Source organism: Cucurbita pepo, chromosome LG08 (genome assembly GCF_002806865.2).
Source record: "Cucurbita pepo subsp. pepo cultivar mu-cu-16 chromosome LG08, ASM280686v2, whole genome shotgun sequence".
Taxonomy (NCBI): domain Eukaryota; kingdom Viridiplantae; phylum Streptophyta; class Magnoliopsida; order Cucurbitales; family Cucurbitaceae; genus Cucurbita; species Cucurbita pepo.
The window spans coordinates 4,373,089-4,514,115 of record NC_036645.1 but is presented as its reverse complement, the minus strand read 5'-3'; the positions used below and the strand labels follow the sequence as shown (position 1 = coordinate 4,514,115).

Here is a 141,027-nt window from a genome sequence, read left to right as displayed (position 1 = left end):
TCAGCTTCATGTCCAAGTTGATTGCATTTGGAGCAGAAGGCGTCAGGTCTTCTCTAACACTTGTATGGTGGATGATCTTTCTTCTCACAATGACGGCAAGGTGGATAGGATTTTTTGGAACCTCCTCCTTTTGTCTTTTGATAATTGGCAAATGAATCTCCATACATCAATTGATTTTTGAAATTTTTGTTGTTTTTATACCTACTGCGTCTTGATGCTAAACAAGTAAGGCACCTTCAATCACCCCTTCTTGCCTCATAGACCTCCTTTGCTCTTGTGCTTGTAAAGCATTCAAGAGCTCTGTAAGAGAAATCTTTGACTAGTTTTGGTGTTCTCTAGAGCAGTAATGGTGGCTTCAAACTTCTCTAGAATAGTGACTAGCAGCTTTTCAACGATCCTTGAATCATTTAACATAGAACCAAGCAATCTCACCTTGTTGGCAATGCTGAGAAGTCTGTCATAGTACTCTTTCACCAACTCCGATTCCTTCATCTTCTGCAACTCGAAATCCCTAATCAAATTCAGAACTTTCATTCCACGAATCCTCTCATCTCCTTCATATTCAACCTTGAGATAATCCCAAATTTCCTTTGCTGTTTTAAGGGACATTATTCTCATAAAGATCATTTGAGATACAGCGGCAAATAGGCAAGCTTTTGCCTTTGATTTCCTTGTTTTCTTTTCCTTCTTACTTTGATTTGTGCTAAAGTAGGATTTGTTGGAAGCGGAGGGACCTCGTAATCCTCTTCTATTGGTTCCCAAAGATCTAAAGCCTCCAAATAAGTCTCCATACGAACTGCCCACATTTGATAATTATCTCCATCGAAGACTGGTGGTGCAACAGCTGAAAATTTGGATTCTTCTCCCATTTTGATCTCACCGATTCCTAGAGAAGATAGCTCTGATACCAATTGTTAGTGAAAAGAGTGAGTGATTGAATAGTTGATGAGAAGATTATATTATGAAGAGTAAGAAGGCTATATATATAGAGAGAGAATAGATATTTAGAAAATCTACCTAAAAATCTTTTAAAAAAAAGGTAACATACGAGTAAACAAATCAAAAACTAAATCTAACTCCTAACTCCTAACGGTAAGGAGATTTAATCAGATACTAACTGACAGCAATCTAAACAAACACGTGATCTTTAACAGAGAAGACTACGATAATCACTCACGAATTCATGACGATGTCAACTCCCGAAAGGACAAGAGCACAATTAAGTGTTACTCTTGTGAAAATTACAGATATTATGTGGCGGAGTGCCACAACAAGAAGCGAGATGAGGAGGCAAACCTTACATTCATGCATGATGAAGAGCCCATACTAATGTCNTGGAACCTCCTCCTTTTGTCTTTTGATAATTGGCAAATGAATCTCCATACATCAATTGATTTTTAAAATTTTTGTTGTTTTTATACCTGCTGCGTCTTGATGCTTAACAAGTAAGGCACCTTCAATCACCCCTTCTTGCCTCATAGACCTCCTTTGCTCTTATGCTTGTAAAGGAGCTCTATAAGAGAAATCTTTGACTAGTCTTTGGTGTTATCTAGAGTAGTAATGGTGGCTTCAAACTTCTCTGGAATAGTGACTAGCAGCTTTTCAACGATCCTGGAATCATTTAACGTAGAACCAAGCAATCTCACCTTGTTGGCAATGCTGAGAAGTCTGTCATAGTACTCTTTCACCAAATCCGACTCCTTCATCTTCTGCAACTCGAAATCCCTAATCAAATTCAGGACTTTCATTCCACGAATCCTCTCATCTCCTTCATATTCAACCTTGAGATAATCCCAAATTTCCTTTGCTGTTTTGAGGGACATTATTCTTGTTTTGAGGGACATTATTCTCATGAAGATCATTTGAGATACAGCGGCAAATAGGCAAGCTTTTGCCTTTGATTTCCTTGTTTTCTTTTCCTTCTTACTTTGATTTGTGCTAAAGTAGGATTTGTTGGAAGCGGAGGGACCTCGCAATCCTCTTCTATTGGTTCCCAAAGATCTAAAGCCTCCAAATAAGTCTCCATACGAACTGCCCACATTTGATAATTATCTCCATCGAAGACTGGTGGTGCAACAGCTGAAAAATTGGATTCTTCTCCCATTTTGATCTCACAGATTCCTGGAGAAGATAGCTCTGATATCAATTGTTAGTGAAAAGAGTGAGTGATTGAATAGTTGATGAGAAGATTATATTATGAAGAGTAAGAAGGNTGGCAAATGAATCTCCATACATCAATTGATTTTTGAAATTTTTGTTGTTTTTATACCTACTGCGTCTTGATGCTAAACAAGTAAGGCACCTTCAATCACCCCTTCTTGCCTCATAGACCTCCTTTGCTCTTGTGCTTGTAAAGCATTCAAGAGCTCTGTAAGAGAAATCTTTGACTAGTTTTGGTGTTCTCTAGAGCAGTAATGGTGGCTTCAAACTTCTCTAGAATAGTGACTAGCAGCTTTTCAACGATCCTTGAATCATTTAACATAGAACCAAGCAATCTCACCTTGTTGGCAATGCTGAGAAGTCTGTCATAGTACTCTTTCACCAACTCCGATTCCTTCATCTTCTGCAACTCGAAATCCCTAATCAAATTCAGAACTTTCATTCCACGAATCCTCTCATCTCCTTCATATTCAACCTTGAGATAATCCCAAATTTCCTTTGCTGTTTTAAGGGACATTATTCTCATAAAGATCATTTGAGATACAGCGGCAAATAGGCAAGCTTTTGCCTTTGATTTCCTTGTTTTCTTTTCCTTCTTACTTTGATTTGTGCTAAAGTAGGATTTGTTGGAAGCGGAGGGACCTCGTAATCCTCTTCTATTGGTTCCCAAAGATCTAAAGCCTCCAAATAAGTCTCCATACGAACTGCCCACATTTGATAATTATCTCCATCGAAGACTGGTGGTGCAACAGCTGAAAATTTGGATTCTTCTCCCATTTTGATCTCACCGATTCCTAGAGAAGATAGCTCTGATACCAATTGTTAGTGAAAAGAGTGAGTGATTGAATAGTTGATGAGAAGATTATATTATGAAGAGTAAGAAGGCTATATATATAGAGAGAGAATAGATATTTAGAAAATCTACCTAAAAATCTTTTAAAAAAAAGGTAACATACGAGTAAACAAATCAAAAACTAAATCTAACTCCTAACTCCTAACGGTAAGGAGATTTAATCAGATACTAACTGACAGCAATCTAAACAAACACGTGATCTTTAACAGAGAAGACTACGATAATCACTCACGAATTCATGACGATGTCAACTCCCGAAAGGACAAGAGCACGATTAAGTGTTACTCTTGTGAAAATTACAGATATTATGTGGCGGAGTGCCACAACAAGAAGCGAGATGAGGAGGCAAACCTTACATTCATGCATGATGAAGAGCCCATACTAATGTCGGCTGAGAAGATGTCTAACCTATTGATACTCAATGAAGAGAAGATTATGACAAACTTCAGAAACGACCGAATAGAGACTAATAGAGCAAACAACCAATTATGGGAGGTGTTCAAGATCAAGTTAATGGCAATCACAGAATGTGGCGGCGGCAAAACTTGGTTCACAGTGAAAGGGACTAAAGAAAAATATAGTTTCTAAGAGAGGAGAGGAAGTGGAAGCTAAGTGTAGAGAGGAGAAGTGATGCAAGAACCAACAGAGATGAGTAACAGCCTGAAGTTAGATAGCCTTTTGAAATGGTTAGGAATCACAACTCTCCACGATGATATGATATTGTATGATATTGTCCATTTTGAACATAAGCTCTCATGACTTTTCTTTGGGCTTCCCAAAAGGCCTCATACTGATGGAGATAGTATCCCTCACTCATAAATTCATGATCTTCCACTAAATTAACCAACGTGGGACTCACTCCCTATAATCCTCCACAAAAACAGTTGAAATTATGTGTACAATATATTCTTGATTGTGAAAGATCTTAAAAATCGTTACACTTTGATGGATGTGTATATTTCTTTTTGTGTTCTCCGTAAGGATCTCAGCTGGGGTGCATGCATAATTTACGCAACATCCTTAACACGGTTGCTTTAATATTTGAGATAATTGCTTTAATATTTGAGATAATTTTTCTTCCGTACAACCAACCGAGAATAATATTCGTCAATTTGCATGTACAACGTCTAACTTCTATTCTAATTTGTTTGTTTTTCATTACTTGTGCAGGTACAAACACGTGTTCTTTACCATCATTATTTCAAGTTACTTCACAAGCAAGATCGATTTCTGATTAAAATCTTTATTATTATTAGTTTTTTATTTTTGTGAAATTTTTGGTGACAAAGCTTCAATCCTTGTGTTAGGCCGAAGAGAGATACATGATATGAAGAAGACCAGATTAATACAACTCTTCATGCCAATCTTCAGCGTCTGTCTCGGTATAGCACCACATCTTGGCAAACATTATGATGCCTAGCAATGCTACAGCAACATAGATCAGTCCGTATGTATTATTGGTATTAGTGTCTCCACAACAATATCCACCTTGAAGTTGGAAACGTCCACTTTGAAGTTGATGAGTCCTCACAATCCTTGTTTTGTTGTAGCGGCGGTTAAGGTGGTTGTTTGATGTCATCTCCTCCCATTTTTTATCATCGGACACCAACTTCATCAAGACATCAAATTCACTCTCAAATGATTGCTTATTTACTTCGGAACGCAATGGGGACCTACATATCCTTGAGGTCGCATCGTCATCTAAGCTTCCGTCCTTGATTAACGAGTTAACAAACTGTGTCAGATTTTCATTTTCACCACCACCATCATCATCATCATAGGCATCCACAGGTTGTTGGGTACAACTCCCTAGGGGCTCACAGATCGATTGTTCGTCTCTGTTCATCTGTGTTTAAAAAATTATAAACAAACTAGAATTAACAGGGCCATCTCAAACTCTGCATACAAGTTCATATTCAAAATGTTCATATCCGACACTCTTTACCTCCCGAATTGCTCCTACCTGTGTGACTTTCTTAGTCCGGTGAGAAGGAATGGCACTGTTCTGTCCATCTTCTTGGTCACAAACATGTCTCTCTTCTGCATTTTCCTTCAATCGAATAATGATGAATGGCTGCACAACATAGGAAGCACAATGTCTGTCAAATAAAAGCCATGCCTTAACTTAGTTAGGTTTGTAAAACATCTAAATTCACGGCTATTGGAGGAGCGTGATTATAGGAGCCATTGTTTTGGCAATTTGGGCGAAGTCTTCGTCCACTTATTCTATTTTTGTATAATTGGTTTTTCTATTTTTGTAANAGTTTTTTATTTTTGTGAAATTTTTGGTGACAAAGCTTCAATCCTTGTGTTAGGCCGAAGAGAGATACATGATATGAAGAAGACCAGATTAATACAACTCTTCATGCCAATCTTCAGCGTCTGTCTCGGTATAGCACCACATCTTGGCAAACATTAGGATGCCTAGCAATGCTACAGCAACATAGATCAGTCCGTATGTATTATTGGTATTAGTGTCTCCACAACAATATCCACCTTGAAGTTGGAAACGTCCACTTTGAAGTTGATGAGTCCTCACAATCCTTGTTTTGTTGTAGCGGCGGTTAAGGTGGTTGTTTGATGTCATCTCCTCCCATTTTTTATCATCGGACACCAACTTCATCAAGACATCAAATTCACTCTCAAATGATTGCTTATTTACTTCGGAACGCAATGGGGACCTACATATCCTTGAGGTCGCATCGTCATCTAAGCTTCCATCCTTGATTAACGAGTTAACAAACTGTGTCAGATTTTCATTTTCACCACCACCATCATCATCATCATAGGCATCCACAGGTTGTTGGGTACAACTCCCTAGGGGCTCACAGATCGATTGTTCGTCTCTGTTCATCTGTGTTTAAAAAATTATAAACAAACTAGAATTAACAGGGCCATCTCAAACTCTGCATACAAGTTCATATTCAAAATGTTCATATCCGACACTCTTTACCTCCCGAATTGCTCCTACCTGTGTGACTTTCTTAGTCCGGTGAGAAGGAATGGCACTGTTCTGTCCATCTTCTTGGTCACAAACATGTCTCTCTTCTGCATTTTCCTTCAATCGAATAATGATGAATGGCTGCACAACATAGGAAGCACAATGTCTGTCAAATAAAAGCCATGCCTTAACTTAGTTAGGTTTGTAAAACATCTAAATTCACGGCTATTGGAGGAGCGTGATTATAGGAGCCATTGTTTTGGCAATTTGGGCGAAGTCTTCGTCCACTTATTCTATTTTTGTATAATTGGTTTTTCTATTTTTGTAATTAGATTTGTTATTTAAACCGTTCAACTCAAGTAAAATAAAATCATCGAGTCTTCAGCAATTTCAGCAAATCTCTCACTCTCTCTCCTTTTACTTCCGCAAATTTTTCTTTCGAAGAAACCTTCGGCCAATTTTTCGTCTGTCTTCCGAATTGCCAGAGTCAACAAGTGGTATCAGAGCCTCGTTGAAGCGATCGGTAGTATACCATCACAGAAGAGCCAACCTATCAACAATCAAGTTGAATAGCTCAAGTGGTTAGAGTGTTGACCTAACAACACACAGGTCTCAAGTTCGAGTAGAAGAAAATGCAAAGGGCGAAAATAAGCACATCGTGGGGTCCATCCCGAGCAGGCTCGCTCACTCCTCCACGCCGCCGTCAAGTGCAGGCATCTCCATCACCACCACGAAGAGGCCCGATGCCGTGATGACGGGCGTCGAGTTGTCGTTGAGCGAGTGATCAGGGAGACAACGACTGGCGTCGTTCAGTACCCGATGTTGACAAGGTCCAACTACAACGAGTGGGCCTTGTTGATGCGCGTCAACCTACAGGCGCAAGGGTTATGGCACGCTGTCGAGCCAGAGGAAGAAGAAACGATCGAGTACCGGGAGGATCGGCTGGCGTTCGCCGCCATATTACGATCTGTGCCCCCAGAGATGCTGGCTTCTCTTTCCACCAAGCGCACCGCACAATCGGCCTGGGAGGGAATCAAATCCCGTCGGGTCGGTGTACAGCGAGTGCGGGAATCCAACATCGAGCAACTGCGGAAGGAGCTCTCGGAGATCCGCTTTAAGGACGGCGAATCCGTCGATGATTTTTCAATGCGGATCACGGGGCTCGCCAACAGCATCACCACCCTCGGTGGTGGCATCAGCGAAACAGAAATCGTGAAGAAGATGTTGCAGGTCGTCCCCGATCACCTCGAGCAAGTCGCGATTTCAATCGAGACATTGCTTGACGTGAACGACCTAACAGTGGAAGAGGTGACCGGAAGACTACGTAACGTTGAGCAGCGGAAGAAGAATACCACTTCAGCTGTTGACAAGGAGGGCCGTCTACTCCTCACGGAGGAGGAATGGCTTGCACGCCTAAAGCTCCGCGACAACACCGGCGAGAGCAATGGGTCCTCCTCCAGCCGCAAAGGCGGCAAGAAGCCATGGATGTCCCACGGGCGCACGCGTGGGAAAGATGGGAATCAAAAGAAGGAGTCGACCAATGGCAGGCCGATCCAATGCTCGAACTGTGGGAAGAGAGGACACCTGAGCAGAAATTGCTGGAGCAAGCTCAGGAATAAGGAGAAGGCCGAAAAGGCCCATGTGGCTCAATCCGAGGAGGACGAGCCAGCTCTCTTCATGGTAACTGCATGCGTCCCCAGTTTCGATTCCAAATCCGACGACGATGTTGAACCCAAGAAAGAGCTCCAGTTGGGCGTAGCAAAGATGGCACCAGCTGGGGAGCCAATTCAACTGGAGGAGGAGCGAGTGTTCGCTCAGATCGGCGAGAGGGACGAGCAACACGAGCACCGGCAATGGATCCTTGACACAGGGGCAACAAACCATATGACCGGGGCTAGATCTGCGTTCTCCGAGCTCGACTCGGGGATCCGTGGGACGGTGAAATTCGGCGACGGCTCCGTCGTCGAGATCGAAGGGCGCGGCACCATCCTGTTCGTCAGTAAGGGAGGCGAGCATCGCAAGCTGACCGACGTCTACTTCATCCCGAGGCTCAAGGCTAACCTTGTGAGCCTGGGTCAACTCGATGAGACAGGTTGCTTCATTTCCATCGAGCGCGGACTACTCAAAATCTGCGATAATCAACGACGGTTGCTCACGCAGGCAAGGCGCACGACAAACCGTCTTTACATCCTGGAGTTAGAGATAGACCAACCCGTCAGCCTCTCGGCCAAGACCGAAGAGGTATCTTGGAGGTGGCACGCAAGGTACGGACACTTAAACTTTCCTGCCCTAGAAAAGCTGCAGAAGAAGGAGTTGGTGCACGGCTTGCCAGAAATCAAAGGCGTGAACAAGCTGTGCGACGGGTGCCTCATCGGCAAACAGAGGCGCACACCCTTTCCGTCTCGAACAGCATACCGAGCCGATGAGCCGTTGGAGCTTGTACACGGCGATATCTGCGGGCCCATCAAGCCGGCGACCCCAGGCGGTAAGAGTCTCTTCCTCCTGTTAGTCGATGACAAAAGCCGCTTCATGTGGCTGACTCTGCTGCAAGCGAAAAGTGAGGCGGCAGAGGCGGTTAAGCGCATTAAAGCGCGAGCGGAGGCCGAATGTGAGAAGAAGATGCGAGTGCTGCGCACAGACCGAGGCGGAGAATTCACCTCGGCAAGTTTCAGTAAGTACTGCGACGAGATCGGCATACAACGGCACCTAACGGCGCCCTACTCCCCCCAACAGAACGGAGTGGTAGAGCGCCGAAATCAGACCATTGTCGGGACAGCAAGGTCATTGTTGGTGACGGCCGGGATGCCTGGGAGATTCTGGGGAGAGGCAGTAATGACGGCTGTCTATCTCCTCAATCGGTCACCAACCCGGAGCCTCGACGGGAAGACGCCATATGAGGTCTGGTACAACAAAAAACCAACAGTACATCATTTTCGCGTGTTCGGCTGCGTCGCATACATGAAGGTAACACGTCCCCATCTCGCCAAGCTCGATCCCAGGGGGCTGAAGGTCGTCTTCATCGGCTACGAACCCGGGAGCAAGGCGTACAGACTCTATGATCCTGTAGGGGGGCGAGCTCACGTGTCTCGCGACGTCGTCTTTGACGAAAGCACCTTCTGGCAGTGGAATGACGTGATCGAGGCAGACCGTAATCCAAATCAATTCACGGTGGAGTACCTCGTCACCGAGCCTGAAGAAGGAGGAGCCCAGCATCAGGAGACGTCACCGCCGCCAGCAGGTGCACCACCTGAACCAGTGGAATTCGCAACACCACGGACTGCGGATTCGACGCTGGATGCCGATCACGATACTGATCTGGAGGCTAGGTACCGGAGGATGGATGACCTAGTGGGAGGAGGTGAACCACCTGGACTAGCAGCGCGCGAGCTCGAAGAAGTGGCCGAACTACATGCCGTCAGTGCAGATGAACCAAACACCTTCGCCGAAGCAGAAAAGAACCCGTGCTGGCTGAAGGCAATGCAGGAGGAGATGACATCCATCAATGAGAACCAGACGTGGAGTCTGGAGGATATGCCACCGGGACACCGAGCCATAGGGCTCAAATGGGTCTTCAAACTGAAGCGCAACGAAAAAGGAGAAGTTGTGAAGCACAAGGCTCGTCTGGTGGCGAAGGGCTACGTCCAGAAGCAAGGAGTGGACTTCGAAGAGGTATTTGCGCCAGTAGCAAGGTTAGAATCTGTTCGTTTCTTGCTGGCAATTGCGGCACATTACTCTTGGGAGGTTCACCATATGGACGTAAAGTCTGCTTTCCTTAACGGAGAATTGAAGGAGACCGTCTATGTTCGTCAACCACCTGGCTTCCTGGATAACGACAACCCTAATAAGGTACTGCGCCTGCACAAAGCACTCTACGGGCTTCGACAAGCCCCACGAGCCTGGAACGCGAAGCTCGACAGTACCCTACTGTCACTGAACTTCAAACGTTGTGCCTCTGAGCATGGCATGTACACATACGGCCACGGCAAAAAGCGACTGATCGTGGGAGTGTACGTCGACGACCTCATAATCACTGGAGGCGACGTGGGAGTCCTCGGAAGGTTCAAAAAGGAGATGTCGAAAAACTTCGAGATGAGCGATCTCGGTGTGCTCAGCTACTACCTCGGCATCGAAGTGCAACAGAACTCTTCCGGCATCTCCATCTGCCAAAGTGCATACGCGAGGAAGCTGCTGGACACAACTGGGCTTGTGGACAGTAATCCTACCAGGACACCAATGGAGGCCCGACTTCAACTAAGGAAGGCCGGCACTACGACGACAGTCGACTCCACCAATTACCGCAGCATTGTCGGGAGTCTGCGCTATCTGGTAAACTCTCGTCCTGATCTTGCTTACTCTGTTGGCTATGTGAGCAGGTTTATGGAAGCACCTAGGGAGGAGCATCTAGTGGCTGTCAAGCGCATCCTGCGCTATGTAGCCGGAACCAGAGGCTGGGGTGTGAGATATTGTGCAGGGAGCGGAAAGGAGAAACTCAAGCTGGTCGGCTACAGTGATAGTGACATGGCCGGTGACGTTGATGATCGTAAGAGCACCAGCGGAATGATCTACTTTCTCTCAGGCGGCGCGATCTGCTGGCAATCAACAAAACAGAAGGTGGTTGCTTTGTCTTCCTGCGAAGCAGAATACATCGCCGCTTCGATGGCAGCAACACAAGGGATCTGGCTTGCACGACTAATGGAAGAACTCATCGGGAGAGAAAGCGATCCACCAATGCTATACGTAGACAACAAAGCTACGATCTCCCTGATCAAAAATCCAGTTTTGCACGACCGGAGCAAGCACATAGAAATCAGATTCCACTATATTCGAGAATGTGCAGATCGAGGGCTCATCAAGATTGATTTCATCCGAACAGAGGAACAACTTGGAGACATTTTCACCAAGTCCCTGGCGCGGGTGAAATTCGAAGAACTACGCTCAAAGATCGGAGTTCAAATAATAAGGTACAGCTTTTAGGAGGAGATTGTTAAATAAAAGCCATGCCTTAATTTAGTTAGGTTTGTAAAACATCTAAATTCACGCTAATGGAGGAGCGTGATTATAGGAGCCATTGTTTTGGCAATTTGGGCGAAGTCTTCGTCCACTTATTCTATTTTTGTATAATTGGTTTTTCTATTTTTGTAATTAGATTTGTTATTTAAACCGTTCAACTGAAGTAAAATAAAATCATCGAGTCTTCAGCAATTTCAGCAAATCTCTCACTCTCTCTCCTTTTACTTCCGCAAATTTTTCTTTCGAAGAAACCTTCGGCCAATTTTTCGTCGACACTGTCTTCCGAATTGCCAGAGTCCACAATGTCATAACAAAAAGGTGAATTCTGAAAAATACATGAAACGCACACATACTCATCAGCAAGTGCATATCGAAGGCGAGATGAAATGACCCAGAAGCCAGAAGAGGTTAGTGATACATGAGAAATGGATATAAACAGAAATGAGACCTGGGAAGTGATGTCTGCAAGTGGGTGAAGCATATACTCGTGTATCACCCAATTGGTCTTTACAGCCTTGGCTCCCTTGCCTCGATGGAACACAAAAATGTGTCTAGTTCCGATCAGTTCGTTGGTTCCTCGAGGCTTGATTCGGCGGGGTTTACTGGTGGATTTCCAGCAGCCAGTAGTGGTGGTTCTTTTAGTGTTGGAGGTGTTGGCCCGAAAGAAAAACCACTCAAAATTATCAGAGGGGATAAATGATTTCTCTGCATAGGAACAGGGGAATGGAAAGAATCAGAGGTGTGCTCCATCTTCAAAAGCTAAAATCAGGAATTTGATAAATAAAATACCTGGGAGTTGCTCGGGATCGAACTTGTACAGATCAATCTCCTTGATAAATCTAACAAGATACTCCTTGCCAACATTCTTGTTCTTTAGGTAGTAGGTGATGAGCTCCTCCTCCGTGGGACGGAAACCAAAAAAGAAAACAAAGGATAGTTAATGAGTGTTTGCAGTAGACGCCAACGACTTTTGAGTGAGTTATCCACTTCTATCTACGAGGACTTGTCTTTTGATTTAGTAGTAATAAAAATTTCATAAATTTATGCAATTCAATCTTTATTTTAAGTGAGTTATCCACTTCTATCTACGAGAACTTGTCTTTTGATTTTCTAGTAACAATAATTTTTGTGAACAATTCAATATACTTACCACTTTGTGCTCTCGTGTCCAACTGTTTGTCTTAGTTTATCACCTCTTTGCCTTAATTTATATTTCCTAGTCTTTTTTTTTATTCTATTGTCAACAACGGCTGAATTAGGGTTCTTCTTCCTCATTTTCTCTGGTTTTTACAGGAATAGAATCCTCTGCCGTTGTATTTTCCGTTCTTTTCCACTTTGGTGGCTCTCTCAATTTAGGAAATTTTTCCCCTTTTATATGGTTTATTTCTTCCTATTTAGGGCTAAGAAGAATAATTTGTCCACTTAGGAAGTTTCTAATTGGATATTCAGTGATCCGTGCGTTTGCTGATTTGGATTATAATTTCTATGTCATCCCAAAAAATTTGTGTTATTTCCAAATTTGCTTTAACATCATGATTGAGCACAAATACTCTAAAATTATACTAAATAACTCAATTAAATGTACAATTAGGCTCGCTTTATGTAAATTGATCACATTTTTATGTTGAACGATAATATATGACTATTTACGACCATTACATGTATAGTTGTTGAGTAACCTACTAGTAAATATTAGGTTCCATAGTCTAATGATGTCTACTAAAATAATATATAGTCATTTATCAGGTATAGCTATGAAGTAACCTATAAGTAAAAATTAGATTTTATAGCTTAACGATCTCTACTAAAACAACATATAGTCATTTGTCATGTATAGTCGTTGAGTAATCTACAAGTAAACATCAGACTCCATAGTCTAACGATCTCTACAAAAATAATCTATGTGATTAGACTAAAATCTTATAAGGTCGTTATATTTTTCTAATCGAAAGTTATTATTTTTGGATTACTCATAACTCATCAGGAGCCTTTTCTCACCTTTCGTATGAACAAGCTCGAGCTAATTTCACACCGATTGAACATGAGTTAAGAACAAAGTTGGAGAAGATTGAGTTAGTTAGTCTTATAAATGTCTTGTGGGCCCATTACAAATTAAGTAGATAAATTTGAGTTAGGTTCTTGACCATATACTTCGTTGTTTTTGGTTGACAAAGAATTATGCTGAATTAAACAAGTTTTGGATTGAGAGAATAAGGGACCTTCCTCATACATGGTTATGTAATGTTTTGGGGCATTATGGATGATTCAAGGTTTTTTTAGATGGTTAGTGCCTTCATGTGTTGGTCAAGATCGAGCTAGATAATTCTGATCCAAGGAAGGTCATCATTTTGAAATAAAAATCGGTCCCTTAAATTTTACTTGCTAATTCTATGTGTGTATGTATATCTAACCTGAAAACGTAAATTACAATAGTCTTATTTACGAACAAAGTCAAGTCAAGACGAAAGTACTTTTCTAGTTGGTTTGGAAAATACTTTCATCTATGAAACCGGTTTGTTCCTGATAGACAGAAAACGAAGAAACAAAAACAAGATTTGAATTATGATTTTGAAAGACAAGAGAGAATAGAATCTTATTATTAATCATTCCTCCATGAGCGTATTTATACAGAAAAATATAGCTTTAACACAACCAGCTTAACTTGTTAACTTGCTTACACAGCTAACACGCGAGAAGAAATAACTAATTATCAGCTTAGTTAAACACCTTCCTTAATTACAGTAATACATAGTAACTTGCTATTATGAGTATCATAATTACCTGCATCATATCCATATGGGTACTAAATTTTATCACCAATTTCCATCCAGCAGCATATCTCTTGCAACTACGAAGAACAAAATAAGGCCTATACATACTCTGGCAACATAGGCGGATGCGGGGCTTGATCTGTGGTGAATGCATTTTGTAGTCAGGATGCTAGAACAACGCTTTCCTCGGCTCTCAACAGACCAACGTCCAGTTGAACTGGACTGGTGGGCTACAAGACTCTTAACTTCACTTTCTCGGTCTACAACAATGTCTTTATTTGAAGTTGCAGCTGCTCTATCAACTTTCTTCCACTTTGAAACTGCTTTTGCCTGCAAATTAAACGACGCTTCATGTAAGACATGCCAAATTGAAGTCATTCAAATTGGTTTCATGAGAAGAACATTTGTGAGTATTTTTGTTCTGTTCTCTCACCTTGTCGGGGGATGATACTACTTGGAGTTGAGTTTTCCTCTTCCATTGGATATTTTGTGAATCCTTTGCATGGTTTACAACCTTATCGGATCTGGGTTGGCCTTGAAATCTTAAAGTTATTGTTTCCCTATCAGGGTCATCACTGAGGTATGAAATGCCATTGGTTTGAAGTTCATCTCCACGAGGCCGGACAGAGGAAAGATCTTCTTCCCCTCCATACTTGAAAATCTTTGAAGTAAGTGGGCTTCTACGCGATTCTTTAATGATCGGCGTAGTTTGAGTTGGTACCCTTGAACTATGTTCATCGAACATACTGTGAGAAGTAGAATTACCCTGGAATGCACAATGAAATACAGACTATTTATCTCCAAGTCTAAATCAAGTGCACCCCTAGTAAATATTGTCCTCTTTGGACTCTTCCTTTTGGATATACCCTCAATATTTTTAAAATACGTCTGCTACGAAAAGGTTTCTACACTCTTATAAACAATATTTTGTTCTCTTCCTCAATCAACCAACGTAGGATCTCACAGTTTCTAACGCGACATAAATCAGAAATGGAATCACAGTGAAAAAGCATGGTTTAAGAAAGCTCGAATCAATTTCTTCAGTTAAGGATTTCCACCAAGATATTTGTGTACACTTAAAGATTTATGACATCCTTTTACCTGCAGATTTAAAGTTGCATACATGCCAGTGTCACCGTTGAGTGCACCACCCTGGTCTTCTTCAACCATTTCGAGATATTCCTTCCAGTTGAAATCACTGATTGAACTATTTGGTGTCCCTTCATGGAAATAAATCTCCTCAATATCAATGGCCTCATCATTAGGTTCATTGACCTGAGTCACGTGGCTGTTGTTAGCTTGGAAATCCATTGAGATGGGTTCCCGGTCAGAAAACAAAAGGGACTCCAATTCGGAAAAATCGTAACCCGAAACCTGGAGATTCGGTGGAAACAATGATTGTCAAATTCCTGGAATCTGAACATATAAATGCTAAGATTATTAAAACCAATCATGCTGCAGTAGGCACTAGGCAACGTCCAGGGATTGATCTTTCTAAATTCTAACCTCTTTATTTTGGTTCACTGAGACTTCATTATCGAACGTCAAATTCATAGGACCATTTTGTTCAGCTTCATCACATATCAAAACATCATTCTCATCCAGCTTTTTCTTTAGGAGACAAATAACAAACGGCCTCTGCATGAACAAGAGGACAAGAGGGAGAGTTAAACTAAGCATCATCAACATAGACCACCATACACTCTAATGCAAATGGTTAGGAATCATGAACCTTCACAATGCTATGATATTGTCAACTTTGAGCATAAGGTCTCATGGCTTTGCTTTTGGTTTCCCCAAAAGGCCTCATACCAATCTGATATGTATTCCTTACTTATAAACCCATAATCAACCCTTTAATTAGCCGATGTGGGACTCTTTTCCCAACAATCCTCTCCACAAACAAAGTACATTATAGAGCCTCCCCCAAGGCCTATGGAGCCCTCGAACAGCCTTTTCTTGATTGAGACTCTACTCCTTTGGAGCCCTCGAACAAATTACATCATTTGTTCGACACTTGAGTTACTTTTGACTACACCTTCGAGGCTCACAATTTCTTTGTTTGATATTTGAGGAGGCTAAGTTAAGGGCATGACTTTAATACCATGTTAGGAACCACGAACCTCCACAATGGTACGATAATGTCCACTTTGAGCATAAGCTCTCATGTCTTTGCTTTTGGTTTTCCCAAAAGGTGTCATACCAATTGATGTATTCCTTACTTACAAACCAATGATCAACCCCTTAATTAGTCCATGAGAGACTCCTTTCCCAACCATCCTCAACACAACCGGTTAAATTCGAGGATATTTGCCGCATATTTTCTAATCAATGTCAAGCTTAGTACATATCAAGATTCAAAGTTCAAAATCACATGAGAGACAGCATGAGAGGACATAAGCAGAAGCACAAAAGAAAGGAAACTAGAGTAGAGAGACGCGAAGAAAAAATGTATAGGGGACAAAGAAAGAGGGAAATCACCAGCTGCGCGAACTGGGGATCGGAATGAAGTTGATACTCGTGTATGACCCAATTGGTCCTGATTCCATTTGAAACCCGGCCACTGTAGAAGACCAGAGTTTTTTTGGTACCAATCAACTTCTTGGTTCGCGGAGCCAAGATTTTGCGGTCCTTGCCCGTGGATTTCCAGTAGCCGGTTTTCGTGGCCCTATTGGATCGACGGCTATTGGAATACTTCAAATCTTGGGCAGCAAAGAAAAACCATTCCTGCTCACTTGTATGGTCGTTTGAAAGGACTACGAAGAGATACAGAACGTTAGAGAAAGTAGAGCCGGACAAATGCAAATGCGAAGGCATGAAATGAAAAAAATGTGATCGCGAAAGAGGGATAAACACTAAACGTACAAGGAAGATCCCATGGCTCATGCTTGCAGATATCAACTTGACGGATGTAATCAACGAGGGATTCCCTTCCAAGCATCTTGTTCTTCAGGTAGTGATTAATTAGCTCCTCATCCGTCGGATGGAAGCGGAATCCAACCGGCAATAAATCCCCAGAAGGAAGCACGATGCAATCGGCCATCTAGTTTGCGACAACTACAAGATTCGTGGCGTATGTTTATGGGAAGAAGAAGAAGAAGAAGAAGAAGAAGGGAGTAGGGGAGCGAAGAGAAATGGGGGAGGAGGAAGGAATTAAGTAGAGGGGTTTCCATTGACTCTGAATCGGAGTCTGCCAGTGAGAGTGAAGGTCTTCAACTTCGTAAAGAAGCTAACGACTAGAAAGCGAATATGAAAAGAAGGGTTGCTATTGGTGACTGTCAAATCAACCCGCACCACTCCGAAGCTTCAAGCGCCAACACCTCACTCACTATCTAAATTATTATCATTTACGAAAGTTACACGAAGCTCCGGGTCACAATCGCACTTTGATGGCAGCGGATTTACGATTGTACGGCATTCACTCCCCAACAACAAGTAAGTTAAGCTTGTTCGTTCTTGCGTCATTTACGGCCAAGCGATGTATGCTCGAGCCTCTTGCCTTGGATCAAGAAGAAAGTTTTAGAAAACGGGGGTGAGAAATTTCGAAAGAGAGTTTTGAAAGCAAGATTTGAGAAATTGAAATTGGTGTTATATGGGAATGTAAGCAAAATGCAAAAACAATGACTTACTGCATATGACCATTGGGCAGAGAGAAGTTGACAACTAGTCATATCCCCTATAGTACATTTTGAGGCATTTCATGTTTGACAGGCCTAGACATGATTTTTCCGAAACGTCATACTCTCTAGAAATACAAAAGTAAAACTCTACAACATAGAAAGACGTTTGGCTTGTCATGGGCATGTGGCCATGAGCAACACGCCTTGAACGAACATGACTGTGACACTCGGCTCATAGGCATTTACACTACTTTTTTTAACCCATCTAGCCAAATTTTGGATGTAAATCGACCAAAGTTCTAAAANGAAACGGGGGTGAGAAATTTGGAAAGAGAGTTTTGAAAGCAAGATTTGAGAAATTAAAATTGGTNGAAGGCAAGGCCACAAAGTCAGCCCAAAAGTAAGATCACAATGTTGTTAGATCAAAACCGACTCGAGCTTAGTCAAGGGCAAGTGGGGCATTCTCAATGATACCCATTGTGCTGAAAGCCTCAATATGGNTAGTCATATCCCCTATAGTATATTTTGAGGCATTTCATGTTTGACAGGCCTAGACATGATTTTTCAGAAACGTCATACTCACTAGAAATACAAAAGTAAAACTCTACAACATGGAAAGACGTTTGGCTTGTCATGGGCATGTGGCCATGAGCAACACGCCTTGAACGAGCATGACTGTGACACTCGGCTCATAGGCATTTACACTACTTTTTTTAACCCATCTAGCCAAATTTTGGATGTAAATCGACCAAAGTTCTAAAACACACTCATTGTTTGGAGTAACATTGACTTGAAAACAAGGCAAGGCCACAAAGTCAACCCAAAAGTAAGATCACAATGTTGTTAGATCAAAACCGACTCGAGCTTAGTCAAGGGCAAGTGAGGCATTCTCAATGATACCCATTGTGCTGAAAGCCTCAATATGGGATATCGAGGGTGGTCTACTCAGCCTGATCCAAATTGACCAAATTGATACTAACTCAAAGCCTCAACTTTTTTGCTCTAAGTTTATTCCAATGTCTTCATGAAAACAAGATCCAAAAGTTTTGTGAGTCGAACCAAGGCCTAGATAGATGTATAAAACAGAGGTGGGTGAATGAATGAAGGCCTAGATAGATCTATAAAGAAGACCAACCAAGACCTACCTGATAAAGCCCATTGTGATTGAATGCCCAATATGGGTTTGCATGGCTTGCTCTAGCACCTCGAGCCAAACTAACCAGACCAATCCTTTTGAAAACCCCAAGTCATGCAAACCCATATTGGGCAGGTGGGTCATCAAGATAATGCTAAAAAACCTAGCAACTTATTACACATATCTCAAATCCTAGATCACTTATGCATCAAAGTGTGTGTGACAAGGTGCCATACCAATAGATTCTCCCAATTTTGCAGGTTGTCTCATCTCTTTCTTAGCTAAAATCATGCACAGGTCTAGCCAAGCAATCATCCTCTTTGTTAAACTTATTATTAATAATATTAATATCTTAGTTTAACACAGGGGATTTGAATTTTTAATCGGTTGCTTAAGAATGTCTTAAACCAGTTAGACTACTTCTTCTCTACTCAATTAATTTTCAACTTATAACTAAATAATCTTGGTATTTAATACATTAATTTGCAACAAAAAAAAAAAAACAAAAAAAATCTATTTATTTCCACAAGCTGAGACTGAACATTCCAAGACTTGAGATGAACATGGACTATTGACCACAAGCTCGAGACTGAGAAGGTTTATAGCACATGTTCCGCTTACCTGAAACTTTGCTGCTGCTGCGGCGCTCAGATAATGCTGTTTTAAGGATCCAAGTAACCTTCTAAAGCTTGATAGAGGGACATGGGCAGAGTATTGTACGTATATATATATGATACACATCCAACTTTAGTATCACAACTCTAAGAACACTGCAGCATTACTGGTGAAAACTCGACTCGAAGTCGGGCGTGATCGGAGAGGGAATAACCGTCGGGCCACGTCCCTATCTCGACTTCCCGGGGAAATAAAACAGCATGCTTCACTTTGAAGCCTACAACTTCTTCTTCGTTGCATGCATCAGTTCTCCCATTCACATTTTCCTCTGTCTGTTCGGAACATGCAAAACTCCTTAGCCTCTGCTGCACGTTTAAATTTGAGCAGTGGAAACAAGTTCCACATGTAAAATTAAGGAATTGGAAGAAGACAAGGCTAAGGAAACGTGATGAACATACCAGAAATTGTTCATAACTGGCTACACCATTTCCATCAATGGCGGCTTGTGTCCATAGATTCTTTGTTTCTTGAAAACTCAACCCATAAGGGAGATCAATCAAATTTACCTGTGTGAGATTTCTAATCATATTAATACCTCCGTACAAATAAATATATGCGGGTAGGAATTAGGTGGTGATCTAAAATACCTGGCGAAGTGCTTCACACAAAGTTGAGTATCTAATTAAATCATCATTTGTTTCATCCTTTTCAGACACTGAAACTTTTCCGAGCTGATTCTGCAACAAGCAGTGATTAAAGATTCAGATATAGCCCTGTCATAAACGCAAAAGAATCCTTTCCACAACATCAATCCTATGGCAGCACTCTCATCCCACTCACCCACCCAAGCATTAGAAGTCAGTGCTTGTGTGTGAGGTCCCATATCAGTTGGGGAGGAGAACAAGCATTTTTTATAAGAGTGGGGAAACCTCTTCCTAGCAAATGCATTTTAAAAACCTTGAGGGGAAGCTCGAAAGGGAAAGCCCAAAGAGGACAGTATTTGCTAGCGGTGGGCTTGGGCTGTTACAAATGGTATTAGAGCCAGACACCAGGCAATGTGCCAGCAAGGACGTTGAGCCTCGAAGGGGGTGGACTGGGGAGTCCCACATCGATTGGAGAAGGGAACAAGTGTCAGCGAGAACGTTGGGCCTCGAAGGGGGGTGGATTGTGAGATCCCACGTCAGTTGGGGAGGAAAACGAAGCATTTTTTTACAAGGGTATGGAAACATCTCCCATGCAGACGCGTTTTAAAAACCTTGAAGGGAATCTCAAAAGAAAAGGGCCAAAGATAACAATATCTACTTACGGTGGGCTTATTAAAAGGAGTGAATTTCAGAGTCGTGTATTGTAGGTCGTAGATTTGAAATTTGGAAAAGTTTGTGTAGTCTTGTGGTTTTAGAAACTATACTTGTTCAACACAAACTCATGAACCAAAAGCTCCCAAAAGAAGTTCTTCCTTCCCTAGCTTGGCAAGTGAAAGCTTCATCGTTATTGTGATTAAATACACAAGAACAGATAGCATTGGACTAATAGATATAAAATAGGATACACATAACATGGAAACGACAGATGTACCTTAATTATACCAAAAACAGCTTCTGCAAAACTTGTCTTCAACGGTTTTCTGGACATATTAGGATTACGAAGCCAAATAAAATCAACACCACAGATATTTCCTCGGTGATTGAGATGACTAACCCACTGTGTATAACAAGGAAGAAAACCAAACTTGCATTATTACAGAATTGATATCAACTCGAAACGAAAATCGACATGTTCTAATACGAACCTTGTGAGCATCTACTTCATTGTCAGTATAATGATGAGCAGTGTCATATGATGAAACAAAGCCTTGTGACCTCAGAAATTTATAAACATGCCCACGTTTGCTTCCATTCCAGTCCCTGCAAAACATATCTTCAAACCATATCAACGTTTAAAAGAACTTTGAGTGACATGAATCTTACAACTCAAATGAATGGCAGCATGCTAACCCGCAGAGTATAACAGGCATGGGTTTGAGATGGTTTTCTATCTGATATGATTCTACATATTCCAATATCTTGTAAACCTAGCAGAAGACAACAAATTTAGTTCGGTCATCACTGGATTAGAAGGATGAACAAGTGAGTATATACCTGGTTTAGTCTTGCTATGGATAGACTGGAATCATGAGGAAATAACAGATGAGTATTAACAACAATGATTTCTGGGGGAACAATAGTTTTTAGATTTTGAGAAAAGGGCTTAACCAATTGGATATGTAACATTTGGGCAACACGATCTCCAAAGTCATTAAAAAGCAAATCTTTAACATTAAGAACCGTGAAGTAGTTCTTATGCACAGCAGTTAGCAGACCTACAAAGAGAAATTTGAAGATTAAATGGGATTTTCTTAATCTTTGAACATCAATTATGATTAGTGGAGTGGGTGGGTAAGAGCATAATAATACCATCTCCACGATTGTTGGTCCGTGCAAGCTTGAAGCATGTATATCCTGCATGACCAAGCTTGTCCAAATACATACGTACAAGTTCTTCATTGCCCACCCAGAATTCCTGTTTATGAATCCCAAGAGAGTGATTATATTAACAAATGAGGGAAGAGGAGTAGAGAAAAGATGAGAAAAACACTGAAATACAACCTGGAGACATATAATGGAAGATGAATCATAGAGCAAGCAGTCTAGAATTTTGCGGTTTCTATCAAACCAAAACGCTCTGAAGTCGCTTTCCCTGAGGCACTGATTCTGTACCAAAATAAAAATGGGGAATTCAGATGAAGAAATCCATATTCGATTAGATTATAATGGAAACGACCAGAAGACAGACCTGTTGATCAAGACGTTTATAAATCGGAGCTAGAATGTTAAAAGTGGTGCAGGACACACATGGTTCTTCCCTTATCTCTGACTCTGCCATGGATTTAGAATTACAGTTCTTGGTTCTTGAAAGAATCAACTAAAACTCTGCAAAATATGAATCCAATAGTTCTACATGAATGAATACAACAATCTTTAGTATAGGAAAGCAAACAAACAGTAGAACCCACCTGAAATTGAAAACAAGAACTAATATCTCTACTTGAATGGGGTTCGATTTGTCACGGGAAAGCAAACGAACGCGAGAAACTCGAAATGGGTTTTAATGAGAGATGGAAAAGAGATAGAGGGTAGAGGATCGTCAAACACGTTAATGATTTTATTGACGACAAGATAACGCAGCAAAAGGTTCGAGAAAATAAGGCAACGGGGTGTGGAACTTAGATATTTTGAAGAGATGAGCAAAGTAAAATCCTTTAGAGGAATATAGGGTCACACGAACTGGAAAATTCTGTGCTTTTGACGCTTTCGTATTTCTTTAATGAACGATGTCTAGAACTTGACAACTGGGTTGCATAGTATATGGCTTGGCTACCATGTTTATGTTACTGAACCGAAACAACGAAGCAACAGCGTGTCGGTGCCCTCTAGCTAAGCATACGACTGTCACTGGCAACTAAATCGAGAAAACAATTCAGAGCCACAAGCTTAACGCGGCGAAAACGACCCAGCCTTACTCAATTCTGATGCACCAACAAAGCTCTCTGCCATTTGTAAGATGTTGAGGATGGTTGGGAAAGTGGAAGGATAAGGGTAAGATATTAAGTAAGAGATGTTGAGGATTGTTGAAAGCTCAATACAAAATATTATATCATACTGAGAGTCGTGGTTACTAACATGTTATCAGAGCCATGCTCTTAACTTAGTCATGTCAATAGAATCCTCAAGTGTCGAACAAAGACGTGAGCATTCGTGAGCATAGGTGTAGTTAAAAGTGATTCAGGTGTCGAACAAATGGTATGCTTTGTTAGAGGACTCCAAAGGAGTCGAGTCTCAATTAAGGGGAGGTTGTTCGTCAAGGGCTTTATAGGCTTCAGGGAAGGCTCTATAGTGTACTTTGTTCGAAGGGAGGATTGTTGGGAGAGGAGTCCTACCTCGGTTAATTAAGGAGTTAATCATGGTTTAAGTAAAGAATACATCTTCATTGGTACGAGAGTTTATATTCAAAATGGACAATATCATACTATTTCGGAGAGCCATAGGAATCCTAACATAAGAGAAAGACATCCAATCCAAGAAAACAAGATAAAAGCGGGTGTTTTACGCATAGAGAGACAAAGGATAGAACAATCCATACAACTTTTTCTCACCCAATAGTAGAAAGGCGAAAGCTTTACAACAAGATTACCATAAACCAACACAGCTGAGCTGACCACATACAAATTCATAAAAAGAGAAGACGCTGCACAGTGACAGAAAGAAAGAGCCACGCATATTACTCACATATTCTTATCTTTTTCATCATCTTTCACTGATGTGTTGAACCAAGGTATCCACACAGATGTAGTCTTCTGATATTGCCTGTAAGCTTCTGCTCTGTACTCTTGCTTCACCATTCGCTCTTCAACCAGCTTGGTTACATAAGCTAAGCACAAACTGTTCACCATTGATCCAACAAGGCTCCATTCCTCACCTAAGCCCCACGCAAATATCACAAGTCCCCACCACCACAGCTGCTCTCCAAAGTAGTTTGGGTGTCGGGAGTAACGCCACAATCCCTCCTCTAAATTGGGCACCATTGATTTTCCACTCATTTTTAGCTCGCTGTTCCTTGTCACGAATTCATGGAGTTGGGTGTCAGCAAAGTAGGCGATCACAATTCCAGACACACACACAAAGATTGCTACCAAATCCCACATATTCAATGCCTCGTCAACTGAGTGGACGACGTATAGAGGAAGGCATACGCCGATCAGGAATATCTGTATTAAAGTTGAAGGGAAACAAACACAAATGAACCAATTGGCTTAGGCATAAACAAGGAGAGTGTCGTGGATTGGATCAGTTGTTACCTGCTGTGAAAGATAGACGGCGAAGAAAGAAACCCACCACCAGTTCTTGCCGTACTGTTGGCGCATATCAGTGAACCTCCAGTCCTCTCTGACTCCCAGTTGCCATCCCTCCCGCCTCAAGTAGTTGTGGGTAAGCCTTATGCTCCATATCCAAGTCAAAGCAATTGCGATCCATGACCTCAATTCATTATAGTGAGCTAAAGGGTGAGAAGCAAAATAGTGAACGAGCATCACGGGTATCAAAGTCCAGTACAGGTCAATCATCTGCACCAATCAAAACATGAAATAAAAATCAGCCGTTTGGTGCTGAGGAAATTGAGAAGAGAAGAATTTTGGGGGAAGGAGGCTCACCCAGTGGCTGGATTGTACATGGCTGAGGAGCCAGAAGACGAAGTTGACATTGAGGAAGAAGAGTGCATTCACCAATAGAAGAGGATGGTGATAGCACCACTTCCAGAGACCAGTACAAGTACCATTACCACAGTTGCTGAGGAAACAGAGGTAAAAGAGAATGGAGGGAAGCGGAACCAGTAAGGCTACGACAGCATTTTTCAGATTACCCCCATTTCTGCCGCTACCCATCGCCATGGCTTTTCCAACTTTCCTGTCAGAATCTTGCTCGATGATCGTCCGCGCCACAGCCCCGCTTATGCCAACGCCTCCCACTGCTGATTGCCGTCTCCCCTGTCTATTTTTATAGGGCTGCCGCTGCTGCTACTGAGACGAGACTTTTGGGTGTCTCTTTTGACTTTGTAACCAGCCTATGTGATTTTCTTACCAACTAAAGTGCTCAAATTTCGAACCATTTGTTAAACAAAGTACAAAGTTTAAAGATATGTTTGATAATTTAAGGAATCACTTTGGTTGTGTATACTAAGAAGGAGTTGGCAAGATATCATAACTGGAATTTTCATTGGTCCCTAATTCGAACAATAACAATGGAAAGAGCCTCCTGGCAGTGGGGTTTAGTGAAGAGTAGGGGTCCATAGAAGTAAAATAACAATTAAGATAATTAATTATTTGAGGACCACGAAAAGAAAGTATAATAATTATGGTAACTAATTATTAGAGAACCAGAAGCAGCAGCAGGCTTGGTATTGGCATATGATTAAAGAGACTGCAAATAGCTTTGCATGCAATTAGTAATTGGTAATTGGGAAATGGGGTGTGAGCGAAATGATGCGAGGTTGAGGGCAATGCAAGTGCGCCTAATCATAATGATGGGCGGCCCCCCGCGCAGTCCGGCAAATCCAACTAGCGCTTCAATTATCTGGCGAGCAGCTCCGTTTCATTATTGGGATGCTGTCAGGCCTCACAGCCGCATGCACCATCCATAAGATACTCATCCTTTATTCTTTTACAAAACAATAGAAAGAGCTATGATGCTCATTCTTACACGACCAATAGAGTTACGAGTTACATGCTATAAATAACCAAGCAGAGAAGTGTTTTTTAGTCCTCTGTATACAGCACAAACTTTAAGAAAAATGACTAATCCAATTTTGGGATTGATCTTCTTTGCATGCCATTGGGAATTCAAAACTTCCTACTTACAAGTACAACTATCAGTATAGAGCAATCTTGGTGGGCAACCAATGACAAATATCAGTAAACAAAACTCAATGCAATTGCTACAACACAAGGCAAGTTATCACATTAAGTCCATTCTCTCAAAGCATTTTGAAGAGAACTAGCAATTCGAGAAGAATTGACAACTTAATGGTCATGCTCGTCGAACTGGTTACCTTCATCGACGCCTATATCTCTTTCATCCCCATAGTTTACCCAAGGAAGCATTGATTCAAACAGGACAGCCAATGCACTCCTATTTGCAATTTCCCGGGTGGGATGCCGTTGATTAGGAGGATTTGCATGTTGAATTATGTTCTGCACGTCTCTCATCCTTGGATCAACCACAAAATCTTGCAAGGCTTCAGGAGGGGCAGATGATACTGAATCAGAGAAATCTGAGACCAACAGATGAGCATACCTGGCAATAAAAGAAACCTATCACTTTTACCTCACAAAAATTGCACTGATAATAGTAAATTCCACAACTTCAAAATGCATACGTTGAGCGGTAGTCAGATGAAAAACTAAAGGCCTGATATACAAAAAACATTTTTAGTCGCCAAAAAGAGAGGGAGAGAAGGAGAAGATACTCACTCATTTTTATCGCACGAGAATGCTTCTTTTCTCACACAAGCCCAGTCTTTAGCATCATTTCGATCAGTTTCCAAGACTTCAATTACCAATTGTGCAGTCTCTTTGAGTAACTTCTGCAGATCTGGGATTCTCCATATAAGGTAATTCCTCTCAACGTACAAATTAATGAGGTGGTCCAAGGATGGAATTCCTGTCTGATCAGACGAGAAGAAGGAATTCTTGAGTATATGCACCCAAAACTGTTCCTTCAGCGGGACCTTTTCCACTAATCTCTTTAAGACGAAAGGGTGAAGCATTAACGCCTGCTTCAAAAGATCTGTTGAATTAGCCCTTGTAGCATCAAGATTATCATTCTTTGAGTCTTCTTCCCGCTCAAGATAATATCGACAGACCGAAAGGGAAAATGAGAAATTTGGAAACAGCCACAAAGAAGTATCATTTTTGTAGCTCTCAGCAAACCTTTCCAGCCAAGTGTATTCCTCCGCTCTCAAAGATAGGTAATCAATGAAGAAAAGAGCCCCCATTGGGTCATCGGAATCCAGTGAAAGTAATAGTTTGCAAACTTCCAATGCAGATCGATGACAACCACGTCTATCCAAGTTTTTTACGTGAGTGAAAAGTGATGTAAACATTGGCTTGTTCGTTTCATGGCTGATCTTCAACTGGCAATTACCCTGTAACGCAGTGAACATGGGGTGCCATGCACATTCCAAGGCATATAAACTCTTTGCAACTGCATCAGAGGACATTTCATGGTCACCCGCAAATTTAAAATACTCTGCCATTGTTATAAGTGAATCCAAGTGATATGGGTGGTGCAACAGAATACTAGCAATGCCATTGAGATCATGAATAGATTTTGCAGCTTCAAATGCTTTCTGAGCTTCAACATAGGATGGCGGATGTACATATCTGGAGTTCATTGCATTACAATCAAAATCCCAGAAATAAACATTATCTTTATATTAAACATATTTTTATGACAGCAGTGACACTAATTTATAGAAAAAAATAATTCAAAGACGTTCAAAAAGGTGAAAAACAAGGGTCAACATTCGCAACAATTTGAAATAGTTTGGAAAAATGAAGACAAAAAGAAAATATGATTGACAATATTGAACACGAGGGAATATAATTGACTGCAATGTACAAGACTCCGTGGGTGTGTGGGGTAGGTGCACAATTATCTACAAATGGAAATATTTTAAATGAAGATTCATCTCTAGGTATTTTCTTCATGCCCCAGATAAAGAGTATAGATTCATAAAACTGAAGTTCAGCTCATACAAGGCTATTGAATCGTGGGAAAGGCAAGCTTTAAACATCTACTTAGATCAAGTATTCAAGTATTATATGTCACAGCCGCAAACCACTCAACATCCCCCAGCAGGTTGGACACACAAACTGCCATCCCATTTTAGTTTAATGCTACTTGAATTCAGTATGTGTATTTTATGGAGCAGAAGGGATAAGAGAAGATAAAATGAAAACGAAATTTACCTGAAGTAGTGATATCCGTTCTTTGTCTCCAAAAATTCCATGGAAAGAGAACCGTCCCAACGAGGCCAATGGTCTGATGGACTAACAAGATAGGTCTTCCTAGAAAGATGGTTGACACGTCTTCCCCCACGTAGTTGTCTAGAACTACTGGCCTGATTATTTTTTTCAAATGATTTTACCACCTTTGAACCAAATATTCTTCGCAGTTCATTCCCAGCATTTAAATATTTAGGATCCACTTCTAACAATGAAGTCAAACATTGTTTTCCACGGTTCCTTTCTTCTTCTACGACATCTTTGGCTTTCTCAGGGTCCTGTTGACGGCTTAAAGCAGAGGGGTTAACATCCAGAGACAGTGATTCTAGAATCACATCCAAGGGTTTATCAAGGATTTTATTTGTGGTGGAAGAAGAATTCTCACGCTCTGTCTTCTTTTTCTTTTTCTTCAGTTTTTTATTTGAGGTTGAACTTGCACTTTTAGTTCCATTGCGCACAAACTCCTTGTGCATGTTCACAGAGACTTCTTCAGCGACCTCCTGGTCATCGTCCTGTAGACAAATTTCAAAAGCAATTGGCCAAAAATTTTGCCTTACATTTAATGAATGCACGCTATAGCCAGTATTTCATAAGACGTAAATACAAGAACAAAAAAAAAAGACAAATAAAGGAAGATTATTACAATTGCATCGTTAATGATTTGTGGAAGAAGAATTTTATGAATTTAAATCAGCAACGTGAAGGATTTCAGTAATTTGTTTAGAATGCTACTGTTGGTAGTAAATCCGGGCTAATATAGTCTATTAGGGGTCGTTTGATTGAAGGTTTTCTGTAAAATGCCTAGGAGTAGACTACATGGAAATCACATAACACGAGAATGCTATCATGCTATCAGAATTTTATATAAATTATTAATATCTTTGTTCAGTTCCAACCAATATTTACAATAATTTTATTAGAATTTTTTTTAATTTTTAGATGATTAATTATTGTTATATAGTTTTATTAAGTAAAATTATTCAATTAAATTTTAATTTATTCGGCCTTAAATTTTAGGATTTTAAATTCATTTAGCAATCAATCTTAACAACTATTCTCATATCAATGAATGTAATAAAGTAATATAAACTTTCACTTGTAAAAGTAGAACAATAATCAAATTGAATAATTATTTATGCATGTTGTATTTACAAAAATCAAATATAATTAATTAATCTCACCCCTCCCAATATAAAGCACATATGTTTCAATTTACAATCATTTATCCTTCTTTTTTCTCTCAACCCCTCTGTAAACCATTTGGAATCTCCAAGATTGATAGATAAAAATAAAATATTAAAAAAAAAACAAATAATGAAAAGGAAACCACAAAACCACAAGCAAAGTACTCGAGCTAGGAAGGGAAATGATACAAAACACAAACAAAAAAAAGAATCAAATTAAAAAACAACAAAAACGAAATTAAAATTAAAAAAAAATAGAAGAAAAAGAAAGTCATGCCTGAAGAAGAAAAGAAGAATAAGAAATGGGGAACAGTTGAGAAAAATAAAGTAGAAGAAGGAAAAATAAAAAGTACCCAAGTGGAAAAAAACTGGAGAAAGAAAAGAAGAAGAGTTAGGTACCCGAAGAAAAAAGTGAGATGGGATTTTCCCCTTTGATGGGTTACAAATTCTATACTTTTTATGCACGGGAAGAGTATTCACAGGTAAAAGAGTAAATCCCTCCAACCAATCATGGGTTTCATATGCCCTGTACAATTTGCCCTCAAAAACCTCAATCCAAACTGACCATTAGGGATTGAACTGTCCCCAAGAAAGTTAATTTTCACTTGCATACGATGCATACCTGAGATAAAATTAAGAACAGAGCCTTAAAAAGATACGGGAAAGATATCCAAACCCAATTTTCTCTTATTCTCTGCAACAAGTTTGTAACATAACACCCTTTTCTTGAGATCTTAGGTGCCAATGTGATAGTCTACAATTATTCAAGGTCACCCATTTCAAATGTTACAACTTAGCTACTAACATCTCCAACAAATTCTTTTCCTTTTCTTTGATTACCTTATCATTTATTTCCAAACAAAAACTCCAATGAGTGAGTTTCATTACATAGACCAGCAACGACAAATTCCTAGACCTGCCTTTAAGTAAATGGGCTAAATTTTCCTTCAAGGATTGATGAAAGACCATTGGAAGCCAAAAACACATAATAGTGAGTTCCAACACCTCTAGCTATAAAAGCAATGAACGAAAAAGTGATCCACTCCACTATCTCTTGAACAAAGTGAGACCATTCCATGTAGTTCCCACCCACTGGAGCAAATTGTCAACACAGACATTTTTATTGTTTTAGGACATTTTCCTTTCCAAACCACATTCGAAAGCTCTCGAAATATCAGTTCAGCTAAAAACTAGGGACTTCAACAAATTACATATATCTCGCAAGATGGATGAAAATTCCAGCTCCTACCACCACTTCTTGCCAAAACTTCTATTATTCAGCAGCCTCAAATTGGCATTAGCTCACCAAGGTCTCCCTCCAATATATATATTAAGTTTTAGGTTACTCATCCCACAGCTCATTAATTGGCTTAAATTAGGCATCATGACTCCTTATGACTCGGGGAAGCCCACAGTTACGGGTTGAGCATCCAACCACTAATCTTCCCAATACTTGATCATCTTCCCATCTCCAACACTCTCTCAAGAATGGTTTAGGACAAGGCCCTTCAGCTTGGCAATATTACATCACTTCACACAGTCAATCTTCCCCTCTCTGGTCAACAAACTTTTCTCCATTTATCAAGCCTGCACAAAACCTTTTCCTCCAGAACTTTCCACAACCCAAGTCTCTTTTGATTGTATCACAACTGCAATGCCCAGTAAGGGCAAAGAATATGTGTAGGCTTTACACCCCATCTCTATTGCAACTCTTGATCATTACCACTAGGTATGCTAAATCCACAGATGGGAATCTTTTCATAATAGGTCCTTCTATCTGAAGGGAAGACTCTAACTACTAAGAAGATGTGATGTATCCCTGTCTTCTCATCCTCACAAATGAGTCGTCTGCAAATTGAATATGAGAGACATATATCTTTTCTTTCCTACATGGAACCCTTCCAATATGTGCTCTAACTAACCTTGTGCTTAATCAATCTACTTAGCAGTTAATACATACCTCGCAATTACCAAGAGAAAGGGAGAAAGAAAAGACCCTCACTTAAGCCTCCTTGATTTGTTCCCTTGGTTATCTATTTAAAAATATGGAGAATCTAATCTCATATATACATTCCCTTATCTATTCTATCCATTTCTCCACAAACATTTTTTTTCCATCATCATCATTAAAGAAACCCCAAGCACACCATACCTTGCGCTTTCTCATTTATTTTCAAAGCTAACAATGAGTCTACATGGTTTAATTTTCAAGTAAATCAAGTAGTTAACTTGGAACTCAACTCTACCCCTTTTGCATTTAGCATTGGCTAGGTGTTCCACTTTGGATTCAACTTTAGAAAGACGAGTTTTAGTTTCATCAAAAGGCTATTTTTGTTTTCATTTCTAACTTTTGAGCATTCATGAGAGATAATTAACTCTACTCTTGATCAACAACTCAAGGCTCATGAATTTTCGATTTTATTAATTTGAGCATTCATGAGATGATGAAGTGAGCCATTCAGGATGAAAAAGACTGTTTGTTGGTAGGTTGGCTTTTTTGTCATCATGTGCCTCTGTTACAGCTTGATAAGGAATAGGAGAATGTATTTATAAGGTTAGATAGATCACAGGACAAAGTCTCCAATTTTGAGCACTTCAATGATTCCCTCAGGTTCTTGACTAAATTATGCCATGTAATTTTATTTATTCAATTACAAAACATTGGGTACTTCGTTTTTGCAAGTTTTCTGTGCTCCCCACTAGTTGGTTTCTTATTTTCTATACATACATACATACATACATATATATATAGTAGAATTAGTGATATCCAAGTTTCCATACTGAACTAAAGGAGGAGTTCGTCCATGCCTGGAAAGGGAATGCGATTAGTGGTTCAGTATCAATATTAAGCTCAAGTCAACCACCTTGGGCATTTAAAATAGTTAATAATTGTGGACAAAATTTGCCAAAGTTGAACCTGATGGATACAAAACAGTAGAAAATATAGTTTAACCTTTCTTCGGGAAAAAATTGTTAAAAAGTTTGTTTGGAAAAATCCCTTTCTTATTCCGGTTTTTCTAATCCTTTCTCTTCTTTCTGTTTGTTCAAAATATATAATGAATGCAAACCAGCACTCATCATTTACAATGAATAGGAGATTTTAAAAAACACAAAAAAACAGTGATTGATTCAAAAACAAAAGGCAGTTTATAAGGCTGCTTTCGAAGAGGCATAAACTTCTGAATATGTATTGCCTAATAAATATGACTAATATATTGTGAAAACAAAAGAACTATTCATACGTTAAAAAATTGAGTACACATAGCAGCACATGGAACCATAGAAGTTTCAACGCAAGTAAATATGCTTAAGATATCTAGTCTAGCATGGTGAAATGACCAAATTGGAAGGACTACAGAAATTGGGAAAACTAGAGTTTGCCAATTTCTTTCCTATTGGTGAAAATTTAGGCATGCGAGAAAATTCAGAGTGGATGGAGAAAGAAACAGAAACAATCGAAACGATGGTTGAATTAGCAACCAAAGTGAAATGAAGTAATGAATTGTGAGATTAACAATAAGGGTCGGGGCATTCAGAAAATTGTAAAGGGGAATGAAATAAGAAACCTGTTGAGGGTTAATTTGGGAGTCGTCTTCATCATCGATAAGAAGATCAAATGGATTGATAGAAGAAGCAGCAGGAGGCGATGGCCCAGGATCTTGTCCGTCTTCATCATCAGTAGTAGAAGGTTGGGAATGGTGTTGTTGCAGCTCCTCCTGTTCCTTCAAAACCTTTTTGAGCAGCCGAGCGGACATTTTATGGTATCGTCCTTCGGCGTCTGCGTCAGTGAAATATGAATTCCAAATCCCTTCCTGTGCTGCAATATATGGAGTTCGGCGTTACACGGCTTGCTTCTGCAATGCAATTGCAAATGCGACAAACATTTAAGCATCTTGGAAGCTGTTCAATTTCGAACCCGCTTGTTAATGGAACGGATGCAAGCCCACCGACGCACACCGAATATCGGATCGGCCCAACTTGGCCAATTGGACCAACCTACCAAAACTTTGCCTCTCATATGCCAAGTTTCAAATCAATTGGGCCAATAATTTAGTGATAATTGATATGTACTCGTTATTCGTTCGGGATCAAATGATTAAACCCACCTACGTTATATTTGTTGTACTACGAAAAATAACGAAACCCATATTAATTCCCATTATTTGTTATCTATTTCTATATAGAATTTGATTAACTCAAATCAACTACTTGAACGTGACGATTAACACAAAATAACTCATACCTATAATCCTGAAGTCAATATGGCCCATATGTACACATAAGTTTCGAAAGAACCCTTATATATGGTTTGAAAGATAAGGTGGAATAGGAGTATTCATACGACTCGAGAACCACATCAAACCATAACCCAATCCATTTTGTGGGTTGACAATTTGAAAATAGGATTACAACTCAACCCAACTTACTCGTTTTCATAAAATGTCATGAGATCCAACCCAATATCTAGACTATTCTATCTTAGAGATATACGGGTTAGATTGGTTTGGTTCAAAAGATTTTCTTAATCCAAACCGACCGAAGTTATATATATCGGTGAATTGAAGTAATTAGTAGTTAACAGAATTAAGTAAGGTAAAGAAAGGTTAAAAATGAAAGGGTAATGAGTGTATTTAGTGCGTGGAAGAACTCAAAACCAAAAGAGAAAAAAAGGGGGAAGATTTTAGAGACAGCATGGAACCCACCAAAGATGTGGTGCCTCACTCTACCATAATGGGCTTTTAGAATTTCTTGGAAATCAGCAATCATTGCTGCATGGAATTCAATTCCAAACTAAAATACATACTCCATTTTCCCTCTCAAATACTCCTTCTTCCCTTATGTTCTACTCAAAATAAATTAAACACAACCCCGTAAATATATAAATAAGAGACACTATCCTGCTTTTCGGTTGACCCAAAAGTAAATATGGCTCCAACCCTTGTGAACGAATCTTCCCGGCTCGACCTTAATTTGGGCACCAAAGCAACACACATCCCAATTACCCAATGGGCACTGCGCAGGGCAGCCTTAATCTACTTTCTTTCTTTTATAAATAAAGAACACAGTGGTTTCACAATTCATATCAACCCATACAATCCTCTGAGTTTCTTTTTGCATTTTAATAAGAAATTGAATCATTGTACAATGATTTACTCTGCTCTACCCAGAAAAGAAAAGAACACAGTGGAGAATGGATGAGACAAAGTGGGAAGAACACTCTTAATGATCTTCATTTACCATTGGGTTAAATTGGTGAAAAAGTGAAATTTGAAACTAGGGTTTTTGGAGAGAGTTGTTGGATTAAATTAAACAAGAATTTGAAGCCTCAAAATCAGAGAAAAAAACTAGGTCTGATGCTGTCATGCATCTGCCTTTTGACGTCGGTGTGGGCCGTGCTGTATACTCCAATACTCTTATACTTCCAACGTCAACCATTCCCAACTAATTTGTTTAATATTTTATCTTACCCTTTACCCACCTCGTACCCCCTCTTTCAACGAATCTCCGCAATAGTACGGCATTTTCTCTCGTAGCGTTGTTTTTTATCTTCTTAAAAAAACCTCGTATTAATGAAGATTGTGCCTGTGAGATCCCACGTTCATTGGGGAAGGGAACGGAGTATTCTTTTTAAGGGTGTAGAAACCTCTCACAAGTGTAAAAACTTCGAGGAAAAACTCGAAAGACAAAACCCAAAGAAGACAATATCTATTAGTAGTGGGCTTAGGACGTTATAAATGGTATCAAAGCAAGACACCGGCGATGTGCCAGCAAGGAGTCTGAGCCCCCGAAGAGGGTGTGCTAGCAAGGATGTTGGGCTCGAACGGGGTGGATTGGATGCTCCCACGTCAATTGGTAAAGGGAACGAGTGTCAGCGAGAACTTTGGGCCTCAAAGGGGGTGAATTGTGAAATTCCACGTTGTTTGGAGAGGAGAACGAAGCATTCTTTACAAGAATATGAAAACTTCTCCCTAGCATACGTGTTTTAAAAACCTCGAGGGGAAGGTCGAAAGTGAAAGTATAAGGAAGACAATAGCTGCTCGCAGTGGGCTTGGGGCGTTACACAGTCCCTTACTTATACACCGAGAATTTTCTTAATTAACGAATGACAGACTCCAATAAANCAATTTGTTTAATATTTTATCTTACCCTTTACCCACCTCGTACCCTCTCTTTCAACGAATCTCCGCAATAGTACGACATTTTCTCTCGTAGCTTTGTTTTTTATCTTCTTAAAAAAACTTCGTATTAATGAAGATTGTGTCTATGAGATCCCACGTCGATTGGGGAAGGGAACGGAGCATTCTTTCTAAGGGTGTAGAAACCTCGCACAAGTGTAAAAACTTTGAGGAAAAACTCGAAAGGGAAAACCCAAAGAGGACAATATTAGGACGTTATAAATGCTATCAAAGCAAGACACTGGCGATGTGCCAGCAAGGAGTCTGAGCCCCGAAGAGGGTGTACATGAGGTGGTGTGCTAGCAAGGATGTTGGGCTCGAAGGGGGTGGATTGGATGCTCCCACATCAATTGGTAAAGGGAACGAGTGTCAGCGAGAACTCTGGGCCTCAAAGGGGGTGAATTGTGAGATTCCACATTGTTTGGAGAGGAGAACGAAGCATTCTTTACAAGGATATGAAAACTTCTCCTTAGCATACGTGTTTTAAAAACCTCGAGAGGAAGGCCAAAAGTGAAAGTACGAGGACAATAGCTGCTCACGGTGGGGTTCGGGCGTTACATTGTCCCTTACTTATACACCGAGAATTTTCTTAAATAACGAATGACAGACTCCAATAAATGATCCTAATTATAATAGTATAGACGGAGAGTCTCCCAATACCCCCAAGAGAGGGAGGAAGTGGAGAAAAAATCTTTGATTAGCTAAACAGAAACGAAGATCGGAATATATTCCTCGTCCCCACCCCCAAAATACTTTATTTTTCTTCTATATGTATACTTAGTCCCCACCTCTAAATGCTTTTTTGCATTCTTTTTTATTACAAGGTTAAAAAAAACGGTAATTATTAGTGATTGAAATTAATTATTTTTTAAGGAAATTGATTGTATTTAATGGGGATTTTTTTTGAGTGTACTTGGATAATGTAGTAAAGAAATTTATTGTAAAAGCAAGTTTGAAACTTATGGTAAAGTTTAGAAATATTTGGTATAATTGGGTACAGGAATATCTTTTATGTTGGGGTCGTCTGGTCTCCACTCTCCTGTTCGGGCCTTTCCTTTTCCTTTGGCTGTGAGTACTAAACTCTGACTGGAAGGGAAGATTGGGATGGTTATGGTTAGTTGGGAGGCTGTTCTCAAATGGGGAAAAGGTTCGTTGAGAGTCGTTGGAGTCCTCTTTAGACATTCCCTCAAAAGAAAGGTTTTCATATTTAATGCTTGGTGATGTGAGATCTCACAATGCACCATTCTAGAGTCTAACATCCTTACTGGCACACCACCTTGATGCTGAGCGGTAGAAAGGGAGGGAGGGAGGGGGTTGATGATTTTAATGGGCTCATCTACAGCCTCCTAGACATCCCGACATGGATGGAAGCTTTGATGTAACCCCCACCACTCATTGCTCTCAAGACTTTTCTCCAGCTACTTCTCTCTCCCTTGCTGATATCTATCCATTCATTCATTCATTCATTTTAACCAAAATAAAATTGAGGTCACATGTCACAATTTCACTTTTTCCCACTTAAATTTTCATAAGGTATGGTGTATTAATGGAATCAGGAATGAAGTGTATGTTAGAATTACAATCAAGCTAAGCAACCCACTTTGGGTCAATGCTTCCATCATGAACCTACGCACACATTTCACATTACCTCTTTCTCTCCCTTTTCCACCTTACGCTCCATAAACCAAGCACACCCTTTCTTTCCTATTCCCCCTTCAAATCATACCAATTTCATCATGGGTTGTTATATACATGGGTATGGGTATGTTTGAGGATTACCGATAGGAGTAGTCAGATCATCGATTTATAAGTAAAAAACACTATCTCCGTTGGTATAAGGTCTTTAAGTGTTGAACAAAAGGTGTAGAGAGCCTTGGGGGAGCTCTAAAATGTACTTTGTTCGAGGGGAGGATTATTGAGAGAAGTAATCCCACATTGGTTAATTAAGAGAAAGATCATGAATTTATAAATAAAGAATATTGTCTCTATTGATACGAGATCTTTTGTAGAAGCCAAAAGTAAAAAGTTACTATAACTTCTCAAAATATACAATACACCCTTCTGATTTCTGACTCGGTATGTGTAAGGAAAGATATTAAAGAAGATATTTTTGAAACGTATCGACTAGCGATCAAAGTTGTTAGTACACTTATATTAAGAGTACCATATTCGGGAGTTATATATTTGGTAGGTTCGGTTCCAAATATTGACAAAAATATATCACAATTGCTTTTCAGATTGGCAATTGACTTTGAGTGACCAAATTTACTAATATTATGAATTCAAAGTTATATTCTTAATATAGCAATAACAAATAATTTCACTCCGGTTATTATCAATTTTGTTGTCATAATACAAACTTAAAAATAAAGCTATATATGTTTAACATTTGAGCTATATTGGATTGTGAACTTTATTTAGATTATAACGACAGACATGAAGGGAAAGTAATATTGTTTTTGAAAATAGAAGAAAAGGGGTTAGTCGGGGGGAAAGAAAGGTGTATTATGGGTGGGCATGTGTGGGTGTACTACTACTACTGGATGAACACATAACAAGTATGGGCGACGTTTGATAGTACACATCTTTTTAGAAGGCAAGGTTACACAGGAAATAACGTTTAATAGTACACAAGTTATTGAATAAAATAGTGAATGAGCAAGAACAAATGATGGTTTGGAGTAGTAGATGGAAGTGGGTTTCTCTGTTTCTGTAAGAAGCAATGGGTAAAAAAGAAAGGGGGGGAAATGTGAAAGAAAAGAAGATAAATGGTTAAAAAAAAAAAAAAAAAAAATACATATTTTAAGGGCAGAATATTTACAAAATTTAAGCTTATGGAAGAATATTTATAAAACTATAGCTTATGTTAAGACCTCGTGTTATAATCCTTCCACTGATTGGAATTAATGGTTTGGGGGTTGTAATTGTTTTGATTTGATTCCTCAACCAAATCTTTTCCTGTGGAGATTTATCTGAGGGATTCTTTCTTAGATGAAGGGGAGATCTGACTCCCGATGTTCATCTTTATTGACAACTTAGGTATTAGAGGTTAAAGCCAATGGTGCCGTATCTACTAGGAAGATAAACAGACGTCAGCTGTTGAAGTCAAGTGGTGAGTAAATCTTACCAGAACTTTCTGGTTCTCTTTTCGATGTTTAGCTTCTAGATTTATATACCGTTGAACACTTTTAGTCTGCATTGACTTCTGTGCACTTTCTTTCTGGAACGTAAATTGCTACCGGATGTCTCACCGTTGGATTTTTACCCCTTCACTGATAGATAACCGTGGGATGACAAATAATGTGATTTGCTACTTTTTGTTAAGAAACTATCTATGTTTTCCTTTCATTATTTTTCTCTTGTGGATATTCTTTTAACTATCAGGGCTTCGTCCANAAAAAAGAAAGGGGGGGAAATGTGGGGACAAAAATGGAGAGTTTGGATTTGTAGTTTGAAATGGGATAGATAGATAGATAGATAAATGGTTAAAAAAAAAAATGTAAAAGAAAAGAAGATTCGAATATTTTCAATGGCTTTTGGAGTAGGAACAAAAGAAGTGGCGTAGACCCGCATTATGGAGCAGCTGGCATATGATATGTCTTAATGCCCAGTTGCTGCGCTTCTCTTGTTTTCAACATCTATATAATTGTACTGTGCAAACGGAGGAGCAAGAGTGTTTGACGATGGTTGGGACAAAACTCCGACTTCATCTACTTCTCCATCGTATCAATACGAGACCTTTTGGAGAAATAAAAAACAAAGCCACGACAACTTATGCTCAAAGTGGATAGTATCATACCACGTTCATGATTCCTAACAAAGAGAGATAGAGAGATCTCTATTGGTATGAGGCCGTTTGGAAAAACCAAAAGCAAACCCACGAGAGATTATGCTTGAAGTGGACAATATCATACCATCACGTATGTTCCAGATTCCTAATAGAGAGAGAGGGTTTGTATTCATATCAGCAAGAGAGAGGGATCTCCATTGGTATGAGGTCTTTTGGAGAAAACAGGAGTAAACCCATGAGAGTTTATGCTTCAAGTGGACAATATCATACTATTGTGTAAGTTCGTGATTCCTAATACAGAGAGAGAGAGAGGGGTTGTATTCCCAACATAGAGAGAGGGATCTCCATTGATATCAAACCTAAACAAAACCATGAGAACTTATGTTCAAAGTAGACAATATCATACTATTGTGTAAGTTCGTGATTCCTAATACACAGAGAGGGTTAGGGTTTGTATTCCTAACCGAGAGAGAGAGAGGGATCTCCACTGATATGAGGCCTAAACAAAGGGGACAATATTATACCATTGTAGAGATTTGTAATTTCAAACACAGAGAGAGAAATCTCCACTAGTATGAAACTTAAGCAAAGTTACGAGAGTTAATGCTCAAAATGGACAATATCGTAGTGAAAGAGGAGAGGTGTGGTAAGTGGAAGAGAAGGGAGAGAATATAAATAGGGTTTGAAAACATTCCCTTTCCATTTTACACGTTGACCCCAACAGCAACCTAGTTGAACTGTGTGGACAAAGTGCCCTAAAACGATTAACGCAACCAAGCCAAGCCAAGGGGATCTTTCTTTCTTTCTTTCTTTCTTTGTTTCTTTCCTTCTTTCCTGCTTGTGCTTGCTTGCTTGCTTTCTTTCTTTCTTCCTTTCCTTCTTTTTCTTTCTTTTCCTTCTCTCTTTCTTCATCACTTTCTTCACTACAATCATATTCAGAAAGACAAATGGAAGGATCACAAAGATCAGAGCTTCCCAATTATCAACTTCAAGTCTCCTTCCTCTCAAATGCACCGAACCCTCAACCCATCCACGAAATGGGGTTTCTCCATTTTGAAGACCACAATCAGGTTTTGAGCTTCGTGGCTCCTAATAACAACGCCGCCACACCCACTACTGCACCACCCACCACCACCACCACCACTACCACCACCACCGCCATGCCTTCTGCCTTCACTACCCCTCCTCACGCGCACCTCCTTACTAGACCCTCTTGGAGCAACGACCAGGTGGGGTTTTTAATCAAACCATGTAAAAAAGGATGGATCTTGATTATTAAGATTTGGGTTTTGTTTGATCAGGTGGGAACACTAGATCCAAAGCCCGGTGGCGATGAAAACTGCACTGGTAGCACCAGCGACGGCACCAATTCATGGTACCTACACACACACACACACACCCCTTTCACCTTACCTTTCATATTACTTCATTATCATTACATTAACCTAACAATTGGTTACTCAAAAATTCATTCTTGAGTGCCAGGTGGAGAAACTCCAACGCAGATAAGACCAAAGTTAAGGTCAGGAGAAAGCTCAGAGAACCGCGTTTCTGTTTCCAAACAAGAAGCGATGTCGATGTCCTCGACGACGGCTACAAATGGAGAAAATACGGCCAAAAAGTCGTCAAGAACAGTCTTCATCCACGGTACCACCTCATTTCAATTCTCCTTCTAACTAGATACTATGATATTGTCCACTTTGAACCTAAGCTCTAAATTGAAACCCTTATGAGTAATTTAGAACACGCACATCCAATAATGGGAAATAGATTGATTAATTATGGCAAAAAAAAAACCCTTGAAGAGTGATGTGCATGTTTTGTTAGATATGGGGAATATATAGAGTATGATGAGGTGAATATATAAGCGACAATGAGAGGGATAGCAAAAGAGGGTAATAATACTAACAGTTGAGGCTGAGTAGTAGGCAGATGAGGAATGATTATGTTATATTCTCTCTGAGCCTGAGAATTAGCAGAGGCAGGCATCATTATTGATTTGGGGTATTTGGGGTATTTGGGGGATAGGTGGCCGCCCCCCCCAAGGGCATGTCCAAGGCCACAACACAAGCAGTCAGTCACGCATTTCATTCGCCTGTGTCTTGACTACTTTTTGGTCATCAGCGTTGTCCGTTTGTTTAGGGTTGTTGTAATGATGATGATGATGAATAAATAGTTACAAAAAGATATGATGCTATTGCATGCAGAAGCTACTACCGTTGCACGCATAGCAACTGCCGTGTCAAGAAGAGGGTGGAGCGGCTGTCGGAGGATTGCCGGATGGTCATAACTACATACGAAGGTAGACACAATCACTCCCCTTGCGACGACTCCAATTCTTCCGACCATGAACCCTTTACCTCCTTCTGACTTTAATTACACTTTTACCCCTCTCCATAAATTTTTATTATATAAATTATTTTCTTTTTTGTACTTAAATTATTTAGAGATAACATGGATTCCTCTCCAAATGCTCCCTAAATTCTGCCTTTTATTATTATTATCATCATTATTATTATTCCCTTTGCTGCCCATTCATTCTGAATAACAAAGGAGCTGCCCACACCTGGATCGGAATCTCAAGGCCCAGCCCAAAACCATTTATGTGTCACCAATTCATGAGATTCTGATCCAACCACTGATGTTGTGGGATGTTTTATTAGTGTAATAGTAGATTAGATGTTTGAATTATTTCGTTTTGACAAATTCTTTTACAGTGTTGTAGAATGTGATGTTGTGAGATCTTTTATTAGCTTAATGCTAATTGACACGTTTGGTCAAGTCTAAAACACGTCTTTTAATTTTGAGTTGTCAGGGAACAAACTCAAATAAACCCTTACTTGTTACTAACTTTTACATTTCTTTTCGTTTTTTTTTTCCTTAAATTACTCCGAGTAAAATGTGCAATTTGTGTGAGCCCGTGTTTAAGGATGAATCCGACCGTCTCTTTCATGTTCTTGCAAAAACAAGAGAATGGAATCAAAATGTGGGTTTCGCTTTAAAATTGTGAATCATTCTCGAAAAAGAAATGGGAATCTCATTCCTAAGGCGAAAAAAAAAAAAAAAAATCCCAATTTTTTTTCTTTTTAATCACATAACTTTACCCTTTCCTATGTAATATAAAGAAAAGTACAATTTTTTAATTAATATAATTCTATCGCGATATATTATAAAATTGATATTAATTTACCAATTATTTAGATTTAAAAATATTTTTCATAAATCTTAAAAATAGTTTTTATTATTAGCTCGACGTATTTTTTTTCCCCTCAAAATTGGTTAAACAATAATAATAAGAGTTTATGGAGTTTTTTTTTTTTTTTTTTCGTAAAATTAATAATATTGACATAAAAAGAATAATTTAAAGATTTATTATGGAATGGAATATATTTGAACTTAGGGAATTGGCATGTAAATCTGAATTAATTAAATTTAATTGAAAAAAGAGTGTAAGAGATGAGCATATTAGGAAATATTTAAATTGGTTGGAAATAAAAGTCTTATAATATTGTTCGAAGGATATTCCAGTGGAGGAGGGCTAGGGTTACGCGGCGCCAAATCCACCTATAAAACCCCTTATACGCACCCTGCCGCTTCACCACCACGGAGCTATACTACAGAGTTGTAAGAGAAGCATTGTTCAGCACAACGCCGGTCCACAAAAATGGAGCAGAGCTTTATCATGATCAAGCCTGACGGAGTCCAGAGAGGACTGGTATCACTCTTTCCTGTCTTCTACTCTCATTTCTTCTCTTTAATTGCATGTTTCCGACTTCTCATCCGTTTTCATTTCGCTCTTCCGGTTTTTTCCTTTGATGTTAAGCATAATCCACGTAGCTAAAAGACTGGAATTAGTTTGGGGGCGTATTTGCATGTCTGCGATATTTTTTCTTTTTAATCACATAACTTTACCCTTTCCTATGTAATATAAAGAAAAGTACAATTTTTTAATTAATATAATTCTATCGCGATATATTATAAAATTGATATTAATTTACCAATTATTTAGATTTAAAAATATTTTTCATAAATCTTAAAAATAGTTTTTATTATTAGCTCGACGTATTTTTTTTCCCCTCAAAATTGGTTAAACAATAATAATAAGAGTTTATGGAGTTTTTTTTTTTTTTTTTCCGTAAAATTAATAATATTGACATAAAAAGAATAATTTAAAGATTTATTATGGAATGGAATATATTTGAACTTAGGGAATTGGCATGTAAATCTGAATTAATTAAATTTAATTGAAAAAAGAGTGTAAGAGATGAGCATATTAGGAAATATTTAAATTGGTTGGAAATAAAAGTCTTATAATATTGTTCGAAGGATATTCCAGTGGAGGAGGGCTAGGGTTACGCGGCGCCAAATCCACCTATAAAACCCCTTATACGCACCCTGCCGCTTCACCACCACGGAGCTATACTACAGAGTTGTAAGAGAAGCATTGTTCAGCACAACGCCGGTCCACAAAAATGGAGCAGAGCTTTATCATGATCAAGCCTGACGGAGTCCAGAGAGGACTGGTATCACTCTTTCCTGTCTTCTACTCTCATTTCTTCTCTTTAATTGCATGTTTCCGACTTCTCATCCGTTTTCATTTCGCTCTTCCGGTTTTTTCCTTTGATGTTAAGCATAATCCACGTAGCTAAAAGACTGGAATTAGTTTGGGGGCGTATTTGCATGTCTGCGATTGATCCATTATGTTTTTGTGTTTATTTCTTATTGTTTGTTTCAGGTTGGAGAGATTATCAGTAGGTTTGAGAAGAAGGGCTTTGCTCTTAAAGGTAATTACTCTCTGAGAACTTTATTTATGAGTTCTCTGCTTGGATTTGTCTTGTTTTCTTATTTGTTCTTTTAAGCTTGGATCTCATCCAGGTTTGGATTATCCCTTTCTTGCTTTGCGTTTGATTATATTTGGAGCAGAGTTCAGCTCTTCCCCGACTTGATCTAGTTTACGTTACATTAATTTCTTCTGATTCGACGTCCTCTTGCTTGCCTAAGTTTGAGTTCGAGTTTCAGTTGAGATAAACCTTATTTTCTTTACCGTCTGCATCCATCCGTTATCTGTAGTATTGAATTTTGAATGTTTCTGATTTTGAACTACATGGTGAGTTAGGTTTGAAGCTTATGTCTGTGGATCGTGCGTTTGCTGAGAACCATTACTCAGATCTTGCTGGAAAGCCCTTCTTCAATGGTTTGATCGAGTACATCATTTCCGGCCCAGTCGTTGCCATGATCTGGGAGGGGAAGAATGTTGTTGCAACCGGTAGGAAGATCATTGGAGCCACCAAGCCAGCAGATTCTGATGTAGGAACCATCCGTGGTGACTTTGCAATTGATGTTGGCAGGTAACGATTTTTGAATTGAATGTCTGCTAATAGGATTTGATAAGGGAAACCTGGTGTCTGGATGATTGATTGTTGGATATTACTTCTCAGGAACATCATTCATGGAAGCGATTCCGTCGAAAGTGCGAGGAAGGAAATTGCTCTGTGGTTCTCGGAGGGCCCTGTTAACTGGCAGAGCAGCCTTCATTCTTGGATCTACGAGTGAGAAAACTAATCCTGTCAATCATCCCATTCCATCTTGCCCTTTGGCTTATATCTTAAGTTGAAATAATTATCTGTTTACTCAATGGCTGAGCTATAAGCATCATGTGTTTTTTTTAGTTCTTGTTTGCTACGGTTAATGTTTGATGGGATGATTCAGAGTTAGGCCTGCCTGATGTTACTTCATGAACTTTGTTATGGAATTGAAGTTTGGGTTTTATTTATTTCTTAGATAACTCTCTACATCTCAACTCAAACTCAAAACATCCTGTTCACCGGCAGGAATTTCTTAGTTATGACTGATTACACTTCTTAACAATGATGATAATTAGTCTAACTAATCAAAATTTGATATAAAATCTAAATGGTATGATGAAGAATTGTGAATTTATAATTTAGTATTGAAATGGAGAGCCGAATGTTGTCTTGCTAATAACATAATATGCTAAGTGACCAAATTAGCTCACAAACAAGCTGAAGAACAAGAAACAGTAGTTTGTTTCTTTGCTCAGGTGTAAGTTTGTAGCCAATAAAAGCAATAACTTTACCATTTGATAACGTAGTAAATCACCATTGATTCAGAAAGTTTTTGAATTCATTACAATAAGTCGTTTTAGTTCTTTGCTCTATCTCTTATTAGCTTTCTTATTTACGTTAAAGTTAACTTAAAAATTTCCTTTTTTTTTTAATGATATATTTGTTTATTTTTTTAAATAAGAATTATGGATACAAAGAAAAAGGAATTATTTAGTGATATCCTAGAACTGTAATTGCTAGTTGAAGGAGCAAGGATCGTTGATTGAGCACGACATAAAATTGGCGTCTCAATCATATCATATAGACCTATTTGTTCCATTTACAAAGATGGGACACGACGACACGTATATGTTGTAAAAATGGTATAAATACGGGGTTTATGTTGACACACAGATTTTTGTGAAAGAGGAACTCAATATATAATTGGATAATCTTTCAATTTATAATTGGATGGAAGGAATATAATATATTATTTAATCGAGAATCAATTGTATTAATTGTATTTAAGGTGACACATGAAATTGCTAGAATAAACCAAACTTACTTTCGACATAACCATGAAAGTTCAATTCGCTTTTAATAATTATATCAAAGAGCATAACTCATCCTACTATATGTTTAAGGTTATAACATATAGTTTAGGTATGAAAATTGATTAATTAAAGTGTATAATTGATTAATTTTATATTATTGAAGCTTATAATATGTAGTATATATTTTCGAGGGACTCGAGCCACGGATTGTTACTCACTGACGTGGAAATAAGTAAAAATTCGTAAAATTTAAAACACTTCAACATGTGCATGCACTTATTAAAATAGTAATGAAAATTTTGCTTTTACAAAAAGGAGAACACTATAAAATACATCACTATAAAATCAAACTATTTCAAATTCATGAAATACAAGATTTGAAAGATAAGTACAAAAGTAACTCTAGGCTTAAGTGTGATGAGACTCTCTATAGCCGACAACCCACGTGTGCCTTCACTTCGACCGCTACATCAATCTCTATATGAAAAGAAAGTTGAAGTAACAGGGTTGAGTATATAAATATAAAATATACTCAGTAAGTAGCTTGCTGATAGTTCATAGTTCGATATCGAATTTTATTAATCTTGGTTAATTCGTTCAGTGTCTTATTCTCATTTTGGGGTTCATTCCCCAATATAGGCATTTCCTACACTACACTCTTGGTTTACTCATTCTATTTTCTTGGTTCTTGGTTTTATCTCGACCTCCCGTCTTTGAAATATTCTTACGTTCTCTAGGTATCTTGGTTAGTCGTTTCTGCTAGTCTCTCTCATCATCATATCTCTAAGTTCTCGATGCATGACACTCAGTATAAATCTCATAGGGTTCATGTATGCTAAGGCTCAACCAACTATAAGGTGTAACTATGGACCCCTGCCGCTTGTGTCTGGTTCCTCAAAAGAAACCTAACTAACTTCCTAATAATCCCTACAAGGAACAAATCATACATCATAAAACATCATATGCCAGTTCTATGGTTATCCCAACCCTTGACAATCGAGTTAGTTTACGATGAGGAGCTAGTTGGCGAACCTCTATCGTCCCCGTATAACCGCATAACTCACATGCATTAACAATAATCACAAGCAACTCTTAAGGTACAATTATGGACCACTGTCGCTCATGGTAGACTCACTACACAAAACTAACTGGAAAACTTTACCGTAGTTCCCACAGGGTACACTCATAACTTCCAAGTAGTCGACATGTGGCACATGCAGACTTGAGTCAGGTCAATCAATTTAGGTTAGCCCACTGGCGTTGTGATGCGTGGCGTGCTCTCGTCCAGACACACTTCCTTTTTTTATGGTTGACACATGTCACGCCCGATGATTGCCGCATTATTCCACTCCATGCTTGACACATGTCAACATGCAGTTTGTCTTCTATGGTTAGATTTCCAAATTTTCGTGATTTCAATGTTCTTTCCTACGTATTTTGAATTAACATGATTCTTTCACGAGAGTTATATAGTTCTAATCGTACTTTCCAAAGGTATTTTACTTGTAATTAATCATCAACTTCGACGTTGGTTAAAAATTTTGTTCGTACCGTCTCCGTGGCTCGTCAAAACTTTAGTTTCTCGTTCATTTCACCTCAAACTTTCTTCTGAGAAGTTGTGCCAAAAACTCTTATGAAAATCATATTAAATTTTCTTAACCTAATTCCCTAAAAATCTAACCGATGTAGAGAAATATCAAAATTAAAATCGGGAGAACTTACCTATTGTTCTTGCTCATTTATGGATGGTTTTAGACGATCTAAGAGTCTATAATACTTCTCCTAGAACATCTGAGCAAATTTTATGAAAGAACCTTAGCTGGACTCGAACTTGAGACATGGGTCAGAGCGGGTTTTTGGTTCCTCACTCTTATTCTAAAATCTATTTACTTTTAATTTTACAAAATGATCTTTTAGATTTTTTTTTTTTTAAATTTAAGTTAAATTTCAAATTGTTATCTTTTTAGTAATGATTGCAATGAGTTTGTGTATGAAAAGTCGGGTCGTCACAGTTGGAAGTTTTTTTTCTTTTTCTCCTAAATAACTCTTGATTATCCTCATTAACAATATTAGATTAACGTGGGTACGAAATTGACCAAAATACCCTTCTAGTTGACTGGACCATTTCTTTTTCGATTTTCACTTTTTTATATATATTTTTCTCAAATTTCTAGGAATTTTATAAGTATTTCTCTTCTCTACCAACTTGAAATTTAGTCGCTAAGACCCTTAATAAAATTTTAAAAAAGAATTGAGAAATTAATTTTCGTCCGAAGTTAGTGTTAGAGTTTGTAAATGTTTAGTCATGATCTAACTTATATAAGACGATATGTATTATTACTTGTTTCTCTTTCCTTTTGTTTTTCTCTCTTATGTTAGTAATGTGATGCGTTATCAATACTATATCTTACCACGAATAAATATTTATAAAAAAAATTGAAATTATATTTTTTTTGGCCCAAATAATTTGAGTTTACTTACTATGATTTATAAAAACAATTCTTAAATCATATAATATATAAAATGTAGCAGATATAAAATATGAATACTAGTCCATCTAAATAAACTCCAATTAATTAAAGAAAATATTATAAACCCACATTATAAGGGCTAACTTGGTAATTTAACCCACATTTAACTTGGTCAATGGTGATTCAACCAAGTAGGGCTAACTGCTAAGGTTAACACGTTTTCAAAGTCTCTACCCTTGAATTTTGACTTTGATTTTGACTTCTCAAATTTAATAAAAAATATTTTATTATTATAATTATTGTTGCTATTAAAATTTGAAAAAATTAAGGTTGGTTCACATCAGGACAACGACAAAATTCATTTGTTATATTTGGTTCAAAATTTTCTAATTAATTCGTTGTGTATGAAAATTTTCAATCCATTGAATTTTGACATTTTTTTTGTCAATTTAAATCGGACCCTCTACTTTTATTTAACATTAAATAATAATAATAATAATAAATAAATAAATATTCGAAGGTTACCATAATGATTAACCCTTCACTAAAATTTAAAAAGTTTTTTTTTTTCTTTTCTTTTTTTTTTTTTTTTATANAAAAGTATAACTTAAAAATGATTAAAAAAAAATACAAATTTTAAAAAATGAAAAAACTAAAATAGGAATTGTCATCTTTCTTCTTTATTTTTTAGTCTCTTATCTATCTAAATAAGAACCAAAGTTACCATAATGTGACATCATGTCAAAATTAGCTATGTGGTTGTGCATAAACTACGAGTTTTTTTCGATTTAGAGCACGAAATTCGATTCATTATCTATCTATTATCTTAATTTATAAAAATTTCATGAATTTCTTTAATAGTGAGTTCGTAAATATACGAATAGTTTTGGATCTAACCCAACTAAAAAATAACAAATAAATACTAATGTTTGGACAAACAAATGTCAAAAAAAGGCTTCAATTAATGCAGGTGTGTACATATGAATAAATATATACTTTTTATACGACAAAAGCAAACAACCGTATATTTCACGTGCACAAATATTAGAAAGGAATGTTAGTTATTATTATTATTTTTTTTGGTCGAAAAATAATAATTAAAATAATAAAATGGTGCGATAATTTAATAATTTTTTTTGCTTTAAAAAATGTAAAAGGAATATGAGGATGTCACATGCAATTGCAAATAACATTTAATATATGATGAGGGGGTTTAGTTTTTTCTGTAACGAAGAGGGAATAATGAATAAGGTTCCCTTAATTGTGGACAAAAATAATAAAAAAACAATATTATTTATTGTTATTTTATTGCTATTATTTATATTGTTATATGAAAACGTGGGACTAAAATATAAATTAACACAAAAATAGTGGTTCCCATTTGAAATTTCCTACTTAACTTCCCGCTATACAATAATAATAATAAAATAATCATCACAATAATAATAATAAAATAATCATCGTGCTCGTTACAATTTACCACCTCTATCCACTCTTATTTTCGGGGTGTTATACTGTATACTTATTACTCATTTCTAAGAATGAACTATTCCAAAAATTAATACAGGTTTTTTTCGTCTATATTTTATCTTACCCCAAGCAAAACAGGCTTAATTTTGTAATTTTTATGAATGAGTTACCGAAAAAGAATGTGTACATTGTTGACGTATGTAATAATTTTCAATTATTTTAGGTCTATCTTAACCTTCATTTTTTTTTTAGATTTACTCTCATTTGGATGTGGTCTCAGTTCATTCATGTATCTCTAGTTTACTCAGTGTCACATTGTTCATTTCACTCAATGTCATTGTCCTATATCCAATGATATAGAATTGTTAGTCACGTTAATTCCAAGGCTGATATTCAATGAATCAAAGTTATGGCAATATAAATAGGGGAGAAATTAATAAAATAATTATTTTTAAAAAGTTAAATCTAATTCTAATAAATTCTCGCCTTTACTAATAATGCTCAAATGAAAATATAAGCTTCACAAACAACTCAATTAGAATTAGTGATGGTAGTCTCGGAACTATTAATGTTTTGATATTCAAAATTTGTTCGATTATTATTCATTTAGTCATTAATTGCAGTCACAGTCACTTCTATGTTATACTATATCATATTGTAATTTTTTATTTGTATTAGTGAATAACGAATATAATAGGGCATAAAATAAGATGGAATGTTTTAGTTCGTGATTGTTATTGATTATCCTCTTAAGGATCGATAGTTCAATCCCCCGACGTAAAAGAAAAAGGGGAGAAAAATTTACATAAGCATAGGGATACAAAATCCATTAGGCAAGGCAAGGCAAGGCAAACATGTTGCATATGAGTAGTGGTAGGGATTTGTGAAGTTTAGCATCGTGGCATAGCGGGCGAGTCCGTTCTAGGGCGCTTGACGCTGAATAGGGGCGGAGGGGAATCAGGGGAAGCGCGCTTAGGGTGACAGCAGCCTATGCCAATCAGCGCCTCCGCGGAACCAATCATGTGAGGAAAGTTGAGCTTGGCCTTGGCTCCCCGCATCTGAAAAGCAGCTCGATCGTAAGCCAAAGCAGCCTCTTCAGCGGTCTGGTATGTCCCCAGCCATATGCGAGCCCCTTTTCTATTGGGGTCTCTTATCTCTGCTGCGTACTTCCCCCATGGCCTCCTCCTCACTCCTCTGAACTGCAGCCCTCTAATCGAACTCCCCTTCCCGGGAGTCTCGGTATCCGTAACCCCATCAATACTCGTCAAACTCGGAGTATTTTTCCCTAATCCCCCAACCGAATCCAACTCGTCCTCCAAAAGATGTCGCCGAATCCACTCCAACAGAAACACCTCCGACGAAGACCCTTGTGAGCAATTGCTGTTACTCGACATCTTTGGTTCTCTCAGTCTACTAATTTCAACCACACTCACTATTCATATCTATGTCTTTATATATCATTCAGTTCAATGGAACGTCTACTTCTTTGAAACTTCCAAATCACCACGTGTTCGTTATTCATATTCTATTATATTATTGTCTTAGAATTTGTATAATGTAAATGCCAACAAAATTGGTATTCTTAAATACTTTATGGGGGAAAGTTTGAATGTATTTTTTAATTTGAAAATTTTAATATAATATTTATGGTTATGTCAGATTCTGTAAGAAAAAGGTTTAAAAAAATGGTGGCACTATGAAAAAGGTGCACAAAACCATGGCCACAACATTGAAAACGTGTGTTTCAAATATTTTATATGTAATGGTCAGTTCTCACTTGAACGTTCATGAACGTTCATGGTTACTTCTACTTCTCCTTTCTTCTTTTATANCAAAACATGTGTTTCAAATATTTTATATGTAATGGTCAGTTCTCACTTGAACGTTCATGGTTACTTCTACTTCTCCTTTCTTCTTTTATATATATATATATACACACATATATCTACCACCACATCGTATTCGTTTCTAACATAAAAGTCTTCAAAAAGTATTTTGTCAGTATAAAAATAATTTTTACATAGATTTCATTATAGAATAAAAAATTTACATTTATATCGAAAATATATACCAAGTGAAGAGATACATTTATTAAAGGATGAGATCAATTTTNCACACATATATCTACCACCACATCGTATTCGTTTCTAACATAAAAGTCTTCAAAAAGTATTTTGTCAGTATAAAAATAATTTTTACATAGATTTCATTATAGAATAAAAAATTTACATTTATATCGAAAATATATACCAAGTGAAGAGATACATTTATTAAAGGATGAGATCAATTCATATGTATCTGTTTTCTTTATTATTAGAACCGACAGAATTTTATTGGGTTAATTGTGGGCCACACGATAGATTTTTATCCTATACTCTTGTATAAAAAAAGACATATTAAGATAAATAATTCCAACACGCTCCTTAGATTTATTTATGGCACTCAAGGAGCCGTATGAGGTGAAAATCTCATGTACGCGATGAGAAGAGTGATGTTATTACCGACTATGAGAGCAGTAAAAATCCATTAGCTAACTGGGCTACCGTCCCTAATCGTGTCTAAATTTAGTAAAAAATAAATAAGTTTATATTTATAAAATATTATTAAATTTATTAAAATATTTTACTTTTTCTAATAAAAATTATAGTAAAAAATGAACATTAAACAATTATTATATTATATATATACATATAATTGAATTTTTTTTAATGGGTAATCTCCACTCCAGATCTTTAATAGGAACTATGACGAATGCATTAGTTTTTGTTATGCAAAGGTGTAGCTGCCCTGATCACAATCATACTTTTTTTTTTTTTCAATGGACTTTGTGATTGTGTTCACCCTCAATACAAAGTGAGTCGAGTCAATTTATGGTCGGGTACGGTATTCTCAATCTACAAGGGATTGCCTTGCACAGACGACAGTAATTAGCAGTGGTGATTGTTGATGAAAAAGAGGGAGACTTTGGTCATGAATTGCAATTTACTGCAGTGTACCAAAGGGAAGATCTGATGAGAATAGCATCATGGTTCAGACTTGTTCATATCAGATAGCGTGCAATACGTGGATTCTTTCAGAAACTCAATTTATCAAACGTACCAATTCTAGGAGTGGAATATCTATCTAACTATGAGGCGGATTCAATATTGGAAGAACGAACAACACAGACCATCTTGTGGCCAATTACTTTTAGACGCCACCAAACCATCCTGCTTATCCGAGATTTAAAAGAACTCGAAGTCAAGATATTGACCACCGGACTTCACAACATCTGTACCTACCCTCCTCTTACTGCCGCTGCCGACGCCGATGCCGCCGCCGCCTCCGCCAACCCCTGTTGTGTCAGCTACCCCAAACTTAGGCAGTTCGGCCTCCATTGGTCTAGGCACTTCTGGGGGCGTGCTGCATCGAATCAAAGCCCAATTCACACCTTCAAAGAAAGGATGTTGCTTGATCTCAGTTGCACCCCTCTTGACCCCAAGTCGATGCTGTGGCTCCTTCACGAGTAAACCTCTTATAAGGTCTCGGCTAGCATAACTAGTTGCTGGAGACTCTGGGAACTTCAGCTGCTGCCCTACTACATTGAATAGTGTGGCTCTGTTCCCTGATCCCTTGAATGGGGTTTTTCCATACAAGAGTTCATGCAAGAAAATGCCAAAAGTCCACCAATCAACAGCACTTCCATGACCCTCTCCTTTAATGATTTCAGGGGCTAGGTACTCGTGGGTGCCAACAAAAGACATGGATCGGGCAGCAGTAGGCTCTGCTACCAGCTCGGGAAGAGCACTAGATTGCAACCCCAGCTCACCTCGAGGCTTGGGACTTTTCTTTTTGCTTTTCTGAGGGAAGAGTCGAGGAAGAAAGCATGAAGGTTGGATGCAAACTGATGAGGGTTCAATACAGGCAGGCTGGACACAAAATCCTCGTTTAGATGGATCGGAATCGTATGAGGTTCGTATCAGGGTGGGTGACACTGCACATCTTAGTGAAAGGTCGAAATCTGAGAGCATTATGTGGCCATCATCACGAACCAGGACATTCTCTGGTTTCAAGTCCCTATAGACAACACCAAGCATGTGTAGATATTCGAGTGCCAGTAGAACCTCTGCTGCATAAAACCTGCAAATACAAGAACAACTTGCATAAGGACACATTGACCTCAGTTGGACGGACACAACAAAGGTAACAAATGAATTTTGCTTAAAGTTCTCTCCTTTTAAAATTACTATTTCAATAGGAAACGAATTTTTCAGTAGAAGAACAAAATGAAGACAGCCTAAAGGCCATGGGGGCAAGGAAACCCCACGCTTCAAAGGAAGGTTAAACAAATGGCTACCAATCTAAGTGGATAACAAAAGAAGTGTAAACAGAAGCATTGCTTCTACTAAAAATAAAGGAAGCAAGCAGAGCAGATCTATCGAAATGGAAAGAAAAAAAAAAAAAAAATACACTATGAAATTGTAGTAAATTATTGCTATATCCACACAGAAATTCGATTTAGCAATGACATCGTTGGGAAATTAGGAGCTGTAACCTGTAAGTGGACATTGACGCAGAGAATGGAGGTGTCTTTGTTGACGATTGTTGGGAGAGAGTTCCACATCGGCTAACTAAGGGAATGATGATGGGTTAATAAGTAAGGAATACGTTTTCATTGGTATGAGGTATTTTGGGGAAACTAAAAGCAAAACCACGAGAGCTTATGTTCAAAGTGGACAATATCATACTATTGTGAAGGTTTTGATTCCTAACATGGTATCATAGTAATACCTTTAACTTAGCCATGTCAATAGAATCCTCAAATGTCGAACAAAGAAGTTGTGAGTCTCGAAGGTGTAGTCAAAAGTGACTCGAGTATCAAACAAAGTACACCCTTTGTCCGAGGACTCTAGAGAAAGGAGTCGAGCCTCAATTAAGAGGAGGTTGTACGGGGGCTACATAGACCTTAGGGGAGGCTCTATGGTGTACTTTATTCGAGAGGAGAATTGTTGGGAGGAAGTCCCACATCAGCACGTCAAGGGACTGATCATGGGTTTATAAGTAAGGAATACATCTCAATTGGTATGAGGCCTTCTAAGGAAACCAAAAACAAAACCATGAGAAAGCATCACTCAAAGTGGACAATATCATACTATTGTGGAGGTCCGTGGTTCCTAAGAGTCTCTACATTCAGGTTGAGTAACGAGGATAGAAGAAAACACACACACACACAAAAGAAGAAATAGAAGAAGAACAGTAGGACGAGTTTTTCAAAAAAAAAAAAAAAAAAAAAAAGAGGAAAACACATACAAAAAGGAAGGAGAGAGGGAAGGAGAGGAAACAGTATCTTTCATTTGAAAAATGAGGAAATACAAAAGAAAGAGAAGTCCTAAAATTTATTGAAAGCATTTGAGGTACATGGCAGCAAGGCTACCCGTGGTGATATTAAACAGCTTTCACTGCAACTTTCAACTATTGGGGTTGGGCGTGAGAAACTTGATGAAGCCACTCAAATTCTTGGTGAAAAACATCCATGTCATAATAAAAGAACGTTCACCATCAAATATAACATGAACAATTAGTTTATATATGGATATGGACCTATTCATTGCACTGGAGTGTCCTCAAAGTTTTCAGTTCAAAGAGAATACAGGAATGATCAATTATCTAGATACCCAAAGAATGCAACAGACGTGTTTTTGAATCAGATGTGAGCGTGCAGGACCTCTCCAAACTCCAATGATAAGAAAAAAAAAACAGGGGCTTATTGTATTTTCTTCATTAAAGTATTTATTGTACCTTGCAGCATACTCAGAGAAGTGTTTCCCTGGCTGTCGTTGCCTCAAAGTGTGCAGGTCTCCTCCTGGACAATACTCCATTACTAGACAGCAAAACCTGTCAGTCTCGAAGTGGGTGTACAAAGTCGGCAGAAATGGATGGTCAAGTAATTGTAAGATCTCCCTTTCTGTCTGAGCTCTCGTTAACTTCTTCCTGATAGCAAGCGATGCCTTGTCCATTACTTTCATTGCAAAATGACAACGAGTCCCACTTAGCTCTGACAGATAAACACTACCAATATCACCACATCCAAGTCTTTTCAGAAGCTTAAAATGGCTCATGCCTAATATTCCATCTCTAGCTCGAATAGCAAGAATGGCTTTCCATCTAGGATCGTTTCCTTTGTGGGGTTTATTAGCACTTCCTGTAATGTTACTCCAACTACTATCATCGCTAAGACCACTGCTATCACTAGCACGACTAATACTTGTTTTTGCACTCTCAAGAGAGTCCCCTCTAATGCTTCCTTTTGTACTTTCACAGTTTCTCTCAATACTAACCATTCCATCACTTCGATATGCGCTACCACAACTATTAACCACGCTCATAGCTGTGACAACTCCACTGCTATCAATGCTACTGTGTGGACTTACATTCCCACTTGGGGGCAAAGAAGCATCCCAAACACATTCTTTCTCCTCCGAGTCTGGGGGAAGGAGGGATGTTTCTGTATTTTGTGATGCACGAGGAATTGAAACGGGGGAAGATAAAACACCCAAGTCATGTGGTTCATCAACTAAGCTTTCTGCAGGGGAGAGAACAGCTGGGCTTGGTTTCTTGGCTGGAACCCTGATTGAAAGATCCTCAAGAAAAGGGCCCTTCACTGAAAAACTCTTCATCAAGCACCGGGCATCCGGTTTATTCTGCCCTATGGGTACATAAACTGTTCTCATAAGATCCATATCCACAGGCTCTGGTGGGTGGCTAGCCCCAGAGAAGGAACTTGGACCACCTTCCTCAATTAAATTTCTACTACCCTTTAATGTGGCATCACGCTTAGGTTCTTCCTGCCCCAAAAAAGAGGATTTCCCCTTCATTGTCCGTATAGGTACAGTAAATTCTAGATCTTGATATCCTTGTCCAATAGATCTTCCTACTTCTCTTACCTTAGCTGAGTGCATGTTCGACCAATGGCCAGCTTGCTTGGCTGAGGCCATGTGTGTTTTTGGTATATCATCCAAAACACAAAATTTTCCCGGACGTAGCTTTGATTCTGGAAGCATCTCTATGGGCAGTAATAATGGAAGTGCTTTTGATTCTGGAATCCTCTCCATGTCCAGTGACTTGTGTCATCACATAGAGAAGCTTCCAAGTGAAAAAGATCTGCACATATGATTTTAGTTCAGTTAATCCTATCTTCAACAGGTAACATACGAATCAATATATCCTTATTTAGTCTTCCATGCTTCCTTAAATATCAGTGAAATGAGTATCCCACAAGAAGTAAGGACAAGCAGTTAAAGATGCCAAGAAGTTTCTTATTATATACACAAGAAGGCCCCAAACGTAATGGAAACAGAGATCCGCAAGAACTCAAACTTATCCGAATAACCTGACGCAATCGGAAGAATAGCTTAGCTCAGGGTTAGTGACACAACCCTGTCCTTGGAGCATAAGAAATTAAAAAACCCAATTCGAATTTCTTGGTTATGCAGACAAAAACGGGAAGCTCAGGAAATAAGCAGAAGTGAAACTCCAACATTGATATAGTTAAAAGGGTTTTATAAACGGTTCCTTTTAATCACATTGCTACAATATATGCTTTGTTTCCTGGCATTGCAAGCTCGGAAATAGAGTAGAAAAGCGAGGGCAAACTTAAAATGAACTGAAAGCAACGCAAGAAGGAAAATAAAGAGATCTGAAAGAGGTAATGAGCAAGAAAACAGGAACCACCTGGTGAGACGATATTGTAGGAGAAGAGCAGAGCAGTATGCAGGGTTTGTGCAATTCGACGACGGTAGAGTCCTGGAAGGTTGAGGCAGAGAGAGACGGTGCGGCGGAGCGAAGTGTGAGTGACCCAGAGAAAGGATCTGGAGAAGGAGCTAATAGAAGGAATGGTAAAACAAAGANTCAGAGAGAGACGGTGCGGCGGAGCGAAGTGTGAGTGACCCAGAGAATGGATCTGGAGAAGGAGCTAATAGAAGGAATGGTAAAACAAAGAATGAGAGCAGAATCCGGAAAATACTTTTGCTTTGCTTTGGGCGGAAAGAAAATGACTGTGAAAGAGAAGGGAGGGAGGTGTGGAGCCCACGGTTGTCCCTCTTTTCAAATATGTAGGGACGCTCCACTCCGCCTCCCCTCCGCTGCGCCTACACTTTTGGATGGATGGGCTAGGCACTCACTCAGGACAGTGGCAGTGAGTAAAAGCGTTAAGGAGGCTTAGTTTTAAGGGACTGGCGAACTGCTCACTGCCACACCAGTTGAGTAAGACTTAACAATTTTACCTTTCCTTCAATAATCAATCACCACATCTTAATCAACTGAGAGCTACCCAACAAAATTTGTTGTTATTATAAGGTATATGCCATTGAATTATATAAAATCTTGTCCCTTTCCTTCATGCTTTTGTGTCTAAATAGGATGAAACCCCATACACTGTTCTGTCACAGTCGCCAAAACATTTAGAACTTGCTGAGATCAAGCAGAAAATGGGCTTTTCTAAATGGGTTTTTGCCATATTTTAGCCTAAAAAATATTGTCATCTTCGAACTTTCACTCAAAGTTTTTAAAACGCGTAAGCTAGAGAAAGATTTTCACACTCTCATAAAAAGGTGTTTCGTTCTCCTCCCTAACCGACGTGTAATCTCACGACATGGGTCTCTTTGTTTAGGTAGGTTTGAAAAATGTTAGCATGTGACATAAGATAAAGATATTAGAAAAGAGGAAAAGAAAAGTAAGATGAGGGAGCAATAATGATGAGTGGTACAGGAAATGGAAATGGAAATGAAGTTGAACCATACAAAGCGGGCATGTGAAAAGAGGACCTTAAACCAGCAACGCCAATACAAAGGAGAAGGAGAGAAGATTCTAGTTTCATTGGGAATCGCACAGCATTGAATAAATGTTTCAACAAAATACTTGATTTCTGCATATTAATAATCAAAACACATCAAAAAAGTAAGTTGGAAGCATTTGGTCAAAGCGGCCACTCCCCCCCACAGTGGGTATCAAACTTTTGTCATTTTGACTCCCCCACCTCCAGCCCTGCCCAGCCACTGCTACTCACCACAATCCTTCCTTGTTATCTAGTTTAGTTCTAGAGCCATGGATTAATGAACTGGAATATACCTTTCATGGTGTGCAATCAAGATGGCATGTGAGAGGTGTAATTCCTAGGAAAGCAAAACACTTAGTGATTAAAATGATTAGGTTGTTAATATTTAAACTACTCATATCATAAGGCCACGCCAATGAGGGGAATATAAAAGGAAAATAAAGAGAGAANGAACTACTCATATCATAAGCCACGCCAATGAGGGGAATATAAAAGGAAAATAAAGAGAGAAAGGATTTAAAATTTGTATTCTTTTTGTGTACTGTGTGGGGCCAACTGGGTTGCTGTTGTTGGTTCTTTTGCTTTTTTGAAAAGGTTAGGAAATTGGGGGTTGAAAGTTTGGGATTTGGGTTATTGGAATTAGGAAAAGAAGAGAGAAGGTATTTAAAGTTGGGTTCTTTCATATTTCTTTTTCTCACTCCCTCTCTGGTATGGTCTGGTCTGGTCTGGTATGGTCTGGTCCACTGCTACATGCTTTTTCAGCTGCTGTCTTCTGTGTTCTTCCAAATTTCTAACTTCGCTATCCTACTTGTGCTCTGCTTTTTTCATTTGGGTTAAGCACCTGTTAGTAGTAATGAAAGCCTGCTCTGGGCTTAGAAAAGGATAAGAACCAACCCAACCCAATTCCTGAAACTCTCCCACTCTCCCACTATCAAATCCAGTCGTCTTGGCCCATCCAACACCCAACAGATTGCATGAGAATAGAGGCAAAATTGACTACATCGACTGTCAACAATCATTGTTGGGCTGGGCTGGGCTGGGCTGGGCTGCAATATGAGCTACGATCCTTCGAGCAACGCCTGGGTTTTTTCAAAATTCACACAAGGGTTGGGGGAGCTAATACTCAGTCTTCAGCAACTAATAGTAATAAAAGAAAACCACTCCGGCAACCAAGGAAATCAACGGCAGTTCAATGGAAGTAATGAGAGAGGCGGCAACTGTTGTGGAAGCAACCATGGCGCTCATAGATTCGTTATCTCATATTTGGTATATGTAGACTACGAACCATATTCCTAACAGGCCCATATAAGGACTACCTATGTACAAAACACAATGGTATCAGAGTCAAAGATGACAATTCTGGAGAAGATGTCATTGGGTGGTGTACTGCTACCATGTTTGGTGAAGTCGAACTACAATAACTGGAGCATTCAGATGCAAGCCTTGTTTGGGCGCAAGATGTATGGAACGTGGTTGAGGACGATTACATCAAACTAGAGGAAATTGAAGACATGACGATAAATGACATCAAGACGTAGAAACAAGCACAAATTAAGGACAAAACCAGGGTGTATGTATTATTTGAAGCAGTTGATGAGTCAAATTTTGAAAAGATAGCAAGCCTAATATCTACTAAAGAGGCATGAGACACGTTAGCAAAAGTCCTTAAGTGGGCCAATCAAGTAAAGCAAGTACGACTCCAAACACTATGGGTAAATTGTATGCGATGAAGATGAAGTTGGAAGACATATCCGACTACAGCACAAGTGTACAAATCGTGGTGAATCAAGTTGCACCAACGATGAAACTCTCAAGGAGACGCTAGTTGTGGAGAAAATTTTGCTGTCATTAACCGGCAATTTTGAGAATGTTGTGTGCGTCATCGAGAAGTCGAAGATCAAAGATGGAAGGGTGTTTTACACGCAAAAATCTCATTTAGTGGGCGTGGCCGTGGAGGTCTAAACAACGATCATGGTACTAGAGGTTGTAATTGAGGTAAATCTACTAGAAGAAGTGGTAGTCGAGTCAACAAAATTATCGAGGAATAGGACGTGCTTGTGGAAGAGGCGGGCAATTAAATAATTCGATTTCCTCCGTATAGTATAACTGTCATCAACGACGTCTCATACATCTTGTGCCCCGAGCAAAGCTCGCATCCACCACCCAACGAGATTCTTATATACCTTTCATATGCCACTTAAAATTTGGTGGGATAATTTTTTTTATCTACTCCTCAGTGTGCTAATTCTGATACTACCAAACCAAGAATTCTCTTTCTTTATCATAAATCCAATCACTGTTCGAGTACTTTTGAGCTCATCTTTGTAGTGGGAGGGAGTTCCACGTTGGCTAATTAAGAGAATAATTATGAGTTTATGAATAAGGAATACATCTCTATTGGTACGAGACATTTTGAGGAAACTAAAAGTAAAGTCACGAGAGTTTATGCTCAAAATAGATAATATAATACCATTATGGAGGTTCGTGATTCCTAACATGGTTAAAGTTGTGAGCTTTGAAGGTATAGTTAAAAAGTGACTTANGGTCATGCCCTTAACTTAGTAATGTCAATAGAATCCTCAAGTGTCAAACAAAAAAAGTTGTGAGCTTTGAAGGTATAGTTAAAAAGTGACTTAAGTGTCAAACAAAGAGTGTACTTTGTTTGAGAGCTCCAGAGAAAGGAGTCGAGCCTCGATTAAGGGGAGATTGTTCGAGGTCTCCATAGCCTTCAAGGAGGCTCTATAGTGTACTTTGTTCGAGGAGGATTGTTGAGGATTGTTGGGAGCGAGTCCCACCGTGGCTAATTAAGAGAATGATTTTGGGTTTATGAGTAACGAATACCCTGGCTAATTAAGAGAATGATTTTGGGTTTATGAATAAGGAATACCCGGGCTAATTAAGAGAATGATTTTGGGTTTATGAGTAAGGAATACATCTCTATTGATACGAGGTGTTTTCAAGAAACCAAAAGCAAAGCATAAGAGTTTATGCTCAAAATGGACAAATATCATAGCACTGTGAGGTTCCTGATTCCTAATATTTTTCTCCAATTTCTAACAAACAACCACAAACTTTTTTTTATATATATTTGGACAATACAATGTAACATGTAACATTATGCCTCTAAATAAAAAACACTCCATTCAATTTTTTCATGATTCAATTGTCTATATATATTCGTATCTTCAAAATTTTCTAGATATTGTTAAAATAAATGGTTTAGTGGTATGATTTCCCAAAATTAAATTGTTTGAATCTTAAATTTGGTTTTTAGGTTTTGAAATCCACCCTGATTAATAAAACTACTCAAAAAAAAAAAAAATATATATATATATATATAATTTGTCTGCAAGTGGTCAATTTGGTCGGATTTAATAATTTTGCAAAACATTAAATTATCAAGGACAGAGACTCAACGACGACGACAACAAAAACTACATTAATGAAGTAAACACCGAAACTGCTTCAATCTGATCGAGATTAAGATTTTCCGACAACTTTTACTCTTTATTTTAATTATTGTCCTATTAGAAAAGATTTTATTTTGTTTTGAAAAAATAAATTTATTGGATTCTGTCTTGTCTGATCTTATCTTTTAATCTTTTGCATATAGATTACCGTCCAATTCTACTATCTATTAAAAGAGGTAATTTAAGGACAAAATTTGAATTTTCTTTAGTTATTTCTAAACAAATTTGGAAGATTTTAGAAAGCCTAAAATTTATATTGTATTCAAATTCGTCCTAATTCTCTTGCAGTCAATATTGAGGAATTGACACCGCAATCAAATATTCAAATGATAAATTTATTAGCGTCAAATTGAACGTAATTAAAAATATATATTATTGAGAAGGAGATACTTTGTCACTTACCTCCAAAATCACACATTTCTTAATTAATTTAGACCTTATTAACTATTTATGTAACATTTAATAATAATAATAAATAAATAAATGAATAAATAAATAGTTGACGCGTATTTATTATTATTATTATTTTGCAATTGTTTTTTTTTTTATTATTTAAAATTAAATAAATAAATTAATTTAAAAAAAAAAAGAAAAAGAAAAAAGAAACAGAGAAGAAGGCAAAGAAGGCGGAGGGGTTCACTTCAAGTACAAGTTACAAGATTCAACCGACGCTTTCTTCGTCTTCTTCTTTTTATTTTGTCCGTTTACCAAATTGAAGGCCGGACCCAACGACCGCTGCATCTTCAAATTCTCCAGCTCTCCTTCTACCGGCCCCTCTCTGCTATGGCAGCGGCGGCGGCTGAGCCAATTGAACTGCCTCAACCTCGACACAAGCTCCCAATGGACCTATCTCCAGACTCTGCTTCCTGCTACCCTCCCCAAACATCTTCTTCATCCGCTCACCGCACAGCCGATCCCAACGAGACTTCTTCTCCGCCTGACGGTCTTCACGAGGACCTCGAAATTCAGGTACGTACTGCCACCTCTCTTTTTTTCTTTCTAAATTCGCACCCGTTTCCGATAATTATTCAATTACCTTAATTTTTGGTTGTTGAGAAACGATCGATAAGGGTAATCGCAAATGTGAACTTTCCATTTTTTCATATCCGCCATTATCGTTACGATTTCTGTCAATACAAGCTGCAATTATCACCATCTTCATTATCTTCATTTAAGATGGCACTCTCAAAGGTGAATTTTGTAAAATTGACTTGCCTCCATAATTTTGTATGTTGATCTCGGTCACGCCCCTCTTCATCCATTTTTAGGATCTCATCTCTTCTTCATTCCATTCTCACTCTCTTTCTTATTTTGGACTGAATTGTGTTTCTTTTATACCATTTCAACTTTTTCTAGAATCCTTCGAAGACATAGAGAATCTAAGACAAAATTCANAAAACGATGTGGTAGAAAGCAACGTGCGACTTGAAGGACATGATCTACTGTGGATTCTTATACCCACCATTTTATATTATATAGGAATGAAGATGCTCTTGACTCGACATCGTTTGTTCTGTTCCACTAGAGCTCTAATTTTTTGAGGGTTTTGATGTAAATAGTACATGATGGAGCTCGAGTAGAAAGTATTGATTCATTTATCAAGGGCAGAGATCTAGGGTTAGTGTCAATCAATAAGTTAAAACTACTTCGTAAGTATATGTTCGGTATAGAAATCGAAAGGATCCAATTCGACCAAGTTTCAAATTCAAACGTCAAATTTGATCAAAAGTGTATCACATGAGAATCCATTATTTATATATTTATATGATTCTTTGATAAAAATCAATCAGAAAAAATGGTATGTTGCTGCCATTTTGAAACGATTAAAGATCACCGAAGTAATGTCTAAACCCAATGATTAAAGGCAAGGATAAAGGATCCCCTCAACAAGTAAAAATCTTTTTCAATTGTCTCAATAACTAAACTAGATCAGAATGAAGAATTCAATGAGTTAGAACATACAAAATTCTGTTGGGTTAATTTGGGGCCACATGATAAATTTTTATCCTATACTAGTCTACAAAAGCAACATATCAAGATAATTATTCCCAACATTCTCCTTAGATTTATTTTGGCGTCTTGAAGAATCGAAGAATTACAAACAAGAGTACAAAAAGAATTAAATTTTGTGAATGAAAAACACAACATCGTTGTTATAAGAATAGGAAACCCTTATGGACACCCTAATATTTTTGCAGAATTTATAGTGAGATAATTAAAGAATAGAGTTTCATTTCACAAAGTAGAATCTACTTCTTAGTTCAAGGTCCCTCCTACTAATTGGAATAAAAAATAGTTGATTTGTTCCATCTAAAATGGGAATGGGTTAGGGTTAGGAATTTATAAGTTCACAGTTCTTCTCCATTGAAAGATCTCCTATTTGGATGATACACATTTTAGTTCAACGAATCTAATTCTAATTGTGTGGTTCCAAAGCAAATCACGAGACAGTTCGTCCCATGAGTGAATGCATGCATATTTGTTCATCATTCAAAAACCTATTTGGAAGAATTTTCCTTTATTCATTATGATTTTCTTTTTTATGAACTTGTTCAATCTATATATAAAATATGCTAAAAGATAAAATTTGATAAAGGCCTATCTTATTTATTAAGACAATACACCTGTTGTTACACTTTCACATCAAAATGAGATCCTATTAAAAAAAAAAAAAAAGAAAAGAAAATAGAGAAATCAAAACCTTGTCCGTTTCCCTCCCTTTCTTGCCAGTATTGAAATCCTCTATTCTACATATTCATCCCCCAAGAATTGAACGAATGATAAGATCGATATTCTCAATCTTTCTTCTTTGAACATATTGATTTGACCCCTTATGTTAATAAAAATAATGGATTGAGGAATGTTAACAAATTGGTCCACCATAGAAACAAAACTTCGTAAGTTCAGGGACTTGAGAACGGTACAAAAGACGGGGGACTCGGCTGTCTTCCAGAAAGGGATGTCGCTATGTTGAGTGTGAGACAACTGTTAGGGTCTAGAGTGACTTTGAACCATTCACCTTTTATTATGTCCTCGGGGACAGTGAATGGGGTCCTTGTCTGTTTCGTTTTGAAAATATGTGATTGGTCCATCCCTCCTTCAAGGCTTCCTTTCCTTCTTGGTGGAATGTGGATGTTCCTCACAATTGGGAGGGATATGGTGTTATGGGTAAGTTGAGGACCCTTAAAAGGGTGCTCAGTTTTGTAGGGGGAGTGTTTGGGAATATCAAATAAAAGAAATAGGAACTTTTNTGTGTTATGGGTAAGTTGAGGACCCTTAAAAGGGTGCTCAGTTTGTAGGGGAGTGTTTGGGAATATCAAATAAAAGAAATAGGAACTTTTAAGTAGGCTAAATATTATTGATGGGCTCGAAGTGGAGGGCCTACTTTCAACATATCTTATAGAGGAAAGGTTTTCTTTAAAAGCAGAGTTCAGATGTGGTCAGGAAAAAAGCTACTAGCTGGAGGCAGAGAGCCAAGGTTAGTTGGGCTGGTGAAGGGGATTGTAATCCAACTTTTTTCCATCGTTCGGTAAATGGTAGAGAAGCAAAATTTTTATCGGTTCTTTGGAGAATGACTGAGGGATGTGGTTAAAGGGGAAAAGGAATTCAAGGAGGAAATTCTCTTTCTTTTTTGGTCTGTACAATCCGGGAGCAAGTAATAGGCCTTTCATTGAAGGGTTTGATTGGTCTCCTTTCTCCAAGACTCTAAAGGTGAATTATCAAGGCCCTTTTTTCGCTGGGAGAAATAACGAAGGCAGTCTTTGATTGTGATGGGAATAAGATCCCTAGTCCTAATGGGTTCTCTTTCGGTTTTTTTCAAGATAATTGGGCAGGTATGAAGATAATTTGGAGTTGCACTAGATTCATTAAGTATTCGTTTCTTATTAATGGTCATCGTAGTATTAGAGTTTTGAGAGGTCTTAGGCAAGGTGACCCTTTGTTTCCTTTTCTTTTTCTGTTTGTTGTGGATGATCTTAACAGGATGGTTTCCAAAGGTGTTGAAGGAGGGATCCTTGAGGGTTTCGAGCTGGGAGTGGGAAAGGTGTCACTTTCTCATTTTCAATTCGCAGACAAAATAATCTTCTTTTGCTCGGGCAAGGAGGAGTCAGTTATTGTGTTAAACTACATGCTTGGTTTTTGGAGGCTTTGTTGGGGCTTAAGATCAATAGGGGTAAGTTTTAATTGTTGGGTTTAAACTGTGAGCCTGAGAAGTTGGGGCAATGGGCAATGCTAGTGGGGTATGAGATTGATATCTTCCCTACCTCTTATTTAGGCTTCCCTTTAGGAAGTAATCCTAGAAACCGTTCTTTTTGAAATTCTGTTGTTGACAAGATTAGAAAAATATTGCTTCTTGAAAACGTTGCTTCTTCTCTAAAGGGGTAGGATGACCCTTAATAGTTCAGTGCTTAACGGAATCCTAGTTTNGATTGCTTCTTGAAAACGTTGCTTCTTCTCTAAAGGGGGAGGATGACCCTTAATAGTTCAGTGCTTAACGGAATCCTAGTTTACATCCTTTCCCTTTTTAGTGCCTTGAAGGGTTAGTCAGAGCCTTGAGAGGTTGACACAAGATTTCTATGGGAAGGGGCTGACGAGGAAAGAGTGCATGTAGTGAGTTGGCAGTTAGTGGAGAAACCAGTGAGCCTTCGTGGGTTAGAACTTGGGAATCTTAGGGTTCAAAATAGAGCCCTNGGTTGGCAGTTAGTGGAGAAACCAGTGAGCCTTGGTGGGTTAGAACTTGGGAATCTTAGGGTTCAAAATAGAGCCCTGTTAGGTAAATTGCTTAGGTGGTTCCCTCTCAAGTCTAGTTCCCTTTTGTGTAGTATCTTTTTGAGTAAATACGGTCCCATTCGTTTGATTGGTTGTTGGGTGGGGTTAAAGGTAATCTTAAAAATCCTTGGAAAGAAACGGCCTTGGAGCTTCCTTTTCTCTCTGATTTATTTCTTTGTGTGGTGGGTGATGGGAAGGAAACGTATTTTTGGGAAGACAAGGGGTCGGGGGATTGCCTTGCTTTACGTTTCCTACTTTATATCTCTTCTATGAAAAGTTGTCGTGTGACTAATGNTCTTGCTTTACGTTTCCTACTTTATATCACTTATCTTCTATGAAAAGTTCTCGTGTGACTAATGTTTTGCCTTTTAATGGGACCTCTTTATTATTTATTTATTTATTTTTATTTTTTGGGTTTCTTCATGCGTTGTCTGATAGGGAGACGACATATCTTTTGACTCTTCTTTCTTNTGGGTTTCTTCATGCATTGTCTGATAGGGAGACGACATATCTTTTGACTCTTCTTTCTTTGATTGAAGAGCTCGAGTTCAGGCTTGGGAGGAGGAATTTTCGTTGTTGGTGTCTTAGCCTGTCCAAGGGCTTTTCTTATACCTCGTTCTTTAATTGGTTGCTTAATCCTTCTCTTCATTGTGAGTCTATTTCCCCTCATTTGTGGGAACTTAAAGTTCCAAAGAAGCTCGAGTTCTTCACCTAGCAGGTTATCTATGGAAGTGTGAATACTCTTGATAGACTTGTAAGGAAGATGCCTTCATTAGTTGGTTCGTTTGTTGGATTCAATATCGAAAGGTGAGGGAAAACCTAGTCTTGTGGAGGATGCGATTTCATGCAGTCTGTTTGTGATTTTTTCTTCGAGGCAATTGGTTATTGGTGGCCAGGCAAAGATNATACTCTTGATAGACTTGTAAGGAAGATGCCTTCATTAGTTGGCTCGTTTGTTGCATTCAATATCGAAAGGTGAGGGAAAACCTAGTCTTGTGGAGGATGCGATTTCATGCAGTCTGTTTGTGATTTTTTCTTCGAGGCAATTGGTTATTGGTGGCCAGGCAAAGATGTTGTAAAGAGTTGATCGAGAAATTCCTCCTCCATTTGCCTTTTCATGAGAAGAGGAGGTTTTTAAAGCAAGCGGGCTTGTGTGCTCTGTTGTGGGATTTTTGAGTGAGAGAAACAATAGAATCTTTTTGGAAGTTGAGAGAGACCCTTTTGAAGTGTGGTCACTGACGAGGTTCAATGTTCTCTTGGGGCATCAATGATACCTTTTTTTTTCTTAAGTACTCTTTATGTAGTCTTACTGGGTTCGAGTCCCCTCCTTTAATGGGACTTCCTTTTCTGGGCTTGTTTTTTTGTATGTTCTTGTATTCTTTCCTTTTTTTTTCAGTGAAAGCTTGTTCTTTTCTTAAAAAAAAAAAAAAAAAAAAAAAAAAAAAAAAAAAAAAAAAAAAAAAAAAAAAAAAANTTGGATGTAAATTTTCACTTTATTTAGATGAGCTTTATCCAATGACGAAACTGTGTGCTCAAAGGCAACTTTATCCTGCTTGTAATTATTAAAAAGTCTATGTTATCAACCTAGGACATTGACAACATTGACATCAACAAACAACTCTTTCTTTATTCTTATAAATCATCTCTTAGAATATATCTGTGCAAATTCGATGACATTATGGTCAACATCTCCTGGACTAAGGCTAGTATCATGTTCCCTCTAAATTTCTCGTCTATCAACCCATTTCCTTTCAAATATACTAAACTTATATTATTTTACACGAGCCCCTGCTCAACCCAGCTGAATGTAGAAACAGTCTAATTGTAAATCTCAAAGTCTCTTCTCTATCTGAAAAATGTCTTGCACCCTATAGTATATAGTATGCTAGGCCTCAATAATACGTAGTGTGCAATTTAACTCTAGAAGACAGTACCAATATCAGTAATGGTGGCTATGGAAAATATTTTCCCAGAGTTCCATCCATCTTGCCTCATAGACAAGCAGAACCAAGTGAAGTCGGAATGGAACACTTTAGAACTGCTTGCTTTAGAGTTCGGCCCTTCATAGTCATGTCATACATTATGTATTATCAAACTCTAGCATATTTTAGAGAGTTAGGAATGCACTTTTTTGCTAGGATACGAAACTGAAATTTTTACATTATGTGCTTTCTGCATTGGTAAGTGGGTTGGTTAGGAGCACATGTAAAAATAAGAGAAATTTGGTGGATTAAAAGGATGGAAAATGACAATAAACAAATACTTCGAAAGGAAAGTGGTTTTGAAGAAATTTTAAACTAGAGTAAGTTGCTTTGCGTGGTCGTGAGATTATTCTTTTATGGGGACCGAGAGAGTTACTTGTCAATGTTGTCCCGTGAACTGATGATAGAAAGCTCTTTACTAATTACACGCATGTAGCATAGTCTACAAGCGCACAATTTTTTAAAAGAAAGTTCGTACGTATAATGGCTATAATTCTACTTGAAAAATGTACAAGGACAATGAGATTTCTACTAGGCTTTAGGACTGATCCGTGAGTTTTCGTAATGTGTTTGGGATATAGCCTTTGAACAAAATAATTTATTTTTAAATCAAATCACTTGAACTATAAGCACCTTTGGGAAAATTACCAATTTAAAAGTATTTTTAGTAAAGCTTCTGGAGTGTTTTCAATTATTAAAGGTGTCTTTTAATCCTAATTCATAAATAGCACTTCTAAAAAATATGACAAAATAAAAAATTCTTTTTGAAGAAACACTAAGAGATGATTATCCAAAAAATGGCTAAAAAATATTTAGTTGAAAATCTTCAAAATATGTAGTTAGAAAAAAACTTATTTATAGTTACTAGAATTACTTTTGAGTGCTGTGTAACTAAACAAAATTTTTACTTATAGCACTTAGAAATTTCTAGAATTGTTTGGCATTCTAATCCACTTTCGGGAACTTCATTTATTCTCATACCTGTTAATTCTACTGTCATGGTTAGATTCTTGTATGCTTCCCTTATTTTTATATCTGAAGACTTGGAAAGAAATAAATTCTCGTGTGGTTCTTTGATCCTCTTCACTCTAGACATATTCTGATGTATGTAGTCGATAAAAACTGGAAGTAGGAAATATATGAGATCTTTCCTGATGCTTTTATTTTATATAATCTCTGAAGCTTCTTATTTTTTATGCAGTCATCTGCATTATTGAGAAGTGAAGAATATCGGCAGTTATTTCGCCTTCCACCAGACGAAGTAAGTGCTCTAGTCTTGAGAGGAGTTTATTGATTGAAGATGAAGTTGATGATAGGATCATTTGTGTCATGCTAATGGATTCAATTGGAAAAAGAAAGAAAGAAAGAAAAAAAAAAAAAAAAAAAAAAAAAAANATCGCGTTTGACTTAGCAATGGAAACATTGATCAATGGTGATTTTTCGGAGGGATTTCTGAAGTTTTCTTCTAATTTGGAACAAGACAAACAACATATACAGGAAAAAAAATTCAGCTATACTTTGAATTGATCGATTATAAAAGTTTAATGAAGTATTTTCTACATATTTCCACACTTGATGAAGATTTTTTGTGCTTATTTCAATGCTTCCTGTGACCATTTACTATATTTCTAGTTTTTCAAATTATTAACATAGGATAACATACAAATCTACCACATTTATTTGATGGGGCTTTAACTTAGGGGTAAAGATTGCTTCTGCAATGCAAAAAGATAGAAATGCAGCTTTTTTACTTTGTAAATGTCGGAGTATGATTAAATGATTAAATTACCGTAATTATTAGCTTAAGCTTTTTGGGGTTGACTAGCAGCTTAACATGATATTAGAGCTTGAAATCTTTTAAATAAGTCTTGTAGCATTGTTTCCTCCCAATTGTTGTTGATAAATGATAATCACTTATTGAGTTGTGCTCTAATTTTCAAGCTCACAAATGAAGGAAACTTGTTGTCATCTTTTTTGCTTTAAAGATTTTTGCTTGAGTGGTACTTGGGAATAATTTTAATATATTTTTATTGGTATATTTTATGCATTTTTTCTTTAGCGGATTATTCAACGGATATTGCTCCGTCCAAGGATGGGAGAATATGTAGCCTTTTGCAGATTGTTGTACTTGATATTCGAGGATATCTGCTTTATCAAGGATTCCTATGGATATCTTATTGTCTAAAGACTCCATTTCTTTCTTTACTAATAGTAAATTATCTTGCTCATTGCACATGTGCCTTTTATAATTTAGAACTAATTCCCTTATTCAATGGGAATACACAAATATTCCTTAGATTAGGGCTAGGATTTACACAAATATTGCTTAATTAAAGTCATTCTTTCAACACTTTCCCTAAGCTGGAGAGTAGTAGTCGTCCATTCCTAGCTTGGATACTAACTCATGAAAGGTTGAGCTATGAATTCCTTTGTTATTACTTCTGTTAGTTGAAGTCGTGAGGGCACAAAACTAGTGCAAACTATCCCTTCTCCAATTTTTCCTTGATAGATATCAATCAATTTCAATATTCTTTGTCATATAATCCTGGATAGGATTATGTGCAATTATTGATAGCTGATTTGTTATCACACTACAATTTTATCGGACCTTCTCCCTTAATCTGTAAGTCATCAAGGATTATCTTCAACCATGAGAGCTCATAAGCCCTCGCCCAATAGCTTAGAACTCCAATTCACTAGATGATATAGCCACCATATTTTGTTTTTTTCTCCTCTATGTCACTAAATTACCTTCGAGAAAATTACAATACCTCGTCGTAGATCTTTTGTCCACTATTGATCCAATATTATAGTCAGCGTATGTGTAAGCCTCCACTGAAAGGGAATTGTTACATTTAAATAAGATTCCTTTTTCTAAGGGCCCTTTTAGGTAATGTAACACTCTATATGTTGCCTAAAGATAATGTTCTCGTAGGTCATGCGTAAATTGGCTAATTACACTTACTGTGGTCGACGTGAGCTTGATATATAAGCCTCCCTAGTTTGGTACATCTCTCTATTCACCGAGTTCTTCTTTGACTCTTCCGGTTACGAATGTGAATCCATAGGTGTTGATGCAAGCTTACATCTGTTTTTTTCTTGTTTCTGTCAATAAACCCATCACATATTTGTGTTGTGATATGAAAATACCTTGAGCTGAGTGCACTACTTCAATGTCGAGAAAGTACTTTAGCCCTCTAAGTTCTTTAATCTCAAATTCTCTCATCAATTTCCTTGTAAATTAAACTTTTCTTCTTCATTATTGCTAGTGACTATGATGTCATCTACTTACACTAGAAGCACTGTAACCCCCCTTGATTTTGAGTGCTTGATAAGGAGAATGTGATCTCCTTAACTTTGCTTATTCCCACCATCTTTCATTACCTTCCTGAATCTCCAAACCACACCCTTGGTGATTATTTTAGTACATACAGGGCTTTTCTAAGTTTGCACACTTTACCTTTCGAGCTTTCAAATCCTGGAGGAAGGCTCAAAGATTTTCTCATCTAGATCATAGTGAAGGAACACATTCTTCACAACATACTATGAGAGCTGTCTATTTAAGTTGGCAGCCATGTGTGACAATATTCTTATTTTGTTCATCTTTGCAACAGGGAATAGACATCTCCTGATAGTCTATACCACAAATTTGAGTATATCTCGTAACTACTAACCTTGTCTTAAATCTTTCTATGTTTAATCTTGTATTTTATTGTGAAAAGTCATCTGCACCCAACTATAATTTTTCCTTTTGTCCTATCTACAACTTCTCACGTGTTATTCCTTTTTAGTGCATGCATTTCTTCTCTCATAGCATCCTGCCATTCTCCTTTGGATAAAGCTTCAAAAACTGTGTTAAGTATAACAATCAAATTTAGACTCATAATGAAACTCTTGTGTGAAGGGATAGTCTTTCAAGAGTGATAAAGCTTGGTACGGGGTATAATGGTTGTTTGGTGCATTCTCTAGTGGATTTTTAGAGAGCTATGAGTCTATCATCTATCTGTAACTGTGTTGCATCTTCATTTTGAGTTGAGTAAGATGTTTGAATTGTATTGGTTTTGAATGGCTTTCCTTCTAGAATATATCTGAGAGAACAACGAATCTAGCATGGATGTTGAATTGATGGTTCAGTCGGTGACTCTATGGTAGTAGGAGATGTCCCATGATTGGAATTGATAGTAGTTATGGACTCATGATTGAAATCTGTAGTCGGAGTGGACTCAATAGTTGGTCCTATATCCAGATTATTTAGTGTGTCTAAGAGTTTAGCTGTTTCCGAAGGACTCTCTTCAATCACTATGTTCTCTTCCTAAAGAGGTGCCTTAGAAAAGAACGATTTATGTTTGGTGAATGTCACATCAATTGAGATGTAAGAATTCCTCGATGTAGGGCTAAAACATTTGTACCCCTTTTTGGTCGAAGAATACCCTAAAAAGGCACATTTTATTGCTCTCCGATTGAGTTTTCCACTTTGAGTGTTGTCCACATGAATAAAGGTTGTTCACCCAAATATGCGGGACGTGAGGCCATTTGATGTTCGAAAGGAGGATGAAATTGCTTGGGAACTTCCATTAGGCTTAGATTATTTAGGACATGAAAGGAGAGACAATTTATTGTGTAAGTTGCAGTAAGAACAACTTCTCTTCAGTAAGTCTTTGACGTGTTTCCGTGAGTAAGCAAGGCTTGGGTACTGTTCAAAAGGTGTCTATTTTTTCTGTGGGTTACTCCATTTTGCTATGACGTAATATCACATAAGAGTCATGGATGGTGCCTTGAGATAAGAAGTATGACGATAAGGTTTGATTGAAGGAATTTCTAGCATTGTCAATTTGAAATGTTTTGATTTTGACTTCAAATTGGGTTTGAATCATTGAGTGGAAGGTCAGAATTATAGTACTCATCAAATTTTAGTTTGAGAAGAAATAGTCATGTAACCGAGTGCAATCGTCAATTAAAGAAATCAATGAGTATCAAAAATATTTGGAACAGTTGAGGGTCCTATATATCACTATGAATCATATTAAAAAACATTGAATTTTTTATTTTGACTGATAGGAAAAGAAACACGTATGTTTCGCAAATTCACATGTATCACAATGTGACTCTTGGAACATAAGTTTAGACTCTAAATGAGGGAGGACCCATGCAAAGGTGAACCATACACATCTTTATTGGAGGAACAAAGAAATAACATGGTTGAGCAATGTGTTGTTTTCTTAGGTAATTACAAGTAGTGTCAGCCATTCAATTCCTTAGTAAATCCAATCGTATGAAAATGCGTCTATTAGATAGTTTTGGGACTTGGTCTTGAAAAACAAAACATGATGGGAAGAAAGTAACACTACAGTGGTAGTCATCAATAAGTTTTGTATGAAAATGCATCTATTAGATAGTTTTGAGACACGTAAGACGTGTTTTAGTGTAAGGGTTTGAGAGATGAATTAGTCTCATTTGTCGCTGTAATTTTTCGATTGTTTATATGTTCTAAAACATTGATGTGATGGTCATGTGAGTCGCGATTGGGAACTTCTGTTCTAATTTGGATTCTTTTGCGATGTACACCTGTGCTTTTGACATTTCTCCCTTGTTTCCCCAACCATGGTCCTATGAGGCTTCTCAATTTCCCCATTCACGATTAGGAGATTTTCCGTTCAACTTCTGATAACTCTCCTTCATGTGTTGCAGTTTCTTGTAATGTAGTACACCAGAAATTGTTTTTGTTACTCTTCCATTGGTTGCATTTTTCTTTCTCTATGGCAAAGGGCCAATGCATCTAAATTGAGTTGTTGTCAAGTATTAAGACTTCATTTGCTCGAATGAGGGACATTGTTTCTTCTAGGGACCGTGTTTCCTCTTTTTTGATGATTTGTACACAGACTTGGTCAAATTGGTTGTCGAGACCGGCCAAAAAATCATAAACACGATCTGCTTCAATGAATTTCTTTAGAATTACGACATTTGTAGTGAACTTCATCTTGAATACCGAATGATAATTGAGTTCCTGCCACAATGTTATCTGAGCAATGGCATATTCAGAAACAGTTTTCCCTTCTTGCATCATGGCTCTAGTTGTAATCTTGATCTCATAGGTTTGAACTGCTTCTCCGAGCCTTGGAGTAAGTGTGATGAATATAGTCTCATATGACTTGAGTGTTCTGTAAATCATACATGTATTGCTGATGGATGATTCCATAGACTCCGAGAGCCATGACATTATCATGAAGTTTTCCTCGTCCCATGCAACAAATCCTAGGTTCATCTCTGCTAGTCTTGGTCCAACGTGATGTTGAAGTTTTCCCTTTCCTTTAAGGTAGGTCTACACAATTTGAGATTATTCAAAGGTACTACACAATTGGAGATTATTCAAAGGTACTACACAATTTGAGATTATTTAAGAAAGTTTTTTTTTTTTTTTTTTTTTTTTTTTTTTTTTTTTTTTNACTGGATGGGTTGAAGATCTCATTTCTTTGGGCAGTGGTCTGGAGGAATTTATTCTATTGGTGACAATTTTTTTTGATTCCGTGACTGTTGCTCAAAGAAAAATGAGCCTCCTCTTCAATTAAGAGTTGAATGGCAAACTCCAGTGACAAAAATTGGAAAACAGTGGGCTTCTTCCTAAAAATGAATCGGTCTTCTGTCGACAATGCTGCTCATGTGTTTTCCTTGCTTCAAATTCGTTGTTGGCCGAAAAATGGGCTTGAAATGAGCCGAAAATAAAAAGGCCAATAAGTGGATCTCCACCGCTTCAAGTATTCTATTGTATTGAAAGGCCTTCTTACGCTGAAAAATGGGCTGTTGAAGGGGGAAAAAAAGGGGACTGCTGACTTCAGTGGGCTGGGCTCAAGTGAGTTGTCTTGTCCACCTAATTAAAGTGAATCAATTTTTGAAGGTCCAAGGAGAAATTAGGATTTTGGCTAACCACTCAACCTTTTTTTTATGCCTCCTCCCTACCAATTTTTTGTTTTTTTTTTCAGTTCAAGTGATCACTCAGACCATGCGACTTCAACTCAACGATTTTGACACTACAACTCAATGATTTTGACACTAGCGATTTTGATTTCAACTCGTCTTCTATGAAAAGATATGTTCTTCAGGCACGCTAAAGCATGACTTTGACGACACGACTTCAACCGTAGCATTGATGTCACCGAATAAATTTGGTCAAGGTGGAAGATTGGAAGGCTATGCTGNGATGAAAAGATATGTTCTTCAGGCACGCTAAAGCATGATTTTGACGACACGACTTCAACCGTAGCATTGATGTCACCGAATAAATTTGGTCAAGGTGGAAGATTGGAAGGCTATGCTGATTAATGGATAGAATGACACTGTCACTCTAACATCTGATTATCGTGCATAAATTTTACATTAGTGATACTTAGAATTTATTAGTTTTTTTTTTTGGGGGAAGTACTTATCATCCTTTGCAATATCATTCCTCCAACATATTAGATCATGAAATTCTAGTTTCAAGAATTATGGTAAATTTTTGTTCAATGTATATTCACCTTTCATCCAACGTTCGTTTTTGTTCTCGCTAAAATAATGGTCCACTTGGGTATTCCTAGTTCAGTAGGACACGCTTAATTAAAAAGGAAAAAAGTAAAAAATAATAATAATAATAATAACTCTGGTATGACAATACAACTATGAGCAACGCCTCCTTAAATATTATCTTATAGAGTATTTGTCTTCGATCTTAAGATTTACCAGTTCTCCTTTGTATTTCTAGGTTCTTATTGAAGACTTCAATTGTGCTTTCCAAGAGAACATACTAATTCAGGTAATTCTTATCTTCCATAGATTCTCGAGCAGGATAAGTTGTGAACTTAACATTTTAGATTTTATTACCTTGCTAAACATGTCATATAGCCACTTCTGATTTTACATTTAAAATTCCAACTGCCTATCTTCCGTTTTACTCCTGTAGAAATTTAACATATATGAATACCCATTTGGTAATGAATGGATTATGGGTCTAGCCATTTGTTATTATCATTATTGTTATTGTTATTATTTATATGTTTCAGGGCCACATGTATCTGTTCGTGCACTATATCTGCTTTTACTCCAACATCTTTGGGTTTGAGACAAAGGTAAGATGTGAATCCATCTCTTTGCTGCATGAGGTTCTTCTTATCTAACAACTTGATTTATACAAGTTATGCTTTAAACCAAATGCTCTCTCACACACTCTAGCGCATGGGCTTGCATCATGCAAGCACACAGATTCCTCAAGTTCATTTTATCAATAAAATCCACTATCTTCTTTCATCTGCTCGGGCTAGAAGCTCTCCTCTTGGTTTCTCTCGTTTAGGTTGAAAAAAAATGAAAAAATATAGATGCACTATGGTAATGGATGTAGCTTGAGGTATTCCGGACTAACTCAGTATTTAAGTGAAAAGTGTGTCCTATTTTCATATGCAAGAAGAGTTTATTACAGAGATGTAATCTTTGATGATATGCTCATAAGTTATATTATTATATTTTGGAGGTACTTTTAGTTTCCATTTGAACGTGATAATTTTTTTTCACCTTATATGCTAGCATACTGTTAAACTATCAATCAAGGAAACAATCCCTAGAATTGGACTAATCTACCCAATTATGTAATAGCCTAAAAATTTGGGTAATCCAATAGGAGATTCCTTGTTGATCGGTTATGCTTAATAATGAAATGATGTTTCCATATTCTGTGTCTTGGATCGGGTGGTGACTTTTAAAAATAAGGTAACAGGATATACATGGCATTGCAGAAAATAATGTAAGAAAATTCAATTTCCGAAACAATATGTAAAGAAGTTTATTCTACTAAATCCCTCAACAATTTGACCCTTCAACATATATAGATTTATATTTTGAGAATTTCCAGTTTCGTACATGCTGCCCTTGATTGAAACAATCATATGAAGCTATGGAAGTTCCCCAATGCAATTGTAACATGTTAAATGAGATTATTGCAGATGGAAAAATAGAATTTAAAATAATATTTCACTATAATTGTTGAATGCGCCATTTACATAAAATCCTGGATCTATCCTTATCCTTTTACTGCCCCATCTAACATGAAATCCTGGATGACTGGANGAATATTTCCTTTTACTGCCCCATCTAACATGAAATCCTGGATGACTGGATCTGTCCTTATCTTGTTGCTGCTGGGATTCAGAACATTTAATGGAGTGACTTTCCATGCTAATCATGTATGAATATGCCTCCCTTACGAACGATTTATACTCTCACTTGATCCAGTTTGGATTTTGAAAGAGCTAAGACTTCAACTATGACTATTGCCCTATTATCTTCTATGGTTGTTGGATATTTTTGGCGCCATCATTACAAATGTGCTGGTAAGTATTGCATGCCAGTGATCCAGTCGTAGAGTGTATTGCAATGCCTGGTGATAGAACTTCCTTGGACTTTTTCCTGGTAATTTGGAGTATAAATTTCTCATGATGGGTGGAGGTGGACGTCGAAGTTCTATGTGCAGGATGGGTTGTGGGGCTGTTATGTTTTCTCCAGTGTGGCAAAGGCTCAAGTGGTTTAGAGTAGATCACATTGAGGAACAAAGAGGCTAATCATTTAAGGTTGGTTGGGAATAGGAAGAACCATTATGGAAGGAATTTGACAGGTTAGTGGAGCGATTTGGATCAATTTCTACCGCTGCAAAGTTTGGTTGCTGAATAAGAAAGAAGGCTCAGCGTAATTTCTCTATCATCATGTCGGAACTTTGAACTATCTTCTATACATATTGCTTTTGGATAATTTCATCTGGGGGCATGGTTAGATGGAATTCTTCAAAGTTAGGGCTGGGGCATGGTTAGATGGAATTCTTCGAAGTTAGGATGGGTTTATTGGTTCATTTTATAATATGTTCTCCCCCTGGTTCATAGTTCTATCAATAAAATTAGGTGAGGAATTATGAAAAATTGCTAAGCCACAACACTCCTGAATTCACATGCTGACAGTTTTTTCTTAAAAGAGGATGTCCATCGGCATGCAAAACTTGTACCACTTATTCAATGTCTAATTTGCATGAATAACTTCAATATCATGTTGTTATTCACATTTGAGCATGAACCTCACGATTCAATATTTGATTTCTTATTTCACTATTTTTCTTTAAAAAATACGGTTGTTGTCAAGGTTGGGTTGTTACTACATTTCTCTCTGTCTTGGATCTTGTTTATGATTCTTATTGTACTTCAGAAAATTATCCCATTACAAGAAATAACAGCTTTACGTAGAGCAAAGACCGCAGGGATATTCCCTAATGCCATCGAAATAATAGTTGGAGAGAAAAAGGTAGTTTTGATCTTTTAATGCTTTATATTTTCCATTCTGCTTTAATTTTTAATTTCATCTACAGAATTAAGTATAAGGTCTTTTTATTTTTCTCCTTTTCATTTTTAAAAAAATTATGATGATTTAGTAACACTTTTTTGTTATTTCCTAATCTACTTTCAAAATTAATTTTAAGAATAAAAGAAATATTGATTTTGAGAAAACCTTTATTTTTCTTTTTCTTTTTTTTTTTAAAAAAAAGAAGTGGGCTAAGGTTTCGTGAGTTTTTTACTTTTCGTGAGTTTTTTAAAAGTAAAAAACTAAACTACTTGTCAAAAAAAGAAAATAGTAATAATAATAGTACAGAAAAAGTAAACTAAGAAAATATTTAGGAGTATATATTATCAGCTTAACTTTTTAAAAAACAAAATGAACTAGATAATTTGTTTTAGTTGTTGGCAGTATAATCAACTAGCCTAAGTAACTTATTTTGCTCACTAACTTTTGCAGTTCTTCTTTGCATCTTTTCTATCTCGTGATGAGGCTTTTAATCTCATTAATGATGGCTGGTCGCAACAAGGTAAAGGTACCGAGGCAATTCTGACAAAACAGGTGAAGAACTGTGCATTCTATGTTTTGTTTGTAACAGCAGTATTGTTTAAGTTGCAATGCAACCAAAGTTTTCCCTTAGATTCTGCTAACATTAATATTCGATTAGATTGTTAGTGCATGTATAGAAAAGTGGATGGAGTGTTATCAATTTTTTGGATGGGCGATAACATTATTTTGACATATGGCGTAACTTAATATAGTGATATTCTTCTCTCTATGAGTTGCCCCCTATCCGTTCTATTTTAATTTTTCCCAGATGGTTTTAAGTTCGAGGCAATCATTTTTCAAGATCTTCCTGCTTATGTTTAATGGGCTTTCGGACCAAAATGATATCTTGATTTTGTGTTATTGATGGCCTTCTTTATTTGCCTGTGTACCGCATGTATGGCTGTGTGCATGTGCATGCCGACATGTCTGTATGTTTGTTTGCATGTTATGGATGTGTGAGCTTGCTAGCTTGCAATATGTTCACAAAATTCAGTTTCTGTATTTATGCATAAACTGTTACATTTGTTTAAAATTGACAATGAACCACCTAAGATATCAGTGATAGCAATGAAAAGTTTTTCTGGTTAGAAAACAACCCAAGTGAAAGAATGGAGACATTCTTTTTCAGCTTCTGTTTGTCTCTCTTATGTATTAAACTTTTTAACTTTTATGTTAGATATCAGTAAATGAATCTAGCAGACAAGAAATTAGTAACCTCGGTATCGAAAAGGCCAAGGAGCTGGATCCTTCAGATTCTTCTGACAGGTATTTTTCACCTTTGTCTATGTAGTTCCCCTAGGCTCTTTGCTGCTTGACTTACTAGATTAATAAATCATCTTGTGTCTAAGGAGTATGAATACTCCTATTCTTAATGTTTCCATGGTTCAAGCCAACGTTGAAGAGGAAAATGGGCCAAAGTCCCTACCACCCGTACCAACTGATGTAATTCAGGAAGCAGAGCCAATTCTTGATGCTCATGCTTCAACTTCAAGAAAGATGATGTGGAAGCAGGAAGACACAGAAGCTCCCAAGGGTGGGTTTGTAGCATTTAATTTCTCTTTTCTCTTTTCTCTTTCCTTTTAGATTAAGGAGTTAACCTACAGTTCTTGGATTGTGGAGTCCAAGAGTGTCTCAAGTCATTCTCTCTACCTTCATACTCACCATTGGCCTTTGGGAGGGGATGCAGAAATTAGTGAAATAAAACAAAAAGTTCTAAGAAACGTTATTCCTACTTTGATTGTTAGCTTATGTAGGAATTCATTTATTAGTTTTCTTAATGGGAAACCAAACTTTCCTTAAGACGAACAAAATAATGCACATAGGCACTTCAAGAAAGTGAAGGCCCATTGCAAAGGGAGCCAATTAAAAAGAGACACCCTAATAATTACAAAAAAAGAGGTTCAGTTGTAAAGAATAGGAGATAAGGGATAGTGACAAAAATCCTTAGATGCTAACACCCAAAGAGAGGCATGAAACCTGGTCATAGCCAGCCCACACTTCAAGACTTTTTGCCTCCTAGATTCTTCTGTTTCCCTCTAGCTAACGGTCGTACAAAGTAGTAAAAAAAATCTGCGTCCTAAAGGATGCCACCCTTATCTCCAAAACTGTGGATGGAACAACACCTCTTCTATCATTGACCAACAAAGATCAATTGTGCACCGAAGAAACGTGAAAGGTCTAAAAATTGGTTCCAAATCAAGTACCCATTGACCATGTCATAATACAGGATCTAGGTTGTTAAGTGTATAGAATCAAATGACGTGGTTCTATTTTCTACCTTTTTATTGTTGTAGCTTAGAGGGTATAATATTCCAAAGAAAGTTTGGTGGATTTCCTATTCCCTCTTTATCTTCATTACAGCTTGGTTCTTTGGAATAAAAAATTTTCTTCAATTTCTTATCAAAAGAAGTTATATACTGTATCATTCTCTGGAAAAGTTGTGCCTTTTCACGTGGAGGCTGTGAAGGGCAGGTGGGAATGGGGATTGTTTTGGTATTTGACATAAAGAGCTATTTTAATGAAAGAAAGCATTTTTAGGGTGCTTTTATTTTTACTTTAGTGGTTAACTTTTGTACTTGACTTTTACTTCCACTGCTATAACAAGTGAAACTCCGGTCCTGAATGCATGATCTGGTTTGATTTTGAATTGCAGTACCAGATTGTTATACCAAAGTTGCAGAATCAAAGTTCCCGGTACAGTTTCTTTGTCTTTGATGAGTTTGACATGTAATTTGTACTTCACATTTGGATCCTCCAAGTTCACAGTTTCTTTAACATTATTGATCAGTTTTGACCAGAAATGTTGGTTCAAATTGAACTGCAGATAAAGGTGGAGGATTTCTTTAGTTTCTATTTTTCAGATGACGCAGTTGATTTTGTTTCTTCATATCATGAAAAATGTGGAGATAAAGGTAGGGCGAAAGATGAATGCAATGTAGAAATATTTTTTGAATTGTTTTAACTATTGATACATAGTATATACTGTGAACTGATTGTTTGTTTGGCGATACTTTTCCAGAGTTTAAATGTTCTCTGTGGCGTACTGATGATGTGCTTGGGCCTACACGGGATATATCATTTCAACATCCAATAAAGATATATTTTGGTTCGCTTTTCTTTCTTTTAAGAGAATATCTGACTTTTTTCTCCATGTTTTTGTTTCTTTTTTATTTCAGTTATATTTTTATGATAGTTTTGATTTTACATGGCTATAAAGGTGCAAAGTTTGGTGGCTGTCAGGAGATCCAGAAGTTTCGAGTTTATCGAGACAGGTTTGACAAGTTGCTCCATAATGTTTATATTCTTTTGCTGGTCTTATCCCTCTCTAGTCATCTACATTCTTTCATGTCAGGTTTTGTTTCTGCCCTACGTTTGTTTTTGTATGTTCTGAATTACTTATAACAGACTCAAACTTGTATCAAAACTTTTATGGATCAATTCTGTCAGGTTTTATTTTTCGAGGCATTATATTAGAAAAAGGAAATAATAGTTTAGCATACAAGGGAATGTAAATAAAGCGAGTTACTTGGAACTCTAAATAAAAATGAAAACATCAACCGTAAACAAAATTTCACCGTTAGAAAAAACTATCATAAAAATTGCTAATTTTAATTCCTAAAATAATGTTAGTAATTGTCTCTGTTCTTGCAGCTGATTTTTTTCCTCCAAAAATTTTATAGTGTTGGAGAAGTGTTTTTGTCTTGAGGGAAATAAACTTGAAAGTGAAGATAAATACTTGACTTTTAGATTTAAAAAACTTATTTGGAGTGATAGATGATGCCAGATATGTTTAGGAAATAAAATTGAGATTTGGAATAAGATGAAATGGCATTCAGTTTATGTACCACAGTTTATTGTTTATTGGGAAAAAAAATTAAATATCAGAGTTGGTTTGATAATGATTTAGTTGTTCTTAAATGGTTAATGAGTTTGTTCTTTGCTTTCTCAAGGGTCATACAATTTTTGTTGTTTTATAATTTACTCATAAAAATTTTTATCATAGCCATATGTCATTTTTTTAAAGCTATAAGGATAGTTTTCAGTGATCTATTTTTAGTTTTTGTAAATTTGACCAAAATTTCAAGAATGCTTTTCGTAAATGAAAAAATTAAACAAAGGAATGGTTTGTAAACTGGCTAGATTTTGAGTATAGAAAACTAAAAATAAAAACTTTATCAAGGGGGCCTTTGTTGCTATTTTCTATGGAAATGGAAATCATTTCAAATTTACGGTTACTTTTAATAAGAAACAACACTTTTCATAGAACAAATGAAAAGAGAATAATGCTCAAAAGATATAGACTCTATCGGGAGAACAAAAAGAAAAGGGAAACTCAATCAATAAAAACCAACAGTACAGAGAATTAAGGAAAAACAAAGGCAACACTTTTTAAATTACGGTCTAAGTATATGATTCTGAATATGTCTAAAAGTTCTCATTGTTGAACAAACATTATGTTGAAATAGAGCTCTCACATTCTCAGTCAAAATGATAACTGTGAGCAGTAAAATGTTTCTTAATACAACCACCTTTAGTTGGACTAATGGTTATTGAAATTTTAGGAAAAGGGTTCAAATCCATGATAATCACCTGCCTAGGATATTATAATCCTACAAGTTTCCAGATGACCATATCCCGAGGCTAATCTCGTTGCATACAAGCTGGTCCAAATGGTCACATTTGTTTCTTAATATTCTTGCTAGGAATTGATGTTGATGCCTTTAAACTCATGAAAAATACTTTCAGCAGGAAACATTCTTTCACCAGTGAAAAAATAAAAAAGTATGGATAAGATATCCTCTCTAAGGGCCAAGGGGTTACAAAAAAGCATTCCAATGGGCAAATATAAGAAAAAACTAATAATGGATAAAATATCCTCTCTAGGGGCCAAGGGGTTACAAAAAGGCATTCCAATGGGCAAATATAAGAAAAAACTAATAATTACAATTGCTTGTAGACCACCAAGTCAAAGCTTTCACATTCTCCCTGAAGTTGTCACTCTTCATTAGTGACCTGGTGAATCCTCTCATTTACTCTAACAAAATCCGTAACATAATGCTTGGTAAAAGCAAGTTACATGTGTTAGACCTCCAATCCAAAGGGTTTATTCAAGGAAAGGCAAACCCGGAAATGTGACTGTTTTAGTTAGTTTCCTTGTTTGAGTATTTTGGATTAGGGAGTTATAACTCCTTGAGTCAGTTATGTTGGTTTTGATATTTTGTTTATATGCTGTGTTTTTGTAATGACCGAGCATGATCTTGCATTTTATGTGGTTTCTTGAGGAATGTGGAGAGATTGATGGCCCTCTCAAACTTGTTATTAGGAAATGAGTGTTTGTTGTATTTTCTTTGTGAATTTTGTGAATAGAAAGTGGATTCCTATCAACATGCATGTTCAGTTTTATTATGAGAAAACTGAAAAAAAGAATTGTCAAAATATGTGAAAGTTTTCTCATAATGAATCTCATTATTATACCAGTACGTGTAGCTAGCTTCCTGTAGGCTCTGTCAATGGCACAAATCATGATGGTTTAAAATTGTAAAATTAAACTGAGAATTTCATGATTAGCAGAGCATGATGGTTGATGTCTTCTGGTTACTCGGTATTACGGATGATNATGATGGTTTAAAATTGTAAAATTAAACTGAGAACTTCATGATTAGCAGAACATGATGGTTGATGTCTTCTGGTTACTCGGTATTACGGATGATGTCTTAGATTGGCTACTTAGATCTCATACAGGAATCTTTACTGTGGAAAAAGTAGATTCCATAGCGCCTCTTACTATGCATGTTGGCTTCCACAACAAATTTGTGGTCTGGAAGGTGCTGATTTTAGAAATTTGACTAAAGCACAGGGACCAAACTAAAACTTTTGAAACCATAGCAATAGCATGATTTTAGAAGTTTGATTAAAGCATAGGGACCAAATTAAAACTTTTGAAACCATAGCTACTAGGCTGAAACTAAATCCAAATCATAGGGATTAAATTGAAACTAGCCTAAATCATAGGATCGAAAATTTTAAAATCATAGATATCTAATTAAACTTTGCCCAATCCATACCGATCAAATTTGTAATTTAACCTGTAAGACAATAAGACATTTATTTGAGCCATTAAATACTAGTATGGCAGATATTCAAAATAAATAGTGATGGAACAGATTTGTTTCCCTATCTCTTCCATATCACAAGAATATAGTTTTGGTTGCACAGTAAGGTTCTGGTTTAATGTTTTGATGAAAGTATATTATGTGTCCAAGCATGCATGCATGCATAATCAAGGCTTGCCATTATAGATCTTGTTCATGTGGGCTTCTATCTGATTCAAAGTTAAGAGAGGAAGGGTTGGATTACACAACATTTCCTTCATGAAAAATAAGTGGAACCAGTTCGGGACGACATATCATGATTAATTAAATACCTTAGTGTCCTGTATGAAGTTCTCTTAGGTCTTTTACCAACTTTTCAACTTGCCGGGTTACAAAATTAACAATGTACGTGACTTCCTCCGGCCTCTTAGGCAAAGATAGGCATTATTTCACCTTTGCTTCACATTGCACACTCTTTGGTAAATCCAGGTCGTGGTATGGGTCTCGTCTAACCAAGCTAAATATGCTTTCTAACCATAATACTGCTCATTCTTTCTTTAGTTTCTAACTTTTAGGGTTAAGGTAAGGCAGATGGTTGATTGCCCATCTGATTTAATTACTACGTTGATATGTTGTTGCTGAACTAATGCAGCCCCTATTTGGGCTTTAAGTTTCTGTCATCTATAACTTTTCTGACTAATTAGCAATTTTTGTTTATTATTTTATTATTCGAGCCAGTTTTCTGTTGTCAATGCCTTCAATGAGTTTAACTCTCTGCGCATTTTCTCAGTCATTTGGTCATCGAGGTAATACAAGAAGTCAGTGATGTTCCATATTCAGATTATTTCCGTGTTGAGGTATTAACTAGAACTTTCAGTTCTATTCGATCCATTTGGTGGCAATTATCTCTATACTGTTTTGGGTCATAATTTCTTGACGAGGAAATTTAACGATATATTAGAAAAGATTAAAACATATCAGCGTTTATATGTACTCGCAAGACTTTAGATTATATGTTATTTGTTGAGGACAATCTTAAATATTGCAATCAAATATCCATCATTATTTCAGAAGATTTAAAAAAAGAAAAAAGAAAAAAGAAAAAAACTCTATTCAGGTACATATCTCTCTTTGGTTCGTCAAATGTTTCTTTCATTGGTGTGACTTAAAATTGTCTTTGAATCTAGCTAAGCAGACCCACATTTCTCATTATATAAAACAGTCATTTCTTAGTTTTCCTACGTAATTATCAAGTGCTTATTCTTCATGGTTATTAAGTGTCTCCCTGCATAAATTTTAGGTTCATTGGGAGGTGAAGAATGATGTCGATGAATCAACTAATGGCTGCATCTTGAATGTATATGTGAACGTGGCATTTTCAAAAAGAACAGTTTGGAAAGGTATGTCTATTTGTACGAACATTTTGTGATTTTTATCATATGGTGATTAGTTCTTTAGAAATTTGGTGAGGAATTAAAAATTCATTTCTTAGATTTTTCCCTCTAAATATTTGTCCGTTCACTCAATATCATGAGTTACTTTTAGTGTTTATTGGTAGTGAAAGGCTAGTTGAAAAATGTTAGAATATGAGGGACTAAAATGAATCTTTTTAAACAAGAGGAACTAAATTGAAAATTAGTGGGACTGATAAGTTTTATATTCCTACTTCGATGTTCCATCATCCTGGGGGCCATTTTGCAAAGCCTTCCCTACAATAGATTTTTCCCTCTAAAACCTGCCAGTTCACACAATATCATTTCATGAATCACTATTTAGTGGGATATAAATAGATGATACGTTTGATATTCATACTAACATTTTCTATCAACACTGGGGCCATTTTGCGAAGCCTTCCCTACAAGTTGTCCACTTCTAATTATTCCTTGACGAACCAAGGTCTAGGTTGAGTTGCGTGTTAGTGGGATATAAATATATGTTTACTTTGATATTCAAACTCATGGATCTGTTGATTGAATGGTGGGAAGATATTCACTTTGACATGCAGGATAGACTAGCAAGAGCTACTTCGTTTGTTGCCAAGAATGAACATTATAGAAATGTTGACATTTCTTGCAGAAAATATGGACTTGATTTGACCATTATAAGAAAAATGCTTCTTATGCTGGAGTACCACTATTGAGGTACCATTTGAATGTAGGGAAAACTTTGAATCAACTATTTATGTAAATTGAGGAAACCGCTAGAGGGGTTTAAACGATCTTCAAAGGCATAGTTTGGACAATTCAGTGTTGACCCTTTTATCATTCTTATCGAATTTACATTCAGGACAATAAGTTAATGTTCTCTCATATGAGATGGTGAAAATGTTAAGGAGCAAAATTAAAGAGAGGAACTTATAAGTTATAACAATAAAAGTACGTGGCACATCTGTTTAAGGAACTGTCTTCTTTTCGAGATGTGAGTTGTCTATACGGCGGTTATTGTTTATGTGGAATGTTATTGCGGTCAACCACAGNTTAAGGAGCAAAATTAAAGAGAGGAACTTAAAGGAACTGTCTTCTTTTCGAGATGTGAGTTGTCTATATGGCGGTTATTGTTTATGTGGAATGTTATTGCGGTCAACCACAGTAGGTATAAAGAAGTTCTGAAGCATACCAATTATTAAATTTTCTTTTCTTCTCTGTTTTTTTCTTTATCTTCTGTTAGAAGTCTGCATTTAAATTCCTACGTGTGTTTTTTTTTTCTCATCCGTGAGGCATGTAGTAATTTCTTATTTGAGTAAATGGTTTTCAGAATATGATGCTGCTGATTTAATGATGAGTTTTGTGGATCATCATGCAGGGAAAATAGTACAGTCTACTCTTGAAGAATGCCGAGAGGCCTATGGACTGTGGATTCAGATGGTATCCTTTTTTCCCTTACATATTTGGCAAGTGTTAATCAAATTTAAAGTGCTATTCAAATTTGTACGACATTCTTGCAGGCAAAGGAATTGTTGCAGCAGAAACTTAAAGAAATTAAAGGTCTGAATGTTATATAATTTTACTTTTCGTCTAAACAGTCATATTCAAATTAGGCAATTGATGAGCTCACACGTTCTGGTTACTAATTTACCACAGAGGGAAGACCAAGGGGTAGCACTTCGGGGAGTGGTAAAAATCCTCCTGTTGAAGAAGAAATAAATAGAAGCAAATCATTGGAAAAGTCAAATGAGATGAACGACCAAAGAAGATTAACTGAATCACAATTTTCCACTGACGTTGGTCAACAACCTGAAATCCTTTCTCAAGGAGTTGATTCTACTTCACATGCTTCTTGGTGGAGAGAATACGTGAAGAAACTTTGCTCTTTGTTACGAAGTCAAAATTATCTTCCCCTTGCCCTAGTTATCTCGTNTCTTGCCCTAGTTATCACGTTTGTTGTGATATTTCTAATGCAGGTATGCAATTTCTTTTACTTAGTATACCTATATCTTCTGTCATTGAATTTGCACCGGTATCCATGAATATGATTTCCAATATGATATCTGTCGGGCACCTGGCTTCTATTTTTCATTTTTGTTCGTCTAATATACAGCAAATCTTTGATGGTATCTCTGCAAGTACCCCAGCTTTTTTTCTCTCTCTCTCTCGCACCTATTCTTCTTGTGCTACCGCCAGATTTTAATTCATTTAATTTAAAATGGTGAGAACCCGTTACTAACCTATGATGAGAAAAAAACTACCTACCTCAATCGACTCCGTTCCTCTCTCAGCCATATCCATCCGTTTCCTTTCCCTCTCAAACCCATTTAGTTCTTATTTATCATTACATATTTCGAACCTCTTCTTTGCCTCTTAACTCTATTATTTATAGTTTATATATTTCTCATTCATATTTTCTTTGAATTTCAAGTCTGGAATTATGTCTAGGATGGAAGCTACGTTATCCATTTATGCTTCCTATTGGTAATCTGAAACTTATGGATAATGGTAAATGGCGGCAGTCGCGTTTGTTTGATAGGTTGTCTAAATTTTCCATTTGAGCCGAGCGTACATCAGATGATACGTTCATCTGCATTGGGATAATAATCTATGAGGTAAGAAGATATTGAACAGTTGTGTTGGGACGGACAGGCATATTTTAACTGAACTTGAACAAAATGTGAATGTTCCCAAATTTGAGCAGAATCAATGTTACTCGGCCTAGTTGGCTGAGCAGTATGTGTTCTATTCCCCCTCGTTAAGGCACGCAGCTTTTATCTCTCAAGTTTTTGTCCTGGGAATAGAAGGCTCATCTCCCTCACTTGTCTACTTTTGAAGTCTTCAAAGACCAGGAAGATCCTATTGCATGTATTTATCCATGTTGTGTGTGTATTGTTATGGTATCAGAAATAGGTGGTTTCATNCCATCACTATCCTCGGCACAGAAGAAGTCGAGTGCTGTAGGGCAGAGTATTTGCATCGGTCAAAGGAGACGGTGTATTAGGGAAAATGTAGTCAACCTAATTGATAGAGATCAAATTTCATTAAACTATTACAGGAATATTTAGCAAACGTCAAAATATTTATATAGGTTTAGGTAAGGTTTGGACTTTTGAAGTCTTTAAAGACCAGGAAGATCCTATTGCATGTATTTATCCATGTTAGGCTAGGATGACTTCTCTGTTGTAGTTTAATAAAAGTTTCAATTATTTGAATTCTATTATGAGAATTTTGATATATTAATTAATCGTTGAAAAAAAATCATTTCTAGTTGGTATAGATGTAGAAAATGGAAACATTTATTGATTGTAGAAATATTAACCGACATTGTAAACTGTTCTTCGTTGTGTGTGTATTGTTATGGTATCAGAAATAGGTGGTTTCATTGCAGAATCCATCTTTTACTTTTATAATGTTGAGGTAGTTGTATCTTATGAACGTTTGATCGATTTATTTGCCACTCCATTTCAGTTCTGTAGACATTTTGAATCTTTTTCCAATAAATGTCGAATAATTATGCTATTTCTTAACTGCAGTTGAGCATAGTGGTGCTATTATCCAGACCCCAACACATCCACATGAGTTATCCTGACAATGCAAGTGGCCTCAAATTCAGTGGTGGAAGATCGCCTGATGCCATGGCATGGTTGGAAAAGCGAATGCACCACCTTAAGGATGAGATGAACATGGTTGAGGCTAGGCTGGAGATGATGCGACGCGAGCATGCACAGTTAAAAGCACAACTAAGAGATCTTGAAGAAGTTAAATGGTAAACTTTAATTTAATTTATTTTTTCAATTCCTCTTTGAGATTAATTTATTGTATGTTTGTTTTGATGATTGGAAATGATGATCCCTCGTAACAAAGGGGAAAGAATTGAAATACAACCCAACATGTGAAACCGAAATGATTCTCAGGTGATGATAAACCATGGGAACATTTCTTTACTAGAAACTGGATTGGTGTAATATAAAGATGAGATGTCCTTGATCCACAAATGTGATCCCTCATTCTCAAATAATATTTCGCACAAAATTGCAACCATTTTACTATTTGTCCCCTAAAAGAAGCTTTACAATCCGTTGTCTCGATGCTGATATTTCTTTCATGTTATAACTACGACGCTACTACTACTGTAAACATAAAAGATGAAATGTCGAAACCTTTTTTTCTCACTGAGTAGAGAAGTTCAATTAAGTATTGTTGGGTTGAAACTCAGAGTGACCAATGGGTATTTGATTGGATTGGACATTGATTGATACTGATGGTTGAGAGAGAGAGAGAGAGAGAGAGAGAGAGAATAGGGTAAATTTGGGAGATCTAAAGTGAAGCTTAATATGAACAGGTTTCTTTTTTTGGATTCCTTAATGGAATCCAAGTGTCCCTCAGAAAAGGAACCCCACACAACGAAATGGCAGTGTAGAAAAAGAATGGTCAAAAAGTGCCGCAATTTTTCCAATCATTTGGAAGAAGAGAAATAGGATGCGTAAGTGGCCTCCGCCAAAACGAGTTGGATATATAATTTGGGGGGAAAAACATGACCACCGACCTCGGGAAGGGCTTCAGCAGATTCCCCAAATTCAAGCATGCCAATCAAACTTGACAATGATTGGAGAGAAAACAAGCAATAACCCTCACCTTTACTCGAGTTCACAAGAACATGGTTGGCTTTGCATGAGATTGAGAGCCGCCCCAGGCTACCACTTTTCTTTTCTTTTCTTTTCTTTTCATTAAAAGTGTAACAAAAATATACGTTTTAATCACTTAATTAGATAAGACTTATGTTGATCATCTTTAAGAATTTCAAAATGTATACCAATTATCCGGGAAGAGGATAAACCCAATTACAATATGCAGTATTAAATTACAAAAGAATCAGTACTTGGGTATCAATTAATATCATGAGGGCATTGTTTTGGTACAATGACACACGCTGATAGGGCATAGGATTGATCCTTATCCTATGTTAAGTGATACCATACCCCATGTGATGTTATTCAGCACTTGATATTATATTTTATTTTGTACAGAGAAAAGCAATAGATAGGCCACCTCATGCTTCTAATCTAACATCATGAACTTCATGAATAAACAAATCTCCAAAAGGGAGAAAGTAGATTGTATTCAACATGACGTCAAACCAAGTGATCCATAATAATTTGGGGATGTGTGCTACGTGTGAATGGGAATGGATTAGATGGAATGAAAGCTGAAGCAACTTAAGGAATCAAGAATCAAACTTGGTTTTAAGATAAACTTAGCACTTTTAATTAAGATCAATTTAATTATATTTTCAGCAAAGGAAGAAGCATATTCCTGACTAACTAAAGAAGATAGCACAGCCCGTCTCCCTGCATTCTATCTATCCACCACATTTTTTAAGTTCGGTTTTGTATTTTGTGCCATTACTTTTTCTTTTTTTCAAAATGGATAATTTATTTTCGTGCTCGTCTAAGTTTGGTGAAAAATTATCCAATTGTTTTGCGTGTAACTGTCACATAATCATTTACATCATAACAATCATNCAATTTAATTGCGTGTAACTGTCACATAATCATTTACATCATAACAATCATTTCATGCGTAAAGTAGGTTCTATCATTATTTATTGGCGTTGTTCAAATTTATTACAAATTGGAGTCCAAGGATCCAGATACCAATTTTTGAACCATGCAAAACACCCAAAAATACATGGATGGATTGATGACCTTCTATGATCGCACAACTCCCAAATGTCTTCCCACCTAGACCAACAGTGGACAAACGTATAAAAAAGAAATGTGGAATTGTGACTATAAAAAACTACTCATTAAGTAGCCTACTTGTAGCATCCCATCACATTTCATTCTTAGCAAGTTTACCACAAGCCTTTCTCTTTTGGAAGTTCAAGCCTAACTCTATAGCTATTTAAACTTCTAGAGAGACCTCAAAGTTTCGACCGAGTCTTTTACTTGTTACAAATTCATTCAAAATCTAGAAGTGGTTCACTAGGTTCTAGTATCATGGATCCATTGGATGACGTATCTCATTGAACTAACTTTTCTTTAGACTTAATCAACTTAATTTATCTTAGCAGTGAATGACCAATATCCTAGGGTGAGGCACGACCTCATCATATCTCGTAGGATAATATGGTGTTTCTTTCTGAATGTCATTGTGTAAGATTAACTGGCGACCATAAAGTTAAAATCTAGGGGTGTGACCCCATGTGTTAGCCAGCTACTAATCTACCTGTGTGGATCTTTTACCCCTCAAGGCATATTTACAGTACAATGGCCTTGTGCAAGGCCCCTCTGACCCTCTCCACACACGATAATGTCTCTCCTCTCCAGCTAAAGTACTTATGTAGTCCCCTCTCAGGATAGGATATTGGAATCAAGGCCTTGGCTCCCGACCCGTTTTTACACACAATAATGGCACGCATCATGAGCTAAACGAATCTAATTTTTGGAGCACTATGTTCTTGATCACGGATTGCCACTCAAGATCCTACGGTGCTCAATCAACTAGAAATTTTTTTGACCTAGGTCAACCTGATATCATCCTAGCTTTAGCATCGATAATCATGCTTGTTTTATTATGGAGATAATCCTATCGATCACCTAAAGCATAAAATAGATTATCTGAACATTCATGCAAGATTAACAGGGAGATAAAACAACGTACATCTTTAAAATCTCACTCTAAGAGCATTATAGTAATAATAATTATTACAATAAACTACTTAATTAATTTTTATTAATTATAGTTTATTATCATTAGTTACAAATTTAATCTAAATAAATTAATTATACTTCAATATAACATATATCTAATAGAAAAAAAGAAAAAAAGATAAAAGAAAGACAAATAATAATAAACAAATATAATTGGAAAAAATCATATATAAAAAACAACCACAAAAAAAAAAGTAAAAATTGAAAAGGAGTCGATACAAATAAATAAGTAGAGGAAGAAATAATACAATGCACGAGTGAAACATTATTTATTCCCAACACGACAACCTCCATAATTCTTCTTCTATGTGGTATGGCGAATAAGCTTCAACGAGGTCTGTCAACGAGGTCTGTCAAATGAGCTCTAAGAGAACTATTCAGGTCAAAGTGGTTATATAGAGTTAGTACGAACGAACTACGATAATCAAATATCTAAACTATCCTAAAAGCTTAATTAAAGAATGAATAAGGAAGGAGCGTGATTACGTAAGCTCAAATGAGTTAAGAATACCCAACAAATGCCCTAATTTTTTAGGGTCGAATACAGCTTAGATAATTGAATGAGTCATGCCTGTAGTATGTAACTAAGATTGGAAATCAAGCACACTTCATTGTTGACTAATTAGACTTATGCTATGAGTGCAGATTACGATGTTTAATTATAAATTTATAAGTGAGCTACTTACAGAGTATATTTATTACTCATTTATGCTATTCTTTCTTTCTATCCGGCGATGACCGGAGAGAGTTGGGTGGCTATGGAAGTCTGTTAGACCTCTATCTTAATTTTCTACTATGTTTTAACGTGTTAAGAAAAGACGAAATTTATGGACTTCTTGTTTCTAAACTTATTAAATATAATTTTTATGGGATTTGAGTNTATGACCGGAGAGAGTTGGGTGGCTATGGAAGTCTGTTAGACCTCTGTCTTAATTTTCTACTATGTTTTAACGTGTTAAGAAAAGACGAAATTTATGGACTTCTTATTTCTAAACTTATTAAATATAATTTTTATGGGATTTGAGTATTGTTGTTTCTTTTAAAACTATTTTTCACTTGTTTTTTTTTTTTTTGATTCATATACTATGACAGGTAGATAGTGGCTTGAAAGATGATCNTACATTCGCTCATGTAAATCAAATAGCAAAATTTATGGATCGATCCCCAGTAGATGGCCTAACAAGCAAGCAAACGACCTTTCATAAGTTGAGAATGATAGAGTNGACTATTACATTCGCTCATATAAATCAAATAGCAAAATTTATGGATCGATCCCCAGTAGATGGCCTAACAAGCAAGCAAACGACCTTTCATAAGTTGAGAATGATAGAGTCGTCATTACATTGACGTCACTGTTGTTGCACACACCCCCAAATCATCTAGTAGACTGGCGCATTGATCCAACCACAACGACCAAGTACTAAACGAAGTGGGCACATAATCCCGAAGGTACGTCACATGTATTAAAAAAAACAGTATAAATATGGGACACCACTCCCTCACAAAAATACATAACTGTATCTGTACTCAGCTCTCAACTACATGAATCACAGTCACTTACTTAATCATTCATAATAATGGTAAAGACATTTTTCGTTTAAAAATATTATTAAAAATTTTGAAGACGAAAAGTTACCCACAATTAAAAACAAAATTAGGGGATAATAGAACACATATATAATAAATATATAGGAAAAATTAATTAACAACATATATTAAAAAGAAGAGGAAAAAGAAAAAAGAAATTGAAATAGGAAGAGAAGTAATTATGCAAAGAAATGAAAATTAAAAACAATAATAATATAATAATAAAGATGGACGGTGGGGGTTGAAGTTGAAAATGGAGATTATTTAGTCGGTTTAGAAAGGTTGAATTTTGATTGAATATATAATATATTATTATTATTATATTTATATATAATTAGGGGTTTTTGGGTGCTGGTCCAGGTGCTACAAATCTAGCCAACCAAAGGACCACGTCCCTCGTCCCGCATCTTCACTACAACCTAAAACGGCGCCGTCAGTTTCTCTCAACGAGATAATATTTCTCGATTTTTCACTTTCAATAATATTCTTTAATATTTAAAAATAAAAATTTTAAATATATTTGTTAATTTTTTTTTTTAATACTTTTTTTTATAACTTTTAAAAAAAAAATTGTTTAAAAAGTTTAAAAAAATATTCTTACCATGCATATATTTAGAGTAATGCTATTTTAATGTTAAAATTATAATTTTAAACATCAATCAAAATATATTATTTTAATTAAAATAAAAATTTAGGGATAATTTTAAGATAAAAAAGGTTTTAAGAATATAAAAGAGAGTGATGGTAATGTTGAAAAAGAAGATTTGATTTGAATAGAAAGGAGTGAGATATTGGATTGAAAAGGACAAGGGATACACTTGAAAATCACAAAAACGAATTCACTAATTGAACAAACATTCACCAATTTGCCACAACCCCATTCATTTCCAAATCATTATTCAAACCCTTTTGTCATATAAGTACGTGCTTCTGTGAGCTACGTATGGAGGACTATGAGACCGTTCACTCAATCCTGAGAAAAAGAACTCCTTGAACCTTAGTTGGAAACTAAACCAAAGCTAAGTTTGTAGGCTCGTAGAGAAAGCTATTTTGCAAGTATACCCACAAATCCATATTTCTAAACCGTCATGGAGAAGGCCACGAGCACCAACTTTCCCATTGATTGTATTGATAGATTGAGGATATCAGTCATACTCTACCAATTTTACTTATGAAAGTTATCTTATTTATAATGAAATAAATTACAAAGATATGAAAATAGTAATAAATTGAAAGATACCTATGGTAATAAGGTAAATATTAGATATTTGCCTTATAATAAAATATCAAATATAATTTATTACTAAATATCCTTTAACACTATTTCTTTAGCACTTAGTGATGCATACTGACCGAAGTGCTTATATTTTCAATCGATTAACGCAGCACCATGAATATTAAATGAATAAAAGAAGGGTTTGTAGAGAAATTTTTTATTAATTTAATTTTTGTAAGATTTTAAGGATACTAATTTCAATTTGAATGGGAATAAATCTTTTTAAGTTGACTTTGTTAATATTAATCATTAGAGTCCAAATCTAAAAGGCGCCGTAATCTAGGAGCCACGATCTCCACCTGTCCTTCACTTTCTTTCCCAATTTCAATTTAAATCCTTAAATTTCTTCTTATTACTTTTTCCCCCCCAACCTTTTTTCACCTAACTCTCTTACAATTATATTCATTCTTTCCATTTTATTTCTTTTTTATTTACCATCCTGAATTTCCAAAAAATAAATAAAACAAAAATTCAATTCAAATTGTGTTGAAAAAATTATAAACTATAATTTTTTTTTTTTCATTCACACTATCTCTTTTTTTTCCTAATATGGATATATTATATTGTATCCAAATATACTAAAATTAATTACGAATTTCAAAACAAAGCCATCGAAAGTGACGGTTCGGTCGGCTATGAAAATCAAAAGAAGTCCAACTACAGTTGTCATCAATCACAACGAACATGTCTCTTTCTTTTTAAAATATGAAACTCTTCGATATAGTTGGTACAACATTGGCATCGTGTTTGTTAATATTATATGAATAAAAGAAAAAAAAAAGATTAGTGTTAGTGTAGCCCCATGTCAAATATTTAATATTTTTATGGGTCATAGTTTGAATAAGCGAATGGTAAGAAAAGACTCTTAAATTAATTAACCATCTATGATCCATACAAAATTTTGTGGTGTAATAAATGTGAGGTAGAAAAAGATAATCAAAATCTCGAGCGAACCACATGAAAAGAGGAAATTAATTAGTTTAATCAATTAGATTAGCATCATCAAATTCAAAAAGATAGATATTATCTTGACTTCCTATTAAAAAAAAATCGATTAATTCAATTGAATTTATTATTAATTTTATTTTTCTAAATTAAATAACATAAATTTGTGCACGCATGCCTCCACGGTTCAACAATTATTGATTCAAACGTGAACATTCAATATTTCAATGACAAAATATTATTTTAGTATTTTTTTTAACTTATTTTTATTTTTATTTTATTTTTATGCTATACAAAAAGTAATTAATTTTATTGTTAATTTCTTATATATATATAAGTCTTTATTAGACTTCCATTTATAAATTTTTATGTGGAATAAAAATAATTTAAAATAATTAATTTTAATATTTAAAAAGAAAATAAGAGAAATTGTGGGAAGTAAACTAAGTTTGAAAGAAAAAGAAAAAAAGGATTATGGGGAGAGTAGGTGTGGACGGCAGAGAGCAGGGGCAGTTTGGGAAGTGGGAATTGGAAGGCGCACGTGGGAACTACATGTTGAGCGTCCCTGACCGAACGGGGTCGGTGGTCCAATATTTTCGATTTTTATTTTTCAATATTTACGGTCGGTCTCAAATCTCAAATCATAAAGGAAGGGTCATTTTAGTCATTAATTAAAACTTTACTTCCATTACGTCACGTTCTCTAGCAAAAATACAACCCTCGCCTTTTCCTTCTCTCTCTCTTCTCCTCATTCGCTATAATATTAATAATAATTAATATATATATATACATTCCTAATACTAATGTTTTTTCAACTACCCTTTCAATCAATCATTATTTCTTTTTTATTTAATAAAAATGATATTCAAAAATAAAAAATATATATAAAAAAAAAAGGAAAAAATTCTCACTTCCATTTCACGTGAATATTAATAAAAATAGATATTTAGAACGAGGATGGAAAGGTTTTCATCTCGATCTATAGACATCTCTAATTATAATCAAACTTTCCGCGGAGATTATGATTTCTTTTTTTTTTTTCATTTGTCTTGTTTTTATTTGTTTTATTTTATAATAAAAAAAAATGAAAAGGCAGATTTGGAAGGGTAAAATCTTAGAGATGTTAATTTATTTTCTTTTATTTGAAGGATAAAAAGAAAAAAAAAATGAAAATTCACTGTCCCAGCTGTGAAAATGTGGGCGGTGAAATGGTAGACGTGAGCAGAGAGAAGAGATGAATATGGGTTAGTTAGTGTTAGGAAATGTACAGGTTGTGCCACGTAGTCAGATCCTATGGATATGATTTGTACAGTTTGTGAGCGGAGGCGGGTGGTGGGTTTGGTAATAAAATTAATTTCCTCATCGGAGTATTCTGCGAGCCGTTGCTCTGAATGGACAGCTGGAACTAACAAATCCATCAACCAAGTGAAGGTACGTGTTCAAATCATGACACGTGGCGGCGTTAATCCCCGTAAGGTGTGGTGAGTCTCGGCTACTCAGCCGCAGTTCTCGTCCTACATCAGAGTACGCCCAGTGCGTATCCTCCACGCATTTCTGAATCCACCGTGGCACTCCGCCACCCTTCAATTTCGATGCCACCGCATTCCCCGCCTCCTCCTCCTCCTCCTCCTTCACAACAAACCCAGGCACTTTAGTGATGACATCATCCGAATTCACAATGCGCAACACCTTGGTCCCTTGCTTCTCCACTCGCTTCCTAAAGGTAGTATTCCCCACGCGCGGTCCACCAAACGACATCACCGTGACCATAGGCGCTCGTTTGAAGTAGTCTTTTATATCATAAGCGGCGAGCGTTGCAAGTGCGGCACCCAAGCTATGTCCTGTAATGGTTAAGCTAAGAGGTTGGTCTCCATATGATTGTAGCAGCCGGGATATTTCGTCACGTACCATTTGGCGCAAGCTTGGACACGAATCCGTCTCGGAAGTGTAAAGACTAAGGAACCCACTTTCAACTGCCATGTGGGGTCCACACCCAGTACTGGGAAGTTTAGTGAGTGTGGCTCTGACATTCTCAAGCCACTCCAAGCAAGTAGCAGTGCCTCTAAAAGCAATGACAACATCCCGCCGTCCAAGCCGGGAGATTTCCTGCTTGTCCTGACAAACAGCCACATACCCAATCCAGCTAGAGTTAGTAGCAACAGAGGGAGCCTTATGGACCCACCCGGGGAGGCGAATTCCAGAGGTAGCCCTCAAATGCTTAGACACACGGTAGCCAGTGGCAGGAAGGCCAGAGCGGTCAAGCAATGAGGCCTTGGGGTATAGACAAGTAGCATAGGAAGGGGAAGAAGGGTCGAAATCGAATGACTTGTAAGCCGCATCCACAAACTGCCCATAACGAAGAATCTCATTGCGGAGATTCTCATCAAGAGGGTCAAGCAATCCCTCCCAATTATGAAGCCCTTGATACTCCCTCCACCGCTTGCCTAGCTTCAACTTAACACAAGGCGAGGACACCGCAGCTGAAATGGCAGTGCACATAGGTTTCCTCATATGGGTATTGTTATGGAAATGATGAGGAATCCAAAGCCTGGGATTTTGAGGCACCCTGATACCACAAAGCCCCATGTTCTTTAAACAACGTTTGAAGCTAAAGAAGGTGAGAGAAATTGTAGGGGTATATATAGGGAAGTGTAAAACAATGATGCGTGGAAACCAATACCCTCTGACCCCCCCCTACTTTGTTACACTTTGGTGGTTGGAGTTAACCGCATAAAAGCTAAGAATGCAAATATGGGTAGCACACAAATGATGAGCAACGAAATACGTAAAGCGAATGACTACTTATTTCAATTCAATTTTTGTTTGTTCATAGTTCAATGAAGCTTCAATGATTGGCAACGGATTTAGTATTGAGCTTCGTTTCCTGTTTCCTCCCCTTTTAATTTGCTCCACCAATTCATGTTAATACGCATTATTTTGCTTGAATATTCATTTAGGAAGTTTTAGATATGAGACACTAAAAGACGTCTACAAAACATCCCCACTTTGATACCCATTGTAATTAATTAAACCATCGTAAACAAAATCAGTGATACGAGGAACAGGGATTGGTTATATACGAGGATGTTGGAGAGGGAGATAGATAGGATTAGGCAATGGGGGTTATGTTGTTTTTCACATGTTCTTCTTCAACTTGGTTTATGTTTTTCACGTTTTCCAATTCTAAAATGCTTTAGTTCTTCATTACTGTTGTTATTAGTGTTTATGTTATATTGGTTGTGACAGAGCACACAAACTAAAACTAAAAGCCCAATGGGTAAATGGGGAAAGTTTTGATGTTCTAAATAAACAACGCATGGAGTGTTAAAAAAGTTGCATTTGAAATATTAATAGCAACAAATGCATGAAATAGATGAAATTTCCGTTTTTGCAAAATTTTACAAAAGATTCTTCATTGCCTCTCATGTCGTGCGCTTCGAAAATAAGTAATTTCCATGGCTCCTAACACTCCACGCCCTTCTCTCTCCTCTTAATCGAACACTCTCTACACAATCATTTTGGAATTATCTCCAACATTACACTCTTTTCTCCTCGTGCACTTCACGTGGTTTGGAGTGTGTCATTCACTCCCCAACCCTAAACTACCTATTTTTAACATGTGCTTGTGCATCGTTTTTAATCTGCTTTCAACTGTTTCGTTACCACCGTTTTATGAAGTATCCTTATGCACGTGAATGTATAATATGTATTAGGTATCCATCGGTTATAATCATGACATGTGTGTATGATGCAATGTCATGTATTTATATGCTCAAACACAATCACTAAAATAGTACACTGAAAAACAAATTATGTGAGTCTTAGATAAAATAAAGAAAAATAAAGTATTGCCCTGATCTAACCCAAGAGCTATAAAGAACATGAATGTCACTACCCTAGTTTCAGGTCGCGGTCAGGTCGCTATCACCGCGACATTGTTATCCATGTAGAGGTGTCTTGCTTTACCTAAAAAGTCAACACGTGGCTTGAGTATTTTAAGACATACTTAGTAAGAAGCTCCACCACTAGAGTCAGGAAATGCAATCATATGTAGTTGTGTTTGGACCTATCATTAAACATCATTCAACGACCTTGGTCTAAGCTTCGATTTCGGGTAGAACCAGATGTATAGTAATTTTCTACACATACCCACATACGAACCCTCAGGTGAGCTCGTACATACACATATATGAGAGAAATAGAAACCATATTGGGGTGAGGTTGTTGGGAGGAAACATGGGGAGGGTTAGAGGTTTTGTAGGAATAGTTGGAGACATTTAACCCCACCTATATAGCGTACCTATTGTACTATTAGATACATATACGCCGTACATATACCAGGGGCTATTTGACAAGCCTTCAACCAATTTGAAAATGCATCCATTAAATGACCCATCGCTGGGCTACTCTTGTACTTTTCTTTTTAACTAATTCAATTTAGCTCAAGTTTCCATTTTCTTTTTAATTTGTTCCTTTCCCAGTTTTCCTTAATTAATTAATTCAATAGTACAATACTGACTGATTCGGATGTGATACAGAAGGACAGGATGATCCATATTTATGTTCAAGCACAAACCGAATCAAGAAAGCAATACCCTGATGGAATAATCACATGATTCTTTACACAACAAGGAGAGCGAGCTGGGTTCCTTTGATTTCCAGTCAAACACCATCCATTTAATTGAACTGTTTTTCAAATCCCAGTTTTAAGAAATCATATCTGAATATGCCACAACATACACATCCCCAACAAAATTGAATATAAAAGATCAATGTCGACACAGATCATCATCATCATCATACACCAAGTCCAGAAGATGGCACTAAAAAATAACACATTATAAATCTCCAAAATTCTGCGCATTTTTAAGAAATCAAACACAACCATTCAACACCACCCGGCTTCTGTTATACAGAAAAGAATTCTCAAAAGCCAAAAAGCCAGAAAAAAAAAAAAAAAAGGATTTCACCGTTGGGAGAAGTACATGTTCTTCATATTGCACAGTAGGAGTTTTGGCACTTCTTTAAATTGGTTTGATCTTGAAGTGGAGTGAAATAAGAGAAAATACAAAGCATTTCAGATCCTACAGCCAAAGAAACACAAGTATGATTAAGCTGGACAATGTTGAGAGTATAAAGGATTCAATATAGTATTCAAGAGTCTAGAGACAAAGACGGCCAAAGGGGCAGATAAAAAGCTTCCATGTAAAAGTAATCTACATCGAAATTAAGCCTTACCTGAACAAGATAATAGAATATCCGCAAACCTTCAGGATCCTTGCTGCTCTGCACATCAACAAGAGATCCAATCTTAGACGTGGTGAAGGAGATGTGTTCATTTCCCATCACAATCTCAAGCTCCTGTCGTCCAACTCGATCTGGTTCTGGCCAATTATTATCGTCTTCCTTCATAATCTGAACGCAGGCAATATAGAGAGGTAATTAAGTTCAAAACACGATAAAAATGAAGCATTTAGAGGCAAGTGACAAGCAGACTATATCTCAAAACATTCTTCATCAAATACATCAACAAGAAAGGAAATACGAGAGTAACAAAGAAATCACATCTCAAACGTATCGGGAATGTGCCATTTTATTCAGAAAGTGAGGAATAAAATAATTGAAGTTCAAAATCCAAATGGTAAAATAATCTCATCCTCTTCAGTATGGCACCAAACAGGGGGATAATAGATCAGATCTATGAGGACACCAGAAATTTTTTTAACAAATATAATGAGGTAAAATTCTTTTGAGATGATCTCGAGGCTCTTGCTAACTACAGTGCAAGATGTAGTGCATTGGTCGTGACTTCATTATTACTAGATGGAGAACAAGAGATTTTCAAATGGAAAAATTACCTACAAAATAGGCTTAGAGGCTTAGATTCAATAGGTTTATCGATGACCTTTCTTTGATTGATCAACCTTCGTCAAGTGGAGATTTCACTTGGTCAAACAACATAGATCAATTGATTTTTCATTAACCCCAAATAGAATATTGGAATAACGAATTTCATCTTTCAAGATTTAAATGATTGCCTCACATCGCTGTGGATTGTTTCCAATCTGTTGAAAACAAGAAATTTGAAATGGGAACCTATGCCTTTTAATTTTGAAAAATATAGGCTACAAATCAATGATCGTCACAATCAACTATTTTTAGTAATCTCTCCTATCTAAAATCTTATTTAATTAACTGTCCCAATGCTCGATGATAATGAGCAAAGGCTATCTCTCTCAGCTTTGGAGGGCTTTTTTGAGGAAGGGAGCAAAACTGCACTTAATAGTTTTGGCCTTGAAAATTTTCCAGCCAGGATGGCTACTGAAGTGGAATCTTGAAGACATCTTGAAGCAACATCAAAGAGAATGTTCTAATGGCATTCCAGGACCTTTCTGATCTTTTGTAATGGAAAGTTGGGAGGTTTTAAATTAAAGTTTCAAGACATCTTAAGTAAGGTGACCCCTTTTCCTTCCTCTTTGCGTAAGAGGTGGATACTTTAAATAGTTCACTTGACAAAGGCTCCCAAGATAATAGCCTCTAAAGATTTTTTGTTGGTAACGACATTGTTCACATCATTTATCTTTGACTTGTGAATGACATGCTCCGTTTTCAAGCAACAATGCTACCATGCTCAACAATCTCATTAAGTTAAACTTTCTGTTCAGCACTAAGGTTAACCTAGAAAAATTAATCATTATCCATCTTAAAATCAATAAGAAACTCGTGCAAAATCAACCCAAACATGGAGATGCAGCAACAAAAGATTGACCTGGAAATATCAACTTAGGAAACCAGTGAAAGAAAGTAGCTGCCAAAATTAAAGAAGCTTCTTACTGTATAATTGTGGTAGACTTGCCTTGCAAATGTTGTGTTGTCTGCTGTCCAATATACTACACTATCTAATTTTTTAAATTCTTCCAAAGGTGTTCAAAAGGAAGGAAATCTTGATTTGAAATTTCTGATGAAAAGGAACTCAACATGATAGTGGCGGCAACCTTTTAAATTGGGATTATCTCTTTGCCATAAATGAAAATTGGGTGAAAAGAGTAACAAGAAAAGGGTGAGGATTCAGTGAATAGTATTTGAAGCAATACAAAGAATTTGCCCTAGTTGATATGTACCATGGAGGATTAGGAAATGCACCAAGTACCCCAGTGGTTGGATGGTGCGACCTGTAAGTGCTTCAAGCTCTAGAGCCCTTAGCCCGCAATTTCTAAACGTTCATTATAGGTGCAAAAAATTGATAATTTTTTTGATGATAAAGACAATAGAATCATTTTTCGGGAGGTTCCTTAGCTCCATGATATTTCCCTAGAAGTTGGAGTGAAGTTGCTGATTGCAATGGCTTCTTTATTAATCTATGTTGATCTGAGGAATGCTGACCTTAGAAATCCTAGGTTTAGAAGAAAACCAAATGACTTGAGAGTATTCTAAACCAATGACTTTGAGACTATTGCGTGGGTATCACTGTCGATTTATCTCCAAGAGGTTGCCTCACAAACCGTTCAGTAAGTGCTTCAAGCTCTAGAAGATCTTGGCCCTCAATAGATAAATGTTCTTTACAGGTTAAAAAATGGATAAATGTATTGATGGTAAAGACGATAGAATCTTTTTTTGGGAGGATACTTAGCTCCTATTTCCCCAAGAGTTGGAGTGAAGTTGTTGATTGCAATGGGTTCTTTAGTAATCTACGATGATCAGAGGAATGCTGACCTTAGAATCCTAGGTTCAGAAGAAAACCAAACGACCATGAGACTATTCTAAACCACAATGACAATAAGACTATTCTAAACCCCAATGACTATGAGACTATTCTAAACCCCAATGACTTTGAGACTATTGAATGGTAACATTCTGTGTCCAAGAGGTTGCCGTCAACCAACATTCTGTCTCTAAAATGTCAGCTTCAGATAGCACTGGGCAGGCTATAGAGGTGGATTTCCCCCCTTGATGCTAAAGTAGTCAAAGCTATCTGGAAAGCAAAAGGTCCTAAAAGGGTAAGGTTTTCACTTCGGGTGCTTGCACAGAACCAGTAAGTACCTACGCTACAACAACTTTGAAATATAATAAAAAATGAAAAATAAAAGAAGAAGAAGAAGAAGAAGAAGAAGGTTGCCAAACTACTTTTTACCCCCTGGCTTAGTTTATGCTCTCTTTGTCAAAACTCCACTTTACTTATTCACAGTTCCCTCGCAGACAAGTGTTGAGAATACTTCTTAATCAATTCAACATTCCAAAACAATAATAGTGACAGAGGTCTTACTCATCTTCTTTGGGGTCATCACCATTCAAATGGCAAGCCAGAGTTGTTTGGTCAAGTACTAATCAGACTATACTTCATGCAAGTTTTGTTTTCAATTAAAAATTATAGAAATAGCCTCGAAGAGCAGTTACAAGATATAAACATAGAATAGAATAGGTAAATTCCACAATCACGCGTGAATTTGTTCCTGTTCAGATACGGACTTCCTGCTTGAAAACTACCATTGAAGCCACTCCTAATGAACATCTAAAATATGTATTTTTAGCAGAATATCATTCCAAAAATGTTATGATCCAAAGCATGAAGGTGCCATATTTTAGAACAAATCTGGAATTCCTAAATAAGACATACAACTCGAATTTGATTTTCCATCATTCCGAATCAGATCAATTAAGTGGTACATTAAGGAACAAAAACCCTACACATCCACATGATATAAGAAAAATACAGATGCAGCTATCCAGGTTGAATACTTTCGAAAGTCCAGCAAACCATTTAAACGTTTTCTTGAAGGGATGATTTTTTTTATAACAAAAATCCCAGGGATAAGGAAATGTATTTCGAAGGTAAACGAGAAAACAGTAACAAAACCCAATTGAAGAATCGAAAAAATAAATAAATAAAAAGAAAAAGAAATAAAAAAGACAGAAAACAGCGATGCAAGAGGAAACCCTAGAGAGATAGAAGGAAAGAACATGGACAGTAAGATCCTGACCTCGCTGTCGGAGATGATTCGACGGCACTCCCGGAGGACAGCAGGGGTGAGGTAGACTTCCTTGCGAATCATGGTGTCGTTCTTGTAGTTGGAATTGTTAGCATAGCGAAGCTTGCCATCGGGTCGGAATTCGAACTCCAAGAATTCGTGTCCAAATTTGCCTTTATGCCCCACATAATATCTCAAGTAAAACTCTCCATTCTCCAAATCCTCGCCCGACATTGCACTCGCCTTGCGCCGTTCTTCCTTCCTCTCCCGCCGGCTCTGCGACTAAAAATTCTGGAGACGTGAAGAGCTCAACCTCACGATTTGAAGAAGTCGATCGGGATGAGCCCCTAAGTTGTCTTTGACTTCGGTCGGCCCATCAACCCACCTACGCATTACTGGGCTTTTTTCTTCCAAGAGTTTATATTTAGGAACTAGGAGTTTTATTTATTTATTTATTTATTTTTATAATTAAAAAAAATTGGATGATTTTTTTTTTTTTTTTTTTCGTCAGATCAACCTAATCAATTCGATTAACTTGAAATAGGGTTAGTACTCAAACCAACACTACTCTAACCTAGTTTTAAAATGATTAAACTTTTAACTTTTCTAATATAATTTTTAAAAATATAATCTGACAACCTAACCCAACCCAACTCAAATGGGTGGGTATAGGATTAGTGGGATGGGTTGGGTTATGAAAACGGTTCAAATTTTTCAGGTCACCCATCCAACCAACTTAAAATTGTGAGTTTGTTCGAAAGATTTTATCAATTTAACCCAACCAAACGCATAGACACCTCTCATAAAAATGTTTGCTTTTATGTTGGTATAAGATATTGGTAAGTTTGAGTGAGATTTTAGCTCGTTTTAACATAAAAGAATGAAATATAATATAAAATTTTAATTTAGATGAGAATATGAAACACGGGAAGAAAAGAGATCATAACAGGAACACCTCTTTTACACCATAAGTGGGGTGTGTTGGTGTGTTCTTATGGAACTCTTGGGTGAATATAAGCAACATGAATCCAACCAAATAGATAACAAAAACTAACGGGGATCACAAATTATTGAATCAAATATAGAAAGAAAGCCAAGCACTGCATCTTCCCAAGCCACTCACGCTCATAGAACAAACAGGGCGGCGAAGCAGGCAATGGAAGCCCCAAAGATCAACTGGCTGAGACTAATAAAAGCAGAGGAGCCTGCGCTTGGAGATGGAGACGACGGGGGGGTGTCAGCCGGTGGGGTGTTAGCCGGTGGGGTGTTGCCCGGTGGGGTGGTGCCGGGTGGGGTTGGGGTGGCGTTGGCAGCCACAACATTGATCTGAAGCTTCATGCCGCTGGAACAGTGACCCAGTGTCGGACAGAGGAAGTACCTTGGCCCTGTCGCAGACAGAGGAATCGACGTGCTTCCGCCAGTGTGAGATCTAATCACCGAGGTCGACGAACACGCCTTGTAGCTTGCCTCATTCACCTCCGCTACTGAGTGACTCCCACCATAATTGAACACTGCAATTTTTACACAAATTAAACAAAACCCAAATCGAATTACGCCACAAATTCCATTCTATTCATAATTCAAACAATTACCCAACGAGTCTCCAACTTTAAAAGCTTGCCCTGCAGCCCAGGTATCATAATCAAACCCCTGACTCCACCCAGAATCGCCACCAACAACGATATCAGCACCATAAACCGCACGCACAGCGACAAGAAAAACAAAAACAACCGCCACTTTCATCACCATTTTCACAGCCTACTTTGACGTTACAGAAACAGAGACAATCAGAGCTTTGAAACAACAACGACGCTGATATCGAGTGTTTAAATAGAATGAAGCTTGAAATTTTTCAAAATTCTTTTTCCTCTGCTTCTGGGTAAAGTCAATAAAGTCTGTAATTAATAAAGAAAGAATAACAGAAAGTGTCATGATTTGACATGGACTGTTCTTGGTTGTATTTTCCTTACTATTCCACCTAATGCATTTGGCATTTGAGCAGGACATAATGTCCCTGGCGGCGACCATATGGATATTATATCCAATAATAACTCAGTGGCTGCTAACTTTTGTTAAATTAAGAGGGCCAATATTGATTTATTTAGGAGATAAGAATAAGTAGACGACTAGAATGATCTACGATGCTTCATATTCTAATGCCTCCCACCTAACACATGATAATGGAAGGGTTAGTTAGCTTAGAGAATGCTATTATTGACCCATGTGGGATTGGTTTGGTTTGGTTTATGCTTTGGGTCAATAAATTATATTATATGTATGGGAGATTAGGTAGAGATAGAGAAGTTCAATTTGAAGTGTAGGAATGGATGGATGTAGTTGGTGTACAACTTATTGATTATATTTAAACTCATACATGATATTTATATGTTTTATGAATGAATATTTATACTTGGAAATCTTATTACATCGTTAATATTAATGTTAGATATTTTAGTTTATGATATAGTAACACGTATTGTTGAATAATTTAATATGATATAGGTTGTCCTTTAATGTTTAGGTAACTGAATTGAACATGAAAATTTATGTGAAATATAGTGAAAGTAATGTAAATGGGATGAAACATGGATGGAATTAATGTGTTGAAACGAGTGTGCACATATAAACTTTTTGTCATATGACAGGTTAGCTCAAGTATAAATGTAATAGTTCAAATCCAGTACATTATGTATCACGATTTTAAAACATATCTTATTAGGGAGAGGTTTCCATGCACTTATAATGAATGTTTTGTTCCCCTCTCTAATTGATGTGTGATCTCACAATCCACCCCGTTGGAGATTCAGCGTCCTCGCCGACACACTGCCTGGAGTTTGACTTTGATACCATTTGTAACAGCTCAAGCGCATCGTTAGCGGATATTGTCTACTATTGTCTCAACCATGACTTGTTCAATGCACTCCTACTAACATGTATACAAAATATATAATGCAATTCTCACATACAAAAATCACATGTTATATGATGTCTACTAGAACGAGTCATTTTCAAACAAGATCACATGCTATAAACAAAAAGATCCGAGCACAAGTCTTTTATTCTTAAGTTTCTTAGCTCTCTCCTCTCTCAATATAGTGTATTCTCTGGTTAAGTCGTTTTCAAACAACTTTAACACATGTTATAAAAAAAATATCTTCAATTATGTGTTCAATGTGCCCTTTATAACACAATGAATGTGCTATAAGATAATTTTCCATACATCCAATAAGATTTTAATTTTAATATATTCCAAAAAAAAAAAAAAAAAAAAAAAAAAAAAAAAAAAAAAAAAAAAAAAAAAAAAAAAAAAAAANAATCACTTAAATTGTCCATTTCATGTCCTTTATAAATAGAAAATATAACGACCCTAAATTTTTACATACTTGGAGTCGCTACGAGTGTCTCGTGCTCATCTATAATGCGAAAATATAACTCTTACATGAACATCATTTATGACGTAAACTTCGAAAAACGTTTAAAACAACTTCTTCCTTGGAAAGCACACTCATGGTCTTACGTGTTTAAATACGAGTACTAAAACTTAGAGAAAATAAAAAATATATATAAAATAATTTAAAACAGTGAAGTGCAAAACAACTTATTCAACTTAAGACTAGGAATTTAAATATGAGTCTACCCTAAGCACGTGCCACAGTCTCTACTCGCGATGCCGCCGTCCTCCATACAAGTGTCTTGCCTTTACCTGAAAAATGATGTGGCCTGAGTATTTCAAAGAATACTTACTAAGTGACCCCACTATAGGGGCCATGCAAATGCAAACACATGCAATCATGATTTAGGGATCTATCTCTGATCATCTTAGGGTGGCCTCCAGTCTCGGACAAATTGGATGTATAGTACTTCCCTACACACGATTCACACGTGCGAGTGTGAATCTCCAGGGCGCCTGCACACCCCTTGGACCCTCTGGTTAAGCTAATCTGTAGCTGATGTCTAGAGGTCAACAAAATCTCATAGTGTAATGTGTCTTATGAACACCCTCATCTGTGCGCATTCGCGCTCGTGCACATCTGCACTCATCATCATACTGTGCGCATCCGCACTCATCATCTCTAGGGAAAGTAGCCCTATGGTTATAAACATACAATATGCATGAGGTGTCCCTCTAAATCCATCATAATGTCTCTTCTGACACAACCCTCTAGTTTCATCTCTCTGTTACTCTAGGTAACACATACTCGTGGATATTTATATTAATATCATTTTCATGCTCTTGGGGTTGTGTCCTATGTCGATCTAACGACATGATGCAATATGATACTCATCATCATATAGCATGCTCAATATGGAAAACATCATCATATTAAGGTAAACGTCACGCAATCATCATACTCATCATATTTCCATAAAGTGCATCAAACTCAAATACGTCATTCATCGAAATATATATATACTACGCACATCATCAAGCATCATAACTCATACATCATCATAACTCATATATCATCGATTACGACGAAAGTCTAGATTAGAGATAGCTTGACAGGCTCTATTTCCTAGATAGAGGAGCATGTCGATAGCCTAGATAGCTCCCAAAAGACAATCGTTCAAATGATCACCGAAAATATTTATGACGTCAAAACAGTCCACGACATAGTCAGGCCTGAAATGGCAAACAAATACGGAGAAATATTGAAGTCACAACGACATTACGACTACGACGAAAAGTTGGCTAAGGTTTGAATCCTAAGTAAGAACAAACTCTAGCTTCCTTATAAATCCTGCCAGCCCTACAAAAGTAGCCCTTACTTGGGGCACAATGACTATCTTTAGAGCATAAACACAATCCTTCCAAGGCACACCCATCTTTATCTATACTCACAGTTCCTTCCACTCCAAGAATTTGATTGGTCCATTCATTTGAGAACAGCCCATACGGATCATATTCATTCTTAATCTTCAAAAACCCTTCTCTATTTTTGTACTTCCCAACCGCTTTGAGAAATGCAATGTTCCTGTTCTTCCCCCAATGCGGACTACCTCCATATTTGAACAACGCCATTTGCTCCACCTCTTCAAGCACGTCTTCAAAAAGCCTTGGACTCATTGGGTCTTTGCTCCTATAATATGTGAAGTCAAAGTTGATGCCATCTTCTTCCTTCCCCAAGTAGGCTGTGGAGGCTTTGACATAGCGCATCAATATGCCATTGTAGAGCTCAAGGCCACAAAACGCCATGGGCTCTAACTCACCAAGCTTTCTCACGTCTTCTATGAAACCTTTCACCACTTTTAAGTCAATGCTGATACCTATTTCGTGGAAAAACTCCCCTTTTATCGATGGATCCCAAGGACATGCTGTGATTCTAAGATCATTGACACTGTCTAGGCAAGATCCAGAGGATTGAAGCCGATTGTTATACCCGATGACTGGATATTTGAGAAATGTGATACCTATTCAAATAATTGCATGCGGTTAATTAAGAGAATTTTGAATTTTGTAATGGTTTTTAGTATTTGTTCTTACCATTGTTGGTTAATCCATAAGCTGATAGTGAGAGAAGTGACGTGATAATCTTTGCACTAAGACACTTCCCAGCTGCATCACGCCTTGCTTCTTGGTACTCCTCTATTTAAAACAAGATATCAAAATTTGAAGTGGGTAATTAAGCTACAATGGTCAGGGGCTCGTAGTGTTGCAAAATCGATCGCACTTGCACACCCAAGAACAGAAAATAAACAAACCAAAGTGTATCTCTCACACTACAAAGTGTTAGGAATAACGACTCTCCATAATGGTATGATGTTGTCCACTTTGAGTATAAGCTCGTACCAATGGAGATAGTATTCTTACTTATAAACACATGATCATTCCTTGAATTAGTCAATGTGGGACTCGGTCCTAACAATCCTCAACACAAAGTCTCTCAACAAAGTTTCTCCTAATTGTCTTAGTTAAATACAAAATGATATTGACTCCAAACCTCAAAACAATGATAAACAAACCTTTATATAAACCCTAAACAAAGAAACATTAATGCTCATATATGAATTAAGATGATTCATGTATTAAAATGGAGGATGAACCAAATAAATGAGAATTATGAACCAAATAGATAGAGAGTCATGAACCAAAATAAATAAATGAGAGTCATGAACCAAAATAAATGATGATGAACTTATAACACGTAGTTCAACACTAACCTGAGGCTCGAACAATGGCCAAGGCAGGTGAAGGTGTAGGACGAAATGGAATAAAATCATACAAGCCATTGCCGGATGTATTGGATGAAACGCGGGTGTCTCTGCGATACACAACTTTTCGCTGGCTTGGATACCAAGTCATGTCTGCGAACTCATAGCTTCTTCCAAAGCTAATCACTTGATCGCTCAAATCCGTGTCATCCCTTTCAAAATAGGTGATGGATCGCTTGAACATGGGTTGCAATTTCAGAGTGACCTACACACTCACTACTCATCAATTAATATGCCAAATATATGCACTTATTGTTTCCATAAATATGATCGAATTTTCAAAAGTTTGGATGAATTTTTTTTTTTTTTTTTTTTTTTTTGTCCTATTGAATTTTTTTTAATTTAAAAATTCAAAGTGATTTTTAAACTCTTTTAAAAGTTTTAGTATTTTTGAAATAAAAATTTGACATTTTTTAATATTTTTAAATGGTAAAAATAATTTTTTTTTTTTTTTTTTAAGTTTAGACCCTCCACTATTTTTTTTAGATAAAATTTAAAATTTAGAGATTTTTTATTAATATAACCTAAATAAAAAATTTCAATTTATTTAATTTAATATCTTTTAACAAGTGAAATATTAAAGACATATAAGAAATATTTTGATAAAATCAACTAATTTAGTTTATTAAAGATTAAATTTCATTTTCATCTTAAAGATTTTAAATTTATAACTATTTTGTCTTTAAAGGGCAATTTAGTATTTATAGTTCAAAATTTGTATTTATTTCCGGACTTTTCCAAAAAAAAAATTACAGCAACTTTCTTTCTTCCTTTAATTATTACATACATAATATTAAAAAAAAGAATCATCAACTTTTCTATCAAATCCATCTGTATTTTAGCACATAAATTTCGGGACCAAAAAAATTATAACAATTATGTCACGAAAAAAATAACTCGAAATTGAAGTTTAGTCTATTTGAGACGTTTACTTTTTATTTTATGAATTTGATGAGTCACCTCACTTTTCTTACCGTTTAAGACTACAATACAATCAATACAATAATTAAGGGGATGTATAAATTTGTAATTATTAATGAACAAAAATTAGTTTATGATAAATTGATTGAGAAAAATCTCTAATTTTTTTTTTTAATTTTATTTAAAAAGGAATTTTTGTTGATCTAAGAAGAAGAGGATCATCACCTGTGTAATAATTCCAAGAACTCCCAATGAAACTTTGGCAGCGTTGAGGTGTTGATCGCCATCAACAAGCCTCCTAACTTTGGCGTACCCATCTTGGGCTCCTCCAGGACTGACCATTTTAATCCCCACAACGTAATCATGAACAGCGCTCCCTTTGCCCCACAACGAGCTCCCATGTGCCCCCGTACTGAGCAGCCCACCAATTGTGAGGCCCCACCAATACGGCGCATGCGGCAACGCAAGCCCACCCGCCGCAGCCACCTCAATGATCTCCCTCACCGTCACTCCACCCTCCACGGTTATACTCATACCCTCCCCATCCACCTTCAAAACCCGGTTCAAATACTTGGTGCTTATCACCACCCCATCAACCCCATCTGGGCATGCCAGCTTCGGAATGCTGTGGTAAAATCGAGTGCCCACCTTAATTTTCCTCATGGCTCTCGTGGCCTCCGCCACCGCGGAGATCACCTCCGCCTCTGTGGTTGGGTACTTCACCTCTCCCACCCGGCAAATGGCCCGATCTGGGAAGGTGGCGTAGGCATTTGTAATGGTGCAATTGGCGTTTGGGGATCGGCATTTGATTGGGTCCTCGGGCGGAGTAGACTCGGACACTGACACAAGAAGAACTAGAAACAAGATGAAGGTAGTGAACCGGAAGGCATGAGACGACTGCATAGTGGTCAGTTCAGGGTCCGTGGACCGCGTTGTTGTGGGCGACCCCTTCTATATATAATAATGTAATTTTTGTAGGAATGATTGCATTGCTTTTGTTGGCTAATATTCAAAATAACAAATGAATGATGCATGACTTGTGGTGCAATCAATCTACATCCTAACCTACTCCACCTTGGTTTCATTATGGTATTCTTATTTATTTATTTATTAAGATCTATGTCGAATGTTTATACGAGATATACTTAGGTGACTTGATTACAGAAGCCATCGTCGTCACCATTTCATTCCCTTCTCCGTAAAACTTTTCCCATTTATTTTTGTTGTAATTGGATTCATATCAACCACTTGACCCTCATTCGATGCATCCACTAAGGTTATTTCATATCCTCCTGTTTCCTTTCATATTATTTTGCTTACTATACCTACTACTGTACATTATAAACATTATTATTACTTTTACTCTCGTCGGGATAAATCTGACCTCTTCCTCTATTTCACGCCTGGATATATTTTAAGAGGTGAACATAGTTAGAATAGGAAATTATATTTCTGACTAGGAATGGCCCTATCACAACAATATTTTTTTAGTGGGACTATAGCTCGGATAATTTGTACCATTTCTTTTAAAAAATTTATTTTTAATATAATCTAAAATAATTCTAATAAATCTTAAAAGGTTCTATCAACTTAATTTTTAATATTACAACAGTAAAATTACATTATCTTTAGTTTAAATATTATAATGTGTGCGTGTGTGTGCATGTGTGTGTGTGAGACGGAGAATTGGGCGGGGCAAGGTTGGAGAACGTCCTCGACCCTATGTATCTAACAGGAAAAAAATGTTCCCCACCCTCTCCCTCATTCTCCATCTAAACTGAAAATCTCCTCCTCATTCGGAGTGAGTCTCTACAGATAAAATGGACATCTCTAATACACGGTGTGGGGACCAAGAATTCTCCCAAGAGAATTTACATGAATTAGGTTTCATACACGATTTTTTCCCATGTGTTATATACTTTTTAAATATTCATTTTTAAAAATAATAATGAATAAGTATAATATTTTATATAAAAAAAAAAAAAAAAAAAAAAAAAGTAAAACATCCTAATAAATCAACAAAAATAAATTATAACCCTAAACATAATTTCTAAAACTTTAATTTTTGTAGGATAATGTAAACTTGAAATATTTATTTATATATTATTAAGTTCTTTCTTTCTAATTTCTTTTGGAATCCAAGACTTTTAATGTGAATGAACTGATGACGTAACGTACAAGGGAGGGAATGAAAGAAAGAAGATAACAAAAGTTCAAAAGATAATAATAAAAGATTTTTTAAAAGTTGATTTTCTTTTTCAATTTGGTTCCATCATATTTCACAATCGTGTCACTTGCACGAACCATGATTCAAAATTTGAATAGAGTTTACCACCCGTTCAACTCTTTATTTTTTTAATTTGAATGGTCCAGTTATTTTTTTTTAATTATTTTAAAAAATATTATTCTTTTTACCCTACCTATTACATCTACGTTACTAACCAAAATCTTATAAAATTCAAATATCAAATATTTAAAAGTTAGATTGAATTATTAACCGGATTGACATTTTCTCACTTTGCTTGCACGTAAAAGAAAGATATTTATATTAATTTCTCATATTTATGAAATTAATTATTAGGTTTTATTATTATTCACAAACGTTTGGCTATTAACAGAATCAGAAGTCAAATCTTTATTGGTAGTGGGTACTTGTGGTTTTGGTACATTTTTGTTTCAACTTGTGATATTAATTCATTTTTTTTTTAATTTTATTTTACATATTCATCTAACATTTTTAAAGTTTAACTTCAACTGCCAGTCGTATCCATGATTTGTTGTAGTGCATTTTCTTAAACTTTTAAAGTTGTTTCAGAACTCATGAAATTATATATTTATTTATTTATTTATTTATTTATTTATTTGTGACATTCGAGTAAAATAGTGATACATCTAAGAAAAACTTTAAAAAAATTGAAAGTTACTACCTATACCAACAAGGTAGATGTTGCTTTTCAATAGCTAAATTATAATAACTCCATGGTTAAGCATGATTTGCTTAGAAGAAATTTTATGTTCAGTGACCCCCTGAGAATTTTCTTAAGATACTTGTGAGTGAGAACAAAGCATGTTTGAAGGACTCGTGTTGATCTATGTGGATAGTTTTCATTCTTAGAAGCAAGAAAATGAGTAACGTGACTATGTTTTAGGGGATTGTCGAAGCAATTATATGTCGAATTTAAATTCTGAATCTTGGGCATCGGTCGTCGCAATAATTCACCGCAGAAGCTCCGTCAACTCTCTCTCTCTCAATAATAAAATGATAAAAATCTAAAGAGGGTCCTAGGTAACAACATGCAATCAATTCGGCTACGTTGACAGGATAACTGTTAGACCAATTTTTGTAAAGCAAATAAATGATCACCAATCTTAGTGTAGTTCAACTAAAGTATATACTATTGAAGCTAACAATTTGATACATATTAGATATAGAAAAGAAAAATTATAAAAGTATCTCACTTCGATATCCCGTGATTATCACGAGATCTATATTTGATAGCTTTAAAGAGGCAATCACGTCGTGGCGAACGTGTTAAATAATTTGTTATGCCCTACTCAGTGATGGAGAAATACAAAAAAAATAATTTATACTTGATTTAAGAGATGATATCGTATAATCTCTTCATAAATTTAGGATAAATTATTAATACTTCTTGTTGGTCATAGAGGGAATTTTAGGCCTGTGTCAAGCCCAATACCCAATCAAACACAGTGCTCCAGAGCTCGAATTTGAGGTAATTTCTCGGTTGGATTGGGTTGGGTTGGATTCTAAATGTTAAGTTAGTTGAACCACGCAGGTGACAACCGACTACTGAAGGTTGAAGATGACCAGTCTAGTTGGATCGACCAAACTTGGTTTAATCAAATTGGTTCTCCTACTTGGTTTAGGCTGTTATTATCCTATTGTGATAATGCTAACATATTCACTTATTATAGGACTTATTCAACAAGTTTGGGAGAATTTGGAGTATGTCAAAGGTATGAACCGACGAAAAAAGTAGTAACCAAATCAAGTAACAACTAAGAAATTTGGATTAAGAATTTCTTGTAGTATGTGTTGGAGCATGTTATAAGAAGTATTACGTGAAAGTTTAGACTTGAAATAAACTAATTTGAACGATGGAAGGCACGTTGACTCAATGTATATTCAGTTTTGTGATTTTGTCGGTCCAAACTCAACATTGAACAAAATTGAAAGTACAACTAGGTGTCCAGATTGATCACGAGCCGAAATATGGTTAGGGCCCTTATGTGTCTTGAGCTTATACTGAATGTAGTCAATATGAATTTCTTAACATTTTCTAATTTTTTTGATAGTCGCCAATTAAAAAAGAATATTTTCTCAATTTTTGTTATAGTTGTTGCAGCCGCTCAAGCAGCTATTGGCCCAACTATTGTTTCGCCAATTTATTGTAATAGAAAATCAACTCGTATTAATCAATCGAATTTGTTGAATAAGTAGTATTTATTTATCAACATGATTAGATTATCATATTATGTCCCTGTTGATGATATGTTTACATTGTTAAACAAAGTGATTGATGGTTCACCATCTAACCACTAATCGAGAATGTTAGAATCGCTCAACAGGGCGCACATTCGATCAAGATGAACACAAAGAACAGGAGAGAGAAAATTGAGGAATATTGGCCAAAGAGTTTATTCATGATTTCAGGTATGTAAAAANAGATGACTGACTAATAGGATATATATATGGTTTCAATTTATAAATATAGCTGGCAAAGATTTAAACCTCCTGGATATAATCTAACAAATATATGTCACTCAAATCTTTATCAATCTTTATTAAATATCTTCCAAATATATCTCTACCACATCTAGGCATCAAGTTCCATATTCTAACAATCTCTGTCTAATCCAGTCAACCCCAACAATATCCCACTTGAAAACTGATCCAGTCAACCCAACAATCTCCACTTGGAGACCGATCAGTCAACCAAGAATTTCATTCTCAATCTGTAACATACCACTTGAGGCTTTGCACAACCTCAATGTTCAAACATCAAAACAAAAATGTTTGCTGGATTCCTTCCACCCTTTATCTTCTCCAAACACATCACAATCTTCCACTAACCTCCGAGTGAAATGATATCGCCTTATGTGTTTTGCTTTTTAATGATAGATCGGGTTCCTCGCCAACTGTATGACACTCTAACTATCTACCTAAAGAATCTTCTCGCACTGCTTCTTGCCTAATTCTTCTAGATAGTCTGTCATTCATATCATCTCCTTTCCAGCTTCAGCTATTGCCACGTACTCAACCTCAACAGATGAAAGAGCAATGCATTTTTGAAGCCTAGACATCCCATCATCTGTAGCCTGCTCCTACTTGGTTGTATCCTCCAACTGTAGGACCTCATCAAGGGGCTCTTATTTCCCTTCATCGGTCAGCAACCGATATTGTAAAGAAGGTACGTACCTATCTTGTACTCTGATGGCTCTGGATGATCTTTTCAACACCTGCTCAGGTGTCACTTGCTTTGCTTCTAGTTTCTCATCCATAGTCTCAAAAGTTTCTTGAGTATATGCAACATCATCCTATGAATTGTTCTGCAACTCAACTTCAACTTCCACTTATTTCACCTATGATTCCTCAACAACAGTCTCAGGAGTTGCTTGAGTATCTGCTACAACATCACTAGGTGAATCTTTTAGCAACTCAACCTCAACTCCCACTTGCTTCGTTGTCCCGGTACATTTCTTCAATTCTCTGGCAGTCTTTGTGAAGCTAACTCGTTTTTGTTTGCTCATAACGCAGTTCTCACAAGGACTCATATCAATAGATTTCAGACCTTCCAAAACTCCTTCTGTAGCCAGCATCTTTATTCCTTTAACGCTCATATATCCAAGTCTATTACGCCATAGATTTGAATTTGAAGCACTCTCAGCAACAGCAGCCATGTTCATACACCCTGCAGTGGTGTACAAGGTTCCTGATTTTGTGCCACGTGCTACCACCATAGTACCCTTCACAATCTTCCACGAACTCTTCCCAAATTTTGTTGCATAACCTGTGCTATCCAACTGACCAATAGATATCAGGTTCTTGAGACTAGGAATATATCTGACATCCTTTAATGTCCACTGATTTCCTGCCGGAGTTTTTATGCAGACATCTTCTTTTTCCTTCAATCTTAAAATCTTTGTTGATGACAAGATACACCTTCTCGAAACTTCCAGACTTGAAATTTCGAAACAACTCTTTATTTGGAAATAAATGAAAATATGCACCTGAATCCAAATTCAGGATTTAATCAGACTGTCCACGCTGAGAATTAGAACATTCTCAATGTCTTCTCTTGAATGTATAGAATCATCGTCATCATTTGATTTGTGATTCTGCTTCCTCTTTGTTTTTGTACAATCTGCCCGAAAGTGACCTTTTTCTCCACAACTTCAACACTTTACGTTTAATTTGTTTGGAGATTTTCCCGGTTCTTTGATTTTGATCGCCCATTGTTTGGGCCCTTTGATTTACTTCTTCCCCTTCAATCAACACTGAGAGCACTGCCTGATGAATCTCTGACTTTCCGTTTGCGAATACTTTCGCTGAGAACTATGTCTCGAATTTCATCAAACTTCAGCTTATTAAATCCTTGTGAACTGCTGATTGCGGCAACAATAGTATCCCACAACTCGGGTAAATATGACATCAAAATCAATACTTTAATTTCATCTTCGAAATTAATATCCACCGAACTCAGATGACTTACAATCATATTGAATTGGTTGATATGATTAGAAACAGATCCACCTTCAGACATTTGTAGATTGAACAATCTGCGCATCAAATATACCTTACTCATAGCCGACGGTTTCTCGTACATATTCGACAGTGCCTTCAACAGATCTGACGTTGTCTTCTCCTTAATAATTTTGAATGCCACGTTTCTAGACAGCGTCAACCGGATCAACTCTAAGGCCTGATGATCCTTGAGCTTCCACTGCTCCGTGGTCATAGTATTCGGCTTCACCCCCAACAGGGGTTCGTGAAAACCTTGTACTTTTTTGGTACAGACAATCTTCAATCTGCATCTTCCAGAAATTGAAATCGGATCCATCAAACTTTTCAATTCCAATCTTTGAAATTTTTCATCTTCACAAATTGTGGTGATCAAGGAGTTATTGATGATTTCACGTATGAAAATGGAATAAAGAAAGAAAAATGGACCATGGGGTATATATATGATTTCAATTTACTAAATATAGTTTTTTAAGATTTAAATCTACGGATATAATCTAAGAAATATATCTCTATCAAATCTTTACTAAATATCTACCATATATATCTCTATCCCATCTATTTACGAAATATCTTTCAAATATATCTCTAATCTAGGTATCAGGCTCCATATCCCAACAGAGAACTCAGCGATTGTCGAAGGTCTGTATAACATATTTAGAATGGCTATGATGACTCGTACTTTGTGGTGACTATTAGGATTTTGCCGATTAATTCGTAATAGTGAACTTGCCCCAATCAACAAGGATGTGTAACAGTAATCTCTATAATTATGAATCGGGTGAATTGGAGTTGAGGCTTGAAACGTGTAAACCTTATAGAACCTTATGGACATGTTTAGGGGGTCTTTAATCACTCCTTAATCGTGATCTTATTTGAATGAGAGGAAGAGACCGCGTAGGCAGATAATTAGAGTACGAGGGTGATCTCCTCCTTTATAATTTTTACATTATCAGGCCTTCCAAGTTGTGAACCATATTTAAATAGATTCCAACTCACATACCCAACTAAATTTTTTATTTTTCAAAAATTTAAACGCAACTCAAACTCAAAAAGAAAAAAATCCAACCAAATCAAACTCTAACAATTTGGATCAGATAGTCTAAATTATTTGAGTCATCGAGTTCTATAAACAGTCTCGTTAGACTGCAATTATTTTGGGGCCCTGGCACGATGACGGTCACACGAGTAGTCGTCCTCATACCATATAGCTCACAAAAATTGATTAAAGTGTTAATATAATATATGATTGTAGTGGTTCAATAATTTGTTAAAGATTACATGGAAGAGGGTGGGGGAAAAAGAGAGATGAGTGGGTGCTTTGGCGTTGGAGACAGGACTCAGCACATGGGTTGCCTGCCTCCTTCCATGGGGCCTCGCGTTGCCTTTTCCCCCAAACATCTTTCCTTCACCCTTTTCAGCTTTCAAAAGCAGCCTTTCACTCAAACATATCATCTCATATCATATGCACAACACTTACCTATATATTACCAATTCATTCATATCAATTTTTTTTAAATAATTAAAAATACTCTTATAATAAAAAGAAAATTTCTAAAAATTTAAAATTTAAGGGTTTGATATTGTTTTGAATCTATTATCAATTCATACTCATTGTTTGGACGAAATGATACTCAAATATGAGTTTATTACTCACACTATCAAAAGTCTATGCCTAAGGACTGACCACTTTTTTGAATGTCCTCCCGATATTAAATGCATGATGTTTGAATAACCTTCATTTTGAAATTTCTAAACACTTTCCCAATTCTTTTTTATATAACAAAGTCAAGTCAAATGTAGATTCTTTGTTCAAATAAATAAATAAAATCTTTAAAAATAAAAATATTTAATGTTTGTATTTAAAGTTGGTGGAAATATATAATCTAACCCAACCAGGTTTGGTTGAATTGTGAACTCTGTTCGAATTATTTGTGTCATCAACCACACTAATTTGAAATTTTGGATTGATTCAAAAGATTTTTCTTACCAAACTCAGTTCGTGTATATTAAAGTACTCCGAGAGTGAAAATTACCCTACAAACTAATACAAGTCATTTTAACATACTTTGTCTTTGCTCACGTAGTGTTTTAAAAAAAAAATTAAGGTGAAAATTGTTGGTATAAGTAATTTCATATCCTTAAGATCACTCTTATTTTGTCGGTTGTCTCATTTCATTCATATACTCGGGCGTCACATTACATCATAAGATTATTAAAAGTATTCTTAAAGACATCAAAATACTAAACATTTTTACTAACACATAATCCTTTTACAACAAAGAAAGAACAACTTTTGATTCCTAAAGGAACATGTGAAACTCATCCACAAATTTGTTTAATTTCCTCCCTTTTTTGCATCAAGATTATCACTAATGGGCAGCACTACACTCCAATGCATGATAAGACTGCTGGAGTTGCATGGTCATAAACTCAAAAGCAAAATGAAAGAAGACAACACAACAAACACAACAAACATCACTCACTCCAAACATTATTATTGTAACATTACAATACAAACATCATCAAACCACACACACCAGGTTGTTTTTGTCAGACCAAATACAAAAATCTCTTTCAGTATTACCTAAACTTCAAAACCCATAATCCCTTTTGGTCAAACAAACTTTTTGCAATTCAATCTCTGCCTCTCTCTGTTCTAGCCTAAACATAATACCAACTCTCTGTTTTTTGGGGTTAGACTGTAATTTTAGGGGGAACTCATGAATTTGTCAGTGAATGAATCACCTTAGCCATCTTCTTAGATCCGTCGTTGAAGAAGGGGAAATCTCGCCGCCGAGGCTGTCGGTGCAGCAAGATGAATAGTTGGATTGCTGCTCCATCCCAAAGTATGTCCCGCTTACGCTCTTGAAGCTTGGACTTTTCAAATTTCGCTCGTAAACGCCATACCCATTTGGATCAGGAACTGGGAATGATAGCCGTTTTTTAGCTGACCCAACTCCTCTCTCCCTCTCCGGCGTTGATGGCCGTTGTCTCGGCGCGCTATGTGACCGTAATCGTGCCTTTGCGGACTCTGTGGCTGCCATGTAATTCGGCAAACAATTGCCTTGGCTATAGCTGCTACTTGCTGCTGTTCTACTTTGTTGAAGTAAATTGCCACTGTAGTAATAGTTTGACCTTAAGCTTGGTGTTTGGGATGTATTTTCGCTTTTGTCGTCTCTGATGATACGTGGGCTTGCGGACCGGACTAGCAGAGGCCTTGTTTTAGATGGGGATGGTGTGGCTGGTGAGTGGTGGAAACAGGGTATGTTTTGTTGCGACCGGTGGAGTGGCGAGCTGCCGGAATGTGGATTTGTTCTTTGTTGATTCTGAACCGTTCTCCGGTGAGAGTAGGGCTGGAAGGTGTCGATTTCCACTGTTTTTATGGGGTCTCTTTGATCCGTTGAAGCTCTTCCCCTGTTTTCCAATGGCTTCCTTGAATTCCATTGATCCAGCCATTTGGGTCTTTCTTCGAAATCATCTCCACTTCCCATGGATGGACTTCGACCTCTCCGCCATATCTGAAAAAACAGAACAGACCCCTCAAAACAGAGCACCAAAGCAGAGCAGGAAGTGATAGAGAAAGAGATGAACCTGTTGGGAGAAGGCGTGGGAGAGATTTCGATCACGCTTCATGGCGATCTCTTTTCTATGTTGAAGCATAGCTTTCACTTCTTCAACAGAGTGGGGCCGTTCATCCCAATCGTCTGTGACAGTGCTACTTCCCTCCCTTGACTGAGACTGCACGACAGGACACAATTTTCATTCAAGTTTCATAATTTCAAATCAAGAACGGAAAACAAAGAAAACCCTCATCGGATTTCACTCACAACGGATTTTCTATCGGAGAAATTTTGGAGATAACGCGATCCAAGGACGCTATTTGTGTCGCTGAAGGTGGATTTTCTACTGCCGTCATGGGAGAGTCTCATCCGCTGATCGAGCACACGGGCTTGCACTCGAACCAGCGCTTGCATGCATCGAAGGGTCATCTTCGCCTGTTTTCTCACGTTGTGACCCCTCACCAAAGCCTGCAACTTCACCAACCCCTTCAGCGCACGCAGAGCCCTCCTTGCCTGTAAAATTCAATTAGAGTAACTCACACCCATCTCAACCCAAAAACAACAGAGATTTACAGTACTTCATTAGCATACCAAGTATCCCCTAAAAGCGGTCTGAATAACAATCGCAGCATAGTGATATCTAGCGTGATTGGAAGGCCGAGTAGGTAGGCGAGCAATCTCCACAGCCGCTTGAGCAGTAGCGACAGCAGCTTCAGCAGTAGCCACCGCAACCGCAAGCGCTGCCTCGGAAGATGCATGTTCCGTAGCCGACGTCGTTTGGTGAGTATCCGTGTCGTGTAGATTGGTGGATCGCCTGAAAATCCATCTCCGCTTCTCTCTTTTCTGCAGAGGAAACGAAGGTGAGATCAAAAGGGTAAGATCAGAGAGAAAATGAAAAGCTCAGACCTTGTCGTCTTCATCCTTGGAAGGAGATCTAAAAGCCCTTTTGACAGCAGTCAACCAGGAGGAGCCTCCCTTCTTACCCATGAAAGAAATTGAAAAACAGAGGAGGGCTCTGCATTTACAAGAACAACACTAGCAGGGAGGGAAAAACAGAGAGAGATGGTTCATGATTCAAGAACAGAGAAAGCCAGTAAGCAATGCAGCTGTGATTCCATCCAGACCACCCAAAGATAATCTCGAATTCAACCCATTGGATAGTGAAGAATAGGAATCTGTACCCTTTTTTACTTTTAGTCTTTTAGTGTTTTTTTTTCTTTTTTTTCTTTTTTTTCTTTTTGCAGGGAAATTAAATAAATTAATTAGTTGGATAAATGAATGAATAATAAGAGTGGAAGGAGATTGGGGACAAAAACAGCAATAATGGCGCATAGGGTTGTCAGTGGGATGAAGCGAAAGGACCCTAGAAAGGGGCAGTGGACATTTAATAATACAAAGGATTCAACGCCATTCCATTCAAGTCCAGGCGTTGCGTTGCGTTGCGTTGCGTTGCGTTACGATTGCCCCGCCGTGCGGAGGGTAAGGGGGGGAGTGGGGGAGGGGTACGCCAACGCCAATGCCAGCGCCATTGCCAGCGCCATTGCTTGGTTTTTCCGCGGCCCCAAAGCCCCAAAAAAAGTAATAATAAATGAGTGGATGGATGGATAAAAGGCAGCGCCAGCTCCCCTGTTTCTCGAAATCTTACTTCAAAAAAACAAGGCTCATGTCGTGCTATCACGTGCTACTGACACAGGGAGAGTGTTGGTTCACCTGTGGTGTCGGACCACGCTGTTCCTCCTTTTCAACAACGTTTCTTAATGTAACCGTTTCCGTTCACGTCATGTTGCACTCTTCTTTCTATAGTTTACTTTAATTATAACTTTCCAATTCCCAAACAAACAAAATACATCATTAAGTCTTTCTTGTCGTCCTCTGCAACATTAAATTAAGGTAGACATTATCTTTTTTTTAATTAACCAATGCGAGACTCTAATAATCCTCCTCTTGAATAAAATACACTATTGAGCCTCGAGATAGTGTCTCTTACTTATACACTTATGATCTTCTTCTTAATTAGTCGACTGGATTCCTACAAGGTCTTCACCTTCAAATAACTAAATCATATTTAATTATGAATTCTAATATCAAATTTTATCTCGTATAAATTTTATTCGATAAAATACACCTTTTCTTATTATTGGGATTTAAACCATTTATTTAGTCTATTTTTTTAAAAATAATAATAATAACACTCCATTTAAGTTTGAACCTTAAAGTTTCAAACATAATATATTTGATCCAATAATGTTTAAATTTAATCTTTAATCGGTCAAGTTTTAAATTGATTTCTATACGGTTCAAGTTTAAAATTGATTTTTTTTATAAGTCTCTTAATAGAAAAAATAATATATAACTTGGTAAAAAAAAAAAAAAACTAACCAATTAGGTTAATTAAAATTGATTTTACATAAAAGTTACTATTATCATAAATCAAAACAAGGGTACTGTAATGGTAAATAATGGTAGATAAATCTATATAATATTGTGACCTAAATTAAAAGGCGAGCTAAATTGATATTGAAATGAACTAGATCAATATCTAGATTAGAGAGTTAGTGTTTTTTTTTACTTTTATAAAAATGTGGATATTAAGATGAGCTAAATTGATATTGAGATAAATTAAACCGATATCGAGATGAACTAAAAAAATATTACTTTTTTTTTTTTATCATACCTATGGTGACGAAGTGGAATAATTATTTAAATTTATTAATAATTGCATCCTAAGTTCTTGCGGTAAAAAGTGAGGAAGGAAAAACTGTCGACGGTAGAGTTCGACCTGCATGGGTAAAACCCAACAAATTTCAAGTCTGTCTGTCTCCTTAACCACTCAAACATATTAACCTTAATATTTTAGATTTATATAGAATTTGAATAGTTATAAATGTATTAATAGTTAGGCATTTTCAGTTGTTACGGTAAAAAGGGATAAGGAAAAAAAAAACATCACCACATTTCGACTTCCAATTATTTAAATTTATTAAATGTTAATAGGATTCAAACCTAACAAATTTTAAGTTTGTCTTTTTGATCGGTCGAACATATCGTCCTTAATATTGGAATTTTTTATTTAAAAAACTTCGTGGTCGATACTCAATTTTTTTCAAAGTATTATAATTTGAAAAAATAAATAAAATAGCATTTGAATTAATGTAGTATATTTTTAGTTAATTAAAATATAAAAGGACATTGGAATGATTATACATGTTTTATTCTAATGGTATATGTAAGTAAATAAATATAATGAAATTATTTAATATTAAAATTGCACTTCCGTTCCGTACCCCTCCTACCACCCCCCACCGGCCACCATCATTGCCCCTCCACCACCGTCGCTTACCGTCACCAAACTCCATCCTCCTAGCTCCCTTTCTCCCTCACCCACATATCTAGAATTTATTTTATTTATTTATTTATTTATTTTCCTTTTTCCTTTTTGAAAAAATAAATTATATTTACAATTAAATTCTATATTAAAATATCATATCATCTTTTTTTGTAAGTATCCAACTGAATATTAATATTAATATAGATTTGAGTTTAATATATATATATATATATATATATATATATATAGAAATAAGCATATAACACCTATGACTTATAGATCTTGGTCATTGAGAGGTTTATCATTGACATGTGAATAAGAATAACTCTACCTGCAATGAATAAGATATGTATATCAATAATTATTATAATTTTGACTCGATGAATGAATGAATTGTGACCCGAAAATAAGATGATTAAGAAATATTTAAAAGAATTAAAAGTTACAACTTGTGCTAACCGAGTGCACTTGCCTTTTCTGGACCTAAATCATAGAAATTTCAAAGTTAGCTATGTTGCACGATATATTGGGAGTCATCTAGATTTCGAATCTTGATCCAAATCTTGGGCATGAAGCCTTCCAATAATAGCTAACGAGGATAGAAACAATTCACCGCCACTAATCGCGGCCGCACCCATAGAAGTCACCCTCCTTCTTGTCATTTTGATTCTCATGATAACAACTCTTCCAACTGAGAAAGAACTCACTCGGGTCAAGGTCGTTGACCAACTTACTGCCAATATGCTGCACGGAGGGACATTATGTTGATCGTTGCAACCAACGGTACGTTCAAATTGATTCTGTTCATGCTCACTTTGTCCAAGCTTTCAACACTCCATGTTCAATTGATGGACCCAAGACCACCAATCCATCTATTTGGGATTAGTCTAAAAATTACACGGGTAAGGATCGTAGGAAAGGATTTGCTTCTCTACCCATNATCATAAATCAAAACAAGGGTACTGTAATGGTAAATAATGGTAGATAAATCTATATAATATTGTGACCTAAATTNGGTCAATTATATAAATAACTATATAATTCATCAATAAAAATCAAAGGATATTGGTGGTTGATTACTGTACTTAATCTATTCACCAAAAAGCAATTTTCAGCAATCACTATTTAGTGATAATGAGTGATTAGCGATCCTATACACACAACATTATCCCTTGCCACAAAAATGATNACTAGATCAATATCTAGATTAGAGAGTTAGTGTTTTTTTTTACTTTTATAAAAATGTGGATATTAAGATGAGCTAAATTGATATTGAGATAAATTAAACCGATATCGAGATGAACTAAAAAAATATTACTTTTTTTTTTTTATCATACCTATGGTGACGAAGTGGAATAATTATTTAAATTTATTAATAATTGCATCCTAAGTTCTTGCGGTAAAAAGTGAGGAAGGAAAAACTGTCGACGGTAGAGTTCGACCTGCATGGGTAAAACCCAACAAATTTCAAGTCTGTCTGTCTCCTTAACCACTCAAACATATTAACCTTAATATTTTAGATTTATATAGAATTTGAATAGTTATAAATGTATTAATAGTTAGGCATTTTCAGTTGTTACGGTAAAAAGGGATAAGGAAAAAAAAAACATCACCACATTTCGACTTCCAATTATTTAAATTTATTAAATGTTAATAGGATTCAAACCTAACAAATTTTAAGTTTGTCTTTTTGATCGGTCGAACATATCGTCCTTAATATTGGAATTTTTTATTTAAAAAACTTCGTGGTCGATACTCAATTTTTTTCAAAGTATTATAATTTGAAAAAATAAATAAAATAGCATTTGAATTAATGTAGTATATTTTTAGTTAATTAAAATATAAAAGGACATTGGAATGATTATACATGTTTTATTCTAATGGTATATGTAAGTAAATAAATATAATGAAATTATTTAATATTAAAATTGCACTTCCGTTCCGTACCCCTCCTACCACCCCCCACCGGCCACCATCATTGCCCCTCCACCACCGTCGCTTACCGTCACCAAACTCCATCCTCCTAGCTCCCTTTCTCCCTCACCCACATATCTAGAATTTATTTTATTTATTTATTTATTTATTTTCCTTTTTCCTTTTTGAAAAAATAAATTATATTTACAATTAAATTCTATATTAAAATATCATATCATCTTTTTTTGTAAGTATCCAACTGAATATTAATATTAATATAGATTTGAGTTTAATATATATATATATATATATATATATATATAATTTTTTTTTTTTTTTTTTTTTTTTTTTTTTTTTTTTTTTTTTTGTAAAATTGATGAAAATTCAATATTTAGAAGTATAGAAGATGAAGATAGGAATATGATTGTAAGATACGTGATGACTTTATTTTATTGACAGTATTTACTAAAATATATTATTAACGTTTCGTGTCAAGTTATGAATCCTTACCCTCATAAAAGGGTCATCTTTACTTGCATACCACTTTTATTAATCATATTCTTATTTCTTATTTGGTGGACTTTCGGAACTTTTTATTAAATATTATATTAATTTCTTCCTTTTATAAGAATATACATTTTGTTAGATTTTATTTTTTAAAAAAAATATTAATTTGTACGTGTTAAAACTAGAGTATGATATTTAAGTCGAGCTTAAATGAATATGAACGCTAAAAAATTAGAATGATAAGGCCTAAAGCCAACCATTCTCAATTATTAGGTCTAAAAGTCAAGAAAGTTCAAATCAAACAATTACGCCCAAAAGACATTAAAGTGAAGCCCATTTACCTATAGATTGGTCTATAAATAGAGACACTCTCTTTCCGCTCATAAGTTGTGTGTCTAAAAAAAATGGCTTACGGAACTATCTTATTATTAAGAAGATTTAATAGCTTGAAAAATCGACCTCGAAAATAAGCTCGGAAACTATTAATATGTTTAAGAGAGAATCAGAGGATCAAAATTAAAGATTAGAACATGTACTGTGAAAAAAGAAATGTTGAGTCGTTGAAAAAAAGATATTTTATTGTATTTAAAGAATCACGTTGATAACCAAATTGTCACCGAATCAAGTTAGATTTCTGTTGTCAAAGATCACGACAAAGAGAACGTTCGTGATCTTGTTTAACAAGCACGACACAATTGTCATCTTATTCAATACCCCTTTTTGTTACAGATTTGGAAGGATATGATAGTAAACTAGTACTTTAATTAGTGAACGAGTTAGTTTTTTCTCCGCTCTAAATATTCATAAGATTAATGTTGGATTTTGGTTATAGTTTTTCTTGCGACAACCGGAAAGGAGGTGTTACTTGTGATATTTCAACTTGAGACGCCTTTTATTTGGCCGTTTTGTAGATGTTAAATACCATTAGATGAGTTACTTTTTACCAACACACAAGAAGCATATATGGCAGGGTAACAATGTTCTTATTTGGACATGCTCTTAATTTCTTGGCGTAGATATTGGCAAGAATGGATTGAAACTTTAGTATGGGCTCACAGACACCTTTATTCAAAAAGCTTCTTCAAACATTGTTTGTCTCGACATATTTTGATTGTGAACTGTCACTCCAACGTCTACCATCTTGAATGCTTCGGATACCATGGCTAACCTAGTGGAGCTATGCAGCCTTAAATTAAATTATTAGTGGCATAGAATTGGACCAGATTCCAAAATTGATAGACACTTGATTTTCTCCTGCCATGGCCTTTTCAGATTGTCATTGTTCTTTCTGCAACAAAGCCTTTGAGGTCCACTGCTTCTCCTCTCTTCTTCCAAATACTAAGTCAAATACATTTTAATTGGTGCGATACATTTTGAAGAAGCCTAAATAAAATCATCAAGAACTTATGTTTACGGTAGACAATGTCATATTGTTATAGAGACCCATAATTGAAAAACGCTCGCGCTTTCAAACGGGCATTGCTAATTGCTTGATTAACTAATCCTCGACCCAAGAGATTGTGCGTAATTTTAATTTATGGGTGCAGCCATTGTTAATATGATACAAAGAAGGGAAAAAAAAGGACAAACATATATGTATAGATTTATATATTATATATATTATTTCAATCCATACTGGGGCTTATCCATGGCGGATCCCTTCCAGCTCCCTGCCACACTGGAATGATCGGAGCTAGCAGCCGATCCGACGCCGTTTCCACACTTAGCCACCGTCCTCACGTTCTCAATCAACTCCTCCGTACGATTACCCTGTTTCAAGATCTCCGACAGCTGTTCCGGGCAAATCACCAGCTTCACCTTCCAAACGCCCGTACTACTATACTTCGGAAACACCTCCGCCTCCCCCTCCGCCGCCCGCTTCTTCGCAACCGCATTCTGCGACTCGCACGTCGACATCCGATACGGCGTGGAAACAACGCTGGGCGCGTCCGCCTCGATTTTAGCAGAGGGCTTGTAAGGGTTAAGCGGGAGAAGGTAATACACTTGACCCGCGTGAAGCTCATCCTTATGAAGAAGGGGCTCCGAGAATATACTTCGGCTCGTAAAAATCGCGTGGCCGGGATATTCCCCTGTTATGCACTCCGCCGTAATCGGCGCATAAAGCTCCATAATTCCGCCGTCGACAGTCACCACTTTCACCACATCCACCCTTTCTCCGGCGACTTTCAACACGCAATTTCCCATACCCGGAAGCTAGAACATAGCAACAGAGAATTAAAATGGGCATAAGAAGAAGAACAAGAAGGGAATATGTTCGATGGAAAAGAACAGAGCGCAAGAATCCTTTGCTTTCTAAATAAACAATACCTCCTGAATCCTCATATATGGGCAGATGATGATGATGATGGCGATGGCCCCGCGGCCCGATGGCCTTCGCTTTTTGTCTTTTACAGACTACTTTTTAATGAACAGGACAACGCAACATTGTTCTTGATATTCTACAGAATTATGAACACTATTTGTTTCATCTCTTTTAATTTACTCTCCAAAATAATTGAGCATGGAATTATTTTGTGGGTAATGCGTATGAATGTTGACAAAATTGGAGTAATGAAATGGGATAATGATGAAGAAGGTGAGTGAGTATTGCACACAATGCCTGGGTTGTCAGCTTTCCCCACAAATGGAGCCCATTGCTACCATTATATGTGATTTGTGCATGTCACTTCCTTCATTTTTCATATGCTATTATTCTACATTCATTTAATAATCCATTAATTTGCTCAATCTTAGCTTCTTATAGTATCACATTTCACCCTGTATTCAATTATTTTTTCTTCCACGTTCATCCTTTCGCAAGCTTAGAAAGTGGGCTTGGAAGTCCGAGTGGTACTATCCATTCATGTACTGAAAGAGCTTTGCTATCTATATGAATAATTGACTGAAAGAGGACTTCCCGGTTTGCTACCGTTAGTATATAAGGGGCTTAGTCTCAATGCAAAAGTAGAGAATGAAAATGACAAAGCACTGGTCTCGACGAGCGTCAAGTACTTCTTGATCAGTCTCACTTGCGCAGCGGATTACTCTTTCTTTAGTCTTTAGTCTTTAGTTAGGACTGCCATAGAAGATGGGTTAATCCAAGACTAATGGTCGACCCCAATCAATAAGTGAGACTTTGAATGAAAGGCTGGCTCTTTCAATCCAACTAGTTGATGAAATGTCAAAGACAAGTCTCTTTAGGGGTTCCTTTTTTGAGGGAGAGAGTTCGAAAATACAAACTTTTAACACCTTTATGACTATATTCTTTACCGGTGTTCTCGATCACCAAACCAATCTGAACTACTCAATCTAAATCATAAAAATTGAATTGGGTTGGGTTGAAATTTTAGTTCAGAACATTTGTAATTGATGCGAAGATAAGTAAACTTTATAAGATTTTAGTTATTAATGTAACATATATTGTCTATAGATTTTTTAAAAGAATGATTAAAAAAAAGAATATCTCCGAAAAACAAGGATTGAGTTGGATGGTAAACTCTATTCTAATTGGTCGGGTCACCAACTAGTAAAAAAAATTCAACTGAACAAGAACCAAATTTAACCGGATAAATCTCTACCATTTGTATTTATATTTATATTTATGATGGGTTTTGTTTATTTGGTGGGGTGAAATATTCCACCCATCTAGTGTGAAAAGTAATTAGGGGTTGGAGAAACAAGGCATTGTTTATGATAAAAGAAGGTATTATTAAAAGTTGAATGAAAAGAAGAAGAGAAAGGATGGTGATTAGAGGTTAAAACAAGCCTTAAAAAGTAGTGCACAAAAGGAAATATGATTACTAAAGAGGTAGTATGGCGGTGCTCCTTTTCGCTTTCTATTTTGGGTTTCCCCTCGACATTTTAAAACGCGTATGCTAGAGAAAGGTATCCCTATTCTTATAAAAAAAAATGTTGAATTCATTGTTTAATAACAACAATTTAAGTTGAAAATTTTACAATTCTGAGTAACTGGGTTGGATCTAAAAATATCTCAATCCCGACCTGACTTAGTATTATTGAATTAATAATATATATTTATAGGTAACTTGGAACATAAGATTTGAATTTTGGAGTTGAATTATGAGTGTAAGGGGAGAAGGGCAATGAAATGATATGGGGAAGGGAGGTGGAGGAGAAGCATCATGAACATCAAATCTTGTTGATTAGAAGATGCTTTGAAGCGACTTTAACACCATAATCATTCAACTTGTTGCAACCATTCCAAATTTTCAACTCTCTTTCAGTTTTCTAAATTCTTCCTTATGTAATCATTATCCTTACCATGTTCGAACCCATATAACAAATTCAAATAATTATATTCACCGCTAATAGATATTGAATCAGACATTGTGCAGTGTGTAGCAAGGACGTTGGGCCCTTAAGGGTGTGGATTGTAAAAACTCACATTGTTTGAATAGGGGAACGAAACATTCCTTATAATGATGTGAAAAATTCTCTCCTATATACGCGCTTTCAAACGGTGAGTTTTACGGCAATACGTAATGGGTCAAAGCAAACAGTATGCATTGACTTTCACTCTTTGAATAACAAATGTCCAAAAGATTCAAAGCGGACAATGTACATTGACTTTCGCTCTTTGAATAATAAATGTCCAAAAGAGGAATTTCAATTTTTTCATTACTAAGATCGTGGTTCATGGATGGATCATTATGTCATAAATAAATTCATATAACTCTTGTAGACAAAGAGATGACGTGTAACGGTCTAAGCCCACCCTAGTAGATATTGTCCTCTTTCGGCTTTCTCTCTCGGGCTTCCCCTTAAAATTTTTAAAACGCGTATGATAGAAAAATGCTTCCACACCTTTATAAATAATTCTTAGTTCTCTTCTCAAACCAATAGAGATCTCACAATCAACCCTCCTTTGGGGCCAGCGTCCTTATTAGCACTCATTCCCTTCTTCAATTGGTGTGGGATCCCCCAATCCACCCTTTTCGGAGTCAAGTGTTCTTGCTGACACACCGTCTCGTGTCCACCCCCTTCGGGGATTAGCTTCCTCATGGGCACATCGCCTAGTGTTTAGCTTTGATACCATTTGTAATAGCTCAAGTCCACCACGGGTAGATATTGTCCTCTTTGGGCTTTCATTTCCAGGATTTCTGTCAAGATTTTTAAAACGCGTCTAATAGGGAGAGTTTTCCGAACCCTTATGAAAAAATGATTTGTTCTCCTCCCTAACCAATGTGGAATCACACATGACGACCTTTCGAACGCTAGAAAGGATATTGTTATTTGAAGATCCGATGAAGAAGTCTTCGTTGTTGAAAATTTGGAGAGTTGGACTAGAGTAAGGGGAGACATTGCCCTTATTTCGTTCGAGAAACACATGCTTTTGTGCTCGAACAATGTTGTTGAATATCCAAAAACTTGGCTAGGACGAACATTTTGCATTGTCACAAGTAAATTATACCACAATTGAAGATGAACATCAAGAAATAAACATGATCTTCGATTGGGATTAGCCTCTCATCGACCATCTTTAACGTGGGAAGCTTCCCACAAATCCTGTCGTAAGGTTGATGTCCGATAGGTGCAAGCCCTGGTCCAATAAGTCCAAGCCTAGTTTTAACCATAATTGGGCCGTGGCAGGAACGAGGCCGCGTCCTGGATCTAGGCCTGTCCATGCTGGGCTCCACAAATAAAGGAAGCCCACATATGAAGCTTCAATAAAAACCCTACCTTGGTGAGTTTCTCAAACCCTAGAACGCTTTCGTGTTGCGCAGCGAAGAACAGACAGCTTAAGAGCCTCGCCGTCGCCCATACTTCTGGTTGGAAATCTCTCTCCTTCAATTCTCAATTGTTTTTCCTGATTGATTTTTCTGTAATGCGTTCAAATTCTAATGCTTCAGGAATTGTGTTCTTTTTCTGATTTCTTCTTCTGTAATTTTTATCGCTTTTGAACGTGCAGTGAAAATGTCGGTCGGAGAAATTGCTTGCTCTTATGCTGCTCTCATCCTCTACGACGATAACATCCCCGTCACCGTATGTTTCTCTTCAATCATGACATCCTCCTTCAATATTTATGTTCTTTATCAGTACTTACCTTTCGGGATCTCGTTTACCGATTTCTAAGTAATTAGTAGGGAGATTATCATGTGTTATTCAAAAGGATTGTCGTGAATGTTGTCCGTTTTCGAACTGTTTCTTCGTCTTAATTTCATATATATGTATAGAACGACGCTTACAATCTAGATATTGTTTTTCTGTTATTAATCAATTTCTTGTATGTTTATGAAATTTGTTCCCATGTGTGACGATTGTTTTTTGTTATGAATTTCTGTGATAGCGTTTGTTATATCATCTGTATGGAAATAAGATTCCGAAGTGTGTTTCTTTTAACAGGCAGAGAAGCTTGCCACGCTTGTAAAAGCTGCTGGAGTGGATGCGGAGTCCTACTGGTTCAGCCTTTTTGCTAAGCTTGCCGAGAAGCGTAACATTGGGGATTTGATCATGAACGTTGGGGCTGGCGGAGGTGCCGCAGTCGCTGCTGCTGTTCCAGCTGGTGGAGCCGGTGGGGCTGCTGCCGCAGCTGCACCTCCTCCGGAAGAGAAGAAGGTATGGCCGATAGAGCAATTTCAATTCTGAGAATAATACTGTTATCCTTTCATGTACATCGTGGTGACATGGGATTGTTTTTGTTACTTGCAGGAAGAACCAAAGGAGGAGAGTGACGATGATATGGGATTCAGTTTGTTTGATTAGATCAAACATGGCTTTGCATATTTTGAACTAGGTTGACTATCTTTTGAATGCCAGAGGGCTTTCTTGTTACTTTTCTGATTTGTAGTTTTGGACGTCCGTGACAAAAATTTGCCTGAAGTTTTGTTTTGAATTTGAATTTGATCGCATCTTTTTGGTTTATATTATCTTATGTCCTCTCAGTAGCTAGGCATATATGTTTTGGATGGTTGTTGCTTCTATGCGTTTCTGAACCTCACTTTCAGTTGCCAAATTCTTCTTCAATTGGGAGGAAACTGTGCTTATGATATGGAACAGTTTCAACTTTTTAGAATGAATCTGGCTAAAATCATTAATTATTTCAAATTCTTGTAACCATACACCAATTTGTGACCTGATCTTGCGTTATGACCATTCACTAACATTGGTATGATTTCCCATACATTCTTTCCCTGGAGTACCAAAAAAATATTTAGATAAAGTACTCATACGAACAAACAAAGAGTTGGATTGATACAAAATTACAGTTGAACATATTAAAAAAATGGATTAAGAACAAAGTTGAGTAAGGGCGGATTACTTATCTTTGGATAACTAAATAATTTAGTGAACTATTGTTGTGTTGCAGCGATTGAACATGCAGGTATAAACAACTTGTGTAGGCGAATAAGATTGTATTGCAGCGATTGAACATGCAGGTATAAACAACTTGTGTAGGCGAATAAGATTGTATTCCACGAACATGCAGGTATAAACAACTTGTGTAGGCGAATAAGATTGTATTCCACCGATAGTCTGATGAAACCAGAAAATAAATATGGGGCTTAAGTTCTTCAGATTGGTTGTGAGCGTGTCAAGATCACATAGTTAAAAAAGCATGACAGTAACATGTAGCTAGCTTAAGAATATTTTTTAAAATGAACAATTTTGAGCTCCACGTCACTCTAATTCTATCCTACCACCAATTCCAATAGCTTCGGGGAAGGACCAAGCAACTTTGAAGATGGGTTTGAGACAAAATATGCTCAAGAATATTTCAGATAACACATTTGAAGTTTATGGAAAACCAAGCTTCAAGCTTGTGAGAATTGTGTCTTCCTGATTAGCGGGTGAGAATTGTGTTTTCCTGTTAAGATATTTAGTACTAAATTATATGTCTTGATTATTTTTGTTAAGATATTTAGTACTAAATTATATGTCTTGATTATTTTTCTTAAAGATATTTAGTATTAAATTATTGATTACCATATATATCATATTTGATATTTTATTATAAGGCAAATATTTAAATATTTGTCTTCTTATCTTAAGAATATTTTATTTTCATTTATTACTCTTTATTTAATTATAAATAGATAACTTTCTCACCATCTAGGTGAGGTGGATTAAACAAACATTTCAATTTTCACAAACATTTCAATTTTCTCCTTGTGTCGTCGATAAAAATCCATGAAATCAAATCTTAAAGTTTCCTGAATGTAAGGACTACAAATTTGTAGAAGAAACCATTAGAGTAAGGGTCATGAGCATCTTCTTTTGAAAGAGAGAAGACGATGACCTGACTAGTTCAATTGAGTTTTCTCTCAAAACATTTTGCTATCTGGCTCGAGTTTCAGGCTCTCAAAGGTAAATGCATTTTTACAATATTTTATTATATGAACCAAGAGATATCAATCATACAATATACTTCAATATAGATGTGAATAAAATGCTCTTGAAATTATTAAAAGATATTTCAATTCATACCACATTGAAGAAGATTGAAGTTTCATTCTTATAATTTTTGGGTGGGTTACAATTTAGAGTTATTGTATTTTATTAATATATTTTAAGACTTTTTATTTATTTTAGATTACATTTACAATAATGATTAATTACCGTCATAAAGTATGAATAAAGTATGAATGTTACAACTCTGGAAATGTCTTCAATAGTTTCATTGTTAGGCTATATAAAGCCATGTATGTTGTATTTGTAAGTAGACTTGAAAAATATAGTACAATGAGCATTTATTTGTGCTTTCCTTCTTTGCAATTTTATGTAGTTTAGGTTGCATGTAGAATCATTCAAACTTGACATGATTAATCTTCCTTGTGGAGTGATTCGAATCTCAAACAAAAAGCGGAGGCCCGCCATCTGCTAGCATTGTGGTTTGGAATCGATTCTTTCTCAATGTCCCACCCTTTCTTTGAACCTTGTCAATGATCGAACTTAAAGATATGAACTGAGTGCCATTTGATGAGTAACTGAGAACAAGGGAGAGGGATATGGAAAGGATAAAGTAATGAAAGAGGAAATCATTGCTAGTAGTAACGACTTGTCACGATCCATTGGTTCATATAGAATCCATGTCCTAGGTGTATCAAAAAACTTATCACGAGATATTTGATCAACAAGAATAATTCAAGTTGGACATGATAAATCTTGCTTGTGGAGTAATTCGAATCTCAAACAATGTTCTTGCCTTGAGATATTTGACCATTAAGGTAATTCGAATCTTATTTCGCTTGTAGTGTTTCCATATCATTTGGAGATTTTATCGGGAGACATTTTAGTATGATACTTTTATTCACTTGTAAGGTCTATTTTCACTAATTTAAAAAACGTTTATTTAATGGGTGATTATGTGAATTAATAGCAGCGTAGGGTTAAGTACTTTATTACATGTAAGTAATAAAACATAAACTATTCATTTTTAACCTTAAAAAAATACAATGGAGGGAATATAATAGTTTTTAGTTCACATCATCTTTAATAAAATAAAATGTTAATAGTATATGACTAATTAATGACATAATTTATAAATACATTTGGGTTCAGTTAATACATGCCATAAATTGGTATATTAAATTGGAAAGTACATTACATAATAACAAATTAATTAAATGCTAGAGTGTTTTTATGTATTAAATTGTTAATATTTGTAAAAAAAAAAAAAAAAAAAAAAAAAAAAAAAANAAGAAAGAAAAGAAAAATTTAGACCCCACATGGGCACAGCCCGGGAGAATCTGCCACCTATTCCGCCATTCTCACCTCCGTCACTCTCGTCTTCGGTTTATCTCTGCAACGCGAGAAACACTAGCTGACCATCAAAGAAAATCAAAGAAAATCAAAGAAAATCAAAGAACAGCGAAGAAACCGGATGATTTGATCGCACCTTCCCCAAGTCGATCATGGCTCATACTCAGCTAATCGACTCCCTCACATCCCACATCTCCCTCTACCATTCCACATCCTTTCTCATGAACCATGATTCCAAACTCAGGTCCTCCATCCGTAGATGGTTCTCTTCTCTCACCGTTCACCAACGCCAAGCTCATCTCACCGTCGTTGATTTCAAATTCGTTCAAATCCTCATCCAAATGGTGGCACGAGTTCGCAGACTAGGACATGGTTTCTTTATCCTACTCCCCGACGTTCCATCCAGCGATCCTCTGCAATTGCCCGGTTTATGCTTTAAGAAGTCGCGCGGGCTTTTGTCTCGCGTCTCTGAGTCCAGCGAGTCTGAGAGGATGATTTTTGAGTCCTGTCGTTTATTCGGTTCCAGGGAAGGTGATAAGCTCGAGGAATGTTCTTGCTCGTTAAAGAATATCGATTCTTTAACTGTAAGCGAGGAATTCGTCGCGAATGTGGATAAATTTTTCAAGGTGATGGATGTAGTTTCAAATGGGTGGTTTTTGAGAGGTGAAGGGGATGACCTGACGTCCGATTGGGCTGAATTAAATTGGTTAAAAGCGAAAGGGTATTACAGTATTGAGGCGTTTGTCGCAAATCAGTTGGAGGTGGCTTTGAGATTGGCATGGATGAACTTGAATACTGGAAAAAAAAGATCGGTGAAGCTCAAAGAGAAGGCTAGGGCAACTGGCATGGCGACAAACGTGTTTTGGAGGAAGAAGGGATGTGTGGACTGGTGGGATAAATTGGATGCTTCGTCAAGGGAAAAGCTTTTGACTTCAATGCTAGGAAAATCAGCAAAACAATTGGTAATTCTGGGAACATTAATATGTTGTTCATTTTGCATGCTTATTTAGTTGAACTCGTTACTAATTATTTTACAATACTCGGGTGTGGTTGCTTAATCATTTCGTCTCTATACTTCAGTTCGCTTAAGTTTTTGTTCCTTTTTATTTATTCGTTCTTTAATCCATACTCCAAGCATTTAGGTCGAGAGATGGATTATCCCAAGAAAAATTATGATTTTCCTTTCAAATTATTTTCGTAGGGTAATTATCTACTAAAATGATCAAAATAGGTTTAATGAAAGGCCAAAATGGATTAATTAGAACACGATTTTGGCATTTTAAATTCGACTCGCCTCTGGCTGTCAGGTACATGCTTAAATTATGGAGTTCATCATTGTTTTCGTAGTTATTTCTTGAGGAATAGTTAATTTGTGGATTCAGATAGGATGGATTACCGTAGAGAATTGCCCACCTGAAGCTTGAAATTTGGTGCCAAAACATTCCTTGAAAAATTATCTGCTATTCCCACTTCTGGGGGTGAATTATAGTCAAGAATCTTCCACTTCATGAGTGGAATTAAGACTCCCTTAGAGCTGTTTGAGAAGCTTGTTGTGGGTTCTTAGATGTTGCTCAAAGAGCGTTAACTTGATTAGGTATTTTTTTAGTGAGTTTATTTCTTATCTCATGCCAAAATTCTAATGTATGCGAGGGAGAGTTCAAAAATGGATATGAGGAATTGTTTTGTAGGAAATGGTTAGAGATATTATTAGGATATATTAGGGGCATAATTGTCCTTAACTAAGAAGTTTGTTTGTGTACTGGTTGTAAAGGGGGTGTTGAGATGGGTAAAATTGAGAATTTTTTTTTGGGTGAGCATCAGGTCTCTCAAACTGCTGGAGTGTTGTATTTTTCCTTCCTTTATCAATGACTTGTTTATATTATTTTCTCCTCCAATGCCCAGTTTCTATTGAATTTCATTAGAGCAGTTTGATCTTGAGCATGCATTTAGAGTCTAGGAGAATGCTGCTGGAAATCAGAAATATTTTGGAAGATATGATGAGTGAATTTGCAACAAGGAAAATGAAACCAACTAAGGATATGAATTGATCCCTAAACTTGTGGGAGAGGAGCCTTTTTTTCGAGGTGCTAATTGAAAGCATCAATACTACTGATAAACACAAAGAGGATGCGGGCTGTGGCTCTTTCCACAAACATGTGTATATTGGGCTTGCTCCATATTTTGTTCCTTAAGAACTTCATGTAAAGAACACTAGAAGAACCCAAGGGCCAGGTAAATTTTTTGATATTCTAATTGAATCTCTC

At 36.7% G+C, this 141,027-nt stretch overlaps 17 protein-coding genes across 30 annotated transcripts in view; 5 read left to right on the top strand and 12 right to left on the bottom strand.

Annotated features, from left to right (window-relative positions):
- Positions 1-13,530: 13,530 nt before the first annotated feature.
- On the bottom strand, positions 13,531-17,176 carry LOC111799733 (NAC domain-containing protein 86-like). 2 transcript variants are annotated; one of them, XM_023683184.1, is made up of 6 exons: positions 16,601-17,168; positions 16,217-16,491; positions 15,242-15,373; positions 14,837-15,109; positions 14,169-14,501; positions 13,531-14,065 (listed from the first exon to the last, which is right to left on the bottom strand). In XM_023683184.1, exons 1-6 carry the CDS (start codon positions 16,776-16,778, stop codon positions 13,778-13,780), a joined length of 1,479 nt encoding a protein of 492 aa, XP_023538952.1. In that variant the 5' UTR covers positions 16,779-17,168; the 3' UTR covers positions 13,531-13,777. The 2 variants fall into 2 exon arrangements, with proteins under 2 accessions (XP_023538952.1, XP_023538953.1); XM_023683185.1 differs by lacking the exon at positions 15,242-15,373 and having other exon boundaries at positions 16,601-17,176.
- A 1,688-nt stretch (positions 17,177-18,864) lies between these two features.
- Positions 18,865-22,705, bottom strand: LOC111799734 (uncharacterized calcium-binding protein At1g02270-like). 3 transcript variants are annotated; one of them, XM_023683186.1, is made up of 11 exons: positions 22,158-22,705; positions 21,938-22,074; positions 21,751-21,855; positions 21,559-21,664; positions 21,244-21,464; positions 21,100-21,176; positions 20,895-21,009; positions 20,681-20,806; positions 19,753-19,842; positions 19,564-19,671; positions 18,865-19,470 (listed from the first exon to the last, which is right to left on the bottom strand). In XM_023683186.1, the coding sequence occupies exons 2-11, from the start codon at positions 22,025-22,027 to the stop codon at positions 19,252-19,254; spliced, it is 1,257 nt and encodes a 418-aa protein (XP_023538954.1). In that variant the 5' UTR covers positions 22,028-22,074; positions 22,158-22,705; the 3' UTR covers positions 18,865-19,251. The 3 variants fall into 3 exon arrangements, with proteins under 3 accessions (XP_023538954.1, XP_023538955.1, XP_023538957.1); XM_023683187.1 differs by having other exon boundaries at positions 18,865-19,467; XM_023683189.1 differs by having other exon boundaries at positions 18,865-19,437.
- A 520-nt stretch (positions 22,706-23,225) lies between these two features.
- On the bottom strand, positions 23,226-24,813 carry LOC111799735 (uncharacterized protein C594.04c-like). The gene is made up of 3 exons (XM_023683190.1): positions 24,351-24,813; positions 24,000-24,263; positions 23,226-23,909 (listed from the first exon to the last, which is right to left on the bottom strand). The coding sequence occupies exons 1-3, from the start codon at positions 24,585-24,587 to the stop codon at positions 23,427-23,429; spliced, it is 984 nt and encodes a 327-aa protein (XP_023538958.1). The 5' UTR covers positions 24,588-24,813; the 3' UTR covers positions 23,226-23,426.
- A 579-nt stretch (positions 24,814-25,392) lies between these two features.
- On the bottom strand, positions 25,393-32,755 carry LOC111799731 (transcription factor 25-like). The gene is made up of 4 exons (XM_023683183.1): positions 32,452-32,755; positions 27,666-28,213; positions 26,166-27,077; positions 25,393-25,989 (listed from the first exon to the last, which is right to left on the bottom strand). Exons 1-4 carry the CDS (start codon positions 32,638-32,640, stop codon positions 25,716-25,718), a joined length of 1,923 nt encoding a protein of 640 aa, XP_023538951.1. The 5' UTR covers positions 32,641-32,755; the 3' UTR covers positions 25,393-25,715.
- A 6,941-nt stretch (positions 32,756-39,696) lies between these two features.
- On the top strand, positions 39,697-41,632 carry LOC111799736 (probable WRKY transcription factor 12). Of its 2 annotated transcripts, none has more exons than XM_023683192.1 (4): positions 39,697-40,080; positions 40,153-40,226; positions 40,337-40,498; positions 41,059-41,632. In XM_023683192.1, the coding sequence occupies exons 1-4, from the start codon at positions 39,799-39,801 to the stop codon at positions 41,219-41,221; spliced, it is 681 nt and encodes a 226-aa protein (XP_023538960.1). In that variant the 5' UTR covers positions 39,697-39,798; the 3' UTR covers positions 41,222-41,632. The 2 variants fall into 2 exon arrangements, with proteins under 2 accessions (XP_023538960.1, XP_023538959.1); XM_023683191.1 differs by having other exon boundaries at positions 40,331-40,498.
- A 771-nt stretch (positions 41,633-42,403) lies between these two features.
- LOC111800652 (nucleoside diphosphate kinase) lies at positions 42,404-44,631 on the top strand. 2 transcript variants are annotated; one of them, XM_023684442.1, is made up of 4 exons: positions 42,404-42,566; positions 43,587-43,635; positions 43,968-44,199; positions 44,290-44,631. In XM_023684442.1, the coding sequence occupies exons 1-4, from the start codon at positions 42,516-42,518 to the stop codon at positions 44,402-44,404; spliced, it is 447 nt and encodes a 148-aa protein (XP_023540210.1). In that variant the 5' UTR covers positions 42,404-42,515; the 3' UTR covers positions 44,405-44,631. The 2 variants fall into 2 exon arrangements, with proteins under 2 accessions (XP_023540210.1, XP_023540209.1); XM_023684441.1 differs by lacking the exon at positions 42,404-42,566 and adding an exon at positions 43,213-43,374.
- Positions 44,632-50,301: 5,670 nt separating this feature from the next.
- On the bottom strand, positions 50,302-50,805 carry LOC111800088 (ethylene-responsive transcription factor 13-like). Its single transcript, XM_023683670.1, has one exon. The coding sequence runs from the start codon at positions 50,803-50,805 to the stop codon at positions 50,302-50,304; it is 504 nt and encodes a 167-aa protein (XP_023539438.1).
- Positions 50,806-52,379: 1,574 nt separating this feature from the next.
- On the bottom strand, positions 52,380-57,291 carry LOC111800603 (serine/threonine-protein kinase D6PKL1-like). Its single transcript, XM_023684375.1, has 3 exons — positions 57,122-57,291; positions 55,190-56,551; positions 52,380-53,530 (listed from the first exon to the last, which is right to left on the bottom strand). Exons 2-3 carry the CDS (start codon positions 56,500-56,502, stop codon positions 52,636-52,638), a joined length of 2,208 nt encoding a protein of 735 aa, XP_023540143.1. The 5' UTR covers positions 56,503-56,551; positions 57,122-57,291; the 3' UTR covers positions 52,380-52,635.
- A 5,022-nt stretch (positions 57,292-62,313) lies between these two features.
- LOC111799702 (protein VASCULAR ASSOCIATED DEATH 1, chloroplastic) lies at positions 62,314-90,386 on the top strand. Of its 2 annotated transcripts, none has more exons than XM_023683148.1 (18): positions 62,314-62,662; positions 69,644-69,703; positions 76,178-76,228; positions 76,476-76,541; positions 78,655-78,750; positions 79,240-79,341; positions 80,006-80,094; positions 80,181-80,362; positions 81,482-81,522; positions 81,653-81,740; positions 81,848-81,934; positions 82,046-82,100; positions 85,711-85,777; positions 86,221-86,320; positions 87,723-87,784; positions 87,865-87,904; positions 88,001-88,320; positions 89,881-90,386. In XM_023683148.1, the coding sequence occupies exons 1-18, from the start codon at positions 62,477-62,479 to the stop codon at positions 90,115-90,117; spliced, it is 1,929 nt and encodes a 642-aa protein (XP_023538916.1). In that variant the 5' UTR covers positions 62,314-62,476; the 3' UTR covers positions 90,118-90,386. The 2 variants fall into 2 exon arrangements, with proteins under 2 accessions (XP_023538916.1, XP_023538915.1); XM_023683147.1 differs by having other exon boundaries at positions 80,178-80,362; positions 89,881-90,360.
- A 7,770-nt stretch (positions 90,387-98,156) lies between these two features.
- On the bottom strand, positions 98,157-99,454 carry LOC111800086 (phospholipase A(1) DAD1, chloroplastic). Its single transcript, XM_023683669.1, has one exon. The coding sequence runs from the start codon at positions 99,452-99,454 to the stop codon at positions 98,228-98,230; it is 1,227 nt and encodes a 408-aa protein (XP_023539437.1). The 3' UTR covers positions 98,157-98,227.
- A 2,151-nt stretch (positions 99,455-101,605) lies between these two features.
- LOC111801140 (protein mago nashi homolog) lies at positions 101,606-106,227 on the bottom strand. The gene is made up of 3 exons (XM_023685127.1): positions 105,847-106,227; positions 102,107-102,283; positions 101,606-101,952 (listed from the first exon to the last, which is right to left on the bottom strand). Exons 1-3 carry the CDS (start codon positions 106,066-106,068, stop codon positions 101,893-101,895), a joined length of 459 nt encoding a protein of 152 aa, XP_023540895.1. The 5' UTR covers positions 106,069-106,227; the 3' UTR covers positions 101,606-101,892.
- Positions 106,228-106,707: 480 nt separating this feature from the next.
- Positions 106,708-107,719, bottom strand: LOC111800899 (mavicyanin-like). Its single transcript, XM_023684804.1, has 2 exons — positions 107,427-107,719; positions 106,708-107,345 (listed from the first exon to the last, which is right to left on the bottom strand). Exons 1-2 carry the CDS (start codon positions 107,581-107,583, stop codon positions 106,960-106,962), a joined length of 543 nt encoding a protein of 180 aa, XP_023540572.1. The 5' UTR covers positions 107,584-107,719; the 3' UTR covers positions 106,708-106,959.
- A 2,688-nt stretch (positions 107,720-110,407) lies between these two features.
- LOC111800661 (probable L-gulonolactone oxidase 6) lies at positions 110,408-113,987 on the bottom strand. The gene is made up of 4 exons (XM_023684458.1): positions 113,194-113,987; positions 111,997-112,252; positions 111,320-111,421; positions 110,408-111,246 (listed from the first exon to the last, which is right to left on the bottom strand). Exons 1-4 carry the CDS (start codon positions 113,869-113,871, stop codon positions 110,528-110,530), a joined length of 1,755 nt encoding a protein of 584 aa, XP_023540226.1. The 5' UTR covers positions 113,872-113,987; the 3' UTR covers positions 110,408-110,527.
- Positions 113,988-122,196: 8,209 nt separating this feature from the next.
- On the bottom strand, positions 122,197-124,678 carry LOC111800748 (protein IQ-DOMAIN 1-like). Its single transcript, XM_023684581.1, has 5 exons — positions 124,201-124,678; positions 123,886-124,137; positions 123,562-123,807; positions 123,326-123,472; positions 122,197-123,252 (listed from the first exon to the last, which is right to left on the bottom strand). The coding sequence occupies exons 1-5, from the start codon at positions 124,279-124,281 to the stop codon at positions 122,476-122,478; spliced, it is 1,503 nt and encodes a 500-aa protein (XP_023540349.1). The 5' UTR covers positions 124,282-124,678; the 3' UTR covers positions 122,197-122,475.
- A 5,870-nt stretch (positions 124,679-130,548) lies between these two features.
- On the bottom strand, positions 130,549-131,605 carry LOC111800623. The gene is made up of 2 exons (XM_023684402.1): positions 131,372-131,605; positions 130,549-131,257 (listed from the first exon to the last, which is right to left on the bottom strand). Exons 1-2 carry the CDS (start codon positions 131,384-131,386, stop codon positions 130,664-130,666), a joined length of 609 nt encoding a protein of 202 aa, XP_023540170.1. The 5' UTR covers positions 131,387-131,605; the 3' UTR covers positions 130,549-130,663.
- Positions 131,606-134,738: 3,133 nt separating this feature from the next.
- Positions 134,739-135,950, top strand: LOC111799666 (60S acidic ribosomal protein P1-like). The gene is made up of 4 exons (XM_023683098.1): positions 134,739-134,832; positions 134,973-135,046; positions 135,407-135,619; positions 135,713-135,950. Exons 2-4 carry the CDS (start codon positions 134,978-134,980, stop codon positions 135,764-135,766), a joined length of 336 nt encoding a protein of 111 aa, XP_023538866.1. The 5' UTR covers positions 134,739-134,832; positions 134,973-134,977; the 3' UTR covers positions 135,767-135,950.
- A 2,799-nt stretch (positions 135,951-138,749) lies between these two features.
- The window catches only part of LOC111800741, a 35,884-nt gene continuing 33,606 nt past the window's right edge, over positions 138,750-141,027 (top strand). For all 8 annotated transcript variants that reach the window (XM_023684572.1, XM_023684573.1, XM_023684569.1 and 5 more), the window contains exon 1: positions 138,750-139,725. In XM_023684572.1, the coding sequence (XP_023540340.1) occupies positions 138,916-139,725 (810 nt within the window). In that variant the 5' untranslated portion in view covers positions 138,750-138,915. The remainder of the gene's footprint in view (positions 139,726-141,027) is intronic.

Bases quoted from the DNA above. Each gene is read 5' to 3' on its own strand.
- LOC111799733 (XM_023683184.1), bottom strand. From the start codon at position 16,778: ATGGCCGATTGCATCGTGCTTCCTTCTGGGGATTTATTGCCGGTTGGA. The intron at 16,492-16,600 runs GTACGTTTAGTG...ATCTCTTCGTAG, and splicing joins TGAGCCATGGGATCTTCCTT to TCCTTTCAAACGACCATACA. The intron at 15,374-16,216 runs GTGATTTCCCTC...TTGTTCATGCAG, and splicing joins ATCCCCAGTTCGCGCAGCTG to AGGCCGTTTGTTATTTGTCT.
- LOC111799734 (XM_023683186.1), bottom strand. From the start codon at position 22,027: ATGGCAGAGTCAGAGATAAGGGAAGAACCATGTGTGTCCTGCACCACT. The intron at 19,672-19,752 runs GTATTTTAGATC...AATCTCACACAG, and splicing joins TGTGTGAAGCACTTCGCCAG to GTAAATTTGATTGATCTCCC. The intron at 19,471-19,563 runs GTATGTTCATCA...TTAAACGTGCAG, and splicing joins CCAGTTATGAACAATTTCTG to CAGAGGCTAAGGAGTTTTGC.
- LOC111799735 (XM_023683190.1), bottom strand. From the start codon at position 24,587: ATGGCGATGGGTAGCGGCAGAAATGGGGGTAATCTGAAAAATGCTGTC. The intron at 24,264-24,350 runs GTGAGCCTCCTT...TGATTGGTGCAG, and splicing joins ATGTACAATCCAGCCACTGG to ATGATTGACCTGTACTGGAC. The intron at 23,910-23,999 runs GTAACAACTGAT...ACTTTAATACAG, and splicing joins CCGTCTATCTTTCACAGCAG to ATATTCCTGATCGGCGTATG.
- LOC111799731 (XM_023683183.1), bottom strand. From the start codon at position 32,640: ATGTCCGCTCGGCTGCTCAAAAAGGTTTTGAAGGAACAGGAGGAGCTG. The intron at 28,214-32,451 runs GTTTCTTATTTC...ATTTGTCTACAG, and splicing joins CCCAAATTAACCCTCAACAG to GACGATGACCAGGAGGTCGC. The intron at 27,078-27,665 runs GTAAATTTCGTT...AATGAACTCCAG, and splicing joins AACGGATATCACTACTTCAG to ATATGTACATCCGCCATCCT.
- LOC111799736 (XM_023683191.1), top strand. From the start codon at position 39,799: ATGGAAGGATCACAAAGATCAGAGCTTCCCAATTATCAACTTCAAGTC. The intron at 40,081-40,152 runs GTGGGGTTTTTA...TTGTTTGATCAG, and splicing joins CCTCTTGGAGCAACGACCAG to GTGGGAACACTAGATCCAAA. The intron at 40,227-40,330 runs GTACCTACACAC...TTCATTCTTGAG, and splicing joins AGCGACGGCACCAATTCATG to TGCCAGGTGGAGAAACTCCA.
- LOC111800652 (XM_023684442.1), top strand. From the start codon at position 42,516: ATGGAGCAGAGCTTTATCATGATCAAGCCTGACGGAGTCCAGAGAGGA. The intron at 43,636-43,967 runs GTAATTACTCTC...ATGGTGAGTTAG, and splicing joins GAAGGGCTTTGCTCTTAAAG to GTTTGAAGCTTATGTCTGTG. The intron at 44,200-44,289 runs GTAACGATTTTT...ATTACTTCTCAG, and splicing joins TTTGCAATTGATGTTGGCAG to GAACATCATTCATGGAAGCG.
- LOC111800088 (XM_023683670.1), bottom strand. From the start codon at position 50,805: ATGTCGAGTAACAGCAATTGCTCACAAGGGTCTTCGTCGGAGGTGTTT.
- LOC111800603 (XM_023684375.1), bottom strand. From the start codon at position 56,502: ATGGAGAGGATTCCAGAATCAAAAGCACTTCCATTATTACTGCCCATA. The intron at 53,531-55,189 runs GTACAATAAATA...TTGTATTTGCAG, and splicing joins TTCTCTGAGTATGCTGCAAG to GTTTTATGCAGCAGAGGTTC.
- LOC111800086 (XM_023683669.1), bottom strand. From the start codon at position 99,454: ATGGGGCTTTGTGGTATCAGGGTGCCTCAAAATCCCAGGCTTTGGATT.
- LOC111801140 (XM_023685127.1), bottom strand. From the start codon at position 106,068: ATGTCGGGCGAGGATTTGGAGAATGGAGAGTTTTACTTGAGATATTAT. The intron at 102,284-105,846 runs GTCAGGATCTTA...GCCTGCGTTCAG, and splicing joins GAATCATCTCCGACAGCGAG to ATTATGAAGGAAGACGATAA. The intron at 101,953-102,106 runs GTAAGGCTTAAT...CTTTGGCTGTAG, and splicing joins TATTCTATTATCTTGTTCAG to GATCTGAAATGCTTTGTATT.
- LOC111800899 (XM_023684804.1), bottom strand. From the start codon at position 107,583: ATGGTGATGAAAGTGGCGGTTGTTTTTGTTTTTCTTGTCGCTGTGCGT. The intron at 107,346-107,426 runs GTAATTGTTTGA...TAAAAATTGCAG, and splicing joins TAAAGTTGGAGACTCGTTGG to TGTTCAATTATGGTGGGAGT.
- LOC111800661 (XM_023684458.1), bottom strand. From the start codon at position 113,871: ATGCAGTCGTCTCATGCCTTCCGGTTCACTACCTTCATCTTGTTTCTA. The intron at 112,253-113,193 runs GTGATGATCCTC...GTGAGTGTGTAG, and splicing joins TTCTTGGAATTATTACACAG to GTCACTCTGAAATTGCAACC. The intron at 111,422-111,996 runs GTTAGTGTTGAA...TGTTTTAAATAG, and splicing joins GGCCATTGTTCGAGCCTCAG to AGGAGTACCAAGAAGCAAGG.
- LOC111800748 (XM_023684581.1), bottom strand. From the start codon at position 124,281: ATGGGTAAGAAGGGAGGCTCCTCCTGGTTGACTGCTGTCAAAAGGGCT. The intron at 123,473-123,561 runs GTGAGTGAAATC...CCTGTCGTGCAG, and splicing joins TCTCCGATAGAAAATCCGTT to TCTCAGTCAAGGGAGGGAAG. The intron at 123,253-123,325 runs GTTCATCTCTTT...CTGTTTTTTCAG, and splicing joins CCCACGCCTTCTCCCAACAG to ATATGGCGGAGAGGTCGAAG.
- LOC111799666 (XM_023683098.1), top strand. From the start codon at position 134,978: ATGTCGGTCGGAGAAATTGCTTGCTCTTATGCTGCTCTCATCCTCTAC. The intron at 135,047-135,406 runs GTATGTTTCTCT...TTCTTTTAACAG, and splicing joins ACGATAACATCCCCGTCACC to GCAGAGAAGCTTGCCACGCT. The intron at 135,620-135,712 runs GTATGGCCGATA...TGTTACTTGCAG, and splicing joins CTCCTCCGGAAGAGAAGAAG to GAAGAACCAAAGGAGGAGAG.